General features: G+C 41.3%; 3 protein-coding genes across 3 annotated transcripts in view; 1 reads left to right on the top strand and 2 right to left on the bottom strand.

Annotated features, from left to right (window-relative positions):
• Positions 1-654, bottom strand: part of LOC137914702 (protein phosphatase 1D-like) — a 3,365-nt gene extending 2,711 nt beyond the window's left edge. Inside the window, exon 1 of the mRNA XM_068758201.1 lies at positions 138-654. Coding sequence (XP_068614302.1) covers positions 138-654 — 517 coding nt within the window. The remainder of the gene's footprint in view (positions 1-137) is intronic.
• A 25,903-nt stretch (positions 655-26,557) lies between these two features.
• Positions 26,558-72,928, top strand: LOC137914703 (roundabout homolog 1-like). The gene is made up of 30 exons (XM_068758202.1): positions 26,558-26,573; positions 26,839-27,165; positions 53,340-53,497; positions 56,863-56,983; positions 57,588-57,726; positions 57,836-57,963; positions 60,798-60,806; positions 61,072-61,196; positions 61,275-61,446; positions 63,802-63,998; positions 64,090-64,171; positions 64,255-64,420; positions 64,507-64,673; positions 64,797-64,918; positions 65,633-65,867; positions 66,001-66,122; positions 66,282-66,453; positions 68,421-68,618; positions 69,097-69,123; positions 69,811-69,850; positions 70,055-70,209; positions 70,341-70,706; positions 70,789-70,911; positions 70,986-71,115; positions 71,208-71,360; positions 71,451-71,881; positions 72,155-72,295; positions 72,379-72,600; positions 72,684-72,820; positions 72,914-72,928. Exons 1-30 carry the CDS (start codon positions 26,558-26,560, stop codon positions 72,926-72,928), a joined length of 4,596 nt encoding a protein of 1,531 aa, XP_068614303.1.
• Positions 72,929-75,531: 2,603 nt separating this feature from the next.
• On the bottom strand, positions 75,532-142,959 carry LOC137914701 (roundabout homolog 2-like). Its single transcript, XM_068758200.1, has 28 exons — positions 142,905-142,959; positions 139,826-140,152; positions 107,973-108,130; positions 107,687-107,807; positions 107,396-107,534; positions 105,471-105,607; positions 104,385-104,396; positions 103,892-104,016; positions 103,167-103,338; positions 100,549-100,754; positions 98,930-99,011; positions 98,660-98,825; positions 98,173-98,339; positions 97,965-98,086; positions 96,459-96,690; positions 93,277-93,401; positions 93,000-93,171; positions 91,666-91,842; positions 90,555-90,581; positions 90,371-90,410; positions 88,746-88,873; positions 87,843-88,109; positions 86,800-86,962; positions 85,560-85,817; positions 84,716-84,921; positions 83,328-83,489; positions 82,976-83,230; positions 75,532-75,632 (listed from the first exon to the last, which is right to left on the bottom strand). Exons 1-28 carry the CDS (start codon positions 142,957-142,959, stop codon positions 75,532-75,534), a joined length of 4,302 nt encoding a protein of 1,433 aa, XP_068614301.1.
• Positions 142,960-144,179: the final 1,220 nt, after the last annotated feature.

Raw genomic sequence — 144,179 nt, 5'->3', positions numbered from 1 at the left:
TGGGACAGACACACCGCTCATCATCACGCCCATCAGCTGGAGAACGCCGCCTCGCGTGAAGGCTTTCAATCAGAGATGATGACCAATAAACGCAATACTCCAGTAGAAATATCGGGACAGACGGACAAGTTACTCACGTAGCTCTTTCCACATAGCGTGGTGACAGGCGATAAAGCCTTTCCGAAGAGCGGCGCACACCTCGCCGTGGTCCCCGGACCAGAACCCCCGCTGCCTCTTCAACAGATCCCACAGATTCTCCCTGGCGAAATGCGCCGCCTCTCGGCCGCCGTGGCCGTCGAAGACAGCGAAAAACGCCACGGACTTTCTCGTGTTGACTTCGTGCTCCGTGACTTTCCCCCCGCGCGATGCCGGTCCACCGTCCTCATTTGAGAGACTCTCTGCCCACATTTCAGTCACCGGTCCCGGTTCGGCAGTCACTGTGTGGCCTCGGGTCTCGCCTTCCGACGCGCGTTTGGGGGGTTCATTCTCCGCGTCCCCCTGTCCTCCATGTCTCTGCGACTTGTGATCATCTTCGACTGGCGACGGCGTCGGCGTCGGCTCGTACTCGATTCTTATCTCGACAACATCCTCCATGTATTTCCTCCCTCCTTGTTCGGAAAATGCACTCATGCGAAATACTATGGCGTCGTCCATGATTGTGAACAAACTAACGATAATAGCTTAAGCTATATATAAGGGCACATGTAGCTGCTAACTGTAGCTTGCAGGCTAAATTTTTTTTGAACCAATTTTTGCCGCGATTGTATGGCCGAAGGCTTCCTTCCTTTTTGTTTATCTTCTCTGAGACGTCCTGCTGAACGTGATGACGTCGTGTTTTTTCCACCTATCGGCTTCGCAGCGACGTAGGGGCACGCGTGACTATTTGCTGCATTGATGGCCTTTTTCAGAAATCGGAAATTAAACAGCAACAACAACGCAGTCACATAAATTGCAAATGGATGCGTTGCCTTGACCATTTTCAATGTACATTTATTTGTTGATGAATCAAAAAATATTGTAATAGCAGCTACATTTAGAAGGGCTGCGACATCATCCTCAGTTCAGGATGCAGAAATTGCAGGTTTTGTTTAATGTCTTTTAGCACTTTTATAATACCATTTTTGTAACATAGCATTGTGTGATTAAACTACGAGACTGACACATTATATTTAAAGTAAAATGTACTTATTCTTTTATGACAGAACAACAGCCACAACTGTCTGGCTCTAAGTCAGCAAGCTTTTACAGCCAAATCTTGTTCAGTTATAAAGAGAATACATAAACTGTAGTTACAAGTATTGCAGTAGGGATTCTGTTTTTTTTAAATAAATCATAAAACTGCATTATTATTATTATTATTATTAATACTAATAATATTATTTCTGCACATATGGTGTGCTGAGCTCTGTCTGGTAGTGCTACTCCAATGCCAGGTGGAGGCAGTGTTAATCCAATCAAATAACCTTTATATTTCCACCCTTTAATTCCATTTCTCTCAGACTTCCAACAAGGAAAAATAAGCAGGATTTATCATCTGAACAAATCTACAAGGGGACTTTGCATGCAACACATGCATTTATTTCATTATACCATGGTCATTGTGTAGAAACAAGCTTTACATTCTTTATTATTGCTTTCACGTTGTGGATCCAGCTGTGGCTTTGTTTGTTCATCTTTGCGCTGTGCATGATCATGCATTCTTCTCCTGGCAGAGTGTAGAGAGGCAAAGAGCATCTGTAAAATGCCTACATTATACTTTAGACTGAGATAACGTTGCTTTTGTTATATAAATTATCTTTGTAATGAAGAAGAAAAAAAGTTATTGGAGAAAGTTATTGCATTCATATACTCAGAAAAAGCCTTTATATGTATTTGAGAAAATAAGAGCTAGGCATTAAATGAGAGAGAGGGTTCACACATTTACGAGGAGAAGTAGGACTTCTGCTCATTATGCTTTCTCTTAGCGTCTCAGAGTCCATTTCATCCCTTAAGACACAAAGCCTTGACTTGATCCTGGAAAGCTATTTTTCTTTCTTTCTTTTTTGCCGGTGCATGGTGGGAAGTGGGAGAGAACTCACACAGACACGTGGAGAACATGCAAACTCCTCACAGAAAGAACCCATCGGATTTAAACCTGTGACCTTCTTAGTATGAGGCAACAGCGCTTACCACTGCGCCACCGTGCTGCCCTTGGTTCATGTACATTTGATTAGTTAGTTTATTATTTCCTTATTTATTTGTTTCACATGAACCTCTTTTTGTCTGTATGAGTGTGAGCTCTCTCTCTCTCTCTTCTCTCTCTCCCTTTCCCTCTCGTAATATCCATTAATAGTCCAGCCCTCAGAGAGGTCCTGTCTGCAGACAAGCCACTATTACAGATGAAGAGGCAAAGTGATTTCCATGTAAATGGTGTCAGAATGTCATTTTCGAGTGAAGCTCCTGAGAAAATGAATTCCTGAAGACGAGAGAGGTTACCAAGGGGCAGTGATACCAGGATTGCATTCTCATAGATTCCCCATGCAGTTCTTGTATAATGGCCCGTCCATAAAAACAGCTTTGTTTGACTCCCTGACTGTTGAGATGCTGAAATGTCAGTCAGCCTGACCAAAGAAGAGAGGAAACGGGTCTCTATATTATCATATATGGTAATTGTAGGTTATTATGACCACTAGTCATTTTTCTCTAGTAATTAAAAACAGACGGTAATACTCAGTGTGTGTGTGTCAGCAAGAAAGAGAGCGAGAGGCCGAGAGAGGTAGAGGTTAGAGATTGATGGAATTAGTTTCCTCATCATCATATGCTAAGGTAAAAGGTAAATAAACTGCAGTTGGACCTCAGTGGACCTCTGGACTGCCCATTAGTCACTGTGACAGGTTTATTATAGAGCTAAAGAAACAAATATTAAGATCAATAATGGAATAGAGAAAAAAGAGGCTTTGGGTAAGGGTCATTAGGTTTTGTGGACCTCAATCAAAATCAATGTTCTCTCTTTTTTTTTTTTTTTAATCACTGAAGAAGACAAACAAGGAATTCTCCAAAACACTCCCGGAAGTTGGTACAGAAGGCTAATCATCATCTCACTGCTACGGCGTGACTATCCTTAAATAACTTCATTATGAAGACACTCAAACATTTCAACATGAATGAATGAATAAATACAAGATTTAATATCATCACTGAATGACATTAACACGATCCTCGTCCTCATCCAGACTTAATCAGCACAGCTATCATTTCACGAGGCATAAAGGTTATTGCAGTAACCATGACAATCAATTCATTTAATAACATTAATAACATTATGGTGGTGAGGATGTCAAGACAATCAATAATCTGAAAGGGCGAATGGATTACATAAGAGAAATTCTGGATCCTGTTAGTATAAACAGGATTTTTTTATTCATGTCCTGTTTGTCTTTGTGCGTCTCGCCTGACGTCCAAACCACAACTGACTCGACCACTCGGTCTCAACCATTTAAGCAGCGCTCTTGCAAGAGGAGACCATGTGTCCTCCTGAAGTGATTATCTTTCCAATGTCACGCTCTCAAATCTGCTCCTGCCAGCATGGTAGATAAAAAAAATATATTGACTTGTGGTTGATTCAAAACTGCACTGCTGCACTGAGATGAATGATCTTGATAGGAGTACAGTTGATAAGAGCTTCGTTGAAAAGAAAATCGTCTTGGGTCACATGCCCCAATGCCCCTCAAATGCAGCATCAGACTCTATTCCCCCGTCTCCTCTGGGAATTATAGGCCAGGCCTCTTGAAGGACACTGAGCTAAATGTCCATCTATAATAAAATACTCTTGCAATAAACCTTTGCTGTTAAACAGAACAAAACAAAACACACACACTCATGCTTAAAACACCATTGTGTTTGCCTTATCTGTCTAATCATCACACCTCATCACTTTGCTCTTTGGTAGATTGAACTGAATAAATGATTGGTGATGATCAATGCTGCGGATCAAAAACCCATTTTGTTCCATGCACCATTACACAGAGGAAGATGCTCCCATCGGTCATTGTAGATGTTATTTTAATGAGCTAAAAGCAATAATTATTGTAAATTGTAAGAACTAATTGGGGCTTTTTCAACTTTATATGCATGCTAATGTTCCAGCAGCCCTCTGTATGTACCTAACTTAGTAGGAATAGGAAGGTAGTGAACATAGAGAAGCAAACATTTTAATTTCCGTCCGTGAAGGAGACAGAGGAAAGCTGATTTTGGTGCAGATGAACGGAAACCCAGTGGGTTGGTTTTCTCAATGCAGGTGTGTGTCCCCACAGTGAAGCAGCTCTCACTGCAAGCCTCTTCCATTTGCTGCAGGAAACTTGAGCTACCATGCCTCATTGGGAATAGCATCAAACACAGGCAGCATGCTGTATATATGCACGCTGAGCTCCAAATTGTGTCAGACCATGGGTAACAACAGCTGAATGTGCAGTGCAGTGGGTCAAAGGAAGAGCAAATACCTGAGAGCGGTTGATGCTGGAAGAAATGTTGATTAATGTTTCATCTTCAAATATATATATATATATATAACTTTTTATTTAGAATTTAATGCAGATTAATTCAGTTTATTTAATAGAGGCATTCTGAGTAATTATCAACATGCCTCATAGTAGTTCCTTATTATTATTATGCTTTTTTTTAAGTTAAAATCAAATAGAAATGAGGAGTGTTGTTTATTTTTCACATTTCTACATGTCCTTCAGTGTCTGAGGTGTTAAGCTTGATCCGTAAGTATGAATTGTGTGAGTGCAGCCTTAGGACCCTGAGGATATTGGACCTAGGGTGCTGCAGAGGTAGGCTTTTTGATTTGTATGCACCCCATCTGATAGCAGCTCCTGAATCACAGATGGATTATTTAGGCTTTACTTCACCATAGTCTCCGTCTTTTGATTTTCGTTGTCAGTTTTTTTGCTATTCAACGTTGTGTTTTTGTGTCTGCCCCTGCCTTCATTGTCTGGTGCTCGGATGCCTCAAAAGCACACACTGACAGAGATCTGGCTTCACCCATGAAAATGGAACAACGATGCTGGCGGAATAACCTGTAGGGGTAAGTTGTGAAGTTGTACTCATATGGGTACTAGTGAGGCATTGTGAGTATCTTTTGTAATTTTTAGTATTACTAGTACACATGTTTTTGCTCCGATGGGAATCGAATCCTTTCGCTGCTCCTTGATTCACACAGAAGCAGATGCTGTCCACATGTTGCAGTGCTGAAAGTTATTTGGTGGCTCATTCAAATTTGTAATGAATCTCATTTGTATTCTGTTGTGTACATGTCGTCAAACAAGTGATGACTGCAGATTCCACCACTAATTCTGGCATGTTTCTCTTTACATATATATTTCGTTCGTTAGACTTGATTCCTCCCATCTCGTCAGTCAATTTTGTTAAATTATCAGACAAATTCTACCTTAATGAAGGCAAATTATTGTCTTTGATCTGAATGTAGTCAGAGAAACACTGTTAACAAGCTCATTTATGTGTAAGTGCATCGATTTTAAACATAGACTAAACACTTCATTTAAGATCCAGAAAAAAAGCCCATTATCTCTATTTATGGTTTGTGATTTTATTTTCTGGTTTCTGCTTCCTGTCAGTTATCAGAATTATATTTTTAAATAACCGCACATATTTTTAAGGATCACTTAATCGATCGGACTTAATCTATTAGGCTCTGCTATCTGTTGCAAACATGAAGCTGCTCTCTGCTGAATTTATCATTCTGCGCTGCTACACGGCCACAGAAAGCATTGACTGAAAAATCTCTTCTAAAATTGAGTGGACTCAGTGGATTCAATTCCCATTAAATCCCTTAATCTGAATGCCCTTCAGTGGGCCTGAGGTGTTTACCGAGGAGAGATGAAACAATGGTCTGGCGCAGTATTTGCTCGGCTATGTGGTCATTAATAATTTGACTATTACACATTCCTTATCAAATATTTGCACTGCTATTACTACGCTACAGGAAACACAGATTGTCGATAAAAAATGCATCTGACTCGGTGTTTACTTGTCTATGGTCATGATAGTTGATAGTTGATATTCATTATTAATCCACTGGGGGTCAAGGGTCACTGCCTCAAGGGATCATCTGATACTCCCCAGGTTAGTTTTTATTCTCCACAATGCCTATTGAACTGACTATGGCTTGTTACCCTCGGCCCTGACAGAGTTCCCGGCATTGCCTCTCACACTCTTAATACCCTTTGTCTTGCGCCGATGATTCCCTCAATGCATCACAGTGGCGGCGATGGAAGCCCATATTTGCCTCCACATCCATTTCTCCAAAAGACAGGACTTTACAGATGAGATGAGCGCCAGCGGCTGATAAGCACTCTTCACTTTTACAAGAGGAGACAGCGCACTATGTGTAACATTATGAGTATGTGACGCACGACTTAAGTTGAGTGACAGTAATATACGTGGGTTGTTTGTGAGGTGTGTGTAAGTCAGACTTGTCTTGAAAGCGTGAACCTCTTCCTCCACAAAGCTCCTGCTGTTGCCTCGATTTAGACTCCAGTTCTCGTGATATTCAGTGAATCATACTTCCTGGTGGTGTCCTGCTGTTGTACCCTGCACAGTTGATTATTAACCACCACAGAGACGTATATGTGTTTAGTCTGGAGAAAAAAACTGTGCAAAGATAGAATGCAATAAAACCATATGGTTTAAAACTAATATCAGTTCAGTTGGGCCAAATTAAATTCTTCATTTATATTAAAATATATTCAGCGCATCTTTTGACATGACATAGTAAAAGAGTTTTGAATTGCGAGCATCTGTCTCTGCGAGTTGAACCTAGGATGGGAGAGAAGACAGGGTGGAGGAGGATGCTGAAAGCTGATTCTGTTCATGCTCCAGTGCTCTCTGCAGTATGTGATCTATCTGCTGTGGAATGGGGGAGCTCCTGTTCAGTCTTATTGGCGATATGTTAGATGATAATCTGTGATTGTTCCCCAGTGGACAGACAACGGAAGGGGAAATCGGTGGTCCTGTCTCCTCTGATCTGCGGACCCTTTAGCCTGTGCAACTTGACGAATAGATATTTATTGTCATCTTGTTCAGTGCAGGTTAGTTTGTAGGTTGTGCATGTTTGTATATTCTTAAGGACAGCAAGGGGTGGGTGTGCATGCTATTTTGCATTAAAGCACAGAAGATAGAGGAAGGTAAGCAGGAAGACTCACTGACTGATCATAGACTCCTCTACAAAGGTGCTCCTTTTCATAATATGCAGCTCCTGTACTTAGATTCAATCACTATAAAAGCATGCACCCTGAACTTGCACCTGTTTTGTTCCCATCCCAGATGTTCAGGTACAGAATCTGATGAAAGTTCATGTAAATCTGTCCTGAGTTGTATGTATTAGCCCAGCTCTGTTCTCAAAATTCACTTGTTGCTTCTTTTGAACATGGCACACTCTTCCACCCAGTTTACATGTATAATTCATCAAAGCAGTTTAATATCAACTCAAAAAAATATGGGACATGCTTACAGTAAGGGTTGTGTTATCCTGATAACAGACAGTACTTTGCTTTGTTTGCGGTGTGGATTAGTGATGCATCCTTTGACTCTTTCCTCTCCTGACTCACGAACAACAACTCGATTTAAGTCCCTGCAAATTTACAAATTAAGCATTGCATCTATTGATAACTGATAGATACGGTTGTTAAAATTATCAATGCAAATTCCTCCCTATGTTTAAGACCTTTGTGTTTTCATCCTAATGCACACCAGTGTATCATAATATTCCTAAATTGCTGTAAGATGTATGTTTAGTCTAAACACATACACAACTAGTCTATGTAGGCTTCTTTTTCTATGAAAGACCACAAAAATAAGCTCTTTTTTATCACTATCGTATTCAGTCTTTGCTGAAGTTTTTGGCGCATTAACAATGCTGGCTGTTGGTGTCTTTTCCCAGAACAGTTAAAGTGGAACATGGAGCTGATGGACACATGGGTGCCAATACATCCCAGGAATCTGGCTGTCCATTAGACAGCCAGGATGAGTTGCAAAGCTGTTTATACCACAGATGGCTGATCAGTACAATTGACTTCTTATTTCTCTCGCCTAGCGCTGTCACTGAGTCTCATCAGAGCTCTCACTTGTGAGCACCGGTGTGCTTTTTGATTTGTGTATTTGTGCATAGATGTATTTGCTTGGGTGGGGTTGGGATGTTCAGCAGGTAATTCAGAGATTATTAATATGATTATGTATGAACACATGTATGTTTGATGGAGCGTCCGATGAAAACGCGTGTGCATGCAGTTTCACACTCGGGTATTATTTTTATTTACATGGGTGTGACTGCGGTAAATGTGTAAACTGCATTCCTTCACTATGTGTGGATCTGGATGGGAATGAAACAGACTGATTCAGAATTTTTGCTGCATGCTGGGTGGGATTCAGAGGAAAGTCCATCTGTCTTCTTCACAGTGAAATTTCACATGGGAATATACTTGGAAGTTGCTGTTCTCCAGCAGGTTGAAATGGTGCATGGGTGTGATTTCACTATGTGAATGTAATTGTAGAACTTCCCCATAAACAAATAAACATGTAGCATGATATATAATATATGATGCTGATAATTCCGCGCTGAAAGTCTGTTATGATCGTGGTGCTTTGGAGAATCCTGATTAATTTATTCCCCCTGCATGTCTCGAGCTCGTTATTAAACCATATCTGTCTCCTGATTCCAGGTTTGTTCAGGCCATCTTGAATTCGGGCTCGGCCATTCAGGGACAATGCTGGCTCTACAGTCACCAGTCACACTCCTTCTAACCATCCTGCTCTTTGTCAGTCAGCTGCAGCAATGCTATGCGTCAGGCAATACAGGTGAGAAGCTCCATTTACCAGACCAACATAGTAACACTGATAATTCTTTATCTGTCAGTCGTGATGCGCTGTCATTATACATTTATATTAAATGGGTGATGTTGGCACGGATCCTTATTCTGTCATTGAAACGTGTGACTAACACACTGCAGGCTGGGTTTTAGTTCAGTAGTACAAAGGCAGAACAACTTTGATTTTTCTTACTCACTTTATAAGGTATTGCTGAGAAGCCACTTTTAGATCTCAGGAAGATAAAATTATGAATTTATACTGAAACTTGGAAGTGCTTGTGTGCTGCCCTCTTGTGGACAAAGAGAGCAACATACAAGCTAAACAGGTTTTTGCCTCTTAAATGTTCAGAAAGCAGAACATTTACAGCTTCTTTCCTCCCTTTTGTTTAATGGTTCTTTTTTTTTCTTTGATTCGTTAATTCAGTCCTTCAATTTGCCTAATTTGCATGTTTTTGGTGGACGTCGGAGAACCCAGAGAGAACCGACACAGACATGGGGAGAACATGCAAACTCGTCACAGAAAGGCCCTAAGTTGGATTTGAACCTACAACAGCAACAACGCAACCCACTGCGCCACCGTGTTGCCTTTTATTTTATTTTATATATCTTTTTGGCTTGAAATACAATGACCTGATGAAGTCGTAGCGCCATCTGGTGGCAGAGCCGTAGAGCACATCTGTGACTGAAAAGTACCACAGCGGCATGTATGCAAGCATTTGATTTATGATGATTTTGTATAATTAACCTCTTTCAGATTGTGCACATCAATAGTGTGACAATCTGAGTACTCTACACTGAGCAAAGTGTTGATTGATTGCTCTGATAATTTTCCGTGAGCAGTTTTTGCAAGTGTGCTAAATATAATTATTTAGTCTCCACCATCTTGACTGATTAAATTTGCCAATTCCTCAGGGATAACGCTCGTAAAATGAGCTTCTTGAACAACATTTATTCACCTAGCGGTGGTGGGAATTGTCCTTCCTTTCATGTATCTATAAAACAATCACAAGATGGCTTTAACTTGATGAGTCATCACCTGACTTAAGTCGTCAAGAAAGGTTCACCAAGGAGCTTTTCTTGATATGGCATACCTTGGAAAGTAAAATAATGTATTCAAGCAACTTATGAAAGTCAAATTCTACCATTTTCAGCATTTTTGTATCAATGTTGCAGTTCAAGAAACACAGAAAATATTTTGTCTATAAAATGCATTGAAAATAGCTGCATTTTCCCAAATGTTATTTGTAATTGTCCAGATGCAGACAAAAACAAAAGAAACCGTGATGTCATCAACCAAACACCGAACTCTGAACCAGCAATGGAACAAGACAACGGCCTCGGATATAAAGGTACGGTCCAGAGCTAAAAGTGATTTGTACAGTGTTTTTTGTTGATAAGAATATATATATATATGATTTACTTCTATTTACGACAAAGAGGTTCCCTTTTGTCTTGGAGGCAAACCAACATCCTTGGAAAAAGACAGTCCTCAGGAAAGTGGTGCTCCAGGTTGTGCTGATTCTATATTTGTCCTTTGAAAGATACGAGGCAAAACCCAATTCCCATGAAGAGGCCCACGTTTCTTTCTGCTGACAAAGACTCTAATACCCCTTAATGCCAGTTCAGCAGCTGCAGAGCTCAAGCGCTGCATCCAAAGCCAACACAGGTCAATCCCCTCTCCCTTCACTTCAATATTCTATGTTAAGGGTCTACACGGGATGCAAAGAGATACAGCAAAGCTGGAAAGTTGAGGAGCCCCTCCCTCCTTAAAGCCTCTATGGTTTTTGTAACATGACGAATTCTGACTACATGCAACATCGTCTCTCTCACAAAGCATGCATGACCCTGAGCAGCCGTGCTCGTGTGCAATGAGAATAGAAGAAGAGGTAACAGTATGAAGAACCACAGATCATCATAGGGAACAGATTCTTGGAAATGAAACCCCGGATGAGCAATATAATGTGGAATATGTTGCTATTCATAGAGATGCTTCACACAACTGCACATACTAGCATTCCGTCGCCTTCAGCAGTCGAGCGCCTTCCACATATCAGCTGTGGACAAATGACCTGTGGGTATTTTTCACAGGTGACTCAAAAATCACTAGCTGAGGATGAGTTCACCGCCCAGTTGGAGGTTTCAAATTATTTATTCCTATCTAAATATTCTTTGGGATTTGGTTCTGTGTTTTTTTTCTTCTCAGTATTCCCCACGCCCCTTGGCTCTAAACCAACTGGCTCACTTCCCCAGACTTAAAATAAATAAATAGAGGCCCAGTTCCTGGCAGGGTTTCCTTTAAATCCTTGCCATTTTTACTTCCTGTGTTGCCATGAAGACGCAAATGCCTTTGTTACCAGTTTTTAACCATCTGGTCTGGATATATTGGTTCATGGGATCAAGACCAATTGTGAAATGATGGAATTGGCTTCCTCCACTTTTAACTGCGTGCACGGGGGTCGGGGGGGGGGGGGGGGGCACATGCATGAAGCCAGAGTCTTTATCCTGAAGCAGTGTCAGCCAGAATCATGGCGTGGTAGATTGGAACCAGAAACAAGCACATTAAAAGAGCAGTCGATATGTGTATATTCAATGCGAATATTGTTGCAAGCATCTTAAGAATGTGGCAATGAAGAATAGAAAACCAAACAGAGGAGTATGGAAGGTGCTCTTGCAGGGGGGAACAATAAAGGGCAGATGCCGTCAGAAATGTGCTTTTGTTGAAGCTGTAATTCCCCAAATTTTATTGGCTGTTTACCAACTGTGAAGGCGCCGCTTCCAGCACAAGCTCCATTCCGCAGAACAACCAGTGGGCAATTAAAGGATTTGAGGCAAGAGTTCTGCAAAAATACTTCAGTCTTCATGTGATTAAAAAGAAGAAGAAGCAGAGACAGCTTTTTCCTTCTACGTGTGTATGAAACAATAACATTTCATTTCTGTAAAGGCGTAAAAGTAATTTCTGTTGTTTGTAACTTATTTGATTTGATGTCAAAGAAAGCTGAAGGACACACCTTTTAGCGTAGACGTGCTGCATTGTGCTGAAACTGGCGTCTGGTTTACAGACATGCTTGTTACGCCGTGGAAGGAAAACAGGATTTTAACATTACTGGATTATTATTTTATTTTTGAAAAGCTAACACTAAAATCCTGTGCCAGTTTGTGACTGCTGAGAACACTGAAGATAATGAAACAATGAGCTGCTGTAACTACTTTGCGCCAGATTGCGCTATGGGCTTGCAGCCAGCAGAGGGCGCCCAAACCCGCTTAAATCAACCCAGACATCCCGACTGCGGCGAACTTCAAATAACTCATATCTTATTTAGAATATATTTACTATACTACATTTGCGCTTCGGAATTGTGATACTAAGGCAACTTCTAAATGAGATCAAGCATGAATTTATTCGGCATGACGTTCTAATGAACTTTAAATTGAGTTTCATTTCTCAGTGATATCGACAGAGGAGGAAGATGTCCGTGTCTCTGCTGCCAGGCACGGACGGGGGGGACACGTTTCTCTGGCTCATTAACGGAACTGTCACTAAACCGGTCCCTTTATATTTTAATAAGGACCCAGTAAACGCGCACGTCACTCCGGCTTTATAGGAGCATAAAAATGGCATTAATCATTCATAAAGGTCAAATTGTGTTCACTTTCAACTGCAGACACACTATGAAATATTAACATATTAAAGCAACGCGATTAATTGGGTGCAGATAACTAAATCCTGTTTGCTGCAGGCTAACTGCCAACCAATATAGGAAACTATTTGAATTGCGGCACGTGAAATTTCTTCCGTTGGACATTAAAATTTGTATTTATGTTCCATAGTTTGCGGTTATTTTGTGCCATTTATCAGGCTGCTGCCTGAATCTTTTTTTTGTTTTTTTAAGCCAAGTAGAACTTGGCGTTGTGAATATATCCGTGTGCGGTTAAATGGTGCCTGACTCGCAGGAATCTCCCCCTGCGCTGTACAGAAAATCATCTGACTGGGAAGGAAAGCCAAACCAAACCATCACTGAGAGCGCAGAGACGCACGGCGCCTCATCCAACCGGTGCCAGCCCCACTGAACCGGGGCAAAGCTGCACATTAAAAAAAAAAAAAATCATTTAAAGTGAGTCCAACAACGCGCGTCTTCTCTTTGGATTCTTGCTCCCCAGTCAGCCACGTTAAGCTTTACGCGCATCGGAACTAACGGCGTTTCTGATCACCGATGAAATTCCGCGAAGTTATCAGTATTTGGAAGAGAGGAGTGGAGCAAATCCCCAGTGCTGAGTGGACTACCTCCCCCCCAGTAACCCACGACAATGACTCCGACTGATCTGAACTTTGATGCGAGTAGGAATCCACGCACCGGGCAGCAGCTCTGAGCATTATCATCTCTATTTTCCTGCGGAGTTTTTGGGAACTCTCCACCCGGACTCCCATCATCGGCTCCACAGTAGAAGTTGCATTTCAGATGAAATATCAAAGCGAACTTTAACTGGATTTACATCGTCTCCAGCTGCCTTTGAATGATGCCTGCCTGTTTGACGGGATTTTATTTTTGTTTGCTGATCTTTCTACGAATTTCTTCAGGTATGACTTTTTTTTTCTTTTTTACCAGTAGAGCTTTTCTTATTTTTTTTCAGAATGGGAGGTTTCAGAATAAAATATATAGTGCTCAACATGAAACATGCACTTGAAAATACAAATTAAGTATAATACCAAAGATGTGTGAGAGATGATGAATGTAACTTTGACCTGCACCCTGGCTGCAGCTCTTTCAGTCACCTTTCCTCTGTGCAGTCCACACAGTGTCCGCATGCGGCCCTTGACCCACGCTGCGTAATTGCTGAGACGCCCATCTGTCTTTGGAGTGTGTTCTGCTGCGGTGAAACATAAGCTGTGGCTCTTATCCCATTTATAAATTAATTACCCGCAATAACGGGATAAAGAGAGAGAGAGAGAGCGAGAGAGAGAGACAATCTTTTTTGCCAAGATAATGTTTTACAGCACATGATAACATCCGTGTATACCCGCATGCACATGAGGTTATCATCCTCAGTCTCTGGTGGGTGCATGATGCACTACATGAGCTGCAGATTAATGAGGAGCATGGAGATATCATTTCACAATTCCCTTTGCACCAGTTAAACCAGTGTCAATATATTATCGCCAGCAGACGAAGGGGGAAAAAAAGACTTCACACCAATTCAGAGAGGAATAAATGATGCTTTTATTTTTTCAAGGAATGAGAGACTTCTATGCATGAGTAAAAAAAAAAAAAAAAAAATCACATCAGTCTACTTTCTCTGCTGCAGATAGAGAGAGAGAAAAAAAAAGCCTGCACGTTTGTGGGCGGGTCAAGGTTCGCTCTGGGGGAATTATCCTAAGCATAATATTGATATAATACTGATAACACTGAAAACAGTGTTTTTGTCGGTGTGCTGATGACATACAGTATACTTACATTCTCCTTGAGATTGTTGACATGTGGGGGTCTTTATGAAGCTTTGCTGACATTAACCACTGAACCCCAGTCACTCAGCAGACCTTGGAGGAGGCGAATCCACTAAAAAAAAAAAAAAAAAAAAAAGATCCAGGAACCATCAACTCATACACCCACTATAGGACTAATAAATCATGTTCATGTCAAAAACACTACAGCCAGCTCAGTCCAGATATTAGAAGGAAAAGCAATTCTCTGAAGGTGTTTTAACTGAATACATTTTTGGCTTCATCATTTCGTGATCGCTTTTCACAGCAACCTGATAAAATAATGAAATGCTCCTGGAATTTCTCAGTGGCACCAGCCATGTTCACTCTGTGAGACAAAGACAGCTGTCAGTGACATTACAGAGGCCACAGACTGTAAAAAAGAATAGAGCGTTTGCGACGCTATACAACGTGTCTCATTGTGACTGATCACTTTATTGCTATTAGACTTTCCTTGACAGATTTTTCCAAGGTCTTTGCTCTCGTGAGGATTAAGCTCACGTTGCTTTCTTCAGAATGTGTGCGCGAGTTATTCTTGGATGTGACACAAATCTTTTAAAATTAACATATTGTGATATTTTTAGTCGGCCAACTCTTCCCAAACCAAAGATAATATATTGAATGTTTTTTTCCCCCCACAAACTCGCCCTGTCTATAGAAGCTAACATGTGGCTACAACACAGTCTCTTTTCTTCACTTTCAGCGGTGACTCAGAAAAGAAAACGTACTAAGGGTTGGCTATCCACATCAAAAGCACAAAAATGCACATGACACCAATGTTCCAGTTCGTAGTCTCTAAATTTACAAACTGACAAACTTGGTAACCGTGCAATCCTGAGTGTTCCGAGAAGAGAGGTCAAGGGGATTTTTTCTTTTTTTGCTTCAGACAGACAAAGGCCTCCAATCCTTCAGGAAGATATATCTACATTAATTTGAGTACAATTTGGGGTTTCAGACTACAAGCTTCAATATTAGTTTCAAGGCTGAATAAAATATTTCACTTTGCCCAATTATTCACTCAATGAGCCCTTTCATAAAGTCAAGCCCCTAACGAGACATATTTATTCAGTAGTCTTGACTGCATAACTTGATGTTTACGTGCCGTTTTTGACAGAATGAACAGTTCAATAAACCAGACATCCAACAAATGATCACTGACGGACCCTGCACTGCACGTTTTGGCCAAAACATGTGCATCTAAAGAGCTGATAAGGGTTGCAGTAAATGGACATGATGATATTTGAACTTGCGAATCTGCTTATCAGATCTAAATCCCATTACGTATAAAACATTTTTTGCAGAAAGTTAAAGACATAACAGTTACGTCAGGCTCATGTCCTGGAAAATGATCTGTCCTGAATGAATCACAATCAAAATTATGTTATTTTTCTTGCCTATTGCTGTTTAGTACATTCCAAATCATCCCCTTGTGTGGAATCTTCACTATAGCACAAAAAGGTATACAGCATTATATTGTTAAAACATTACACCTTTACAGCTGTACCGCTAAGTGACTTAATTATACTCGGAAGCAAAGGGAAGCCAGCGCTGCCCTTTGTTGAGAGTTAAATATCTCCATAATAAATCATGCCGACGGTAATTGGATGACACACAATAATCTAAATGGTAGCCATTAAAGCTACATGCCTGTGTTGAGATTTCTTCATACCTTTCATCCCACTAATCTAAATGATGCATCCCCAGAGTGATGCTGGGACTTGCATCGCCATTCGAGCCGCTTTGTTTGAGGGCCTGCAAACACTTGTCTAAAACAGGAAGCGCAGGAAAATAAAATAATTGTGCATCCTGTTATCCTTTGTTATGATGGCTGCTCACAATGTAAGCTTGAAACAGTGCACGATTTCCATTTGCATTTGATTGCTATCTTTACAGAGGTATCTGAGGCAATAACTAGGCTAATTACTCTAACTATAAGTGACGGAGTGCCTCCGAGGTGGAGTTTGCTTTTATGGATCGTGTGTTATTAGTAAGGAGAAGAGGGGCTTGGAGGACACGGTTCAATTCCACCGCTGGTGGGTGTCACAGCCCCGTAGAGAACGTATTATAACCGAGACTGACCTACTGGACTTGGCCGTTCACCGATCAGAGTTGACATGTACCACCCAGCGCCCTTTACAGAATGTCTGACTGTAAGTAATGATGCAACGGCTTGATTAGAGGACTCCGGGCCGCTGCGTCTTCTGCCAAGCTAACAGGAATCCCAGAAGTCTTTGTGACGTGACAGCGAGGAGCTGGATCCTCCTGCTAATGAGGACTTTTTCCTCTCAGAACGATCGGGCCGACAGGACATATTTGTATGAGCGTTGCTTTGTTCGATAGATGAAGCTGTCAAATTTCCTCTGCTCTCCTTGAGAAGTAGAGAATCTAAGAAGCATAACCAGCGACCTGTTTGGTTGGAGGATGCATCTTCATTAACGTTGTTTACTCGTAGCAGCCGGTGGCGAAGTGTGCGTTCTCAGCTTCATTTATAACGACTGTGAATCTGCTGAAACTACTGTTTTCATAGTGCACTTGCTCCTTGACCTCTTTTTTTTAAATGGTTGCAGCCACTTTGGGATTCTTTCATTTATTCATCAATTTCAGGTTGCTAAGCAATGTTTTCTCAGACTTGATTATATTTTTACATCTAGAAACAGTTAATCGATTGTGCATTAATACTTTGAAACTGTCCATTTAGACCATCTTAAAACTTCATTACCGTACATTTCCCCTTGCAAACAAGATTTCATGCCAAAAGAGACCACGGGTGCTTTTTCTTGACAAATGCTCATGAGAACATCGATCAGGAACTGCTGAGGCAGAACAACCGGGACAGTATGACTTATGTCTCTCAAACCTCTGCAGATGCTGCCTGCAATTGTTTGGTTTGGAATGAATATGCATAAATGCATGTATAATGGCGTTAGCGTGTTTTCCGATTGGGTGCTGAAAGATGTGGTTCTTGATTGCTTCCCTTGTTTGCTCGCTGCTTCCCTGTAGTGCTTCGAGGCTGAGCTTTGGCTGCCAGCCCCGGGGAAGGGAAGCTGCCGAGAGCTTTAGCAAGTGCTTTGTGGGTCTGCAGTTCAGAGGGCATCGCACCTTCACGCAGCCTCACACATGCATGCACCTGCACACTTTATCTAGCGAGGAGGATCGATTATAGTTTGACTGCCCCACAAACGTTGCTGGCTCCCTGCCTGAAGGATCCTCCTACATCTTGCTCCTCGGACCGACATTTCTGTTTCATGGTCACTGTGCTACCTCGCTGTTAAATCAACAGGACATTATTTGCACGAACTAAATTACTCTGTATTTTATTTAGTCGGATAGAATGTGGCCATGTTTCCACAGATTACATCATAGTATCATAAAAAAACGACATTCCAGTTGTAGACTCACGCCACACAATAAACACATTACATGGTCTTAAGAGGTTTTGCAGGACTATTTGTGAGTTCAATGTAATTTGATTTAATGTTTTTAACATCCTGTGTTTGCTGCCTCAAGGTGCTGCTCAAAAGTCCTCTCAAAGTAATTGTCCAAACAGGCCTATAAGTCGTGGGAAATGATTGACGAGCTCATAATTCCTCTGGGTTTGAGGCTTTTTACGAGCTGTAGTTTCCTGTTCTGAGGTCAGCATCCAGCTACGATTGTGCAATGAGGTGCTTTGGATAGTTACCTCTGTCCATAATTTTTTTTGACATTACAAGTAATTATGAGAGTTTTTTGTGGTACATTTTTCATACTTATAATAATGAAGTGCAGGCCGAGACTTTGCTTTAAAACGAAGCGATGACTTGACAACTTGTCCATATGTGGCAGCGCTGCTGCTGGTATTCCTCAAAGATTTGGGTTTTTGAAGTAAGTGGGAGAATTCATATTTTGAAAGGACAGCTTTAAGGTCATGCCAACAGCATAACCACAGAGAGGCTTCCGAAGATGACCTCTGCACGAGTTGTCTCTTCTCGAGTCAGGTGGCTAATAATCAATAAAGTTCATAATGTTCCCGGTGAATCAATGAGCCAGACTACCAGGGGAGAGTGGTTCACTTGCTTTAATTGCCTGCTAAAAGAAGAATCAGTTTAGCAATATTGATGTGTTTTTGATATTAGTTTACAGTTCTAAAATTAAAAATGTAAATGTATTGACGAGGAGAGTCGGTGGATCTGAGAGCTGGCATGAGCAGGAAAGCCTTGGGATTAACCTCGTTAATACGCAGAGAGCGTCGGCCTAACGTTACAGTCGTTAAGCAGGGCTCGACTTTAGAACGCAGACTCTCGAAGCATCAGGAGAATTTCAAAATGCAGTCTCATTAGCCAGTGGGAGAGCCGGTAGGATATTGGTGTTATATATAGGGATGTCAGAAGAATGCTACACCTGCTGTACACAGATAACATCTAGTGTACTTCAGGTTGGCTGAATTGTAGTGTTTCACATCGCCCAGTCCACTGACGAGATAATTAAATCCTGCGTAAATAATGTCTTTAAGCAATGTGATTTATTGTAGGAGCTACACACACATCTTTCAACAGGATCATAACATGTTCCCTTTGAATGATGTTCAGTCTTGCTATATTCTCATTAGTTCACCGACAGTATCACACTGCTTTATACATTTTCCATGCCACCTTTTTTCAATGCAATGACTAGTTCAGAAAAAAAAAGAAAATCAAAGTTTTTTTAATCATCTGTTTCCATCTGATCTTCAGATTTTCTATCTGCTGATAAAGTTTTTTTTTTTTTTTAATTAGACTAAAACTTGTATCAATCATTAAAGAATTAAGATCCCCTTGGATACAGGCTGTACTTTGTTACATTCCATTTCTCCCCTGCTGTGGGGACTGTGAGACTACTAGGGGTCTCAGGGTGGAAAGGTAGTCAATGACATCTTATCATACTTGAAAAAAATTGCCTCAGGTAAATGAGGGAGTGAGATTAAGAGGGACGAGTGGATAGGAATAGCATCAAGGTATCGGGAAGAGGGAAGCGCTGTGTCATCGGCAGTGGCTGTGTTATGAAATGCAGTAATTAATGCGTGTAGATAAAAAGAAAAAGAAAAAGTCAGTCAGTCATGACTCTTAATGACCTTTTGTTCTCCTCATGCCATGTTTATGCTAAAGACAGGAGCGATAGGCGGTGCTCGACACGAGAGATGTCGTTTAGGTATTTAATAATTGTGGCTCTTCTACAATAAAGAAAACTGTGGCAAAACAAAGCAGCTGTCCATGCTCGGCAAATTCGTCTGTAAGACTGGGAAAACTGGTGGGAAAAAACCACAATGAAATAATGGGACACTTACACACAAAGTGCAAAGACCAAAGACTCAGTGAAAGCTAAGTAAGGACAGGTGAAACAATGAAAAAGGACCTGACTACAAACCAAAACACCTCCTGTCAGGACTGATGTATCATATAAAGTATTCTGATTCTGATGCTTCACTTCATTGCTCAATTAACAGAACTGCGAAAACGGTGATATGCAAGATTTATATCGAGTGGAGCCAGATTTGTGGGTTGTTTTACACAAATACCTGTTTTGGCAATGGCAACTGTTGCCTTTTTTTTTTTTTTACATCACAATTATATCCAACAGCTGAACAAATCTCCCTTGAATCCGATCATCAAAATGTTTGGCAAGGTTATTTTTCGATTGTCAGTTTTCAAGTCTTGCTCACAGAAAGGAATGTATTAGAACATGCAAAAGAAAATCAGAAGCAACATTTAAATCATTTTCATCATGGAGACCTTTTTTTTGGACCCACATCCTCAGTCTCACACCACACAACACAAACAAGCCAAGCTGGGGAGCTGAGCTCTAACAGCAAGCCTCACATCAACAACCGGCCTCCGAGTCCGGGGCCAGCGTAAGCGATCAGCAGCAATTCCATGAATGGAGCCAAATAAAAAGCTGTTCATACAGATAAGTGCTCCAATTACTACAGATTACAGATGAGCAGCTTTAATCACTGTCTGAACATTCGTTGGAAAAGCTCGTCAGACGGTAACGCTTTTAACTATTCATAGAAAAAACAAGTGACGGGAATCAGTTCAAATACAGCAGTCCAAACACGCTTACTCTGACGATGATGATTTAGTCACTATACAATCAGGTATTTAAAATATATATATATATTTCTCTCCCAGTTTCTCGCATTTTCTTTCATTCGGAGTACTCTCATTTGCTCTTCTTCGGTCCTTCATAGAAAAGATGAGCCACAAATCAATTTGTCAGGGACACAGTTGAAATCACATTCGCCCACTGGAAGTGATTGACACGAGCAGGTTTGCAATGAAAAACGAGGGTCGGGTTATTATGGAGCCTGAATGCCAGTTTCCATCCATGCTGATCTCTGACTTCTCGGCTGCTCCTACAGCGGTGCTTTATTGTAATTTGGTGTATTCCTGCTCCCTGTTGGTACCGTCCATAGACTGGAGTCTAAAAATCCCTCCATCCATCAATCCATTTTCTTTAACCGCTTTATCTGTAACACGGTCATGGAGGTTGCTGGAGCCTAGCCCAGCAGTCTACGGGCGAGAGGCGGGGGCACACCCTAGACATGCTGCCAGTTCATTGCAAGGCCACAGATAGACAGACAATCATTCACACACACACGCTTATGCCTACGGACAATTTAGTGCAACCAATTCACCTAATTTGCATGTTTTTTGGTGGTGGGAGGAAGTCGGAGAACCCGGAGAGAACCCACGCAGACACGGGGAGAACATGCAACCTCCTCACAGAAAAGTCCCAAGTTGGATTTGAACCTGTGACCTTCTTGCTGTGAGGCAGCCGCTACAACTGCGCCACCTTGCTGCCCCATGTCTGAAAATAACATCTGGAAAAATGACATAGCGCATCGGGCTTTTCTCTTATGCACCGTAGAGATAGATTCATGCATGATTTGAGCGACTCAGATTTCTTTCATCGGTTTGGGATTAATGAAGGAAGTAAGGACTCCAGCTTTACCATGTGGCAGCACCACCAGCAGCAACAGCGGTGTTTTCATACGATTTTAGTCTTGCTCCTTGGCTTGTCCTTCATCTGTGTGTGAGACACAGTTTGAGGTTGACAGGCTATGAGATTTTAAACCAGAAAACTTTTTGCCATTCTGTCTTTGTAAGTAATGTCAGGCTAGTGTATTCATTTGTTGGGAGGACATGCAACAACCACACTTCAAATCGGTTTCCTGTTAATTCACATTTTTTCAGCCTATTTATTAATCAGACTGTTAAATGGGCACCAAAAGGAGAAGATGTCAGTGAAACAACCTACGCTGGGGACAGAGGGACATCTGGTTCAAGGTTTTGTCTTTTGTATTTCTTATCCTGCATAAATCAAGGAGCACACATAAGCGAAACAGGTGTCTGGCAGCTCAGATAGCCGAATAGCAGTATGACAAGATCTTAATCTGATTAGAGCAGGGATGCATCTTAAAGTGGTCATTTGGAAATTTGGAGAAGATACTGTTTTTGGCTCTGCCTTCCTACTAAACATTGGGTTATTCAAATCTTTTCATTTGCTATCTTGGGAAGACAGCGGATTTTAGATATATATTTCTGATATTAATCCAACCATTAAAGCATTCACTCTTCTTCTTCTATGCAGAAACAACACAGAACCAAAATACAATTTAATGTGGTTGATTGTACCTCGTTACTAATGCCCACTTTGAGATACTGTCTAATAGACGAGGTGGACGTAATCTGTGAGGCAGCTGTAGTTTGGTACTCCGGGCAAAGTCTCTGTCCACATTATGACAGTCCACTCACATCTGGGCTGACTCTTTACCAGGGGTGCAATTAAGTTCCAGATTAAATGTAGGGCATGCAGACATTAGCTAGAAATTACTTTGCAGTTGATGTGATATTAATGCCTTCCACAGTGTCAGTGTAGTAACAATGGCAAAATGGTATTGGATTTCACAGCAGGAGTTTTACATGTATTTATTCCGTTCATTTGATTTTGACTTTGAATGTATTTTGATTGTAGCTTATATGATACTGACAGCCTGATGAATTTGAATTTGTTTGAAATGTCCTGCTGACCTACTTGACGTTTGTGATGTTCATCATGTACCAGAGATGTGCTTGTTCTGCCCTGGGAACATGGTTATTTATTACCATTGAGCTGCAATACAAGGTCAATTCCCCCCCCGCTCAGTATTGTATTATTGCACAGTATAAAATAACCCTGAACTTAAATGAAAGGAATTTGCAGATAATAAAAGCTGATTATTATTAGTATTATATTAAATAACTTTTTTATGTTGATACAAAAAAATCATGCAATTGAGAAAAATATTGGTTTTTGACAGTTGGAAAAAAAGAAGTAATTTTGAATAAAAAAAAAACAAGATTTAGATGAAATTAAAATCTGCATTTTATGATTTATAATAATATACATATTTCCCATCTTGTCATATGAATTCTAAAGCAGCTGCTGTGTTGTGAGTGTATTCCTCACACATTTACACTCAGTTGGTATCTTACCCTGAACATCTGTGTGCTGCAGTTGGGAGGTGTTATCATGTCCGTGACCTTGACAATCCTCTTTGGAAATTGCTTCATTGTTGAATTTTGCTGTCTCTGGTTTATAGCATAGTAATCCAAGTTTCTTATTGCTTTTATGCCATTGTAGTAAAGAGTAAAAATGGAAGAGAAAGTGCGGCTGCAGACACCTTGTCCTGGCCACACACAGGCATAACAACTCACATTCTTCAACCCACATACTTGGGGGAATGACAGTGTTCAAATGTTCCACTTAATTGTAGTTTATACAGCCTGTGAAAGAATGTCTGGCATTTATTGGTTGCCTGTGTTTTCCTTTACAAATGAGGGGATGAGTGTGTGTTATGAATGTCCCCGAGAGATGCACAAAGGAAGTGGTTTATGTTGCAATGAGTCACCCCGCTGTTTTGGGAAACACGCTTCTATGATTTCATGCGGAGTTAGATGAGATCGATATCATGGTCATATCAGACAGGAGAAACATTTGTGCTGTCCCTGGGGCCAAAAATGACCCACCAGCTATGTTTAAGAAAAGAAACGAAAAAACACTCTCCACAAAGAATCCTTTTTTTTATTTTTTTAACTTGATATTTGATGATTTTTCCTGGTGTGATTCCAACAACGAAATCTTATATCTTATTTAATACAACAAAATAAAAACAACCTCAGGAAAACTGGACGGGCAGTCGTCATAAAATGCTTAACCAAAAAAACACTGCCTAAGCAGAATGTACAACGATGGCTGGAGCAAAACGGGAGGTCACAGAAGGGAAAGGAACAGGTCAGCATGCGTGCTGGATAATTCATCACCTGGCAGGGAGCAGCGGGGAGAGACAGGTTTAAGGAGTGGCTGCTGATCATCAGTAAAGGCTTTCAGGTGTGGCTTGCTGGAATCCTGCTGGCTCGACTTCAGCTGCACCTGAGTGGCATGCGAGAAGAGAATCAGAGATCAGAAACACACATGCTCAAAATGCAGGTTCATATAGTATACCAATGGAGTGCATATATTGTCTTCAGGTAACATTTGACCTGGAGACATCAGTCACAGAATCAGTTAGCCAACCACACAAACACACAAATAAACAAAACATCTGATTGATTGTTGATGAAATTGCATTCAAAACTAATTCATAATACTTAAATACTTTATATTTACGTAAATTAGATGAACTTATATTATTAAATCAGCTGTTAAAGGAACCCTTACATAATATCACTGTCTTGTCAGAAAGCTGTCTTGCCATGTCTTGTCTTGTCTGTCTGTCTGTCTGAACTGTGGGCATTCAAAAACAGGCTTCATTCATTAGCATTTAATCGGGCTTCACCCACTATTTTCATGTAATTGAAAACGCTGATGCATGTCAGGCCAAACTCAGAGAAGTACCAACTTAAATCTGGTTTCATGTATCAACTTGCTGATCTAATGGAAAAAAAAATACATTTTCCTTTTTCACTTAGAAACAACTTTAATAGTTTGCAGAGGGTTTCACCACAAAGTCCGTTGGTGTCACGTCATGTCTCAAATTCACGTTAAGCCTTTAATTCTACCAACTGTCTATTTTCTACTTTTTTTCCTGCCATGTTGATCTGGCTTGACAGTGATCTGCTGTCTCATCTGACCTACAGGAGTGCCGCCGTAAAAGCACAGAAGCTCCTGGAAATATAATTCTTTCCATTATAAGTGTGGCGTTTAATCCATGATCCATTCCTGGACTGTAAAAAAAAAAAAAAGAAAAACCAAATGACTTTTGCAGTCCAAATTGACGTGATTTCCTTAACAAGACGTGGCTGTTCCATTTACGACACACTACTAAGCTTCCTGACAATCCACCTGGCATTGTTAGCCGGTCCTGACAGCTCGTCTTCCAGAGTGGCTCTCAAACACAGGTAATCCCACAGGTGAAGATGTGTCATCTCCACCTCCGTGGCTCGAGCTGACTTGTTGACAGACACCGAGCGGTCCCATTGTCACACCGAGGTGTGGCAGGCCGTAGCGTGTTACATTATGTCTTCCACTACTTTTCTAGTGCTTGCTTGAAGTCATTCATCAAAAACCTCATGTCAGTGTACATGTCTGCGTATCTTTTAGTCCGAGCTGACAGTTTCAGTGCTCAGTTTGGTTCCGTCGTCTCCTTTCATGCTCTCGGAACAAATACAGTATTTTACTGTAGAAAACATTGGGGTAGGTCGATTCAAGACCACCAACGTTGTAGCACATTGCACTCATTTGTCACATTCTGTTATTATAATCTGAGTGCTTATTATTCATTGCGTTAAAGCCTCTAAAAAAAACCCCTCTATTTTCCTCCTTTAATTTATCCCCTCATGCCTTCAATTTCACCGAACTCTTTCCCTAAACCTACTTCAATAAAATAGAAAATAACTTGTTATTCCACAAATCTATGCATTTCTCAGTTTTGGTCTTCCCCCCTTGAATGTTTTTGTTTATTCCCTAAAGACACACAGTTGTGGAGAAAACAGACTCGCTACCCACCTTGTTTCTTGCGACTGAAGCGAAACAAGACAAAAAAAATGCTCCATCCTCTTTTGTGTTTGTTGCTCTTTGTTGCTCCCTCTCGCGCCAGATCTTCACAAGACAACCGAACTGCCTCAGGCATGACTGACAGAAAAAAAAAAGCACATTTGTAAGGATACAGGTGCTACAAATGACCTTTTCTGTGTATATGTGTACTCAATTGTGCAACTGCATGGTTGTTGTTATTATTTGTTTTGCATACTGATTGCAAGCTGGCTGCTGGCTCTTTCCAGATAAAGCGTGGTCCTCTGGGGGTCCACTTGTGGTGGGCTGATATTGTTTCTCTGTAATGCCAGGGAGCTTAGGGAGCAGCATGAACCCTGAGGCATCAGCCAAATACAATTAAGAAAGGTGGGCAGCGTGAGCACAGTGGCCACCTTGTTTATGTTGCTGGTTTACAGCTTTAAATGTCTAGACCATGTGTAAAATTGCTCTTAATGGGTGGCATAAGGTGGTTTAGCCGCTCTCTTTTATTCTTGAGTGGGGCGACAGCCGGTTTTGTTTTAATATGATTTTTATTTCATTTTCAACTTAATTCTGCACGACTTACATTAACTAAGCCCTTCTTCCTATCTGTCTTTCTTCACTCTCTTGCTCGCTTGTGTTGGAAGGTTTTTGTATGATTTCCTTTATCCTTTTTGTTTTAAGATACAAGATTATTTTTTAATCTGGACTAAATTCAGACAAAGAGTAACTCCTGAAGCAGCTTTGCCAAAATCCTCACCTGATTCTCCAGCATTTACACAACCTTTATAGGAGCAGGAACAATGGCTCAATAATGACCGGGAAGGCGTTTGGACTGGGTTGGAGTTGGGTTGGGTTGACTCTGCTGGGGTATTGGAAGGAAATGGAGGGAATGCATGATGGACAAAGGGATTGGAGTTGTGTACCTGGATCTCATTAAGGAGGGTTGCTTTGTCCTCTGCCTCACAGGGATTCATTGTTAGACGGTTTCTGTGGAACTAGTGGCATGACTGACATTTCGACAGTGTATCAGGGATTAGAGGTGATTTTGTGGCTGCTAGTGTGAGTATGTTTGGAGGTATTGATCTGTATTTCTATGGCACGTCTAAGAATTTCAGAGTCTGTGCTAAAATTGATTCCACATGGCGAACATGAAGTAAAATAACTGTATACTCCAGATGAGTTGGAGGAGAGCGGATGATGGCTGATGATGGCTGATGTTGAGAGTGAGTTTCCTCTCTTGCTTGCTCAGAATATCAGAGCAGGTATTTATGGGAAATGCAAAACTAACACTGCAACATGTAGATGCTTTGCTTTACCACCATATTATATTACCTATATTCTATATTACCATATAGAACTGGATTATTAGTACAACAGAGCTGCTGTGGTGTGTTTCTGTATTCCATTGACCAATAGATTAATTATTCTCAAATACAAAACGACAAATCTGAATGTCTTTGTAACATTTACACTTTTCTTCCTCTCTAGGGTCTCGTCTTCGCCAGGAAGACTTCCCTCCCCGCATTGTGGAGCACCCCTCTGACATCATTGTGTCCAAAGGGGAACCGACCACTCTCAACTGCAAGGCAGAAGGTCGCCCAACCCCAACGGTGGAATGGTACAAAGACGGGGAGCATGTGGACACGGTGCACGACAACCCCCGCTCCCACCGCATGATGCTTCCCAGCGGGTCCCTCTTCTTCCTGCGCATCATCCACGGCCGACGGAGCAAACCTGACGATGGCAGCTACGTGTGTGTGGCCCGAAACTACCTGGGCCAGGCCATCAGTCACAATGCATCCCTGGAAGTAGCAAGTAAGTTCTGTTGGTGTGTGTTTGTTTTTGAGCGTTTTGATGAATGTGTCAAATTACAGATCCTGAAAGAAGAATATAAAGATATTAAATATGAGGAGTCTGAAAATGTCTCTATGACATTGAAATAATCTCATGATTAAGGCGTTGCAGCAAGGTTGAACAATAAAAAGATTCACAGAAACACTCGTTAAACTGGAAAACCACGAAGCCTGTTTGATCTTACAACTTTCATTCTGACATGGATTATTTTTGCGGTCAGGAGACAGGTGAAAGTTCACAATACGACCCACCTGCCAGACATGCAGTGCAGCTGTGTGTGTCTGCTGCGGTCCCCTGGGGCCAAACTAGTGCTGAGTATCCTAACAGGTGAATGCCAACTTGTGTCAAGTGTGTAGAGTTGCCTGTTAAAAGGCTTTGTCTGAAATATGTCAGTCATCTGTCAGGTTCTATGCAGATGCAGAGTTTGTGTGTGTGTGTGTGCGCGTATGTTTGAGGATGAAATTAAGCCTTTGGATGGAAAGAGGACAAAAGGTCAAGGTTTATGACCAACAGAATAAATTAAGTGCAGGTGGTGCGAAGGTTGTGCAAGTCCTTAAACACAGGGATCTGGTGAAGACGTCTTTCTCATGTGCTGTTTAGTCAAGGAGACGTCGAAGGGTTAAAACACTTCAGCACTCCATCCCTCCCCATCCCTTATTTTTGATCCCCTGCTCTGCTCAACTGTGTCAGCGTGCGCAACCCTACGCCAGTCTCCCGGGCAAATGTTCCGCAAAGCTTTTAGAATAATAATAAACGCTCTCGTATCTGTTTCACCTTTTGAATTATAATGAACGAGATGGCCAAATGGTATCGCAGTAATGCCAGATCAGCACTCCGACTCTGAGAAGCCTCGTGCTCTAGGGGGAAGAGTTTATTCCTCGCAGTTCACTAAATCTACTGTCAGGTATTAAGGTCGGAGGAGAACCCGAGTGGACTGGTTGAGGTGGCACAGATGAGTTATGTGTCCCTGCTTCGTCCATCAGAGGTCACATGGATTCATGGGTCACCCTGGAGCTGGCAGGTAAAAACAGAATCCCCTTTTGAAAATCCTGCTGAAATAGGAAGTTCATAAGGGGACTGAGAAGCTGGGGAGCAATACAAGGGGAGTTGACCTCTGTCTGACAATAGACTAATGTATCTAGGCTACTTTAGGGGCTTGTTGTTAGTTTTGTTACTCAGCGGTTAACATAAGGGGACTATATATAAAAGGGCGTGTTATAAAATTAGATCTTTTTGCGCTATTTTGCCAGACCGAATAGAAATATATTTGTCTGGATAAAAACTGTGAAATGTTAGCCGTTTGGCCGTAACACGGTTTTGGCATCAGTTGTCTATAACAAAATCTGTCTTTAGGACCTTTTCTCTCCTCCAGGCTGCTTCCATTAGGATACAAATCAATTAGCAAAAATACATTTCCATTGCAAATAAATTCATTTCAGTCCATCAAAACACACCGCCCTCAAAGGAAAGTCAAATAAACGGCTCTTTGGTGCTCAATTGAGCTTAATAATCACTTTAGAAGCAGACATTTCTTCGCTTGAAAAGGAAATTACATACATATGTGCACTTACATCTCTCTCTCTCTCTCTCTCTCTCACTCTAACACTTCAAAACTCAGTTACATAATTTGGCTTCAGCCTCCCCTGTTAGCATTCTGAATCTTGGGAATAATAGATTTAGTGCATATATCTAACTGATGCTTAAACATTCCTTTTTTGAACAGATGGCTATAATGTTCATTTTCAAAAATGGTTTACAGCTGTATGTGGAGCCAAACATGTTGTACAAGTCATGCACATCTTGTGCATATTCTAACAATGTGACGTGACATCAATGAAGATTTCTTCCAGACGCGTTTCAGTAGGTGATTACAGAACTACGCAAACTACGCAGGATTGACTGGATGGTTTATTTAGCTGTTTTGGGATTGATAATGACCAAAACCCACCATAATAGTAGTATAGAAACATGGGAAATGTGAGTTTCTCATAATATGGGACCTTTAAAACATTCACCTCAGTAGACAAATTGGGCACACCAGCCTGTTGGAGCTCACTGCAGGAAGAACAGATGCTTTTCTGTCCAGTCATCTTGGAAGACTCGGTTATCACTGTCAACTTCACTTATTTTTAAAGCACAACTCTGATCCTTAAATTTGCTGAACGAAGCACATGTCGCATCTTATATAATAAATAAGTAGGTGATGGACAAGGATGTGTCGACTGAGCTGGAATCCTTCCTCCTATAGTGAGAATTCCCTTGATAGCAAACGTTAAGATTAATCCTCTCTTTTCCTGTTGTGTCAAAAGACTTCTATGCCCTGATGCAGGCCTCTCGTTACCTAGATTTGGTCAAAGGGTTGCCAGTTGGTGACTTGTATTGTATTTATAATCTGCATACCCTCCCCACCTTGTATCTATCCATAATAACACCCATGAGTTCATGGATATGCATATTCAGAACAGCAGCAGAATCCAACGGCGCTTTAACGGCTTGATTTCTTATCGACAGAGTAAAAGTGAAAGCCTCGTACAAAAATAAATTGCTTATGAAAGCTTCAACTCAATTGCCAGTTAATTTGCTGCCTTACAACTTCTTCTAATGCCACTTTACTTGAGGTGAAATGAGGCAGATGATGAAAAATGAGGAGACGGCTGACAAAACACAGGCTGATGGATGCGTAGCGATCAGCAGGAAAAGACTGGCAGTGAGCTGAAAAAGAGAAGCATTTGCCCTTCAAGGCACTCCAAAAAAACAAACAGGAAAAAGACTTGTTCACAGAAAATTGAGGTGGCATGGTAGAGACAGCGACAGATGTAGCACGCACTGGCGCCTGAAGCGTGTCCACGGGGTCGAAACACTGCAAGCACACAGAAAACGTTCGCAGGCGCGTGCACACTAGTGGAGCCCTTTCTGAAAGAGAGAGTGATAAAATGTGGGGAGAAAAGGAAAAACAAGACATATGACTAAAATCCTATCCAATAAATGTCACAGAAGACACTCAGCATATTTTTTTTGTCTGCCTGCAGGGACCCCAGAGCATCCTGGGAAATGAAACATATGTCCTATTGACCTGCAGCCACTTGATTCAATCATGGGGCGCTTTATTGAGGTGAAGGCAAAGTCACAGCCTGTGGACTAAAGTTTATTGAATAGTGGACCTGTTTTTGGGTTCAGTAACGAAAAGGAATGAATTATATTCCAAAGCTAATTGGATGCTGCCATTTGCCAGCGGAAAGTAGAGGCAAGGCAGTGATGCGGTGACGTAGTAAAGAGCCACAGGGAAGGGAATGATGCTAAAATAGCACTCGCACAGACATCAGGTCATATGTGAGTGTGTGGAAAGAAAAGCGTAGATATCCCCTCTGATTCCTCCTTTCATAGAAATAGAATGTCACAGAAATACATTTATTCAGTCACACATGAAATTAATAGAAGACATTACTAATGGCAAAATGGAAAAAAAAGACATTAATTTTAGCAATGGGTAAATATTATGTATTATTGGGGATACACATGCAACCCCCCCCCCATTCTGGTAGAAACTCCCAGAATGCTTTGCAAACCATTGCATTACATTATAAATAAAATATGGCTACCATTCGGGTAAAAGAAGTGCAAAAATGCTCTACGTCTTTGCTAATAAACAGCAAAAATGTAAAAAACCAAACAAACATTGTAGGAATATCTGATTAATGTAGACATAAATAAATAGATAATCGGATCGTATACACACCACACATGGTCCTGTTCCTGCTAGCCTCGTTCAGTTTTAGACAATGAACATGTATTCTTTTTGCATCTATTCTTTCATTCTGTCCTGTGGATCAGGTCAGATTTGTCAATAGTGAATATTGTTGTAGCAGCAGCCTGCTCGTACTTTCATGTTTTCAAGGGGCACCAGAGCAAAGATAGACATCTAATTCGATTTCCAGCAGAAACGAAATATGCTGCCAAACTGCTGTCGGAGCGGGTGACCTGCCTGTTGGATTTGTTTGCCAGTGTATAAATGTCTGTGATAATTATCTTCACCATAACAAAGCTAACTGATGACATGTTGAGTGGTGTCCCATTTTCCAGATCAACGATTTCAACTACTACCCCCCCCCCCTTTAACTTTAAGGGGCAAGTCAAAAGATTATGGGCCGGGAAAAGTTAAAAAGCGTTATTCCTCTTCTCATGTGATGTGAACTATCACGACATAAAATATTAGTGCACATCTCAATCCCTATTCTCTACTTCAACCAACCTGTTACAGGCAAAAAAATAAAAAAATAAAAAACTAATTCATTACTGATACTTAAAAATTGTCATGGTTTTCCAGAAGCTGACTTAGAGGGTATTTAGTGGTGAATTACTGATTACTATGAATGAACTCTTGAAAAGCAGCATGAGGAAAAAAGACTGACACGAGGAATGAAGCATGAACTGTATCCAGACTCCTTTCCCTATTAAAATGTTTTTTTTTTTTGCCTTGTCTTAATCTTTTGCCTGATAACTTCCAAATAACACAAAATAACAGCGGGCCAGATATAAACTGGCATCTTTTATGCATCTACGATAGAACATAAATTTCCATACTGTATTCTCATGCCATCATCCGTTATGTATGAAGTTCCGTTTCTTCTGACATCTTGAAAGAGACAAGCCAGCAGTAGACGCGAGATAGTTTGCTGCATTGACACGACGGACATGTTCATCATTACGCCGCGCTCTCTGAAGTGGATCATGGGATGTGTGCAGCTCACTTGCACTGTGAGATTGACAGCTCAAGGTGGGACACCTGGTCAGCCTCTCTGTCTGCTCCTTTTGATTGTATTCTTTTGCTGGAAATGAGGGATTGAGGAAGGCATAAAAAAGCAGCTATGAGAAAGACGGATTCTCAAAGGTCAGGTTCCTCTTCTGCCCGGCCCTATCCATTAAGGAATGGATGCTCACTTCAAGTAACTGTCACCGTCGCCAGCAGCGTCCTGTAATTATCACTCAGGATGTGCAGAATAATACATTCCAAGTGGCATCCGTGCTTTATATCTGAGGAAAGTTGTTGTTCTCTCCATATGGATGAGGATATATATATTGTAGTTTGATACACCGACACATTGCAAACACTCCTGATTTGCGGCCACAAATATCAGATCTCTTTCTTTTTTTTCTAATTGTCCGTGACGATCTGCAAATGCTGCTCCGGCCTCCTGAGCCTCATCCTGTTTTTCCGCTTCATTCTCTCCTAGTTGGCTCACGGTTAGATCAGTCAGCGAATAAGTATCGCGCTCCGGGGACAGCTGGTTTGTGTTTACGGTCTGGAGACAGGGGCGAGTGAACTGCAAGTATTGTGTAAACAGTTTTAGCCCCCATATTCTCCGAGGCTCAACATTTCCAAGAGCAGGATTTGTGCCAGAGTGTCAGAATGTGGAGCTCATTTGGCTCGCAGCAGCAGTACGCCATAAGGGGACGAGAGAGGAAGTACTAAAGAGCTGCAGACAAAGACCATATGGCTCCCCGGGTGTGTGGCAATAATGTCAGAATGTGAAACTCTCCCTTCGTGTGTGTCTTTGCGTGCATTCAGCCTGTATTGTGGTGTGCTTTAAATGACAGTTACTATGACATAACTCTCTAGATCCTTTGACAGTTCATTGAAAAGTCAATTTTGTGAAATTGTAGCTAAATTAGAGATATATATATATTTTAATGCTTTCTCTGTTTTTCATATTACAAGAGACGTAATTTTTCGGCAATGAAAGGAAACATTTAACTTCAAGTACGGCAATAAGCTCGCAGGCATGGTGAATGATCTGTGCTGTGCCAGGTTTTTACTACGCTACACACATATGCAGCCTCATTTATTGGCCATGGTGGCGTGCGCGTGTGAGTGTATGCGCGTGTGTGTACAAAGTTGTAGTTTTCCTCATGCTTTTCACGTTTTCTGCTTATCTTTGGAGAATAACTTGCTGATGAGGTGAAGCAGACGTGCCATGGGGTGCGTGTGTGTGTGTGTGTGTGTGTGTAGGTGTGTGTGGTGGTGGGGGGGTTGGGGGGGGAGTCGGTTGAGGGCAGCCTTGAAGAGTTAAATCAACAAATCCATTTTAAGGTAGACTTTTGTATACAGCATTCGCCTCTGTGCCCATATGTGGATGAGATTATGTTCATGCTGGAAGTGCTTCTCCATTTCACCACATCACAACATTTTGTTCATCATCTTCTGGTGAAGCTGCAGAGAAATGTCCCACAGGTTATGTGCTCAGTTTGAAAGTTTGAAATTGCCCGAGTGAAATTTTTATTGGCTTGCATCACGGTTGAGTAATCCTGATATGACTATTTCATTGTGGTTGGCTTTGACACTGCTTACCAACCGCAGAATGAATGCCAGACAGCAGGGGCGGAGCTACACTCTCAGCAAAGAGGCCTAAGGGCTTTACTGAAGGCTCCCTTCTGATGAAGTTACAACAGGATCTTCGTTATTAAACACTGAAATGTCCTACCAAGTTGCATCAACATTCATATTTTAGTTTATGAATGATCAATATAAATTATTTTAAAAAGAAGCCCTATTATGTGGAAGGGAACATTTCTAGATTTACCCCATTTCCCAGATCCACAATTAAATGAAGTGATTTTATCGCTGTCATACGCTCCACCCTTCCAGGGAAATCTGTAAAGTGTTTTTTGTGTAGTTCTGTTAACACACAGACAAAACCAGCAAAGGCTTTAATTGCCTCCTTTACAGAAGTAATTAAAGTCCAAACACTGAAGTGCTGGTTTCCTGCCACAGTGTGCATATCTGTCCAGTAAATCTGCAGCCCTGAGAGGTTCATTTCACTACTATTAGCTAAACAGAGCTAACCCTCCAGCTGTAATTGTTCGATTTACCTGAGAGATACGTGAATATCATCCACATGGTAATGAACTGAAGCAATTATAAACACCAAAATGATAAGAGCTCAACGCTGATTAAACATAACTTGCTGAAAGTGACGCGGTATGACATGCATACATAATGCAAAAAACATTACAAGCCAGCATCTCAATAATTGTGTAAAAATACTTTGCTTAACTGAATACTGTGTCTCAATACAAAACGGCACATAACTGAGAGCACGGTGGCGCAGTGACAGACTGTAGATAGAGCATCGGCACAGTAACATGCTGTTTATGCAGTGCTGTTCCTGCCGCATACCTTTCACTACCAAAGACCCAGTATCTACTCTAATAGGCTGCAGATGTGGTGATTTATAACATGCCATACCAAAACTGGGCACAAATAATGAGAGAAAGGAGTGGTTCCTCAGTGGAAAGCTGAATAAAGAAGTGAACAGTTCCAACACACAACAACCATTACTGTGCCTGCCTGGCTGTCAGTTCTGCATCCCCTATAGTTTGCCTTTTCCCTCCCTCTCCCCCTGCTCATCTTTCTCTCCCTCTTCCTCTCCTCCCCTCCCCTGGGAATACTTTGGAGCATGCAGACAGGTTTGGAGCCGGTGATTTTTGAAGCTCCGTGCTGAAATCTTTGATGCCCAGGGATGTGTTTCCCATTATTTTCATACACACCATACAAATTGTATGCAAGTCTGTGTCTGTCTGTTAAAGGTGAATAGCATGCAGCAGACAGTAGTGTGTGTTTGTGTGTTATTTTGGTGCTGCTCTCTCCGTAAAAGTAGTTTGTATCTATATACAGTATTTTTATTTTAAATGTTATTGTTATACCACACACACACACACACATTACCCAACATTGTGCCTGTTCCTGGCTCATTGCACCACACTGCCTCAGTTTTGTTTTGCACTTTTATTACCAAAGGCAAATTCAATATTTTTCAGACTCATTGCGACGTTATTTGCGAATGCAGAAATAATTAATCTTCATGATCTCTTTGTTTGCTAAGCTGGCATCTTCCTTCCACGCCCAAGGACTAAATTCCATTTGTGATCAAGGCCAATTTTGAAGGTTTCCATTGAATCATTTAGAGCCTTCCTCAGTATATTTCTGCCTAGAAATCTGTTAAATTCTCCTTTTTATCCATTCTCTCAAATGTGGGAATTCTTCAAATAATTTATATGGCTACTTTATTATGCATAAAATCCCTCTGTCAATGAAACACTTCTCTCTGTTTGCTCATCCTTTTTCACTTTTTTTTTCCTCTGTGGAAAACTCCCCTTACAGTTTCTCCCAGACTTCCCAAGGCTATGGCAGAGATTCAACTAAGAAACACAAATACAGGGAGTGTAAAATGAGGCACCAGGAGCTAAAGGAGAGGATGAAACTGGAAGGTAGAGAGAAAATGGCGTGACATTGAAGAGGAACTGAACATAATTAAAACGATCTTCAAAGTCATGCAGCCCTCAGCACTGGGACTCGTTCATGTACACACATAGCTGCACACACATGCATTCAAACCACTTAATGTACCCATAGAGGTATGGTTTTCAGATGCACACTGTCTTACTTGCAAACAAATACGATTCTGCAGGTTAGACATAGTTACTTCTTCAATAGTAATCAATTTTAAAACGAACAGCATTCTGTGCAGAAGTGGCTGGGATGTATCGCATAGGTAATGTCAACTGTGCCAAGATGGCAGCGGGTGGTGGTCTAAACCTGCACATACAGGAGTTCAAGCATAGTTCCACCTTAGTACACGCTCCCAGCTAAGTGTGGGGCGGGGGGGGATTTTGTACAAAGATCCAATCGTGCACATTTGAAAATGTCTGATCAGGACATTGGCTATCAGAATTTCCTTTTAGACTTTCTGTTAAGTTTAAGTTTAATGACCAAGAATGAATGAGGAAATAACTTAAAACGTCCCAGTTTGTGAATTGTATTTGTTTCTTTCTTTTTCTTATGCAAAAATACATTTGTCAATCATTATTTTAACCACGTCCCATTCAGAGTGGGGCTTCACCCAAATTTGTTAAGCGGTCCTCATGCGGCAGCGTGGAAATCATTCTCTGCATGTATTCAGCTGCAGCCACTCTTTACTTGCTGTGGTTAAACGATTGCTGATAACATATGCTGCTGTAAAAGTGGATACAATGCTTTTAGGATTAGCATAAGAAAGCTGCATCCTGCAATCTTACAGGCTGAACAAGCAAACCATTCCGGACAAATGTGTTTCAAACTGGCACTGCACTTGTGTCTTAATTGGGAGTTATGCAAATCATAATGGGGTTCAGCTCACTTTAGTTATGTCAATCTCACAGCAGTTTATCACAATCAGGCATGAGTAATATTATATCTGGCTGATATATATATTTTTTTTCATTTTTTTTCTTGGTATCAAACGTATTTGTATTGATTTGTGTCAGATTTTATTACAGTAAACTCCAACTGTACATAATTTACTCTAAGAAATATGTTGCAATCATGCTAACGTGATCGCATGTTTTCAGTATTGATAAGGGGAGTGAAACAAAGTACAACTAGACTGAGGATGGAAATGCTAAAATTTGGCATGAACATGAGTGCCAGTTCAAATCTGAGAGAAGGGCTGGAAGATTTATTTGCTTTGCACTTGATGGATCCTCCATTTGGCAGAGCTATATTATTTATAGTCGGAGAGGTTTGACAGTTGTCTCATAACCTAATGTGGTCTACTTTTACGTATATCCAGATATTCCTGCAAGTCACACCCAGAAAGTGCGACAATAACATGTTGGAGACAGCAAATATGGATTAACTATTTATATTATCCAGCATATCCTTTTAGCTTCATAGTGAAATTACTATTGGCGTAGAAAAATGTAAATTTTTGATTGAAGATAGCTCTGTGTTTGATAGCTTTAGATCTTGTTGAGCTGTATATTCTGTCAGGTGTCACCATTCACAGTCCTGGTTGCTGAAAAAAATATTTTACAAATACACAGCAACTCCAATTCACTTTTACTTTTCATGGTTTGTGTAAAAAAGATAGCAAGAGCAATTTATAACTTTTTGATGATGATCCAGATCACCATATGGACGGTGTAAATCTAATTATGAGGGGAATGACCTACTTGGCGGAGGTCTGGGCTCTCCAAGTACTAGTCAAATACAGTGATCCCACTTCTATCCCGGTATTTGCGTTCCAAGACCCATCGTGAGACAAGAGAACTACAGTGAAGTGAGGGAATACCTTTATTAAAACTGTCTGTTGATCATAGATATATATATTGTACACACATGGAACAAACTTTTTCTCCTGGCCTGAAGTTAATGCTATGAGATCATCATGAAGCAAAATGGCAATGGCCAACAACGCATCCCACTCACCGGAAACAGCCCTGATTTATGATTATTTTTTTGTCCACTCTGTTTTGGGAGCGAGACGCCTCTCGAGTTGAGTGCTTGTTTAATTGACAGCTGCTTCATGAACTGGTTTGCCTCGCTGACAGATGTGGAAGTTTTCACACTAATAGCCATCGGACACCTGCCCATGTTGTCGGTTTTTCCTCAAGGTTTGTCGACAGCATGTGCCTCGACAGCGAGTATGATGTAGGATCCCTGTCAGTCTGATGTCTTACATTTTCCCTGCCACCTATACTCTCTCTCACTCACAGGAAGTGACATTTATAAATAGCGTAAAGCCAGAGCCATATGCTGTTTTGTTCCCTCTCTTCACTCCCATATTTCTCATACCTCTGGGAAAACAAGCAAATATCCACAGCGACAGACATCCTCATTTAATCAGACATTTTTATGAATTCCTCTGCATTCTTCAACATTCATTTATTTTTGAAGCACATTATATTTATAATAATCCGAAGTTTTGTTGTTTTAGTTTCCTACCGTGCTTTTTTCAGTTTCAAACGCTACTATATTTTTAATAAGCTGATGTACATTGTAAGACTGAGGAATTCTTATTAAATGTACTGTACACAGCCACGAGAATTATAAATACTTTGGGTCAGGGCCCTCATATTCCCTCTGCTCTTATATTTTCTTTTTGGGTTTATCTTTGAGTAGACCTTGGCCTTGGGTCTGCCTCTCTCTCTGTTGCTTTTCTGTTGGCATTGATTATTACTGTGTGTGTGTGTGGAGGGGTTCACATACTCCACTGTATGTGTGTATATCTCTTTCAACGGTTCTATCTCATGCATGCTGAGAAGGCAGATATCTCTAGAGGTTCTGTAATGGAGTGGATTCTGTTTCCCACCTCACGTTGCTGTTGGGGGTTGGAAGGAGCACTGGATATAGCAAGGTGCTGGGAGGAGGAGAAAAAAAAGAGGAGAGGGCAAAAGATGAGTGTATTCACTATTTATATTCAGGTATCACTAAAAGCACTTTTATTAGCGTGCTTCTCAGTAGACGTGTGTAAAGTACTGTACATGTGATTTAGGTTAGGTGCTTTGTTTGCAGCCAATCTTTTGTTCATGCTCTCATTTTGAATCTAAAGATCAGCGCTTGACCTTGAACATATTTGCTTTTATACACCTTCTGTTAGATACATCAGAGTTCCATCTCAGCAATTCTAGACTTTGTGTAGTTGAAATGTTTTTGAAATTATGTCTGGCAGGGCGTTTTAAATGTCAGCAGCAGAAACGCAAGCTGAATAGGAGCATTTTTTTTAATCCCCCCCAGAGTCAATATTGTCTTCCTTCAATATTCAGTTATGTCCATAGTTTCCATTGGAAATGTTATTTCATTATGAGGTTTTTCCTGTGAACATTGCTCAAGGTGACAGATTATAGCAATATTGGACAACCTGTTTGACAAAGAAACACAATTTCAAAGTCATTTTTAAAATTTGGAGAAACATGCTTTTCACAATCGTTGTATTGGGGATGCAGCAAACTACTTGTCCAAATACAATCACTGTAAATAAATAAAAAAAGTCAGAAAACATTTTTGTCCTTGAGAGGTGAAATCAAACAAAGGTGTGAGTGATGTGTTGTAGAACAGAACCCGGAATGATATTCCGATATCCTCCCTGAGAATGTGAACGCACTGGTGAGAAACAGCACAGCGAGACCACTCCAGTACCAAATTGCTTCTAGGTGGGAGAAGTGCACGATGCTTCACACGGCCGTAAACACACAGCAGGGAACGTGCTGGGCAATGTTTACAGGATGTACATTCTGCCGTGTTCAATAGTCCCTCCTGTCACCCCCATTTGCTTTCTGAACAGAACATCATGCTCACAAACACTGGAACTTTAATCATGCATGTCATCCAGCAATGCTTCAATAGATGCTATTAAACACAGGGTACATTTCACAGTCACCTATTTCAGCCCCAGTAAACCTAACTGCTTCATTTCAGCAGCACACACAATAAACCAGTCATTTTGGTACATTCTTCCATAAGACAAGAAACCAAAATCAAGAAATTGGAACCATGGCCAGACTTGGAAACCTTGGCATTGGTGTTTCGCTGTATGCTAATACCACAGACCGAAGCAGAAATGATTAACATTGACCTCAACTCCCTCTGTTGCATTCCATTTGTATCTCCACGGAACCCATAGAGACACAAAGAAGCCCTCTCTCTCTCTCCACAGACAATGAAGGACAGCATTTCCTTGAGTCACTAATGCCAGAATATTCTTCCCAGGGGAGGATATTCCTATCCATAACTGCTCCTATTTGGAGCCCACTAACAGGAATCAGCTGGATGGATTACAGTGAGCTAATTGTTAGATATCTATTCACAATTCTAGCGGATTATGCTATTATTCACAAAGAGCTTAGCTGCATTGCATTGTGTGCACCGCAACGTATTATTCTTTATTCATACGGCTGAAACTAAATACCGCAATTCAGTCTAAGTGACTGTGGTAATTGTAAGAATAAAACAACCTTATTGAAATCTTTTATATATATTTTTTCTGGTCCGTACCCATCATCAATGACTCCATTTGTCTTGTGCATTGGGGACAAATGTTGGACAGAGACGAGGTAATGGCACCGTCCATTCTGGCTGCAGATCATTTAGGCGGAAATGTAGTTTAATTTACACTTTGTTTTGATATTATAACACTTATTAAAAGCATACTGAACATATATTAAATGTCAAAACAGTTGTTGCTGTAGATTTAGTCCTATGTAAAAAATCTGTGAGATGTGAATGTGCAGGAATAAATGCGTTGTTTGCTTTGGATTCAGAGAAGGTGAATGAGAAGCAAAATTAATGTCTGAGAGCGTCGTGCAAGCATTAGCATGTACCCCCATCCATCTGTATTCCTCTGTAGCCAGAATGACAGTATGCTGTTTATGAAGCTCGCTGGAAAGTAATCTGTTTAGCAATATGCTCACTTTCCTCCCCTCCTTCCTCTCGCCCATCAGAGCAGCTGTCTCTGTGCATACGGTGCAGCAAGCCATCTTGCATGTTGTATTTTCTATAGGTGCTACAACCACTTAAATTTACAGCAAAGAAATTCCCTGATTACAAAGCTGCAGCCACCGCCGCCCTCCCCCTCTCGTTTCCTCCTGGTGTGGGAACTCGTGTGGATCTGTGCATGCATGCCACCGAAGGAAATGTTGAGAGCTGATCAGGTGGAAATGTGACATACTCTCCTGTTGTGCGTGAGCCTGCCTCTTTTCTAATCCATATGGGTGCAGCACTAATTAATTATATCGGCTCAACCATTCACACCACTGCTCGCTTGGCGCTGAGCAAAAAAAAAAAAAAAGAAATCTGTCAGTGTTCTGTCAGGTAATGTGACAAAACCAGCGGGGGGGGGGTTTCTATGTTGGTGTGCATTAATTTCATTGAAAGGGAAGGGGGTGTGTGTGAGCCGACTTGCCGAGAGAGAAATACTAATTCTAGGGTAGTGTTTGTAGATTGAACGTTGATGACACGAATGCCTTTGTAAGACACAAAATATTGGTGCAGAGGTTAATAGCGGAGGGAAAGTCGTGTCACGCAAGGCCTCCTCGCTGAGGCAACCCTGCGGGTGTCATGGACAGGCAGGATGCTTGTCTTTCCAGAAGCGGAGGGGCCTCTCAGAGCAATTTCCAGGACTTATCAAATCCAAACATTATAAACGTGTGCTTCCCACTCTCTCCTGACCCCGTCACTCTCCCCGGCTTTCTTCCAGCCCCTGCTATTTGTACAGCAGAAACTTATATTCATGTCACAAGTGCAGTGACTTTAGCACAGATTTAATCTCTGAGTGCATCGCCTCCATTTTTTGGTGACGGTGAGCAGACCAGCGTGCGTTCTGTGATCCACAAAGCAGAGGGATAAATAAATGCAAATTGAGCCCATTTGTCACCAAAGCGGCTGACCCGTGTTGCCCCCATACCTGTGGAGTGTGGCGCCTAGCAGAGATGTGAAAGTGGGTTCCAGTGTGTGTCTTATCTCGGATGTTTGTGACACATGTCCCTGTGAGCCTGCTACAGCTGGTGCACACTCTACTACTGGTTCACTTCCTCACCAAAGCAGAGGACAAGCCAGCAGTCCTCTCAATCAGATGTCGAGCAGAAGGTAAAGCAAGCGTAGTGCAAGACCCTGACAGGCACAAATGTATAACTGTAAAGTGTGGAATGTCTGTCTGAACGGAATTTGCCTATACCCTCAGAATGCTTTGATCTATTTCAAACTTGACATGTGACTTGGTGGACCCAGGGAGCCGCTTTATTGAATGTGGTTCAATTTGGGTGTGTCACAGGCTCAATATTAATACATTTAGGTCAACCGTGTCCTTTGAAAAGTGGTGCTGTGGTTTCGGACGAGTGAGTCTGCACCGGGCAAAGGAATGTTTGTGCCAAAATGTGGTTTCGGGGCTCTCTGGATGGCATCGGGTCTGTCCTCACCTACATCAGTGGCTGGTCTTCACTTACCTCGCCTCATTGACTGCAGGGCACTTTTGGTGCTGGATGCTGCTCACAGCAATAAAACGGCTACCAGCAATACCACAGACAGAGCCAACAGCCCACGCGGAACAGGCGCGATTAGGCTGAACACTACAACATATATTTCACTCCACTCCTACTGGTTGGTTAAATGTGGTCTAAAAATATTTCAAGCAAAACAAGCTTTCCAGGTGATTTATGTTGCGTTGATGTAGCCTGTATGTGTTTTCTAGAACACTATGATTAAATTGTAATTTTTTTTAAAGGGTCTGCTTTCAGCATTTTAAGCATGCATTTCTTAAAACTGTCGTTCTGAACATAATTGGAGAGATGAAACCGAACCAACAGCATTCAACTTTTAGCTTCCAATTTAAATTGATTTGAAATGTTTCAAAGGAGCTCAGAATGGGAAAGGAGGACAAATTGCTTTACTCACAGCAGGTTTGCTGTTTGGACCAGGACGGTTTGTGTGATTAACATGTGTTAATTAGCACATTAATTAACATGGGATTCTGACCAAATCTAAAACCATGTCAGAACATTTAAATAATGAGAGCAGTTAAGCTGCTGTGTCTCATGTGTAAATGAGCAGATAGCATGGCTGCTGATGGGGGAGACGAATCACATTCATGCACCACCAATTCACTATCAACCCGAATGTTTTGGTTTGAATTTTTCATTTTTATTTCGGATTTGTGAGCCTGGTGGACCCAACTAGAATGTTAATTTTTGTGGCCTGGGCTGCCTGATTTATCGATTAACCACGCTGCCTGCAGGTAGGAATCTCATACATGCATAACTGGTCCACAAAAGTGTAAAAAAAAAAAATATATGGTTGCGCATGGTTGAAGCAGCAGCCTCACCTCTAATCATCCATTCTGACCAGTAAGATGTGTGTGTGTGTGGTGGCAGCAGGCTTGCAGCCCCTAACCACAGCCATTATATCTGTCGTCAGTCACCACAAGCAAATATTCGGCTGGCAGAGTAGTTTTTATAGGCTAGCTGAAAAAAAAAAAGAATCTAGAAGGCTGCATTGTGTACTCCAACCCCCTCACCCCCAAACAAACTCAATACATTTCCTCAGTCTTTTTGCACAAATTGTCAATATTTGTGCTGAAATATGAGCTGAATTTACCAGATGCAACAGCAATCTGAATTGTAGAATCACCATTTTTATGAATATTGTCCATGCTACACGGATAAAGGAAATGTAAACTTAAGCTATGAAAAATAATGACTGTCAAATATAAAAATAAATCATATGACAAAAGAAGAATCCAAATCCCAAAAGTAATTTTGAAATAATAACATGTGCATTGGCAACCACACAATAGACTGTGCACCCGTAGAGTTATTCATTTGAAATGTTAGACGCAGCTTTATTCACTAAGATTAATTTTATTGGAGCTCTTTCACTGTAATATTAGGCTGCAGGTTTTCTCCTAATTTTTTCATACATAGAAAGAGACAGGCACTGAAGCAGAGACAGACATAAAAGCCACAACGCAGTTGTGTGGTTCGCTCTGGAATTCTGCTGACATGGGATCCATTAGGAGGTTTTGGGGAGGATGGAGAATGCGCAAACGGGAGAAAAGAGAAGGAGACATGCATGAGCCTAAAAATCAGTGAGCCAAATCTAGCATAGTTGAAAGACTTTAGAGCAGGAGCGAGAGAGAAAAAAAATGAAAACAGGGTGGAGCAAAGCCTGGAGAGATGGTGAGATAGCTTAGAGGAAACAAAGGAGATGAAAATAAGCAGAGATTGAAGCTGGAAGACAGGAACACACCAGGGAGAATAAGTGATGAGGGTGTACACATGATGTGCACTGTACATGCAGGAAAGGAAAGAGCCAAGACATTTGTTGGGGGGGGGGGGGGGGGGATTTAGCTTAGTTTACACTGGTAGACAATCAGATTTGAAGGTACAACCTGCAGATTTTCTTCTTTGGCATACAAAATACAAAATTCAGTTGTGCACCATCTTGTGCCAACAGCACACACCTAATCTCAGTCCAGCTTGGTGACTCACGTTGCAGAGGAATGAGTCAGGACAGGTGCGTGTATTTCACCAGAGCCGCTTCGTAAAATACCTCACACGAATGATAAGTTCCTGTGTGTACCCAGTGATCGTTCCTGTGATGTCCAAATGATACCCTTCCTCCCTGTCATCACCTCAACTTGGCACATGAACCATTGCTCTTGCCATTGTGAAGGAGGCTGAAAATACCTGGATCAAGGCATCGGTTTTTCTTTTATTTTTTTTTTCACATTGATTCAAGAATTTAGAAATTAATGTTTGTTGCCACAAGGCTGCAGCAGTGTTTGCAATAGGGATTAGGCGCTGCATTAGCTTTATTTTCCAATGGGTTTGCTGTAATTACAGATGCTTCTCAGGGATGCAGGGCTCATAATTTGATATTTTTTTCAAGAACATTTGCACATGCAAATGTCCACTCCCTCTAATTGTGCCTTTGACCACAGCATCAAACAGCATGAACTATGAGAGCCAGGACCGGGCGAAGCCTCCGATATCAATTTTTCGTTTTCTCTCCATATCGTTTCGAGCACTCCTTCCCTCCCCCCACACCTATTCATGAACTCGCCTCGTCAAAAAGACAAATTACCCAGTGGGCTGCTCTTTTTTGCTGTGCTTTCTGTACAATAATCAATTTGAGTATGTGAGAATTAAGGCGAGAGAAATGTGAAATTATTCATCAGGGTCTTTCTGTAGATGTAGCGGTGCTGTAGGTATGGGGGATGGTAGGGGGCTACCTCATCCTCCACTAGGTAATTAGGAATAAAAGGAAGAATGCAGGCCAAAAGTGACAGCAAAAAAGGAGTGCAAAACCAGAAAGAGAGAGCGAGAGAGAGCGATGGAGGTACGGCGATAGGAAATCTGAGCTGACTTTGAAAGCAGCTTTTTGTTATATTTGGAAATCTTGAGATGTTGTGTGGCGTGTCGCCCCGGCAACAGACAGATACACACAGGGCAGGATGGCGGATAGACAGCTGGTGAAGAGTGAAGGGGAAGTGCAAAGAGACGGGAGAAGGAAGAACTTTGAGTGAAGCATGACATGAGTTTACGTCATTAGAATACTTCAGGAAAAAGAAGGATATTGCGAGGAGGGGATAAATAAACCCATCTCTCCTCCGTGGCGGGTGTTTATTCAGAAACCTCTTGTTTCCTATCAATTAAAGGGGCCGAGAGTCTGTTTCAGCGCATTCCTTTTGTCCTCCCTCCCTCCTTCGCTCAGTCTGTCCTCACCCTCTTCTGTCATTCTTCATCCGCAATATGCAATTTTGATAATTGATAAAGTTTGATAATTCAACCATTTCCATGCACGTCCAACACAGCATTGTGACAATTTAATTTGTTTGACAGTCACGTGCATACATTTGACATTCAATTTTATGAAAGAACATATAATCCTAATGTGTTTCTCTCATTTTAATTCCTTTTATTACCTACATGAGCCTGCTTGCAGTCACTTCTTATCTATACCCTTTTCTACACTGCCACAATGACCCGATCTCCCCAGAGGGATCATTAAAGTTTCATCTTTCACTTCTTATTCCGTTTTTTTTCCTGCAGTCATTCCTCTCTGGTGCCGTTTGGTCCAAGCCAAACAAGCTTGTCGTCAAAGGCAAACTTCTCTTTCCTTTCTGACTCTAAATCTCCAACCTCTGCATAACGTGTAGGCATTTTAAGTACCAAAGACTACTGTTTGTCGGCTTTTTACATTTACGGAGAAATGCTTATTTATCTAAATAACCCGCTGAAGCTGAACGCTGTATGCTTTTTTTCCTCTTTATACCTCCTCTGTGTGGAACTACATGATTGTGAAAATGAGAGCCAGCTGCTTGCTAACCATGGCGGTATTGCGGCGCTATCTACTCCCCCCCTCCTCCTTCACACGTCATTATCAGTTTTAAACACCTGACATGCTGCACTAAATGGCTCCAAATCAGCCAATCATTCAAGACATCCAACACTAGTGAGTAAATAATGTGCAGAGGATAATATCATATTCACCTTGGAGACATTTGATTCTGCTATTTGTGCTTTCCCCAACACACAAATGTAATGTTCTCTTGCTGTGCTACGTTGCTTACTGCTTTGCAGAATATAAAATGTCAATCAGCATCATACAACTTGGAATATGATGCCATAGTCTCAGATTTTGATGTGATTCTGTCGAGCGCCTTCTGATTCGTATCATTCTCTTCGTCACAATGGAGCGTGTTACGTACCTGCCCACAGTCTCCTACTCTCCTGGGTCTTGAACTGTCTCTCAGATTGATGACAGGGGAAGGACTAAGGCACCTCGGAGTATATTAGGATGCGGAACATAGCTGTAACTGAAAGAGTGTGTGTGTGTGTGTGTGCTTAGTGTGATTTGCATGCATGCGAGTGTGTGCAGGTGGGTTTATCGCGGCAGAACTTGGCCTATTTCAACGCTGCGCTGCAGCAAGAGTCGAGCCGTCTCGCTCGGCGTTGCGCTCACCCGTAGCTCTTTGTTTCTTTGTGTCTGCATCTTCTTCTCATATACCCGAGCTTGTACGCCTTTGTCTCACTCACTTTTCCCTTTGTTACAATGCATCGCCCTCCCCATCACCGGATCTTCTCCCTCTTCCTCTCCATCGCCTCTCTTTGTGACCCCGGTGCACTCCTCTCTTGGAGAATCTCTCCTGGGTTTTTCCTCTTTATTATTTCTACCTCTGCCCACTCTATCTTCTTTCACAAACAAAGGCCAGGTTGGAATTAGGCTAGATACTCATTTAAACAAAGGGTATCCCGCAAAGCTTCAGATTTATGCTCTGTCTGCAGAGTGTAATTGCACATACCCTGATGTTTTCCCCTCTTTACTTCTTTTTTGTGTGTGTACAGTTCATAGAAGGTGCTTATTTCGAACTCACCTAGCCCAAGGAGATTTTCTAAACACCATTGTGAAGGTCATTTTACAGCTCAAACAAAGGTTTCTATGGGCGGGGATAATAAAATAAATTTTTCTCTATGTCTGACTGCTGTCTGCGTTCCAGCTCTTGTCTTTTGTCAAAACGAAACTCCAAACTGTAGCTCAAAAATCTATCTGTTTTGATGAGATTCGTTGGCGTTGTCCATGGAAACATAATCAAGAATGTGTTTTCTGACAGTAAAAAATAAAAAGCATACAGTTGATACAAAACACACTGGCTCACTCACAGATATGCTTCCCTCCGCTTACCATATTTTATCTACTCGTTAATGTTCCCAATTACTCTGTCAAACACTGCCAACATTTTTGCAGCATGGCATGCTGATTGAAATGGTAATGAAAGCATCTCAAAGTGAAAGTCTTTCATTCGCTGGCTTCTAAGTGGATTTATTCATGACAATTTACTCTTCACATGCGGGATTACACTAATGAGAGGGTTAAAGGGTGGGGTGTGTGTGTGTGTGGCTTTTCTCCACTTTCATGCGAGGGACTCTTGCCCTGGAGTAAAAGTGCCGGATTTCTGCCTCCAGCTTGCTCCATTATTCAGAAGAGGAGGGCTTGATTTGGTTTTATGCCCCGTTTTCATTGCTATTCCTTCTGCCTTCCTGCTATATATAGGAGTCTGGTCTCCGCTTTTGCTTTTAAAATTGACAGCGCAAACAACCTTTATGTGTGTGTGTGTCTGTGTGTGTGAGTTTATCTAATTTAATCACAAATCTCTCTCTGTGAACTACTTCACATCCTCAACAGGCCATAAACGTAACAAAGCAATGGCTGTGCACCACTGGAACAAATTGGGCGCCATCTCCTCGGAGGAGGTCAGGTCCCAAGGGGGTGGGGTGGGGTGGGGTGGGGGGGGGGGGGGGGGGGGGGGGCTGTTGTTAGTGCACTTCTCAGTATGTGGGTCATTCTGCTTTGAGTTCAACAATCCTCAGGTATTGCTGGTGCTCCATGGCCATTTTTAAGCTGCTGTTGTCATGCACCTCCCGGGGTCCCATTATCACTCATACCAGTGGGAGTCTTGTCTGGTGTAATTAAAGGGACATTTGTGACCAGAGCGCAGGCTTTCACCTGTGATTGGTGAATTAAAGCCTAATGAGTTTACTTTAGTGAATATTATTTACCCGGGATTGAAAAGGGGCTAAAAAAGCTCATGCTAAACAAATCTAGACTTCTCCTAAAATAACAGGTAGTAAAAGCAGACCCCCTCCCCCCACATATAAATATTTTATTCAATCATACATGGCTTGTACCATCACAACAATGCACGTATTAGACTGCAGTGACAGTAAAACAGGGTGACAGCCTGCAGACATATTTCAGAGGACTGTGTCCTCCACCTGTGTAATGAGCCCCGAGGAGTGAGAGTCTTTCTTGGACTCATTTGCACTGATTGAACGGACCAAACTGCTGTATAATGAAAGAGCAAGGTGTTTATCGTCAGAAATCTTGAGAGCTGTAATGCATTTAAATTTCACCTTAAGGAATGGCTCATTAGCACACAGTTGTGTCGTCACTGAGAGAAACTGCTGTTTAATTTGTTGTTTTTTACTGTCACCTGTTTTTTATGATTTTAGTTGCTTTATAAAATTTTAGTTAATAGACATTAAGTTTTACTGTTACTTGAAATTGTTTTAGTTGATATAGTTTTTAATTATGTGGTTATTGTATATCTGTATTTTTATTAATTTTATTTCATATGTATTTATATTTTGGGGCCATGGAATTTCTGTCCAGGGACAACAGATGAAAAATAGCCTTTTGGCTAATTCTGGCACATTGACAGAAATGTTTATTAATGTGCGCTGTCCCTGTTAAATAAACGAATCATTCATTCAATCATTTATGTTTCAGATCTTTTATTGATCTCAGCTCACCAGTTATTACATATTCCAGTGTTTACTTTCAGAAAGCAAATGGATGAAATCAAAACTTTCTCCAAGGAGAGTCAACATCATGGAATTCTGTGTGAATGTCAATTTCCTTTTTACTCCGCTCTTCTGCCTCTAATTCTCCTAATCTGCTTCATGTACGTCTGTCTCTCTGTATCTGTCCTCTCCTTATTCTCAGCACCGTTTTTCCTCCTTTTCTTTCTCCTATCTTTCCTCTTACGGAGGGATAGGATGAGGAGAAGGGATTAAAATGGAGGTTACACAATCCCTTTAGCTGGCTTTAATGTCTGCCCCTCACGAGTGATATGTTCTGCACATACATCAACAGGATTAGAGTGGCAGAACATCCGAGAACCGGTGAACCGGTTCTTCCATGCTCACACACACACACACTCCCATCCACAAACACACACACACAGACTCAGAATGCAGCAGGTAAAATTTAAATATGGAATAATATTTTTATTTTCAATTTGTACCACGGGTTGAAGAAGAGAAGAAATTAATAAGAATACATTATTATTATCCTAACACTGTGGTCTTTAAAGGGTTGGTTTTAAACAAATAAATGCATGCATATGTAGAGGTGTAGCCCATGAAGCTAATGCCTCGGCTTGACAGGGCTTTATTCCTCTTTATTAAGAGAGAAGGAGTGGGGAGAAAAGTTTCAGTGTGAAATTTGACCACAAACTTGATCCTGGTAAATTGGCCCCTATGTTGATTGAATTGGCTCACAAAACTAGAATGGACTTATTGCCTTGGATGCACACAAAAAAACAACAACAACTAGCTGCCCAGGGATTTTTGTAAGTACGGTAATGATTTATTTTCAGAACATGAAATTCAAATTAGGGAGCTTAGGGAGAAGAGCCAAGGAATTTGTATTTTCCTTCATAAGCAGCTTGCAGTGTCTACTGGATTCTAGTGTGTTCAAATCTCATGTGGTGTAGTTATGAGACTGAGCTAAGGCATGTATACTAATTTGGACCTTCATTTTTTTCATTGGATTTGCTCTGTTGCAGTTCATATCACATTATTGGCTTTGCTGTGAGCTTGCAGAGGGGTACAGGGCCCTCTGGACATGCCTGTGTGAGTCAATGTATGCGTGCATGTGCATCCCTATTGATCTACCTTACCAACAATGCAACGCATGAGCAGCGCATATTGGCTTTTCTATGGTGCAACTGTTTCTCCTGCAGCATTCTGTCTCCCCAGACTTCAACTCTGTAAGACCAGGCAGGAAACAAACAGGAGGAAACCAGAGAAGGTGAATGATAAGGGGGCAGGGGTTGGAAAAGGTTAGGAGATTGATTGTGAGAGAAGTCGAGGATTTCCTCAAAGAAAAGCCCCAAGTCGGTATTGAACTTGCGACCTTCTTGCTGTGAGGCAACGCCGCCACCAGATTTGAAATAAGATGATTGCTGATTGTCTCGCTGATGTCAACTGCATGCCGAGGCAAGCACAGCTGTTTGGCAAATCTTAGTTTAAACCGTCACTGCTTTACTTTATGTTGATGCTGACCATGGGACGTCCAAATGATTGTTACAGCAAGATAACGTTGCAGCTGGACATGCAGCATCTGATACAAAGTTCTGTAACAAGGAAGCCGTTTGTTCATTCACACTGTGTGTGCCAGCATCCCGCCCATTTGTAATGTTGTTCTTGTTTGGTTTACTTCAAGTCTGAATGGAGGATTGTACTTGCACGGCTGCAGTAGGTCTTTTAAGATATAGTTCAAGCTCTTCAGGACTAACAACATGTCAGATACTGTCAGATCCAGGGTAACGGTGCCCAGAGCTGGTGCTTTGAAGTAGCCTATGAGATTTTCATGTAGAGGGATTGGATGGTAGAAGAAAAGAAGAAAAGGTGAAAGGCTCCAGTTAAATAGGTGGGTTCAGTTGGCTTTAAAAAGAGCTGGATTTCACTGTTAGGCGTCAGTCCAAACATAAGATGAAGGGCTTTTGAAAAATGATGAAATTCACATACAGTATGTCCAATCCATGAAATGCATGAATATGATCTGGGAATAAATATGCAATATTTAATAGGGTACAAATCCATATTGATCTTACAGATGCAAGAGTGAAAAAGATAATGAAGCAAAGTCAAAAGGTTTAGTTGTTGAAACTGACACACTGTAATAAAAAGATAAATATTATGATGATATTCTGCAGTATTAGTGAAAAACAAAAACTAATTGGGCATAATTCTTGAAATATCCTTGAAATCAGAGCCGCAATTGCTACATTTTTATTTTCCTGCAACATTTTAAAAATGCATACGTCTGTCAAATGGAGCTTCACTTTGCGCGCACCAATGACTTTAGGGCTTTAGGGTTTAGACGGCGGCGTCAGCAACATTGCTCCTAGAGAATATAGCTTGTCAGGATAAGAGCACTGATAACCAGACATTCTATATATATTTTGCAGAGCAGATGAATAACGAAACAAGAAACGGCATCCGAGGCTGTTTGTAACTGCCTTAGCATAGTTCAGGTTTTTTTTTTTGCATTTGCATATTCTGGCGTAGGTTTTACTTAGACATGCAGTTCACATTAGAACACAATAAACAGATGTGCTCCCCTCTGAGAACACAAACAGTTCTAAAAATGCATGTTCCAGATTTTTTATGTGCTTACCCAACACTTTAGTATTACGTGCAGAAGCAAGCACACTTCCAAGGACACATTTCCCAAACCCAGCCTCCTCCTCCTTTTAACCCTTATCTCTCCTCGCCATGTCTCGCACTAACGTCTAAGCTATCATCATAAATAAAAAGCGTTTGGGGAAGTAGCCCATGCTCGCAGATCATGTGGAGACATTTGGACCTCACACGATAGTAAAAAAACAGATGTGTAACCTGATTACCAGTGAAATTATTCGATACTATCAGTTAATAAATCAACACACAGGCACACACTCACATTCGCATTAACAGCACACACACAGTTATGATGGTCTCGCTCTCTTCCTGCTGAAGTAACCTCGACCATGTTTTGCGTCTTACGAGGAATGCCTTTTATCATGTGACACAGTGGTGGTGTTGGTGGGGGTCGTCAGACAGCTGTTTCCCATCAACGCTCAGTCAGCCCCGCAGTCAGCCAGTTCCAACCCTGCTCGGAGGTTCAAGGGGGCAGAGCAGTGAAGCACAGCTCAAAGAAGTGCAGGGGCCAAAATGCTTCCAATTAGAAGGTCGTCCTAATTTGTTCTCCCGTATCTTGGGTTCTGGTTGGGCTTCCCAGGCTTCCTTGTCTAGCGTTATGTACAAATCCATAGCCAGAGGTGAACAAGTCACCGCCATCTGTGAGTGGTTATGTCTTTTCCTCATTGTTTCCTGTCTTTTTCACCCTAAACCCCTTCTGAGATCTGCTGTTGTGCTCTTTCTGTTCTGGCTTCAGTCCCTTGGCTTGTTCGGGTTCCAACCCCTCCCGAAATTTAAGACTGTGAACGCTTAACAGCAGTCACTCATGCACAGGCAGCCACATTAGCACATGTTGCTCACCTCATCAGGAGCAGAAAATCTCTCGGTTACACAACGCTGGAGATTGTTTTCATTCATGATGTGTTGTCATCTTGCAAAAAAAAATTGTCCAATATTTCACCTTAGAGCTCTGACATTGTTTTGGCTCATTTCCTTTCCCACTTTTATGGCTTTAGAATCTCCTAGGAGTCTGCAGAATGAATTGCTGCTCATGCTTGTCTGGGCTGTGCATTGGAAACCTTATGGTGTAGACAGGAAGGAGATGCCTATGGCCACCAGACGTCACACTCCTGCTTATCATGTTGGGGCGGATGTGAGTTTGCTTTGTCTCCGGTTCAGCTGCCGGTTGGCGAGCTCTCTCTCTCTGAATGCAGGCTATTCAGTTCATGGAGATGATAAATCGCTGCTGCAGCTTTCCGCTGTCTACTAGCGTCTGGATCGCACCTTTCCGAATTGCTCTCTAACAGAGTGTCCCCTTGTCTTATTAACAGCAATCAGACCACCAGCTTACTCAGCAGTGTTTCTCAATGGACATTGTCCCCCTGCTTGACTTAGGGAGTACTTTGATGACATATCTTTGCAGGTTTTGTGGTAGCATTTCAGTGCTGATTTACTCTAAAATTCCAATAGATAAAGGTGTTTTTGACAAGAGTGGATGTGTTTCTCTTAAAATATGTGACGAGCAAAGCCAGAAGGCAACCGATTATTATGCTGCCTTCAAGTGGAATACAGGTATTTTCAACATCAGGAGCAAGGACTTAAACCACTTGAAAATCTGGATGTTTTGAATGACACTGTTACGAAGTTACCAACAGTAAAAACACCAGTGTAAAAAGTGGAAATATTTTTATGTGTCTTTGATCATCATCGAAAGGTAGCAAAGAGGAAAAAAATAAAATGGCAGATCAGTCAACAATTTAAAATGGACTAATCTCTCTCTCGCAAAAAAAAGAAGAAATTAAATGTTTTGATGATAAAATTCAACATTTGTCAAATCCTGGCCTTTATTGTGTGCTTTCCAGTTTTACGTGATGACTTCAGACAGAACCCAGTGGACGTCATGGTGGCGGTGGGTGAGCCTGCAGTGCTGGAGTGTCAACCGCCGCGAGGGCACCCGGAACCCACCATCTCCTGGAGGAGAGACGGCGCCGCTTTAGATGAGAAAGATGAACGCATCACGGTAAGGAGATGGCCACTTCACCCCGAGAGACACACGATCAATGGTTTGCACACAAATTTGCACACATTTTCTCTGACTGCGAAATGCAACTCTTTTGTCATGTATCTTAGGTATTTCGTTAGCTTTCCTAGAGCTCTAAAGAACCACTTCTTGCCTCGGTGGCTTCTAACTATGGAAAAACATACTTGTCGGGCTGAGATCATAAAATAGTTGCCTTGTGGTCAATAAAACAGAGTCATAAGTTTTCTGAGAATCCACAGAGAGCTGGAAATGTGAAGGCGACCACTACATATGTGAGTTATATTCCCTTCTGATGACTGTAAAAAAAATCCACAATAGCAGAAAACAACCACAAGTTTATTTTAGTACTTGTCATCGTAGGAGATATAACGCTCTATAAATCTGATATATTAAATGTTCGAATCTGAAGTGGTTCCAGACCAGTACGACGGTGCAGGACAGCTCCTTATTCATTTAACTCAAAACAGGAACCAGGTGTCGGGAACTCACATGATTTCGTATGCATGTACGTGTGTGTTTGTGTGTTTTTTTATTTGTTTATAACGAATGTCTGTACCTGCTGCCAGGGATGCACAAGCCTAGATTCAAAGCTGATTTTAGTATCGAGTGACAGGTAGAGGGTCTCCTGGGTGGCTGCGATGGGCAGAGCAACTATCTCTGATTTAAGGAGCGGCATGGATCCGAGCCGAGGTGGTGGGGGGTGGGGGGCTCCTCCGAGGAAAATACAAAGGCTGCTTTTTTGCTTTGTACTTTCTGCTTGCCTGTCTTTGTCCTCAATCATCTTCTCTGTGTGGAAATTGTTACGGACTGGTGCGAGAGGACCCCAAGAAACAGAGGACGGAGACAGTACAAACGTGACTAAGTTTTACTGGAATGTTCATCAGTCGAGTCACTATCCCGGAGCTGCGCACGGGTTACGGGGTGGCTGGAGCCCAACGAAAATATCTTTTTAAACAAAAAGACACAGCCAAAAGAACAAAGCAAATAAGCAAGCTCAAAATACAAACTCCAACAAAGGCAGATCCCAGGGATGAGGAGCGGCAGAAAGACGTTCTGTAAGCAGGGACACGATCCATGAAAAATAGTCCGACTAGGAGCAGCGGGCGGAGCAGGGCTTATGAAGGCCGGTCGTAATCAGCCTCAGGTGTGTCTGGGATGAGAGGCAGAAAACAGGTGTGAGTCGTAGGCCAATCAGCCAGTGCAGCCACATGACCCTCACAGAAATATGTCTTTGAATTCGCTCAAAGACATCACTTACTGTACAAAGACCAAAGAAGTCCACCACGAGTTTATCCGCTTCCTGTCACTTCCTGCTCCCCTTGTGGCCTAGGTCATCATTTATTAATCAATATGCAGATCAAGTTTGGAGTTAATTCTTAATAGCAGCTTTTAAAATACTCTTATACATGGATGCATGGCTTTTTATTTAAAAGGTTTTAATACAGAAAATCACATCATCACACTATAAGCTGCTTCAGAATGTAGCCGTGGGGCATCTGGGGCTGGGTGAAGGCAAAAGAGGAGCAGTTATTCTGGGAAACAAAAAATAAAAAAAAAGCACTGGATCTTCTGTTTAATCAACTGTTGCAGGTTTTCCAGCAAACTGCAAAACATTGCAAAGCAGAAAGCCATTAGTCAGTGGAATCAGTTAGAGCAGGATCATCTACTTTAAGTAACCTTTACAAGCATTGTTACATTGACTTAAAATTAGCATAGGCTATAGATAATTTGGAGGAGCTCTCATTTTAAGGCTCACTGTACCGACGAGAAGACAGTTTGGGAAATGTTATGAGCCATTAGTAGATCCCTTCGCTGACATTCAGTTAACTGTACAAACAAAATTATTCATGGCATATGTTATCTATTTCATATTTCACGTTTTATCATTTTGCTTTATGAACGACCGTGTTTTAATATCAAGCAGCTCAATTTTATGTGTGACTAACTAAACTATATTACAAATAATAAACTAAATGAAGCGATTTTTAGTATCTTTGCTATGGTCCAGTGAAATACAGTATGTGTTTTCGCTGCTTGCCAAAGCCTGTCTTTGTGGAAAGGATCCTAATAATGCCAGATGTTAGTCATGCGTTAATGTGGGTTCATTTTTAATAACAAGCAGTATCAACACTGTGTTTGTATTAAATTATATAATTCTGTTTCCGTCGTATAAAGACTCTTTTTTTTTATTGACTTTTAATGCGAGTACGTGCATTCACATCCCATCAAATGAGCGCTGAATCTTCAAGACCTCAGACACCCACTTTCTTTCTTGTGGGTATCATTGTCTCTGAGAAGTAAACGAACACTGCATTTAAAAAGAAAAAGAAAAATCCTGATATTAAAGCCACATAATTTGCAACAGATTTGGAATCTCAGCCATAGTTTGGCATCTATTAGTTGCTATTTATTCACTGTGTAGTATGAAGGCCAGCCCGGAGTGGGGAGGGGGGGGGGGTAATAAATAAAAGGCTGATGGTTTGAACTCTGCAGCATGAGGCATTCCATCTGCACTATGGTTGACGCTGCGTAGGATGATTGAATCCATGCTTGATGGACACAGCAGCGTAGGCAGCCATGACCTCCGACCCCTGGTAAGACACACGTGTCTCTTGTAGACATGTATGAACAGAAGAGGTCCAATGGTTTGGATGCTCAGGAAATCTTTAGTCGTAGTAAGGGGACTGAAAGTTTAATGGAAGCTGATGCCTGGGAGATGGTTTCAGATGTGTGTGGGTGTTTATCAGGTCTTTGAATCAGTGTTCCCGTGACCACAGCGGTGTCACCTCTAACACACTTTAAACACCTTAAAGACAGCTACCGTCGCCTGTGGGGCGTATGGAGGAGAGGTTATGAAATAAATGAAAACGGCGTGACATGCCTATATCTTCCATCTTTTTGATGTATGCGTGAGGGCATCTGAGTATGCGCATACTTGTGTGTTTGCAGATCGTGGCACAGAAAAGGAAAAGGTAAAAAAGTTTGGGAAAGGCAAAGAGGGCTGTTTGAACATCTGAGGAACGTCTCCCACAAAGGGAGTGTCTTTGTTCCCAAAGTTCTGTGCTCCTGTAGTGCTGGATATGAATTATGTAATTTCATCATGGGTGACCTTCTTGCGCAGCCTTAAAGGAGGTGCAAATTTGACTCCTTAGATGAAGAATGCATACATATACACATATAAAACACTACTTGCTGTCATGCCAAGCATAGAAGCGTATAGTTAAAAAATGATGTAAAGAACCAAAGGTGTGATTATGTGTGGCTGACACCGGGAATTCAAGTTTTCATCCACAGCTAAAACTGCATGACTTAAATTCTTTATGCCAAATTCTTTTTTTTTTTAGATCCGCAGCGGCAAGCTCATGATCACCAACACCAGGAAAAGCGACGCCGGAAAATACATCTGCGTCGGGACCAATATGGTGGGAGAGAGGGAGAGCGAGATTGCTGAACTCACTGTGTTAGGTGAGATTCCTGATTGCGCTTCCCCCCGTGTGGCAGGGCATCACTTAATGCCCTCTCATTTCACGGTGCTTTATCTTGCCGATCCGTTCTGTTCGATCTGTTAATTACGTTGATAAAGCAATGCTGCCGTCTAATCCATCTGTTTTTGAGAGTCTTCAGGCAAAATTGCTCACAGTGTCTCCTGCTGCAACACCACAGCCCCTCAAACCATTCATTCCGAGAGCTTCCCATTGAACCTACAATAACCCCCCCCCCCCCCCCACACACACACACACACACGCAAAATGACTGTGTTCATCCCCCACATACAATTTCCCATTAGAATAGAGTTCTTATCAGCACCACCCGCTTAATTGGCCTTGTGTGTGGTCTGGGGTATAGTACCTCCTTTTTTACTAGTACGTCTGTAGTTCTGCAGATTTGGCATAATAAATGTTTTTTACAGGAACTACCCAAGGGGTTCAACAATTTACAGCTATTTTATATTATTTTTCTAAAGATTAGATAGTTATATGATTAACCTGAGGCCATGGTAAATCCTGAAGTATGGGGACATAGCAGCCGCGACAGCGATGGTTATACTGATAGTTTTGCTGCCCTCTAGAGCGCCCAACATTTGTGAAGAGGCCCAGCAGCACAGTGGTGTTGGCAGACGAGAGTGTGGAGTTCAACTGTGTTGTTCAAGGAGACCCTGTCCCAACTGTCCGCTGGAGGAAAGATGATTCCGACCTTCCGAAGGGCAGGTAATGCACAAAGGCCTGCTATGCACATTCATTTTAGCAGGCAAATGCAGTGTTTCCATTTTTTTCATCTTCCATCTCTCAATTATATATGTGTCCATCCTGCCTGCAGATTCGAAATCCTAGAGGAAAATACCTTAGTCATTCGCCAAGTGACCTCGTCTGACGAGGGTTCCTATACATGTGTGGTGGAGAACATGGTTGGAAAATCTGAAGCCTCTGCCACGCTCTCAGTACACGGTCAGTACAGCCCACCCACACAAATCTTCTCTTCTGCATAAAGTTCTCTTACTTTTCAAAGCCTCTGATTCCTTTTTTTTTTAATTGTCAAGGTAGCTACATCTAACCGCAGAACTAAGTGCCCTGTATTGTCACACGTTAGCAGGCAGTGACTTTTAACTCACTTTTCTTTTATCCAGATCAAGTCACCGTTATTTCACCCCAGGCTGCTACAGGCAGGAATAATTCATCCATCTCCTCGCCCTTGTTTTTTACTCTGTGCGTTGTGTTTTTCAGTTCATATAAGCAGGATCCAAAAAGATAGACAGAGTCACATGCACAGTATAAGACTGTACTGCATGTACACCCACACAGCAATGGCACAGTGGGTTTCACAGACTGCGAGGACACTAGGACTAATTAAAGATAAGGCAGGTGTGGTTTCATGCTGGGAGGTGGTTTGATGGCAGTTTCCAATTATATTGCCTTCCTCTCCCTGCAATAACCTGAGAATATTAACACCAAGGGGGTAGGGGGGGGTGGGGGCATAGGTAATTTGGACAGTGACTGGACAAATGCAGCAATATGTTAAATCAGCAAAGATGTGTGAATGAAGGAAGGATGATGTTTACTGCAGCAGTTGTGTGATAATTAGAGAAAGTGTGTGGCTCCTGCACCTCTAGCAGATTGTGATCGAATAGAATCCGCACGAAGCGGCAGCAGGTTAGAATCAGTAGACTGATGAGGCCGAGGATGCGGAGGGTGCACTTATTCCCACCATGAAAGACAATGAAGGCGTGTCACTATTGGTTAGATGTGACCAGATAGCATGAACAGCTGATGGATCAATGGACAGCTCAATATCAGCAGGAAATTAAGAACATGCAAGAAGGGAACTTTGGCTAGATCATTAATTGTATTGTGTGATTATATTATTAAAGGACATAAAATCTATCAAAATTAAAACAAATTCATTTTAATAATAAATAAATAAAAATCCTGTTTAAATGGCAAAATGTCTTGAGATGTCTTGAGATAACATGAAATCATTTCACTGAATTTGAAACACTGACTTTAAAATGACTTTTAATTTCAGATATTACATTGGGTAAAACTATTGCGTCCCATTCATGAAACCCATATTTAAATATGGAGACATAGCTGTAAAATTATGTTGTTTTTAAAGAAAACATTAATTGAAAGCAACATATATGAAGAAACAATACTGACTATTTATTTCACTATAAATGCAGTTCATAGATGTCAAATTACACAGCTGTTTCCTGCATCATAGAATCAGAATTAGCTTCAAACTTTACATTTCAGACACAAAGCTTTTGCCTCACCCCTCCGTGGTATTGAATCTTTTTCCATGTGTTCCATAAGGGTGACTATGGCTCTATAACCAAAACCTGCAGTTATATATACATTTTTCACACCTCGCAGTCATGCTGGACCCAGAAAGGCCTGAACAGAAAGAGATTTCCATCTTATTTAGACAAGGACAATCTCCTTTCATCTAAAGAAATGTGCAAGAATATATGAAAAAGACATGCATATTGCAGATTTCTCTCCGTCAAATGTAATCATTATTGTGCTGGGTGTACAAATACTGACAATTTGAATGTCTCACAGAGTGGAAAGCACAAGGTTATGTTTAGAGATTTGGATTGAAAATATGCTAAAATATTTTTAGCAGATTTGTACTAATATATAACAGTGAAAGAAAGGCTAATGAAAGCTTGTTACAGGTGAGATTCTGAAATGTCAGACATTTAAACGAACCAATAAACACATTAGGGTACGGAGGATGCACAAAGAGGAAATAGCAACACAAAAAGCTGGCATTTTGATAAGGACTGTGCAAAACTGTTCAGTTAAGTGGTAGATAAGGGGAAATGGGTAAGAGAATCTGCGGTGCAGGCTTGGAACCTGCAGCGCAAATGAGGGAAATATGAACAAATGTAATTGGGTATGGCAGTCAGGTGACCTGCTCTGTGGTCAGTTTGCAGCACTGTATGGAGTTGTGTTGTGACTCTGTCTGTGGATGACATTTTGCATTACTGTGACAGGTGTCTCCTGTCACAACAACAAAATAAAAATAAATAAAAAATCACATTAGAAAATAGATTTGGAGCCTGTAGTAGCAAATTAACTTCTGACATTCGGCTCTGGTGGGTAACAGACACGGTCACTTGTTCACAAGCAGATTGTCAACGCTCGGCCTGATTGAAAATGTACATTGACAACCATCATCCTAGTAATAATGTCTGACTGGGTTTTATAATACCAGCTCAATGGAAAAAAAAAAAAAGCCTGGAGGACAACAAAATAAAGAAAAAAATCACTAAGCATGCGACAACAGAGCCTGTACACAAACCTGTACTTAAACAAAAACCAAACCATCTCGGCGATTAAGAACAGGTGGGATAGTGTGAGAACAAATACAGGTGAGAGGATTAAGGGTTTGAAATAAGAAAATTTGGGTGAGGGAAACGGGAGGAGGAGGAGACCACACCCACACAAACAGAGAGAGGGAACAACACTGGGAAACATGAAAGGAAAGGAAACACTAGGAACCAAGGAATTTCATTCCAACATTTACATGAAAGGAACAAAATCAGTGCTCTAGTCTGGTCCCAGTTAAAAAGGCATAAAAGAATAACATCAATAAATGAAACTATGAGCAACGCTATTAACAATAAAAACTGAGCACAATAAATACTAAAATATATATTATATATATATACTGTATATATCACAATACTGTTTATGTTGTCATTGAAGTTCCATATTCCTTTATGTTCCTTTGTTATTCATTGCACTCCTCTCTTTTGTGTCTTTTGCCCTTGTAGTCGATGCTGGTAAGTTGTCATCCATCCCTCATCCACCACCTGACAGCAAATGGAATTCACGGGTTCCTGTTGTCCTATTTGTAATTCCATCCATCAATACAGTATGTAATCATTGTCATGCATTGGTAAAGGATTTAGAAGCTTGCTGCTTGATTTTTTTATTCTAATTGATATTTCTGTGTATATTTGCCTAACTTTTTTATTGTTGACCTACAAATTGGAGGGATGGAATGCGTCAGACTGTCATGTAACTGGGGACTTTGTTCCTCTGCAGTGCCCCCAGCATTTGCCGTACGCCCCAGGAATCAGGCGGTGGCGGTAGGCAGAGTGGTCACCTTCCAGTGTGAGGCCACTGGCAACCCACAACCTGCTATCTTCTGGCAGAAGGAAGGCAGTGAGGTGAGACGTCATGTGCATGGAATAGTGATTTAGTATTATGAGAGACTAACTCTGTGATCTTTGTCTCCCCCTCTCTAGAGTCTCCTCTTTTCTTACCAGCCCCCACAGCCCTTCAGCCGCCTCTCTGTCTCACAGATGGGCAGCCTGACCATTACCGATGTTCAGCGCTCTGATGGCGGCTTCTACAGCTGCCAGGCTCTCAACATTGCTGGCAGCGTTATTACCAAAGCTCTGTTAGAGGTTACAGACAGTGAGTATATGGGAATGAGCGATGTAGGGCAGATGGTGGTACCTTAATTCAGCCCATTCCCACCAAGCAGACTACTCTGAGCTGATGCAGCTTTGGTGTGCAGACGTGGCCTTGAGTGCAGACTGGGGGGCAGCTGCACTGTCTTGTAGATGTGCTGGCTGGCCTTGGTTTTCAGGACAGAAGGAATTTAAGGAGGTTTTGCTCACATGATCTGTTTAAAAATGATCTGTTTCCATGGTGATTATGTGTATTAGAGTCTGGCCCAATATTCCTTAACTCTAATGAATACTTTCTTGACTTTTATATTGTACAGCATTCAACTAAATTAAAAATAATTAGATTGATTAGCGGTATATTAATATTTTCCTCTGTTTCTTAAAAAAACAAACTGTGGGATGTTTTTAGGTTCTTTAATATGATGTGTGTGGTCTGAAGGACTACCACCTAAATCCTAGGTGATGAAATAAGTGTGATAATTGTTTAAAAAAAAGCAATTCAAATGTGCTTGGAGGCCCATACAAATAATTACATACCGCTAGCAAAGCTCCCAATTAAACAAACTGTGTGATTATGAACACATGTGTAGGTCTGGGGGGATTTGTACCTGTAGTACCACACATCTTAAATGAATGGAGATAATTGCTTTCAGATTAAGCAGACAGCAGCAATACTGAAGTATTTCCACCTAAATTCACTTTCTGCTCATGTTGGATTCTGCAGCCACGCAGTGGGAAATCCATAAAAGGAGATGAAAAACAAAAGGGTCATATTCTTTTACATTATATATATATAATACATGCCGTTAAAAATCATCCTCTGCACCTGTTTCTTTCTCCCCTCCATTCCCTTAAATTCTCAACATCCTGCCATTCCTCACACTCCTCTCGTTCCCATTCGGAGTGTTGCATTTGTATGGAAATAAGTGGTCCACATTACCTCTGGCATTTTCCCATCCCTTTTTTTTTAAACCTTTTTCCCCCATCCATTGAATTTTCAAATGTTAGACAGCGAGTGAAAAGAGAGCAGTGTTATCTAAGTGGAATTGTTATTAGTTGGGCTTTGCCGCTGTGATTGGAGTTGGCTCCAGCAGAACCTTCTGCCGAGCGAACGATTAGTTGCTCTCCGCTGGAGGGGAAAAGTTGATTTTTTTCCCCCCCTTCACCGCCTGCACAGCCACATAAACCCATTGTTTTCCCTTTAACAATTTTGCCTCCGAGTATCTTTCACATCTTTCATATCTGTCTTTCATTTTCTTTGGCAGCATTTCATCTTTTTCACTTTTATTTTCTGTCTCTCTCTCTTTGCAACTTTGATCTTTTGGGAATGACATTTCCCAATTTATAGTTCCATAATGCACTGTGGGTGCGCTATTTATATTTTTTTCTACATATTCTGCCTTGATTCAATTGTGATAGAGTAATTTTTCATTTCATTTGAATTATAAATATTACATATTGATAGATATAACATAAAATATAAGCCATTTGCTTTGCTGTCTTATAAATGAAAAGTTGTATCTGGGACAGATAGCAGCAGAACATTTATGAAGCATTTTGTCCGTTGTTTTGTTGGTATTTCGATGTTTTGCAGTGGGTAGGCCTTGATGTACCTGAGGGTGTGGTCTATTCTTCATACATTGCTTTGTTTTTAAACATTTGACCTTTGTCTTGTTATTCTGCTGTGATATAATTTATTTTAAGTTTCTCCACTACCAGGGACATCTGTGTACTTTGTCACATTGTCTTTGTCTCCTCCTGACACTGTAGATCTTCTCTCTCCATAACAAACACAGAATCTTATTAACATGTTTGAAAAAAAAAAAAAGTCAGTTTACTCGACTTGTGTTTTTCACCAGTCCTAATATAATGTAACAATGTGAAGCTTCTGGGCCAGTTGACGGTTTAATACGTTAAAACAGTTACAATGCAAATACATCATTCCTGGGCGGCTGCATCTGCACCCTCCTCTATTTCATGAAGGAACAATACCTTTTCCAACGGCACTCTCACCTCTGGCTGTTTGTCTTGGTAATGTTGGCTTTTTCCGAATAGGAATCATATGTTGACTCTTGTCTTTATTTACACTGTATATTTGCATTTCAACCACAAAGGAAAGCTTCATATATGCACATTATGAATAACGGACTCGACCCCCCACCCCCACCCCCACCTCCCTAGTTTCTGTTTTGATGGCCCAGCCTAAGGGGGTACACAAGGTCACCCTTGTTGATCATTCATTTCCAGTGTGTGACAATGCGAACACTGTGGGCACATAATGCATGACAGGCAAACTCAAGACTCAATTGTGTTACCATTATCAGTTTTTTACTTCCGTCTTGTGTTTTTTTTTCATTAGACCACCCTCCTCCTGTGATCAGGAAGGGTCCCCTCAATCAGACCGTACCTGTCGACGGCACTGTTGTCCTGGGCTGCCAGGCTGCTGGGTCTCCACCTCCTGGCATCCATTGGAAGAGGGATGGTGTGGTGGTGTCTCTGGTGGACTCCCGTGTATCTATAGCAGCTACAGGGTCACTGGAGATTCGCTACGCTAAGGTAGGGGGTAAAGCAAGACACCATTTTAGAAGTGGGAGTTGAGAAGGCAACCCTTTTAAGGCCACACCCCTCCTGTTCTTGCCCTCTTTAGTTGGGAGACACAGGGTTCTACACTTGTGTGGCTTCCAGCCCCAATGGGGAGGCTTCCTGGACAGCATACTTACAGGTGGAGGGTAGGTTACACATATTTAGAATATCTGCTTAAAGTTTATTTCTTTTTTGTCCTGTACTTAAACTTAAACTATCTCTGTGGCAGAGTTCGGCGTTGCTGTTCATTCCAGTCATCCTGTAGACCCTAACCTGATTCCCAACGCTCCACCCAAACCCGAGGTGACTGACATCAGCCGCAACTCCGTCACTCTGTCGTGGAAATCAAACCTCAACCCTCCAGCATCTACGTCTTACCTAATCGAGGCCTTCAGGTCAGACATGTGCAAAAGTGTGTTTCAGCGTACTGCTTGCTAACTGTTGCATCAGAAATCTGATGACGCTTCAACTCTCCCTGCAGTTATTCATTGGGCAGCAGATGGTTGACCCTGGCTGAGCATGTGAAGACACAGACATTTGTTATAAATAACCTGAAGCCCGCCACGGTCTACCTGTTCATGGTCAGAGCAGTGAATGCTAACGGCCTCAGCGACCCCAGTCCAATCTCCGACTCTATCAGAACACAGGGTCAGTTTGATGCGATTCATGCCTTTCTTTTAGTTTTACTTCAGACTGTATCTTTTCTCTAAGTTCATCACTGTTTTTTTTTTATTTGTATTTTAAAATCTCACCATCATTTTTGTGCTACAGACAGCACTTCCACCATGCAGGGAGTGGATCACCGTCACATCCAGAAGGAGCTGGAAGATGTGGCTATCCACCTGCACGCACCAACCATCCTTTCATCTTCTGCTGTCAGGGTGCACTGGATGGTAATGTCATAACGTACTTGTAGGAGATTGGTTATATGTGACAACATTTCAGCATATCTTCATCAAATCTTATAAAAGCCTGTTCCGCAGCTGACCTGTTTTCCAGACTTTATTCTGACATGTTTGCCCTTCTTCTAGCGAGCAAAATGTGGAGGTGAAGTTTGATGAATGAGAAAACACGCTTTCAGAGATATATCAAAACAGAGGTCTAAGTAGTTCAGATGGAACGTCTAGACTTAAACTGCCTTGAGTGAAATGAAGGATTTATTTCCTGATGAAACATTTCTCAGCTGCTCATAAATCCACTGCTCAAAGACTTGATTTTGTGTTGGTGTGTTATATTGTGTTTTGCTCTACAAAATCTTTCCATTTTGTGACAGGCTTTGTCCCCTCTTGGCTTGAATTTGACCAAAAAACATGCAGTCGGGAAACTATTGCTGACCATGTATCAGGTGTACAGCGAGCATTCTCAGATATGGGGAAATGTTAATCTGCATCACCCCCAAGGCAAAGGGAATGAACTGAGTTTTAATGTTCCTGCATGATGTTCCCTTTCATGCAATGCAAGACTCTTGATGTATGCATCTCACTTGCAGATTTGCATCTTCATTTGCATATCTTGGATTCAAACTCAGAGGTTTAGTAGTTTGTTATACCAAAGTGTCTCATTATTAGACATGTCATTTAGACATTTTATCCCTTCCTCTCCACCAGGTCGAGAAACAGTCCCCATACATTCAGGGTTACAAGGTGCTTTATCGGCTGTCCGCTGTCCATGGCCAGCCAGAGGGGCAATGGGGCATCTTGGAGGTACATGCCCCAAGAGAGGACGGGGTGGTAATCGGTCAGCTTAAGAGAGGATCCATCTATGAGTTCAAAGTTCGCCCCTTCTTTGATGAGTTCCAGGGAGCTGACAGTGAGGTGAAAGTGGTCAGAACATTGGAAGAAGGTGACTTAGAAATGTTTTTTTTCCAAATGAAATGTATCCAAAAATAGCTGAGTCATTAAATATCGGTTCTGCTAGCATCGGATGTTATTATGTTTATTGCATGTATGATAAAATATGTGCGTCTTTGTTGCAGCCCCTAGTAGAGCACCCCAAGGCGTAACGGTGACAAAGAGTGATGCCAATGGGACTGCCATTCTCGTTGCTTGGAAACCGCCTCCAGAACGAGAAGAGGCCGAATTCATTGACGAGTACAAGGTGGGAAAAATGTTTCTGCCGTCGCTTGCACTCATGCTCTGAATCATGTGTATACCAGTTAAGCTGCAAAGTGCATCTCTGCGACAGCGCATTACACTGTTGGATGAGTCCCTCGGGCAATCACTGTCATCTCATCTCCTCTTTGCCATCTCTTGACAGATTTGGTGTCTGGGTAACGAGACTCGCTACCATGTAAATCAGTCAGTTGACGACTCCACCTTCTCCGTGCTCATTCCCAGTCTGGCACCGGGGATTCGCTACAGTGTAGAAGTTGCAGCCAGCAATGATGCTGGACCCGGGGTGAAGAGTGATATCACTTTCTTTCAGTTCGGTGAGAGTCCTCCCTAAAATTGAGCATCTCTTTAGTTTGCCCTCAGAGGCAAATTGTCATTGACAGACAAATTTTAAGGATTTTAATTCTCGTTTGACATCTCAAAAGCTGGCCTCATGTTAAGCATATTTAATAGCATGAGTAGCAAAGGCATGTCGAGTGGTCTATGCAGTGATTTCATGTTGCGTGTACCTGAGCTGTTATTGTGAGCATGCGCAGTAATAAACGGTCTGCGACACATGGCGGTGTGCTGTCCTTTTCTCCGGTAAATAATGAGTACAAAAGGTACTAGCTAGCTAACCATTTTGGTGACTGAGTAACGCAAAGACTGCTGCAGGAATGTCTAATGCTACAGGTTATGGGCAACAAGACTAGCCCAGACTAGCTGGGCAACAAGGTCACGAGGAAGAGGAAGAGGAAGAGGAAAGAAAATGGTCCTCGCTGATGTCGAGTGTTACACATGCGGTAAAAAGGGACACATGGCCAGGTCATGTCCTGATGAATACCAGGCGAGAAGAGAGGAACGAAAATGGGACACGTCACAGCGAGGAAGGGGGCGCGGTCAAGGACGAGGACATGACCATGTGAAGAATCTGATAGAGAAATGGAGGCAGAGCCTAATGATGATGAATGTGAAAATGTAAATTATTTCTACAGAGTGGTTTATGATATGCCTAAAACAATAAAAGAGGCGATGGACTCTAAGAAGTCAAAAGAGACACATAGAGAAGATGTTACCAAAATTTGAAATGTCTGAATGCAAGTCGAGATCCACCCCATGTGAACAAATGTTAAAATTTGATTGTGAGGGTGAAGTAATTGACTCAACAGGATACAGAGAGATAGGAGGTAGCTTGATATACATTATGACATGTACTAGACCTGACCTGAGCTGGATCGTTAGTAAACTATCTCAACATCTAGCAGAGCCAAAGCAACAGCATTGGGCTACAGCAAAACACGTACTGAGGTACTTAAAGTGTACTATGGACCAAGAACTACACGACCAGAAAGGTGAAAAAAGCCCACAGCTTGAGGGATACAGTGATGCTGACTGGGCATCTGATAGGGATGATAGGAGGAGCACATCTGGATACTGTTTCAGTTTAAGTGAGAATGGTCCAGTTATATCATAGAAGAGCAGGAAACAGCCAACAGTGGCACTATCCACCTGCAAAGCGGAGTATATGGCGCTAGCAGCCGCTACTCAAGAGAGTATTTGTAAAACTACTTAAAGGGATGGATAGTAGTAACCAGCATGTACCAGTCAAGATATGAAGACAACCAGGGGGCGATAGCTCTATCTAAGAACCCAGTATGCAGACAGAGCAGCAAACACATAGATATTGTAAAAGTACCATTTTGTACAGTCTACACACAGAAGGGAAAATATCTATAGAGTACTGCCCTACTGCAAACATGGTAGCGGATGTCTTCGCTAAGCCAGTGACAAAGGCTAAGTTTGAGAAATTCAAAGGGTATTTGTTTGGAGAGTAATGTGAACTGGCAGATGTAAATGTTTTTAGAACACTATCAGTATGCCAAATCGTGTTAAGCATATTTAATAGCATGAGTAGCAAAGCCATGTTGAGTGGCCTATGCAGTGATGTCATGTTGCGTGTAACTGAGCTGTTACTGTGAGCATGCGCAGTAATAAACGGTCTGCTTACGTTTTCCAGACGAAAGACACATGGAGCTGTGCTGTCTTTTTCTCCGGTGAAAGTACTAGACTGAGTAACGCAAATATTGCTGCAGGAATGTCTAACGCGACACCTCACAGCACTATCTGTATCTCAGGGTCACTACACGTTGTTATATATAGCACACTGTGCTTATGTTTTGATTTCACCTTTTTGGAACAAAGTTTTTTGCTTCTTTGCTCATCATGGCTGCCGCATGTTGTTTTCACGCATATGATTATTCCTCTCTCTCTCCTTTTTTCCACTTTTTCTTTTTCCACTATTTAGACTCTGCAGGCCAAATGATGGAAATCAGTGAGGACAAAGACATTTTGTCTCAGATCTCAGATGTGGCGAGGAAACCGGCATTTATTGCCGCCATTGGCGCCACCTGCTGGTTGATCCTCATGATTTTCAGTGTGTGGCTGTACCGTCACCGCAAGAAGAGAAGAGGTCTCAGCAGCACATACACAGGCATCCGCAAAGGTGTGTATAATGCTTTTATGTAAGTCAAAGCACGTTACAGATGCGGGAATATTTGTAGGACATTCACATGCAGTCGGTCAAACTGTTACCACCGCATCTAATCACATAACAATCCGTCCTCTCAGCGATAATAAGGAATGTTTTCAGAGGGTGACAAGCATGTCAAATAAAAGGGTAACATTTCCTCCTCACAGCCCAGTTCTCACAGGTACGAACTTGCCAGCCTGCTATTATCATGTCTGCTGCAACACGGCTGCTAGTTTCACTCTCTGGTTGCCTGTCTCTCCCATTATCCTTCACCTGGACACTGAGAGAGGCAGCAACAAAGCAGATGACACATCATTTAAATATGTTTGTACTTGTTTCATGTAAGGAATTGCTCATCATACGAAATAGACTACAGGCGTGGCCACAACAGAACCATCTGTTGGGGGTTAAATTTTCTCATCTTCTTCCCTGTCTTTTTCTGATCATACAGTCCCATCATTCACTTTTACGCCTACAGGTACGTGGTTTTTTAAATATCTTATGTTTGGAAAATAAATTACAGCTTTGTTCCGTTCAGTTCACTCCAAATTTGAAATTGCATTCCATCTCTTTATATGTGTAATTATTATTTTATTATATTTTAGAGATTGGAATATGGGTAAACTCAGGTTAAAGATCACATACAGCTGATATAACACAAACTGTACATATGATTGTTATAAACATCTAATTGGAGAATACAGCAAACAAAAGACTATATACATTACATGATTGCAGCATTTTAATAATAGGCTTTGCTGATCATAATAAAGCAGCGCTACGTTTCCGTGTAAACATCTGTAGGCTGATAGTTCTCCGAGTTGTCCTGCACCATAAGTTTAGGTTCATTTGATTAAATGAGGGATGTATGAAAAGTGTTCTACATTTGTGTGATGTTTTACTCACAGTGGAAAAGAAATCATCTCAAACACTTGAAGCTGCGATCACTAAAGGTGGAGGCAATTATTTGTGTTGGCTTCATGCACATTAAACCATCGCATAAAGGCTTTGTGCCCTATTGATGGAAACATGCATTGAAGTCGGTCTAGACTTGATATAAGTGTTCTGCTGAGAATAACTCGCCTTTCATGTGCTTTCTCCGCCTTTGGCGCTTCCACTTTTGTCAGCTCATCAAGGCTGAATGTTTTTCTATTTCTCTCTGCAGTCGCGTATCAAAGAGGAGAGTCTATGTGCAATGCTGGCAGGTGAGTGATTTTTTTTTTTTATTCCTTTGTGTTATATTAAGACTGGAGAACAAGAGAAATGCAATGACATTGGGCAAACACCAGGGGGAGGTGTCTACCTGCTTTAGTAAAGGAACCGTTCACATCAACACCATCACACTTGTTCAGCAGAGATATGAGAACAGCAGGTTTTGAGTGGCAGCATTGTGGTCCTCCTCATTGCAGACCTGGCCTTCTCAGCATGGGCGAACCTCTAAACCAGCTGTGGCTGCCAGACAATTGGCCGAATGCATGTGCCAATCACAAGGACTGCAGCATCAACTGCTGCAATAATGGCAACGGCACCAGTGACAGCAACATGACCACATACAGCCGGCCAGGTTTGTGCAACACTGAGCTGCTTTCAGAGGCTTTGAGATGCATAAAGCGTCAGTAAAAATCAGCCTCCTGTTATGCGGGAAGCTTTGTGATTTGATTCCTTGCTGTGCTTGTGTTGCTTTGTTTCTTTCAGCTGACTGCGTCACCAACTATGGAAACCATCCAGACAACAAACAAGGAGGACAGCTTGGTTCCGAGGCGGCCATTTACAGCGATGTGAACCTCTCCAACAAGCTCAATGAGATTAAAACATTCACCAATTCCAATTTGAGTTATGCGAGTCCAGGCGGAGATTCAACAGCCACATATGAACCCATCCCTTATGCCACCACGCAGCTCATTCAAGCCAGCATTAAGAATAAGCCAGTTGCCGGCGGTCTTATAGCAGAGCCTCTGGACATACCCTGTTGGAAGCAACCCCCCAATTTGCCTCCACTACCGAAAGAAATGGCAGCACAGATGCAGTACAACTTAGCTGAACAAAACTTGCTTAATAAAGGTAAAACTCAGCAGAACTGGGGAACATTTTTATATTAAAATAAGAAAGATGTGATGTTTTCACTTGGCTCTTTGTTCTTTAGATAATCTGCAAGGAAGCGAAGGAATGAGCCATCCAAAAATGATCCCCTACAACTTCAGCCGTGAACACAACACCGGAGGCTCGCACCACAGCTCAGATAGAGGCAGCAGCAGCAGCACCTCAGGTAAGGCCGACAGCTACACGGTGCAGTGGTGAATCGTAATGGAGCAAGCCATATGTCTGTGTTACCCTTCCCAGGTAGTCAAAACCAAAAGAAGGGAATGCGGGCGCCAAAGAACCCAAAACATAATGCAGTAACCTGGGTAGAAACGCCTCCACATGCGAATGCCTGCGACTGTGATGAGTACAGCCTCCCCATGGAAAGGAGGTATAAGGGGGGGTGCATGTAGTTCTCTGCATCAAGGCTCCTAGCACCCTGCACTCAGGGGCCTGATCTTTATTTTGTATATTACCTAGCAGCTTTGATCCAGAAGAGACCATAGAAGGATGCCCTACTCCACCAGTTAGACTGGTAGCCTCACCCCCCCTTGAAGCATCCTATAGTCACCCACCTATGACACTGTCACAAGCCCAACTGAGCAATGGCCTGCAAGCTGGAACCGAGCACCACAGGTACACAGATTAAACCTTCCGGGGGCCGTGTCAACTATTTCTATACGTTGCAGTTCTTTCTAATGCATTTTCCAATCAACACATCACCAGCCATCCTCGCCCTCTTTCCCCAATACACACTTACAGCTCCATACCCCTCTCCGTGGACGCTGACGAGCACGAAGAGGATGAGGAGGAGGCGGAGGAGGAGACTGATGCAGAGCTCGTTGGAAGTCGCTACAGCCATCAACCCGTCCAGCAGAAGCACAAGCACCAGCTGCACCATCCATCTCCACAAATGCTGCTCCTCCATGGGATGGAGCAGACCCCAGCTTCCAGCACTGGGGATCTGGACAGATCTGTCGCAGGGTCCATGATTAACAGCTGGGGCTCAGCCTCTGAGGACAACATATCATCGGGCAGGTCCAGCATTGTCAGCACTTCAGAAGGATCCTTCTTCACGGATGGTGACTTCAACCAGGCAGTAGCCTCTTCGCGGGATATCATAGGGCTTCGCATGTGCCGGTACACCGAGGAGTCAGGTGAGGGAGCTTCTTGGGAAGAAGAGTGTTATTTTACTTTCATATACTGCTTATTAGCACAATGGTGTCGCGTCTAGAAGGATTCAATCCAATGCTTTAGGACAGCCCGAAGCATCAGGACAATTACTGGATGATTTTGGAACTGACCATAGATATTAAATATTACAAGACTAAAGACTTCTACTACAAATCCATTGATTCACTTTCATTTTACATGTCAACAACAACAATAGTTCTAATAAGGATGTATGCAAATGCGTTTGATGATGTCAGGGCGAAGGCACCAGCGACCCAGCAGCCCCATGTCCACGGACAGCAACATGAGTCCCGCAATAACACATAAAAGGCCCAGGAGGCATAAACAGAACCCGCCTGGAGAGCAGGGCTACCAAGCCAACGATGCCTTCAATGACGGTAAAGACCAGGAGTGAGATTATCTCCTACTCATCGCCCAATGACACCAACATTTGGGCCTCTCTGCTCTACTGCTTCCCCAGACTCTTGCATGCCACTGAGTTTCTCCAACCAGCTGTCCCACAGTGACAGCAAAGCGAGGGGGGCCACGCTGCCGCGGATGGGCTCCGGGGAGGCCAGAGGTCGTCGAGGCAGCACGGGGAATCACAGGGTCAAGGATGCTGCAGCCGAGGACAGGGAGACTCACGACAGGCATAGGGCTCCACATGGAGGAAGAGGAAGCAGCAAAAGTCAACCGCATTCAGGTATGCATGGATTATAGTTCTGTTTTTTTTTGGTTTTTTTTACTGAGCGACTAACCAACTAAAAGGTTTTCTCCCTCCCTTAGAATTTGGGGACATCTTCCTGTATAGTCGTCCATCTTTCCCATCAGGTCAAGCTCAGAAGGAATCTGATGGTGCTAATTCATCCAGTTTTGTCTCATGTGGAGACTCATTGGCTAAACAGATGGGACAAGTGGACGAGGTAAATAAAATCTGAATTCAGTTATTTTTTATTTTTGCCATTTTTGTTTGTATAATTGTGTTCGGTAAACATGCCTTGATTTTATTTCCACAGTTCCTGGAAAGCTAAGAAGCAACCTGAGCACAAATGACCTATAGTTGCTTAAAAAAAAAGGGACGATAACCTGTACGATAAGGGGAAAAAAGACTCAACACATGGCTTTGTTTCTTCGACTTTCTCATTAGGTGTTGTAAAAAGGTGCTCTCATGTTTAAATAGGGTTGCAACTCACAGTTATTCTCATTGAGGATTATTAGCTTGATTAATTGGTTAGTTGTGGAGCCATGAAATGTCACACGGAAAAACGTTTTTCTGGTTTTAATCAAAGGCCAAAATCACATCCTTAAATACACTGTTCTGCCCTCAAACCGCAGACAATGAGTTTACTGTCATAGAGGTAAAAAACTTTAAATACAAATAAAGTCCACATTTAAGATGCTTTTTTTCCCTCTCTTCTTACTGAAACAGATTTATCCTAACGCTAGTTGGCTGTTAATGTAATAGTAAACAACTAATCAGTGAATAGTTGCAGTGGTATGTGTGAGTCTGCACTGATTGTTTGCTTCATGGACGGCCAGTTTGTCGGAAGCCTGAACCCGCTGGTTTCTCAGCACAGTGAGATGAATGCACATTCGATGGCGGTTGTGAAGTTTCTACGCGAGTGTTTTCCATGACGACTGCTTGACGCTCGTCATTTTTCTCGTTATTTCTTTTGCTGTAATTGTCATTCAGTCATTGCCAGCCATCTTGTAAATCCTTTAAACTGTTTACTGCCACAAAAGTGCTTCGAATTAAGATTTTATATAATGTTAATGTTTTGTAAGTGATGGACATCTCGTCTCTGTATTATTTGTTCTGCATTGGTTATAAAAGCACAATCGCTTGATTTTATTCCAAGTCATTGTATAATTTTTTTCAGTCTCGAGGAAATCGCTCTTTGGATTATCCTTGATTGCTGACAAATGCTAGTGGATTGTGATTGTGAATTCAGTTGTGTACGTTTGAGCTGCTTTCATTCAGATTTGAACAGTTGTGTACCGAGAGAATTGCATGCAGACTCACCTGTGGTACTTTCACTCGACATCTTGACTGCTTTGTCCACCCTGGGATAATGGAACAACCTGGACTTGGACTGCTTCCATTTATTGTTTCTCTACTTTCAATCCATTTTTATTTAGTCCTATTTTCCCTCAACTTTCACTTCAGGAGTAAGGCTGGACAATACACTTAAAGTGTTGTATTACTGACTATGAATTATGACTTAAATTAAACTTATACAGCCCCACAACAACCATGTAACAAAATTCAGCGAGCCAGTCTGCCCATTTTATTAGTATTAGATGATATCAGCACTAATATATTAAGGTTATACAGTAAATATATTGTTTATTTATTGTGATAAAGTAACATTGAGTTATAGATTTTGGTCATATTGTCCAGCCATATTCTGTAAGTTACATGTGGATATGTCATTTGAAAATACTCTGTTTTAATAAATATTGCTGTTCTTCAAACACAAACAACAACAACATGCTTCTTATTTTCATTTTTGTATTTTCAAATGAAACACAGAATTTCTATCTTTAGACTCTTTAGGCTTTAGACTCGTACAGCCCTTGCAAACCCCAATGCCTTTGGACTGTCTGCAGAGCTCCTGCCTTCTGCCTGAATTTGTTTAGTTTCTATATCATTCATTTATTATTTAGCAGTTTCTGGGACGTTTCTGGCATTCGCTGCTGCTGCAGAAAGATATTTGAAAGACATGTTTTTTTTTTGAAAATTCAAAAATAAATCAAAAAGAATCAGACATGGGAAAGACTGCGGATTATTTTTTGTGCTTCCAGACTTCCCCCCCCCCCCCCCCCCCACATTGTGTATTTTTATATTTCCTGAGCTGAGAGCTGAACTTTTTGCTACTTTGACTGGATGAGATTATTTGCATTCAAACCGTGTTTACTGACAACAAGTTTATTAAAATCACGTGATAATTAAATAAAGTTTATTATAAGTATTCCTGAGCTGACGCTGTATAATTCTGTGTATAATCATGGCATACTGGATCCAATCGGGTTTTGAGTAGTCCATAACTTTCTCAGCCTTTTGGGACCCATGTCCAATTTATTTTGTCCCTTTTTTCCCCCGAATTCAAATTCAGAATAAATGTACCAAAATCTATGATGCTGTACATGAAACAAAACATATGTTGTATTTTTACTGCTGGGTTTAGATAAAAAAAAAAAAAAAGTTTTAACAATGCATGACATTGTTTTTATTTAATTAGACTATGGATCATTGAAAGGGAAGGAGCGTTGTTACAACCACCAACCAGCCGATCCACAGTAAAGCTTTGAGGCAGCATGCTGCTATGTTCAATATATTTTAATAATGTGAGAACCTTTTATTATGAACCAGGAGCCTAAAAATAAAAGAACAAGATATGAAAAACTGTGCTCTTTGTAAAAGTTACTTCAAGGAAATAGAAAACTTCCCCCATTCTTTCTTTCAAGTATCCCACAGTGAGTATTTTTGGACAAATTTAAATGTTAATCTTACTTTTTCAAACAGCCAACTGCTCTTCTGAATCTCATGAACAGAACCAGGAGATTCACAAGTTACACAATATATTTTTTCTTCTTCTTCAGAATTAAAACAGCTTCAAAGCTATACTTCAGTTCAGTTCCTGATTTTTGGCTGTTGCTGGGTGTTACTGTTTAGCGGGTCCCACAGGTAAACCCAACCGGTTGTGTGGTTGTGGGTCGCAGTGCGTGAGGAGGCTAAGGAAGAGAGAGGGAAAAACTGTGAGGACGAGATGAGACAGGCTGCAATTAACCTCACTTATGAACCTTCATCTGAGCAGCTGTGTGCTATTGAAAGTCTTTCACACAAGTCTTACAAAGTGTGTGTATGTGAGTGTGAGTGTCAAGTTCAACTCATACGGTAAGTGGCACATTATTCACAATTACAGTGATTTTAAAATTATACAGATCTCATGATTTATTAATGTGGCTGACCCTGAACCAGCCCCACTCAGCAGTGATGAGATCAGATGAGGCGATACCCTGATCTTTTTTTGTCCTTGATGCGAGATTGTTTTACCTCAGTTTACCTCTGATTTCATCGAAGTGAGACTGATACAAACAAAGAGTTGTACACAACAATTTACAAGTACGTATACACAATTAACCACCGATCATCAATCAGCAAATCCCCTGGTCGACACCTTGATCCACAATGTCCCACATCACTCAGTCTACTTCAAACAAAGCCATCAGCGCTTTGGAGGCACTTAATTCTGTCATCAGTTCTCACCAACCCACTCTGTGACAGTAAGTGGGAGACAAAGTGTGCACCAAATGAATTATGGTTGCTCTGATGATGGAACAAATAAACAGTTCAAAGTCACTTATTGTGAAGCCATAAACAATCAAAGTCAGATAAATGATCCATTTCAACATTGAGTGAGTGAAAATGTGCGTTTTCCATCAAGATGAGTGAAGTCAGTCTCGCACGTAATGACTTAATGGTTTTCTAACACATACATGATGACTGCATCTGGGATTTACATGTTTACATCACAGGTGAGAGGCAGCACGCTGCTTTCATTAAAAACTCTGAGTATTTGTGTGTGTGCTTCGCTCGTGTAAACAGGTTGACCTCCTTTATGAAGAAGCCTTATTTGTCATTATAGATAATTGTACAACATAATTTCAAGGTTAGTCTGGAGAGTTGGTCCTGAGGCGCCTCGACGGCACCACTATGGACTAACATAACCTGCTGGGGGGGGGGGGGGGGGGGGGCTGGAGTACAGAGGTGCTACGGCAAAAAAAACATGACCACGTAGGTAAGCAAACAATCTGCCGATGAGCTGTGAACTGGGCCGGTGTTATATTCAGAGTGGAGTGAAGGTGGCTTGATTGCTGATGGCTGGCAGATGGCTTGATTACAGATGGCTGGCAGGTGCGCCGGTGAGTGGTGACTCTGGCTTCGCCCAGCTCCAGACCAACACATACCAAAGGGAGAAAAATAAAAGCAAACATCAACAGTAGGATTCCTGACAAAAGAGCCAGCCAGAATCTTCTGATTCACACTCAGATATGTTTTTCATTGCACCAATGGCCCACTTTACATATTTGAGAAATTTCAATATGACACGATCTACCTTTTTTTTGTCCAATTATCACCTCTCACTTAAGAGACGTGATTGCCATGACTAAATGGTGGGTGCTTCGTAACTAATGCTGTATGAAGTATGCTCAAATTAAAACACCAACCTATGACTGCTGACCTGCATGCGTACATAAAAAGAAGAAATAAATATTTTTCATAATAAGAGCATCAACCGCTCCATGAAGGGGATCATTAGATCAAAATGTTAAAAATCTGACACATCCATGAGGATAACTTAAATGGAAACTTTTAAAGTTTTTTTTACTCTATGTTTACCCAGTCATTCACGTAATAAATCTCCTCATGAATTATTCCAATAACATAATCAGAACAAAAATTAATTAGAGTCTGATTCAGTTGAATGAGCAATGCCGTTTTCATCTCTGAAAAACGATTTCCCTGCCCCACGAATGGCTGCCTTCGATGCCATCAATTTTTACATTCGTTCTTCTTCTTCTCAGGATCCTTCACAACTGTTGGTCTCACTTGCTAAGATATACTGTGTGTATGCTTGTGTGTGTGGAGGTGGGGGGGTGTGCTGTCAAGTTTCATTTTCCATTTTGCAGTGTTTGTTCTCAAATTGTCTGCAATCTGTTGACAAAGTGCCAGCCATGACAACGATGCGGAAATGTGGCAGGACCGCTGGAGAGGCTGACAGAAAAAGGGAAATGGACGCCTGTCAACCCTTACCGACCCTTCATGTGGAGGGGGCGGGGGACACTCACAGAGACAGGATGGCTAAGTGCTGCATTGCGAATGGAAACGTCTCCTCTGATCCAGCAGCTGAACCTCACCATATGTCATGTAGTTGTTCAATTTTCTCTCATTATCAAAAACCAAATGTTGAATTCTAACACAACCCAGAACTATTATTATTCTGCATCTGTGGTGGAAGCCATTGGGGACTTCGTAGAACTGGTGCGCTCTGGCTTCTTGAACTAGAGCATGTACTCATTCAGGAAATAGGATTTTCATAATGAGGTTCATTGAGGATGTGCAGGAGGCACTGTTGCGTTAAAGAAGTCTGGGGGGGGGGGGGGGGTGATGGAGACATTGATCAGCTTTGCAGCAGTGAAATAAACAGGTGGTGTCAGAGATAGGCAGCATCTCTCTGCTCTGACAGACAAAAAATGTCCCATATCACTGACATCATGGAGACAACAAGGGGTGCCAAGTGTGAGTGCTATAGGGGATGGGGGGGGGTTACTTGTGTTTATTGAGATGTTACGGATGGAGAGGGGGCGGGGTGCGGGAAAGAGCAATGAGTGCAAATCTATGATTTCAGATTTATTGCATTTGTGTTTGTGGAAGATTACTTTCTCTTAAGGCAGGCAGTTGGTGAGGAATTAGGAGGTGTCAGAGACAATAAATCTGGTGGTGAGCCAGCGCTTCATGCAGCAGCAATAAATTCACATTTGTTTACGAGATATTTCATTGGCTGTTGTCATAAAGGTTGACTGAAAACAGGGAGAGAATGTGAAGAAGAGAAGGGACTGTTAAATTGTTCAAAATTACAATGAAACAAAAGAGGTTTTATATGGCATCAGGTCAAAGGAAGCCTATTTTCACAATAAATATTAAATGCAGATAAAATACAATATAAACATAGCTTTTCTTGGATGCAATTTCACCCACAGTAAATTAGTTGTAATCCAAATGTATCCCACCAACAGCTTTGTTCCAGGATTTGATAAAATCAAATAAAGAAGAGATTAAAAAAAAGAAATATATACATGAAATACTGGGTGGCGAAGTGGTTGGCACTGTTATCTCACAGCACGAAGGGACCAGATCTGTGCAGAGTTTGTATGTCTGCGTGGGTTTTCTCCCACCTCCAAAAACATGCAATTTAAGTGAATTGATTACTCCAAATTCTCTGTAGTGTGTACACGAGTGTTTGTCTGTCTCTGTGTAGCCCTGCCCTGGCGACATGTCTGAGGTGTATCCTGCCTCTCATCCATAGCAAGCTGCAATAGGCAGAAAAGCAGAAGAATATTTTTTCCTAAGCAAATTTTTTTCTCACAGAAAATACAAGATGACATCCAATGCGATATAAAATCTTCAGTTTAACGCAGAATAACTTTTAAACTTCAGCAGATGATCGTAAAAATCCACCTTCTGGTGCCAAACGCGGCAAACTGAAGATTAAGCATCTGACAGAAATTAAAAGAAACCAATCACATTTTCAAGCAGAGGGGCTGCTTCACATGAAACATGGCCAGCAGGTGTTTTTTCATTAAATGTAATTGGACTTAAAAGAAACATATTTGCCGCCTTGCAACCGGATGGGGAAACGTACTGGCTTTTATTTCACTTTTGGTTGCTTTCTGACTGGCTTCAGGGATCTTGCTGTTGCTCAGTTTCAATAAAAAAACATCTGCAGAGAAACTGTGAAGACCGTCGAAGAAAAGTATTTGAGCAAGAGAGCAGAGAGTCTAACTATTAAAACTAAACTCCGAGTGCACCGCTGCGTTCTCCTCGGGGAGCCTCCAGCGACTAGAGCTGGGTCTGGACTCCAGGATTAATCAGGAGAGCTGAAGAATTTGTTTGGATCTGTGAATGAGAGCAAAAAAAAAAAGTTCAAGATGGCCATCAGTATCTGGATGCAAATGTCCGTGACCTAAATGCCCTCTATCGGAGAGCTCCAGGCGAGGCCTTGCTCCTCCATGTCGGTGTGAAGAGGTAACATAAAAGTTCACGAACCATGAGGGTGAAGGAGATTGAAATAAATTGGTCACTGAGGGAGATGAAGGCCAATAGGTCTCTGGCTTACCCTCAGGGCAGCCGAGCCACAGAGCAGAACCCACAGTCTCTGGTGGAGTGTACGCTATAAACCACCACACCGTTGAACTGTAGCAATTAGCCAAAAGTCGTAAGTCACAAATCACCCTATCAAAATCATACCGAAGGCTGTCAACCACGTGCAGGAAAAGTGGCATCAAATGAGGCAGCTTGTGCAGTAATGACATGAAATAATGTTGGTGAATGGTCCATTTCTCCAGCAGCAATAATGAGTTTTGCAGTCTGGCAGAAGTCGGTGTATTTTACGGGCCTCTGAATGGGGAGTCCTCCTATTATTTGGGGGCATTAAAAAGCTGAACAAAACCCACTGTAATGGATGTGGTTACGTCTCCTGCCTGAGCGTCACACTGTGAAATATAAAAACCTTTTGCAATTTGTAGAATTTTGTTTCATTATAAAGCGAGGAGCTTCAATTCAGAGCTTCATGTGTGTAAAACTGGCCAATGCTTCAGCTATGATTTACTGCATGTAAAGGCAAGTTGTGTGAGGCTGGTTGTTGCTGTAAATGAGCCATTTTTTCCTCATGTCTTCATTGTGGCTCCAATAAAAAAATTAAAAATCTTCTGCAAGAAAATTGTTAGAATTTTGTTCAAAATGGTGTAATTTCAACACCGTCATCCATCTAAAGTTGATATGTATTAATATGGTCCTCTATGCTTTATTGTCATTATTACCAAGAGTGTTTTCTGCAGACAAACGATTACCTCGAAAAAACGTTTTTAGCACTGCCATAAGATGGAAAGCAGTTTGAGGGCGAAATATTCCCCTGGGTGCTGAATAAATTATTGCAGCAATAAAATAACCAAAACCCCAACACCCAATTGAGTGACCACACTGTTCTGAGACCACTGTGAAGCTACGTTTTAATAAAACGGAGCTGTAACCCTCTGAAAATGCACATAGATGATTGTAATTGGGTTCTGTGGGCTCAGCTATGCAATTCAGTGCCTTCATTATATTTCCTTGTACTACAAGTCGGGTAAGTTAGGAGGAGACTAATCAAGATTGGGTGCTGGGATTGTGTTGTAGAAGGACTCTGTGAGGGCAGCTCAATTGTGCCCAAGTGAGCATAAAACTGACTACACACTCGCGGTTATTTTCTTCCCATAGCATTTTACGCATCCGACCAATTTAAAGTTTAAATGCTGGATGGTGCCTCATCCGCAGTTTTGCAGACAATATCCTAATCGATGTTTATCTGTCACACGATGAAAAATATTGACAGGGCCTGGCAGAGTGGATTACAACAATTGCACTTTAAAAAAAACACAATGACTTTCAGTCTCTCCTGGCATGGCTGTGGTGGAATTAGGTTAAACCAAAATCCATTCAGGCTATGGTCAAGATTAATATGTTTTATGACCATGAGTCTCGTTTTTAAAAGAGTGTAGGGCACACACACTCAAAAACATCCACAGGTGCTGGCTTAAAAGGCAAACTGCAAAGGCAAAAATCTGACAACTGATCAATATAGCTTGAAGCAAATACAGGAGAACTATGCTTTGATCTGACATTTATATGTGCTGATGAAGTGAATCTGGCCTCTGTTTTTGAAATTGTGTCAAAGTGAATTTGAATGGACTTTGTGTGCGGATGCAGAGAGTGTCAGACTCTGGTTGATTTTCATACACATTTTATTTTGCATCACACAATTGAAAAATGGCCCTACTGTATGTGGCTGTGTATTCCTGAGGGCAGACCAATATGGCAGATAAATATTCTTCAAGGGGAGAGCCATGACCGGAATAGCCATCAGAACAGAACCACCAAAACAAGTGTAAACACACGGTGTCGCAAATCTCACAGGCAGATAATGCTAATTGGTTGCATTTTAATACTGGAAATTGTTTTAAAATCTTGCTGTCAATCTAGTCTCTACAATTTCTTTTTAGGTGATTGCATCAATCCACAGCCTTCCAACAGTGTAATATATTGGACAAATACTTTTGTCTGATGTTTAACATTATATATATAGTCTGCATCTTATTTTCCTCCAGATGACATCAGTGTATTTTGGCCTCTAGGTACTATAGTTTCCCTTTAATGCCACATTAACCTTTCGATATTGCACTGCTATGACAATGTATGTAACTGGAAAGGAACTGGCAAAACAAATATATAGATATATTTTATTAACATACTCTTTTTGGGAATCATTTTTCCTACATATTTCCTTTGGATATTAAGTGTTGTGTTGCTTTGTTACCATTTCAACGCCATGGCAACAATTCATCGAGAACCATTGCGAGTACAATGCATAATAGGATTCCAAGAATTATTAAGTAACACAGTTTCTTATATTGACATTATTTCCAAGCTTTAACTGTGTTTTTTTTTGAGCATCTCGCAATATATTAGTATTTCTCAAAACAATTACATCACAGTCAAAGTACATATCTTTTGTTTCGGTTCAGTTTAACATAGACGTCCATACTTGCCATTATCGATTCTCGTCCTCAGCTCAGCTGACAATGGGTTTGTGCTTATTTTTACCAAAATGCTCTGTGCAAAGTACATCAATACAGTAGCTTCTTCAAAATAAGCCAACAGTTTGAGAATCAATGAAAAGTTATTCACAGTAATAAATCACAAAAGAGACAACACTGGGTTTGGCTTGCATAGCAAATCAAAAGAAAGAAAGAAAGAAAAAACCCATTAAAAATATATTTACAATTATGCAAGTCCTTTTCCATTTGAATTGGCCATATCATTGTGGTTTTTCTTCTTCTCTGCCATGTGAATCTTTGTACAGCATGTGACAGAAAACAGAAGCAGACACCCAACATACTGTATACCCTTTTGGAGAGAGGGTGTGTGTGAAAATAACACTGTGAGACTGGTCTCTGTGTCTGTACATGACATTTACAGCTCCGCATTTTATCTCGCACTTAGTTTCATTGTCTTCACTCTGTCTCCTCTCCGTCTTCCCGACGTCACTCTGTGTCACTCATCTGAGAGTAAATCTCATAGCTCTTGCAAACAAGGTGTCCTGGAACAGGCGGCAAAAGCAGGGAATGATGTTTCACAAAGACTCTGAAAGAGAGGCGACAGACACACAAAACACAACATCAAATCCAATCGGCTCTCAACAGCTGCATCTCCTTTTTGCAATATGTGCATATATGTCAGTTTGAAGATTGACACTTACAGTGTTCCCGTTTCTCTGTGCCGTGAGTAGGGGGTTGCCCGTTGTAAGAGGGAGCTGCACCAGGTCTCTTGCTGGGATCCCTGCTCAGGGTTGCCCTGTTGGATGTTGTGGTGCCGCTCCAGGAAGCCATATGCTGACGTTCCAGAGTTGACACGGTCACCATGCACTCCTCAGAGGAGTCTGGGGTTGAAGCTGCCCACGGACTGTGCATGCAGGAACCCATGTTGTGTAGGGACTTCATGACGGGCGTGTGGGCTGTTGAGTGGATAATTGGTAAGGATGTTTGGCAAAGGGTGAGAATTATGCGTCATGACTAGAGATACCTTTAGTGTAAAAAGGAGTGTTAACGTACCATCTGCCACATTGTCTCTCTGTCTGGGCAGAGTTCCGACCTTGTCCATTTGTGGTTTGTGGCCAGTTAGTGGTGCCCCCTTGTGGCCAAGGCTGTGTGTGCCGTGTGCTCCATGGTCCATTGTTCCAGAGCCGCCTGAATGACACTGCTGTGATCCTTTACCTTCAGGGGGAATTAATGTGCTTAAATATAATGCTTGCCATTTCCCAAAAATATTTGAATGAATATTTGCGGTACTGTACCTATAACTCTCTCAAGCCTACTACTCAGTAGCTAATGCTTTAAACAGAAGTCTGTGAGAACTATTTTCTTGGTCGCTGTTTCATAATCATCCAGTTATATTAAATGCAAAACTTAGAGCCTTTTCATTTCAATCAAACATTGTGCAAACATGGCATTTAAAGCATCGAGCCACAACTGCAGTGAAGATCCCCTGTGGAAAGGCTGCCAGCACAATGGCTTTGTTCATCATTTGTCTTACCGGGCTGACGATATGTGAATTTCTGACACAACGACTTCCAATACGTGACAGCGACACGCAGGATGCTAAATATGTTTGCATTGCTAATTATCTGTAAATATTTTTAGTCAAATGACCTGCATTTCAACCTGCATTGGGTTTTCAAAAGGAGTGAAAACACATAATATCAATGCAGAGCTCAATCTCTAAACCAAACAATGGAGTCTAAAAATGGTAAAGTACCGTCCCTGCGGGAGAAGCATTCATGTTTCCCTCTAAAGAAATTATTTCAGACAGATTCCTATTTATAAATACATCAAATCTTAAATGTTGGGAATGTGACTTTTAAGTACGTTTTTTTAAATATTCTATGTTATGGTTTTGATGTCTATGCAGGACTGGCTTAAAATAACCTTGAATTGACTGTGTGGATATCTCTTTGACAAAGAAAACTGTGCAAAAATAACTACGCGTGATTGGGTTATTGCAGTAGTTTTGAGTCTCTAAAACCTTTTTTTTACTTTATAGTAACTATTTTGTCCACATTGCAAAAAAAAACCCATGAACGTCATTCAATAACAATTACCACACTAGAACTACAACTTTATGGTTTTGATTGCTTAGCCTTTGGGGAGATGAACGCACCAATACTGTTTCGTTTGAGTTATATTATAATACTGCACGTTTCATTCTTGCCTCTGTATATTTTGGCATGCATTTCAATTGTACGGCCCATTTATCAGTGTTAAGACAAAAACAAACATGGAGAGGTGCAAAAAGATCTATAAATGTGTCCAAGTCTGCAAGATGGAGAATGATGAGCCTGAGGTCTGCTTACAATGACTTTTTTCCTGTCAATGACCCAGTGGTCTATTTACTCAGAGGTTCTAATTTCAGTTAGTCATTTTTACCACCTGAAAAACATTACCTGAGCGCCCAATGCTATCCAAACTGGGACCAGGAGCATAGTCAAAGCCACACAAATTCTTTGACACCACCGCATATCTTTCCTCGTCCTCCTCTTCATCTTCTTCGGAAAGGAGGATGGCCCCCAGATCAGACCCCAAAGTGCTGGACATAAAGTCCATTGGCGGGTTGGTCTTTTTGGACACGTTCGGGCTGCCTTTCATGTGCCTAAATAATTGAGGGGACAGAGTGCATATTAATGAATGAAACAATGAAGATCGCATCATCAGCAGGCCAAATGATGCAACGATAGTTTCAGAATGCAGAATCAGTGCATACTCAGGAAGATGAGTATATGGAGAGTCTTGTAAATACCGGCAGTGACTTCATGTATTGCTCTCTCTCAGCTGGCATGAGTCAGGCTAACACAATGGAATTGTAATTGAACTGGTTAAAAGAGATCTAAATGGGCAGAGCTGTCACCAACATGCCTGTTATCTCCCCCACAGCTGTCCTCCATGATGGCTCACATCCGCCGTAGAGGAGACCCGGGCATAATTACCGACACTATTCACTGATGTCGGAATAGCATGTTAGACTGAACCCAGTTATTACCCTCCAACATGTGTTACCGTTGACTTGACAACTTTCTCAGACCTCCGTCGGAGAGCTGTTTTTATCTCTAAAGTATACATCGGCATTGTAAGACGCTCAAACATTGGCCATTGATATACTCAAACCCAAACAATATTTTGTAATCCACATACACACAAACACACACAAGCTACATGTCATAGATGTCTATTCATCACCAGAAAAGAAGATAGATGTTTTCCAAAATGTTAGGTGCTTTAAAAGAGCCTCACCATGCCTGTTTCACCACCTCATACTGGTAAGCTCTGGTTAGCTCATCTAGGTGCGCTTGCAAGATGGATTGCATTTCCTCGTGGTGGGCGGAGCTTAGGGAGGAAGTCGAAGGCGGGCTGAAAGGAGCTGCAGCTGGCGAGGAGGATCGGCCTCTCAGAGGAGGAGTGGGCCCTCTCTCATCATCTATCTCATTGTCGAGATTCTGGTGGCGGTAAGTCTGGACCGACATGGGTGGGACCCAACTGTTGCTGTCATATCTAATATGTGGAAGACAGGCTTTCTGCATTAGTCCTTACATTGGTTTGCAAAACAGTCACATATATGTTTAAGATGAATTGAACTGTGGAAGGATTTGGTTGCTGAATTTTCTGTTAATGTAATGTTGTCCCAAAATCATTCCATGCAAGAGTAATACTGTTGTTACACTACGGCAATGGATCAATTTGGGGAATATTTTATTGGGAATATTCAATAATCCTATTTTATGCAGTGCAGTTTTACCAGATTCATTCTAGAGGTCATTGGTCCCCTGTTGAAAAATACTGCAGCACCTAGATAGTGAGGGTTTGTCTGAAGAAAAAAAAGGAATTATTTTGCCCTCAGGCTACTTCCCACTTGTATATTTTACGAGTTTTTAGAAAATAATGGGTTCTCTCCATTATAACAGGAGATACTCCAGAATTCAGAAAATGTTACTTTTGTTGTCTCCCAGTGATTTGCCTCTCATCAAAGTGCACAGATTGGAGGGACGTAGGAGCTGCATGATACTTCTTTCATTGTCTGATCACAGGGTGGAACGTTCCCATGTGGCTCAGAGAGTGAAACATGACTTGTTCTTCTCATATCTATCTTCGATAAATTCATCTTTTACTTTGTACCTCATTACAATCGAGTCTTTTCCTCAGGTTTCACAAAATCAAAAGGTGCTCGGTGAAACAGGTGTATCGTATTAAATTTGAATTATTATATGAAATCTGTAATGACAATACAATAGTACACATTCTCACCAATTGGAACCAGTCACCATCTTATCTAAATCTAGTCAGTCGGATGTCAGAAGCTCTCTTCCAAGCATTCTTGCAGAATAACACACAAAAACGCACTCACATTGGACACAGGTGCAGAGTAACATGACCTTGTATGTTCGTGTGTGGGTTTTTTTTCTACTTAAGTGTATATTTGTGTTCGTGCGCATCTGTTCCAGGGCTGAGACTGATTATACACATGCATTCATCTTACCCTCGTCCATGGGTTTCTTGCGGGTAATGGTCGAGGTCAACCTCGGTACCAGGTAAAGGGTGCATGGGTGGCGGGGGCAGAGGCATGTTAGCCCAACATGTCCCGTTAGATTTGGAAGCCTTTGTTCCACCCTTCACCTTCTTTTTCTTGCCCACCTTTGCACCTGGGGAGGGGCAAAGGTAACAATGGGAAAATGTCTGCTTGTCTGCACATTCTCAGAGATCCAAATGCTCACACAAACATTAATCTATGCGACATTCACACAAGCTAACCCTTCAGCATATACACTGCCTTGACAGCTATCTTCTATCTGTCTCTGCTATCTGAAATTATCCAAGCCTGTCTCCCCCCCAGTGCTCATTATGTCTGCTTTTCTGTGAGCTGACAGTGAATTTGGACTTTTCCCTAAATGCTGACATTCCTAAAGAAAACCTGCAGCAAACCACTTTAACTTACATCCATACAGCTCCAGCACCATCTTTCTCTCTCTCTCTCTCTTTTTTTGTTTTTTTTTAAATCTTTGATAAGCCTGACATTTAGCTCTGGCTGGCACATAACCCATCGTGTAAGGGCACTGAAGCACAGACAGATATGCCTCTGTGATTTTACTAAATGTATATAAGGTGCATAAATAACTCACATCACTGAGGGATTTTCTGCCATCAGCACAAATCACGTTAACCCAAAGAAATGTGTTGCGATTGTGTGACATTTCTGGGCTAGATAAGCGCTCAGGGTAGAATTGTGATGAAGACAGAAGAGTAATTAAGAATATTGTCCCAAGGGTTAATTTTCAGTGAATATTTAAATAAATGCACTTCTTTCCATTTTTCTCTTTTCCTGACTTAGTTTGCCAACTCCCCTGCAGTATTTTTCCGGACAAGACAGAAGTCTAAAACGTGTTCTATTTATGGCACATCTTAATTTCCCTGGAAGTTAAAGCGCTTCTACAGTACACAGACCTCTAAGATTCATACCCAAAGGCACAAACATCCCCCCCCCCAAAAAAAGAAAGACAGCTTTATGTTTACTACGGTTCCTACCGCTGCCAGGGCGTCTGTCAGTTAGCGAGTAGCCCAGATTTGCTATTTCCTGCTGGGCTTGGAGAGAGGCTTTCCAGCGAGGATCCGGCCTATCCACCGCCAGCTCATGGAAGCTGTTGGACTGGAGTATCTGAGTCGTGGCGTAGGGGGTGGGCTGACGTACTGGGGTGCTGTAGCCGGCCTTCCCCATGAAGTCGATGCTGCTGTAGATGGCACCATCGGACAGCATGGTGCCTGTCTTCTCCACAGCTGCAGATGGTAGGACATCTGAGGAGGGTGACACCAGTGAGGGGAAAAGGGGAAAAGGATCATGGAGGGATTAACTGACATGAAAGTTAACGATCTCTAAGGTCATTAAGCCTCCCTGCTGTGCTGGCTCTCTGTATGAGTTAAATACAGGTCTCAAATGGACTTGATATAAATGGAAGTGATTATCCACAAGCGTAATTAGCATGTGACATGCTGTGGAGGCCCGGGTGAGAGTCCACAAGAGGGATATTCAAACAGTTGTAACCTTGTGCTCCAATGTCATGTACACATTCTGCCTGCAGCTCGACAGGAGTCCAGTAAAGCAAGAGAAAAATGCAAGCGTGCAATAAAACCACGCAAACAAACAATTAGTGTCACACAATCATGTAAAAAGCACAATGGCAGGCCATGAGAAGGAACGGCATGGGAAAAGTACACGTAAACACCATAAACTTTAGCAAAATATCAGGCCTGTCAAATCACATCAGTGAAGTATAGCCCTCAAAGGCACTTTTAATTTGTGTGTGTGTGTGTGTGTGCACGTCCTAATCATGTCCTGTCATTGTGCTTCTAAGTGGATGAACATCAAAACTGTCCAACCAGGCATTGCTGAAACTGTGTTTTCTGTCACTCCATCCTGTTTATGTCTCTTACCTCCCCGGCCAAAGTTGCCGCCGCCCTTTGGACTCCCTAAGCCCCCATTGGCCGGGAGGCTAGTGGACGGCCAGGAGTCAGCTAACCAGGGGAGGCCTTGATCGCCCGCTTTCAACAGGCCTGGACGACTGTTGTTTGTGGAGAGAAAGAGATAGGTACGAGAGAGTGAGAATCAGTGGCATGCTTAAATATACTGCAGGCAGCATCACAGTATTGCTCATTTCCTTCCTGCGGCATCAACAGCAAATTAATGTGAAAACTCATTCAGCATATTCTCGCCTGTGGAGCAGCCCAGCACGCAGGCGACAATAAACAACAGAGAGACATGAAATGGCAAGTCTATAAATCAGACTTCTGCCTCCCCTAAACTCCAGAACCCCTTACTCTCCTCCGAGACACACGGCAAGCCTAAATACGCACTAAATTCACTTTAGAGCCTTAGCACAACAGAAATTTACATTTTAAATTGAGAATCATGGACAGCCCCTGGCAGATCAGCTGCACTGGCGCACTGTCTCCTAGCAACAGAGGCAGCAAAAGCCCATTAGGTGGTTTAGGAAAGCTACCATGCCATTTTGTCTTAGTGAAATACAACGCTAATGAATAACAGCTTTGACTTCAAGGTAGAGAAGTTGCGGGCGGTAATTTAGGGAGGGGGAAAAAAAAATACGACACACAATTTAGAACTGCTTTATATTAGCTTATGCTTTTTTAATGTACAGGTAAACAGAGCATTTTCCACTGGGCTTGAATCCTAACTGGTGGAGGGAGTCGTTCACGGCTGAATTGAGGATAGCTCAAAGGTGTCCAAACAACCAAGTCAAACATGTCCATTTAAAATCCACACATGTGCATGCATTTATACTTCTAAATATAAGCCAGCACCAGCACACTGACACATATGTGAGCACGCTCATGAAAACAGAAACATAATAAAAAGATGATAGAGCCGTGTATTTTTAGTCCATTATATTCAACATTTGTTCTAGCTCTGGGCTTATATGCTGCTTCGTGTAGACAAAGAACCAGACTTCCATTCGGCTACTATCTGCAAAACAAATTTCCCTTTTCCCCTTATTGTTCATGTGCACTTTGATATGGTATGGATGCAAACTTACACCTCACTTCCGGCATTTTTGAGCTGGCAAAGACTCCCTAGCAGGAAATTCAAGGCACAGCACTTGGCTGATCCCTGCTGTCAGTATGCCAACCTTTTTCTACATCACATTCATCATCTTTCCCGTCCTCCCGCAGCCCCTTGTCCTGCCAATAACCTCATATAAACTGAGCCAGTGAACAGAACAGCGGCTCACCTGCATCCATGGGTAGCGCTCTTCAAACCAGTGATTAATGATTTCATCAAGTGCACATCAGTGTGAGTTATACATTGATATGAGCGAGCAGATGGGTATTAAATATGGACGCAAATTGCAGTCAGCAGAAAAGAACTCCTCATTACAGGTATTACAATGGGCTCTTGTCAACAAGAGGGCAGATTGTGCTTAACATCTTGTGGCATTTGTGTCAAATGTCAGGGGAAAAGCTCCCCATTAGGCTTCCTGCTTCTTGTTTTTATATATAAATACAGGTACATATATATATATATAAGATAATTTGATTCTCACCTTCCATTTCTGATCAGGCCTCTGTCTCTTTGGAAGGTAACTGGCAGAGAGAAAGGAGGGGATGCAGATTAGAGACTGTTTTGCTTCGAAATCCACAGCAACATGAATTGAATGACATACACATTACAGTTGTTACTGGTAAATTTCTATGATATTTTAATATGTAACATGCACAGACACATACCTGCACGAGTAAAGGTGAATGATTGTACTGCAATTCCAGACAGAGATGGATAGAGGTAGATAGAGAGTCATAAATCAAACACATTAAAATGCAGCCATTTGAAGGGGGAGTGGGGGGGGGGTTCATGAAATCATATATGGCAAAACTGTCCGTCAGTCTTTTGCTTTGTTTGTTCATTTATCACTGGTGGTGTGACAGCAATAATCATATTTTAATATAATTCGGGTCAGTAATTTGACATCTCATCACATTTTGCGTGAATTAAAGTGATGGCCCCGAAGTCGAAAGGAAGGTGACATGTTCGAACCTTTTTGCCCTGCAATTAGTTTTTACAAAAGAAAAAAAAAGAAACTTGGAGAATCAAGGTTGAAAAAAAGGTTGATTCTGAATTGAATTACATTAATATTTGATAAATTTACACCTCAAAAGACACTGATAAAACAAAATAAACTGATTATTCTTGCGCTTCACAATTAAATGAAATTTGAAGTATTACAGTTTGAAGTAATATTAAACATTCAAAAAATAAAACATGGCATTTCTGATATCTTGAACATTCTGGTAAATACCTGTGTGTTTTTTTTTTTTTTTTTACTAAAATTAAAATGCACTTTGCTCGGAATGAAACACCTCAATTTGTTTTGAGCAAAGGGATCAGACGAATAGGACTCAATCATGCAAATCCTTATTGAATTTCAAAATCACAGCACTCTCGCCAAGTCCCTGCGATGAGGGAAGGAATATTTCAAACATAAACCTCGACGTGTCTCTGTTTAATGTGCAAACAGCCAGCCTTGGTCTGATGGTGGAAGCGGATGTTAAATTACTTATCTTGCATGAGGAGTGTAGAGGCGAGGTGCTGATGGAACCCAGCACGGCTGATGCACATCATTGCACAGTTAAATTCAAGTCAATAGGGCCTATTTCCATCTGTGGTGAATATATTTCCTTTGTTCGACAATTTAGCCTGCTCAGACGGAGTCACATCTGAGATGACATCAGTTCTCATCGGAGAGAGAGAAAGAGAGAGCAAGCGACCTAGCATGTGTTGAGATTTTGTGTTGATGTGGAACCGACGGTAAATTGATTATTTGTTGTTGGTTCTTTTTACCTGCATAGTTGCTGAGTCCCTTCCTCTTTTTTCTCCTCCAGTACAGCCAGGCACTAAAACCCATGAGGACGATCCAACAAGCCCCTCCCAAACCAGCGATGAAGGCTGGCTGCTTCACCATTTCCGAGATGCTATTGTTTCCTTCCGATCCCGTCACGATGTCCCTCAGTTCTGCACCTGGAGGTGCAGCAGGAAAGTATAAACACGCACACATGCATGCATTCACACAGACACACACACACACACACAGAGGAAAGAGACAAAACATTGGTTGCCAGTTGAATATCAATTCCACAACAATTTAATTTTATTTCTAGTTTCTATGCATGAAAACCTTTTGGTACAAAATGAAATTAAGTCAACATCTTTAAGTCTATTTCCACAGTGGCTTCAAATAGGAGCCAAAAATACATAAAGTGTCTTTCAGAGAATATAAATGAAACCAAGATGAACAAATAATGTGACAATTGTGTTTCAGTTTGTTGTTTGATTTATGGAGGAAATAAAACAAAATGGTAGACGAGCAAAACACCGCCGTGCAGCTCCACTGATGAAATACACTTATAACAGAAATCACATATCAGCCATAAAACAAACAGACCCCAGGACGCGGCAAAAGGAGGCGGCAACGGAGGTAAAAGCAATATAAATACATAAATAAATAAATATATACACTGCATCAGTGTATCCAATATGTAGGCAGAGTAAATCAATTCGGCTGTGCACTTATCAACCTGAGCTGCAAGACACAGGATTGACAGAGCAGCTCTGACAGAGTTTGATTTTCTGTTGCAGCTACTGTGCTGTGAAATTAGATTCACATTCTCCAGCAGGAGCCCTCCACCCCATCATTAAGCTCTGGTCCACAGGGCTGTGTTTCCCTTTCCCTGTGTGTTAACGGTTTTATTATATATCAGTCAAAAGTCAGAGATGAAGACCATCTGGCCTGGGCTCTGATATTGATTCTGGGCTTATATACTCTGGGCATCCTTTTATTTGCTATTTGATAAGATGTGATCGTCTGATAAGCTCCAGCAAAAACACAGTCTACTTTGTTAGCACCAGCTGCCCACATATTGAAGAGGATTATTGATATGGCTAACAGTACTTGGCAGTGTTACCAGACACTACACTTAATGAAACACTATTGATTTTTTCAGTAGACGTCTGCGTTGTAAAATGCAATCTTCTTTCTTCAAGTGCAATAAATTGATAAATCATTTTTCCAGACCACCAATCTGTGATGGGGACCTAGGTTCCCTATTAGGAGGCCTTTCCACTTGCCTCGTGGTTTGGTGTGTGTGCGTGTGTGTGTGTGTGTGTGAGCGGATTACCCAAAATGATGAGCTGAGGTTTGCTCTTGACCCCGACGCCTGCACTCGTGCCTGCAGCAACCTCCACATGGTACTGAACTCCAGCCTGCAGCCCCCCGACCACCACTGAACGGATGGTTGCATCCACGGACTTATTGACATGAAGGAGGGTTTCGTTGGCCAAACACCAGATCTAGCAAAGACAGACATGCCAGACAGGATATATTTTAAATTCGTACAGCGCGTTAGTAATACATTCAGTTTGCTAGTGTGTGTCAGGAGGAGAATGTGATCCCACCTTGTACTCCTGGATAATACCATTCTGCTGGTCGGAGGGCGGGGGGTCCCACGATACGCTGATGGATGTGCTGTTGTGGTTCCCTACTGTCAACACTGTCACTTGCTGTGGCGGCGCACCAGGTGCTGATGGGCCGGGAGCAGTATGGGAAAAAAGATGACAGACAAATAAGAAATAGATCTTTTTCCAGTTGCATTGCTCCATTTCGTCCGCGTCATCCGTATGCTTGCTGAAAACGCGTCTGATTACACACTGTATGTCCTGAGCGCAGAAGACATCCAAGAAGCCTTCCTCTGTCTGTGGTCTGTGTAACCATCTTTGATGTAAATTAATAATAGACCGTTACTTGCACAAATGATAATCATTCCAAGCAGAACAGCAAGATTGTTTCTTTAATTGAGTGGATTTTCAAACAACCCCAAATAACAACATTACTTCCTTAATGGATAAGAACCATTATGACCCACCCCCATGTAAATGCTTTCAAGGTAGCTGCATTTCATTTTTCAGTCTCACGTGAAGAATGTCCTTGAAAGCATGCTGAAGTTGATTATAAACAGAAATTTGACACTGTGCTTCCGGGATGCCATATTCAAAGTTCCCTCTTTAATGGATGCTTTAATATGTAACAAGCTGTCCGGTTAACCTTCATAGACAGACTGGACGATTAAAGAGAGTGCCAACTTTGAATTGTATTAGGGAGCTACAAAATGGTACTGCTATCTGCAATGTATAATGCTGCAGTGTTTGCAGACAAGGCAATGATGGCCGACAACAATGCAAGGAAGCCAAACCAGGTGGGCAAATATAAAAATCAGGAAATGATTCTACACTTATCAAGTACACTGAAACTAATCTCTAAAGGGTAGAGGGGGAAAACATGTATTTAATATTTTTAATTACATTTTTTAAATTAAAAACACGGCTTGTCCACCCTGGACAAGCCGCCATTGCATTGCAAGGCCATACACAGACAGACAATTATTCACACACACACACTCCCACACACCTATGGACAATTTAGAGTAACCAATTCACCTAATTTGGATGTTTTTGGGGGTGGGAGGAAGCCGGAGACAGACCCCCTCAATAAAAACAATCCCTGTGGGTGAATAATGGACTCGATGCCAGCAATGACTCAGGGAAAATGCTTAGACTGACAGAAATGGTCAAAAAGCATGCTCTTAAAATGTGACTAATACTGATCTGATGGCTGCTGAACACAGAAGCTTGTGAGTAATTTGAAGCAATTATTGCTTCCAGCCACTCGGGGAACATTTCAATGTTTACCGAACACAGCTGTTCAATTAAACAAAAGGTACATAAGCTGCTTAATGTCCCGCTTTACAGGATATAAAGAGGTAAACATAACCTGTTATGCAAATGAGTGCATCAATTAAGCAAATTAATTTAGATATTTCAACACATTTGTCCCCATATAACAGCTGCACAATCCACTCTACCTACCGAATGATGGTGGATGCGTAAGGCTGACTTCTTGTATTGAGCCTTCACATAAAACATCGTTGTTCTTCTATGAACAACGGGGATAGTGCAGCTATCAGATCCAGTCTTAGCCAATTCACTGATTATGAGGAGGATTATGTTAATGAAATGTCCTATTGGCACTGATTTATCTGTCAAATCAATAGCTTTATCGATCTCTAGTTCAATTAGCTCTTCTCTCTTTGCTGTCCTGGTCTCAAAATATCAGAGCATCACCATGAAGGCCATACCTGGCAAGGACACATATAGCATTTCATGTAATTTTCCACCACCAGTGGTGGAAAGCTACAGGATGATATGGATGGCAGGGGTGACGGTGACGTTAAAGAGCCTCCTGCCTCAGGCCACATTGCTCTCGCTAATAACTCATTAAAAAGGATCATTAATCTTCACATACAAATGCCACTTTATGTGGTGGTAGGCATCGCTTGTTTTGACCTCTGAAGCTCCTGAGACACCTGCCTTTGATGGGATAGCTTGCGTTTTTGCATGTCAGCATATTTGCAGGATGTAAGAGTTTCTGTAGATTATGCCAATTTTTTCCACTACTATGATGTTTCCAGAATCCAAGTAACTATAGAGCATGCACCCCATTCCTCAAACACATTTAGTGATCCTATGTGGCTATTTTAATTGGATGTGGTGAGTTGGGTTTCTCTTTCGCCACCAGCTATATCCCTAGTCTCCAGGCCCGAATCTTCCTGCTGGGAGGAAGATGCATTAATGGTCTCAGCATGACTTGCTTTCAGTGCAAGCCGACATCCAAACAGTCCAGCTGATGCAGCACTGCAACAATATTTAACGGCTCCCTGCCTACTTCCATGAAACAATACCAACTCAAGGAGCACTGACTCAGGTCTCATGTTCTTCATTTAGTATTACAGAAATTGATCTATTGTTACGTTCAGTTGAGAAATGACTCAAAAAACACTGCAGTTTGCATGCCAAGGCAGTATAGTCGGCAGTGTGGCTTTTCAAAATCAATGCTAAAGAATAAGATCACAGTGGTGATTCAGCAAATCAAGTAGAATTTTTTTTAATTGAACAGAGTCTGCAGCACAAACAAAACACAGAAGTAAGTATTTTGTTGTTGTTCTGGCTGTATAAATGTTTTTTTTTTTTTGTGAATTCTTGGACGATATGTACGATGAACAAAAAGGTTGTGAATAATGCTGGTCTCTGACAAGGGGTAAGACTGTATTTAGTTCACGCTAGTTTAGCTAGTTCAGTTAGTTTATATTTATGCCACAAACATTAGCATCCAGAGAACTGCAGTTGATTGTGTGTGTGTGTGTGTGCTGGTAAAGGGAGGGCACATCCCTCTGGTCCTTTTGGTGTGTGACGGAGATTTGGCAGCAGGGGGTCCAAAGAGCAGCAGAGAGAGTTGGGCTGATGTCAAAAGCGACAGTTTTCGCCCTCCCCCGTTTGCCCACCAACCCACAGAGACCAAGACTTGTCAAAGTCCCCTACTGTGCTGTCTGCAAAAACTGTTTGCACACACAAGAGACATGGCACTACAGCAGTGTGCCTGTGTGGGTGGCTGTACTTGAAATGCCATTACGCATTACAGCTAGCAGCCCCAAATAGAACCGTGTAGTAAGGAGAGCTATTTACAAAGTAAATCTTGCATTCTTGCAATATAAAGGCAGCAGGAAATAGAATTCTTTGTCACTTACCTTCTTCCATAGTACGTGCTGTCATAGATTCACTGTCTGCACCCTGGAATTCGTTGAAGTATGGTCGCACTTTAATCTCATAGACAATGCCTTTCTTGAGACCAGCGAGAGTTATGTCCCTCTCTGAAGCAACCTTCAAGTCCTGTATCTGCCACGGCCCAGGGGAGGGCAGACCTGAAGTCTGCCGGAACAGAACACGGTAGCCTTGAATAAACTGGGATGGATTGTCCACCTGAGTGAAGAGCAGAATGAGAAAGAGCAGCATGAATACATGCTCTGTGGAAATGATGTGGGGGGTAGTTGTGCATGCTTTCAAAGGGGTGGATAGCCTTTCACCTTCTGTGTGCCTTTTGTGACAATGCAGGCTTAGGTAATAATACAGTTTAATCATCAGTGGGCAATCAAGAAACCACACGAGGAGGGTTGTGCTGTAAACCTCAGACAGTCCGAGTCCTTCGGCAGATTGTGGCCATTAATTGCTGGATCACCACGGTGCTTAACATCAAACCTGTCTAAATTTATTAGGATAGATCTCTTTTTTCCTCTCTGTGGCATCATAGATTTAACAAAATAAAACAGAATGTGAAAGCATTGTAGACACAAGATTTTACTTGAAAATAAATTTTAGGTTTGAAGCTTTGAATAAAAAAAAAGGTAATCTTCTGTGTTTACCACATATTGTGCTGCAGATTTCATGAAAACATTTGAAACCCCACACTTGCGGATTTAATTCCAATTCAAAACAGAAAAATGTGATTTACAAATACAGGTACTATCCCAGTTATGACCTGTGCGACTTACAACCACCCGCACTTACGACCAGTACCGGTCCGTGAGACATTTGCTTGCACCCAAGCAACTCATGTATGTCTGCTTTCTCATCTTGCATTAACCTCATTGTATTAATAAAGTTTACTGAAATATCTACCTGTGCAACTGTTCCCAAAGGACATAGGAGGGATAAAGACTTCAGATCAAATCAGCGGTGTACACAATCCACTTTAGTACAGCAACAATTGCTTGACATTGTGAAATGAATGCGTGTTTTTGCTGCAACCGGTGCTTTGTTAAATAATGGATCCACTGAGACCGACCACAAACTTAGCTTTATCCATTCACTCTGCAAGCAGCATTACGCTACATGGTTGTCACAATGACAAGCATGAAATAACAGACTGGCGTAAGCCCTTCCTAGTGTCATTAACCCGTCGCAGCAGGCAGTAGGGACACCTTGCCAATAGAGAGAAATAATGTTTCCTAGATAAAAGGCTGACTGCAAACTGCCTGCAGAAGTGATACATGCATTACCTAATGGTGATGTATTTGTCCTGAATAAAAACATTAGTCTTGATTCTTGCATCACCTCAAACCCTTCTAAATTGATGGAGCACCAGCTGTTCAGACTGAATTCTACAGTGTATACTATGTGTGCCAGAAAATTCCACATTTAGTGCCCAGCATTCTTATGGGAGTCTGTACTGGAAATCATCAAATGTAGGTACTCACAGTCCATGTGACCTGCACTGACGTCGAGCTGAGGACCACTGGGTTATGCATGCTGACCACCACATCCCCCAACTCCTTCTGCACGCGACGATGGTCCACTCCCTGTGCTGTGGGACTAATGTCTGGGAGAGTGAAAGGAATGAATGCATGTAGAGTGGAAGCACTTCTAATTAATAGTAATCCATAGCTATCCCTTTCATGGCTATACCTTGAGTGCGGACAGGCTCAGACATGGGGCTGGGGTCTCCAAGACCTTGAGCATTGACCGCCCTGATGATGAACAGGTAGACCGTATTGGGTCGCAGGTCCTTGACTGTGAACTCGGTGGTCTTCACATGGTCTGCCACTGTCTGCCAGCTGTTACTGACCAACTGACTGTAAAAAGCAAAAGTAATTAATGTAATGAAAGTCAGTAAAAAAGCAGCAATTGTACCACAGAAGTAAATACAATTGCATGGGGCAACAGAAGAGCATCCTGAATAAATATATATTTTTTTGGATTGGGTGAGGAAAGAAAAAGCTCTTGTGCCAATAAGATTTTTATTCATTTTCATTTTGAGGCATCCATAATTCTGTTTGAAATTGTCCTGACATGTGTCTTTTTTTTTCTGCCCACATAAACATCGTACATCTGTTACTGCCATGGAAGTTTGGGGTCACCAAATGTTACCCGAGGGTATAGGTCACAGACATACCCAAAAGCCTCAATGACATAGGAGGACACTGGAGTGCCTGCCTCAGGCCCTGGTTCCCATGACAACGAGATACTGCTCTTGGTGACATCAATGACCTCTGGCTTGGAGGGTGGCCCGGGGAGAGCCGTCGCATTGTGAGACACAAACTCCAGGAGGTCCGTGGAGTCTGGCAAACGAGGAAACACACGTACACAAAATGAATACTGTAGCTATCGCAAATCAAACAAAGCTACGTTGATTTTAATATGATTTCTATCTTCCAAATCTGACCTCGGACATCTAAGTAGGCACTCCATGATGTTTCGCCACTGGAACTGGTTGCCACACAGGTGTACAAGCCCATGTCCGACAGCTAGGGAAGACAAAATCCGAAAACAACTTTAAAATGAGGGAGATTTCAGATTTGTGAAGGAAATAAAAACTCAAGACTAAAATCCACCCATGAAGATTTTCTCTGCTCGTTCACATCACAGTGATCTAGCTTATATACGACGTGCTCTGCTGCTACATTTCACTGTATCCAGTAGCTTTTCTAACTCTGATCCAAGTTGTTTCCAACAGGCTCTTACAACAGTCTGGGCTTTTGAAGGAGGTTCACAGCTAGTCGTACAGTAAAAATGCATTAACCTCCACTGGCCTGCATTTGGCTCGAGAAAAGCCGGAGAGTGGATGAGTGGAGGAAACCTTAACACCGGGCAATTATAAAAAAGAGCCCAGTAAGAGCTTACATTAATTTTCTTAATTGATTCCCTCCAATAATAGTCCCCCCCCCATTCCCAGTGCCATCAACATTATCATCATCGGTGCTGACACAAGAAATAAGTGATATGACCATTTTGTTTTATACATGCAGGGCTTTAGGAGCTGCAGAGGACTGCGCTATGTCTTGAGAGAGAGAGAGTCAATAATGGAGAGAGAGACACTTTGGCACAGTGGGGGGACATTGTACATTGCAGTTCGTCCATTTTATTAGCCCCTTTAGACTCCTCTCACTCTGTCCTTGAGTGTAACTGCTGCCTCACACATGCAGACCAAATAGCAGTTTTTTAACAACTTTTAAAAATCAATATTTACCATTCATCTTTTAAAAGCAACCTGACTGCACTTGTCCATTTGAATTACATTCGGCTGACATCAGCCAGTGGTTGAGGGCATTTCTCTTTCATCTTTCACATGCAATAGAAGGATGTTAAGAGCAAACTCATAAAAACAGAAAACGGAAAGTACATCCTGGATGTCTTTGAGTTTGTGTGTCTCTATGTGCCGATGCAATACATGTGGATCACTTTTTCCTGTGGACAAATAATTAAACAAATAAGGAAAAACAGATGCAGAATTACCCGTCTCTTCCACTGAAGAACAATTACATTGCACAGAACACATGTATAACCTCCAGGCAAGTGGAAAGTGGTTTAGTGCACAGCATTATTACTCGCAGGCACACATTTAGAATAGGTTCAACCAATACTGTTCTAATGGAACCATTGTAAGCTAAACGGAATTGAAGCAATTGTTCAACCAGGTACAGAAAAAAGCAGACAGACTCTTTGTTCTGTGCTCCTCGACAGGAGATTGTATCATGCACTTCAACCCACTATCAGGTATCTTCACTAAAATCTATGATTTATTACTTCGTCTGCGGTTTTTGCAATTAAATAAAGAGCTCAATAAGGTTGTAATTTCATTGCTGAGATTTGACAACACAGTGGAATCACATTAATATTCACATGGGCATTAAAAACCTTATGTTTGCAAACGTATTGTCTGACCTTCCCTGCTCAAACAACTTTGCCGTGTTTTCACACGGCCACAGTAACTTTGGTTAGCCCGAAGTAGTTCAGTAATAGAGGGACTAAACCACAAACACAGTCATCAATCTGTAATCCCACCCTGGTGTTCTGAATCTGCAGGCTGCCGTGCTCCAGAAGAGAAAATCGCGGATCCTTTCCCAGCAGACTTGCCCCATTCTTTCTCCAGGTGACTGTAGGCTCCGGGTCCCCTGACGCCTGACACCTAAGCACAGATATGCCTTCCAATACTTGTGTTTGATTTGATGGACCCTGCCGAATTATGGGTGGCGGGCGATCTTTCATGGCTGAGGATAAAGAGCAAAGAACATATATTATTATTGAAATAAAGGGTTTTTAATTTTTTATGTCATAACATGAAGCTAAAACTCTCTGATCTATCTGGATAGATCTTGCATAATTTGTGTAAAAAACAAAAAACAAAACATGACTTTATGTGGCGTTAATTTGTAATTACCAATAATTGCTTTAGTGGCTGCAAACCCAAGAAGTTGGGGTTCAATCACTTGGATTTGTTGTGAGAGGAAGTGAGCTATCTCCGCAGCAGAGTAGTGTGCTCACTGCTCCGCATCACACCTTTGAGCTTTAATTACTGGGTAAGGATTAATGGCGCTTCATCCACGATGCTAATTACAATACCTTCTTATTAACACTTCTCAACACATTCATGCCTACCCTCTCTCTTCCTCTGACTCACAGCTGCACCTCCTCCCAGCATTCACACCCGCAGGCAAAAAAAACACTAAACTATGAATTGTCATGCCAAGCAGTACAACAACTCATCTATTTAAAAGCTTTTTAAAACATGTTCTATCATCCGAAAAAAAAACAAACAGCTTGTGCACTCTGCAACAGCAATTTCTCAAGCTCTCCAGACCCCATCTTCCAATTTCCTTAGTACGCCTCGCCACTGCTATCTGGCCTGTCTCCATTCGCACAAGTGTTTGCAGCGGACTCCTCGGTATTATTGTTCATCACACCTACTTCTGCACCGTGAGGAACACAGGCTCTCAAGCAGAATAGTCGAAAAATCAGGTACAGCCTGGAGTAGGGACATTAAGTAGAACTTCATGTGAAATTACTTTAGTATGACGGCTGAATAGTTTGCATTTGTGTGGCGATTGGCGAAAGTAACTGAAATACATTCTGCAATGAACAAACTTAAAAACAATATACTGTATATTTTTTCCTGCTGGCAAACTATAGATAGACTTAAATCAAAACATTAATCTAGCATAACCCCAAGTGACTGGAAAGCAAGCACCACTTCTTAATTAGCTACACTCCTCTAAGAAATCACATACTACAACTAGAGGGTACTCATATTACAAAATTAAGCATCAAGCACGGGCTTGAAATAAGGCCTTGACAAATAGTTCATCTTGTGTCTGTGTGACTGTGGTAATCTTAAACTGAGCAGTACAACAGATTCTACATTCCAGTGGCCTTTTTGAGTTGTGTCTTGCGCCATTATGATGAGTGCAACTGAGTGCAAACTCTTATATCCATCCGAACACCTACTATGATGAATTATTCCATACCTGAATCTTAACAAAAGGGTCACTGGAGGATACTCTTCTATACCCCTATTTTAAGTCACGTCAAAAAAGCCTATTAAATTTAGCTAGTATCTTGGCAACTGTGTGCTTACAACAATCAGTCATGCCCCCCATCCTCTGTGGTCCAAACCAAACATTTGGGTATTGATCTATCTCCTCTAAGTGACAGAACAGGAGTAATTTGCTCTCCAAAAACACTTCAACATATGCTAATGCAATAATGTGTGGGTGAAAAAGCCTAGCAACAAATGGAGAGAAAGGCATAAACAGCCCTTAGCTGGCAGCAGATCAGCACTTAATGCTGACATTAAGGCTTTGTCAAGAAAAGTGCGAAGTGTCTTTCCATCAGGGAGGCAAGAGGACTTTTATTTCACAGTTTTAGTATTTTCAGATCATTCAAATTAACCACAGTGAGGCGTCTGGCTTTTAGAGCATGGAAATGCAGTGTCTCTGGCTTAAGGTATGGGTTGATAAACAGACTTTTGTAAAGCAGTGTTCTAGATATATATGGTCCTGCAAGCTCATATCTATATTAGCTGTATAATTTTAAAGAGGTTTGCAGCAAGTCACAATAAAGCAAAGTGCCATTACATCAAATAGAGAATAATAATGATGAGGACCTTAAAATATAATCCAAACAGTTATCTTGCTTTCCAAGTTCAAATAAGATGTCAGAAAGCATCCAAATCTGAATGACATCCAGAGAGCCAAGCGACCAGGTTTCATATAAACATCTACTCTTTGTATCAAGTCACAACGTGTGCTTGTGTGTACTGTAATTGCAAACAGATATAATTGCATTTTCGGTCCATTTTAACATATAATAACACCAGAGAAGCAGTGATGTTTCTGTCATCTACCAGCTATTCCATAAATCACTGCAGATGATTGCAGGAGGGAAAATATAACTGTGGATTGAGCCATGCAATTATGCACCAGTGGTTTCAAGTATTAAGTAATATTATATATGAAATTACACAAATTTACTTAACTGGGTGTAACTATACAATTTATATATAAATAAAAATTGCTGTGATGTGTGTTGGTGATGGTAAAATTTGCTGTGGCTCTCATATTGTTGTATACTGTACAGACAATAATATTCTCTCCCTCTCTGTGTGTGTGTGTGTCCAGCCTTACCGTCTGCTACCTCAAGCTGGGCCTTGGCCATGATACTGCCTGCTACAGTGAGAGCCTGACAAATATAATATCCTGCATCAGAGCGTTGCACAGAGGAGATGGTCAGCTCTCCATTCACAGACACAGAAACACGACTATCTCCCTGTGTCGGCTGGTTGGGAAACAGAAGATCCTAAAAGGAACCAAAGCAGGTGGATAATGCCATTTAAATGTGTAGCAGGTAAAACGTGTACAATCAGCCAAATCTTTCCAACATTCTCTTTCCTGATAACAAGATATTTTCCAGTGAAATGTGAGGCATTCTTGGCCTTCTTCTTCTTCTGTTGCTCTCTCAAACAGCAATACAGCATTACAGTGTTGTGACATATCATATCCCACAAGTCTCCAGGGTGTTACATACATTATTTTCACTATGCCAACACTGTTTGCGCACTGTTTTGAACTGACCCAAGCGATTAATCTTATGGTCTCTATCACAAACTGTGAGATAAACTATTTTAAATATGTGTTTAATATATGCCTTCAAGATAGTTCTAGCTTGAAAATCACGTGTATGTAAAAAAGAAACGTAGGCAATATCTCTTCCCTACTCGCTTTAAATGCAACTTCACAAAAGGGTGCTCATCCTGCTGTGATAACCTGCAGTCACTATTATGCAACCGCATGAAGTTGACGCTTCAGAGCTGGCTGTATCAGCACCACAAGGAGGCAATCAGAATCTTTACCTGGCTACCCTCACGCTGCCAGAAGACAGTGGGCTGAGGTTTGCCTCTGGTCTCGCAAGGAAAGGCAGCTGCTCGTCCTTGGGCTACAATCTGGTCCCGGGGTCGCACCACAAACTGGGGTGCCTCTATGGTTTAAGGTATAATAAACCATAAACACAAATTAATACATTGACACATACTGCATTACAGCAGGACTAGTTGTAAAGAAAAATGCTAACTAAGAGATTCATGCATTCTTGATTATGTCAATCACACGAGCTATTGGCACAGACATATTAACAATTCCAAGGTGAGCCAATTCATATGAAAACCAAACTGTATTTCTTTTCCACAAACTGCTTGACGAAGCCTGGGATTTATAGTGAAAAAAAATGTAGATATGCATGTCCAATATTAGTTAGATGAATGTTTGTGGAATGCTGCAGAAGTCCATGCATACATGTGTGTGATAAATAAAAAAAACACATGCACAATGGGATCAGCTCATACTTACCGACAGGGCGAGCTGGTGACACAACAATGGTGTGGATGAGATTAGCACACAACACAGAGAGGAGAACAGCAGAGGAGTAGAACAGAGGGACAGAAAAAGAAAATGAAAATCAGAAATGAATGAAGTGGAATTGGGTTTCCAGCCATGGGAGGAGGGTGGAGCTCCACCAAAACAAGGTGACGGCATGGAAATAAGGCCTTAGCAAAATTAAGGGAGGAGTACAAATGAAATACATATGTAAAGAAATAAAATAAATTGCAGTCCGAACAATTAATATGAATAGCTATAATAAAGCTTAACATTTTGTTACACTTACATTTCCACTCCAGTATGTATAAGAACTTTAAAATTAAAGCACAGTTAATAAAGATAAAATATCATAAAGATCTGTGATAACTCGCTATATGTGTCTCTTGGCATTTGACTGAAAATACATGTATAAATGCTCTGCAATGAACTAGTATTATTTCTGAAGACAGGGTCAAGATATATTTTCCAGATTTAGGACTATGAGTGGTTTTTTTGGGGGGGGATCCATTATATGAACTATATATAAAACAGAGAATGAGTATTTGGTGAGATTAGTGATGAAGGATATGTATGGTGAAGTGCAAATGTGTCATTGGTTGCTTCTGAATGAATTGTTGCTTATCTTATTTTGAATGGACATTTTAACACTGCCCATTTTTTTTAAATAGTAATTATTGCTCTGGACAAGAGCAAAAAGCATTTTCACACAATATCAATTTTTAATATGGAAAAGCTTCCCCTCAGAGTCATGGTGTAAATATGGAGTGAGCATGCTGGATGGAGAATTAGCCCCCCGGGAAGCGTCATAACAGTTCACTTAGGGCCAGTTAAATTGTTCATATCTGGAGCCGAGCTGGAGATCTGAAACAATCAGCTCCAACATTCCTCTATATAAGAAGGAAAGAGTGAGACCAAGCCCAGCCTTCCAGCAGTGGAGCAATAACAGTCGTAAAATGAGCAATAAAGGATCGATTGTCCTGCGACCTGCTTCAGGAAATATCAGAAAATATCATGGATGGGTTATTATAAGCTTTGCAAGAACAAGAAGTGACCCACCTCTTATAGTCAGATAGGCAGAGGCCTCCACTTTACCGACACGGTTCTCTGCCAGACAGGTGTAAGTTCCCTGATCACTAACTGATGCTTTTTTAATCCTCAGCAGGAAGTCCTCTTTATCATATCTGATCTCATACCTAGCAACAGAAGAGAACAGTGACAAACCGAGGCTGCTTTCGCAACACTAGAAGACGAAAACAATAATTTGCATATTAAAATCTTTGTTTTAATGAATGAAAGGCAAACCACATAAGACAATGGAATTTAATCAAGTGTGCATAAACTCGTGCAATGCTTTACATGGAAGCTTTTATAAAGCTTGTGTCATTTTTAATAGAATAAAACATTTCTAAGGCAATTAGGACTCCCTGCTGCACACACTCCATTTCAGAGGCAGAAAAAAAGGGGGCAATTATGCTGAAACGAAGGCATGGCAAAATGAAAGGTGCTTTCAGCTGGAACTATAGCTGTTCCTACTATTTCAATATTTATATAAAAAAAGGAGGCACCCACCGTGGTGTTGTCTGTGCATATGCTATAATATTCCTGTGTGTGTGTGCGAGAGAGAGAGAGACAGAACGCGCAAGAGAGGGAGTATATCTGCATTGGAAAGAGCAAGCAAGAGGGATAGACAGATGGGGGGGGAGATAGACAAACAGTCTGAGAGGAAGGGAGTGGCAAAGTCTGACAAGCTGAATTTGATAAATGAGTCGAGCAATAAGAAATGACTAATTCATAGACACGCTCCATGCATCAGTGTGGATGCACCAGCGCAGCATAGTGTAAGGCAGCAGTGGTGCAGCTAAGAGAGCGAGAGAGAGACAGAGAGGGAGAGAGAAACCTCTCAGCTACCATGGTTTAGATAAGGGCCTCAAAGGGGCTACAGACAGAAAGGAGAGGAGCCCGGTTCTCCCTCTCTGGGGTCCTTTTTAGCGTGATCCTGCAAAATTGTCTGGCCAACCATACTGACTCAAAGATGGTCGGCAAGTCAGTCAGAGAAATGGCACAAGGGGTGAGGAAAAAGTCATATTTGAAATAGATGTTCCAAAAGGTGCGGGCAGAATATCGATGATGGTTGCGAGGTCCGTCTAGTGTCGGTTGAGGACTCCATTCACAGCGCATCCCTGACCCAAATACAGACCTCCCGGGAGGCTGGCGGGTTTAGGCAAAGAATGAAAGAAGTGAGGCGAAGATGAGTCTGAAAGTAGGACATGTTTCTAGATTCAAGGGGTCACAACTCAGGTAGGCAGACGCACCAGACAGAGAGAGGCTGTTATTACAGTCTACCTCAAAGCTCAGTCAAGAGGACTGCACCTTTATATATATATATTTGGATGATTTCTTAATAATTCACACATGCTCGGTCTTACTTGTTAAAATAATGGGTGCTGTCACCAGTGACTGGACTCCACCAGTGGGATTCTGGGCTTCGAGCTTCACAGCTTAGCCAATTGTTGAGTTAATAATACTGTATTGGAATTACTTGACACTTCATTTACTTGATAGTAACTTTAGTAGTAAATTTCCTTGTACATAATGTCAACATTAAGGAATTGTCCAATTTTCAATTTTGAAACTAAAAGTTAGGGGAAATAAATTATGGTTTTAATGGATGGCCAGACTGTAGAATAAGACATATTGTAATTAAAGGGATAAAGCACTGAGCAGTAACTATTAAGATCCACATGACAGGCCAATAATTATTTCATAATACTATTATTCTAGTGAGATTACAATATATGCTGAGGATGTGGGCCCACAAGACTGAACCATGCAGCAAGAACGCTGTAGAACACAATGCAATGGCATCACAACCTTCTGTGTATCAGCATGTATTCATTATGACTTACACTGTATGACTTTGTACACACAATCGCATGCATACACAGACAAATACATTACACTCCATTACACACATCCCTCACCGGCCGCGGGGAATTTCCACGTCCTCCTTTTTCCAGCGCAGAGTGGGTTGCGGGTCACCGTGGACCTGACATCTGAACTCCACACTCTCATCAACTAAGACCACCTGGTTCACAGGTCGTTGCACAAACGCTGGTCTCTCTGGATGTGGGCAGTACACATAACATAGAAGCTAAATATATATATTTTTGACAGAGTGATACTCTCTGTTTATCTAAATCAAATACTTAACAAGATCCCCCCCCCCCCCCCCCGTCTGAACAAAGCAAAGAGTGAAATGTAAGATTTCTTACCAAACACTGAGAGCTGAGCTTTTTCACTTTCTCTCTCCCCAACCATGTTGGCCGCCACACACACAAATATCCCTGAATCGGTCTTCTTAGTATTAGAGATGGTCAGCTTTCCACCACGAATCTGGCAAACAATGCATACAATCTCATAAACCAGTTCAATACAAAAGTGCTTGCCGTTGCAACAGTTCCAGGTCAATGTGAATGGATGAGTCACTCAGCGTGGGATTTATGTTAGTATATGTAAAAGGCTCAAGGGTGCTCATTGGGTGGGGGGGGGGGGTCCCACCGTGATCCTGTCGTCTTTGAGGTCAAGGCGAGACTTCTCCTTCCTCCAGAACGTGTTGGGTTCGGGATGCCCACGTGGAGGCTGACACTCAAGACTGGCTGTCTCCCCGACCGCCACAACCGCGTCTTGCGGGTTCTGTCTGAAGTCATCACGTAACACTGTGAAACAAAATAAAGGCAGCATGGTTTGTTATTTTCATTGTAAGAACAGCTCGTTCCATTGATTAAGTTGAAGCATCATTAGATTTCCTGAAACACAGTCATTTTGAGGGTGAAGTCATCTTGGGTTGACTCACATGCTCCCTTTGTGTAATACGAGAGTCCCAAGACAGATCTATGGAGACCACCTCGCAGGACTCATAGCAATATCTCAGTCTTAATAATACGGCTCATCCCAGAGGGGCTGTGGGCTCCACTCTGATCACAATAGCTAAAGATAGGAGTAGGTAAGCAAGGTATGGATCAAGAGGTACCATGCAGTGTGCACAGGAAGGACATCTAAATGAAGAGAAAGAAACAGAAGAGGGAAGTTGAACTCATTCATTCTCACAACAACAAGACCATTACCATCACTCTTCTGCTGACCTTCCACAAACTCAAAGGTTGGATGGAATAAATAACACTGTCACTATTCTTAAGTCCTACAGGTGGAGTGGGTGAAAAATGTGACGTGTAATTTGTGCTGGATGGAAACTTTATGGAGCCCACAGCTTAACAGTTTCATCCTCTGGGGTGTTTGATTGAACTCTCATCATTAGCTGGTTCATTGAGCTCCATCAGTCAGACGAGGAAAACGGGGGAACCTTAGAGAAGTCAGGACAAATATCTGAGTGATATCACCAGTGTGTAGGGAAAACGGCTATGCTTCGATGCTGTGAATAATAGTAACGCAGGAATATGTGAACAACAAAAGTTATCCCCTCGTCTCAATGGTCAAAAATACCCCACCGCCAGTAAACTCCTAAAATAAAGCCACTAAATTGATTATTAAACCACAAATCTATTTTGTATGAAGAAACAACATCTTATTTTCCGTGGGGTTATTTTTTTATTACATTTTGTAGTGCCTTCCTGCTGTGGTGTCATACGGCGATGAGGATCAGAATCTATTTCCCGTGGTTTGATAATTCGTTCATCTTGGAGGATTTATTCGTCATCTGAAAGATGACAAATCATTTTTCCGGGTTGGATTCTAACCGCATATTCTTCCTCTGATACCTTTGAGCCTTTTACGTAAATGTAGTAAAAGTTCATGCTAGACTGCAAGATAATAAATACAATAATAAACCTTACTGATCAATGGTATGGGCTCTCCTTTGAGTTCAGCAAATATATTCACTCCAAATTAAATAATAATGAATATGGCGTGATATCATTGTACCAAAAACATGGCAATTTAACATTTCTCTGGAACCAGGCGAAAGCCGTAGTTTGAAGATGGACCTGCACTTTGCAGCAAACACGAGGTCAGATGATGGTTACTAGAAAATAAAGTGGCAAATTGAAAGAGAAAACACCGGTGACCGAGGATACTGACTCAAACACATATTTTTTTCGCCTTGTGAAATGACAAGCGGGGAGACACAAGGTCTCATTAGAACCACGGCTGACATGGTTTTAAGACGTATCATAAACAGCAGCAAATGTCAGTGAGATATCCATGATAGAGGGTTATGCTATTTCTTTTGAAAATCATCCAACATGTCTGCCTTGGTACAAGAAACACCGCTTGATTGTACACACCTTTATCTTATTAAAATTCCATTCATGACAGTTTTCATTCGATCCTGCTACTGTTGGACATTTTATTTCATCAATGGCAGGGATGTCTGTACTTTATTTTGTGTGTTCAAAGGACTGAGAACATCAAATATCGCCACGGAACGACTTTTAAAGCCATACTTTTTAAAATGTATTTCGAACTGAAGATGTGCTCGCTTCTGCCGACTTAATAAGTTACCACTTCAAGAAGGTGTCACAACTGTGATCCAAAATAATATGAAAAATCTAGCGGTTTAAGTAGTATACAGGAATGACTGTCCTGTAAGTCATCACGGGAATCTTGGGTAAAAATAGAGCTTATGATTTAAATGTCGCCAAGACTTCCAGACGCTTTGCATTAATGCACAATGACATGTTGTTTTTGTGAAACGTCCAACGGTAGGAGGAATTTGAATTATAAAGAGCCTTGTGTGACAATGACTATGAAAATATCTTTGGAGAGAGCTACTGAGACTTGTCAAAAGTCTAATAAAAGTCTGCTATATGACATTTAAATCATATTTAATAATGACTTTATTTTACTTTATTATCACCACATCAGATACTCAGCTTTTCTTCATCTGATCGCCGCAGATCTTCTGTACATCAGCGAATGAAACAGTTGCCGGTGTTACGACTGCTTTTGTAAATGAAAGCTGAATGTAATTCATGCACTGGTGCTTGGCGAAAAGTAATGTTGAACTTAGCGTAGCACAGACTGAAAAAAGAAAAATATATGTGCGTTGTTTGCTTTTCACCCTCATTATAGCCAAAATCTGCGCTGCTGATATACTGTAGCGTGCGTTTTGAGTCCCATGGGGACGTCTCGAGCGAGAGGAAATATTCAGGAGAGAGCCAAAGGCCCCTCGGCCCACCTGTCAATCACACCCAGTCTGCGCTGCCGTCCACGAGCCTCATTTGCAGATTTTGGCACAGGCGCATGCCTAAACTGGCTGTCACGCGGTGCTACAAGATTAGTGACCCACTCATTTGACAAAACACTTCACGCAGCCAGTCACACAACTACCTTCCTGTTGCTGAGTTGTCACATTAAAGATGCTTCTATAACACCAAAGCTTGTCTGCAATCCAACCCGCACACCCACCCCTCGTTTTCTCTGCTTTCAAATTGCACAGCACCCAGAAAATAGGTTTTCATTGTTTTATGACAGGTGGTGTATTTAATAAAATCTAATCTGAATAAAAGGACAGTGAATAGTTTATAACCTCTTGCGACTGACTCCTACTAATCTGGTGTTAGTCCAAAACAATGGATTATTGCAGGTTCTATGGACCTTTGCAAGGGACTTAATTGTTCATTACATTAATTTACCAAATAACAAGGTGAGTGATTTTGGAAATAGGTTTTATTTCACAATGGGTGGAAAATAAAGTGTGGAATATCAGAACACAAATGATGATGCGGTTAATCACCATGATTCAGGAGAAGAGGAGACATGTGGTTGGAAATGTCCTTCTGGCATTCTGATTTCTTGAGACCCTCTTCAGCCACCGCAGCACTATGGATTGAAATTAATTTCAACATTTAAAAAAACCCCTCCAATCCATGAAAATCCCACGTGAGATGGTGTTACTCGGCTCACAAGCACCCCAAAGGACACAAGAGAAAAATATCAACTCCATTTGGTACCAAATACTCAGATTTAAAGGAGCCTGTTTATTCCTATGCAGTAATTGATGTTTCAAAGTGCATTTAACCGACAAAGCATTTAGAATCTGCTCTTGGTACACTTAATGTCTCATGTATCCATTAGGCTTCCATGCATTTACTGCAGTGTCTCACTTCAACGTCAGGCACAATATATGCACATCTTTACAAGATCTACGAGGGGGGATGTCCTTCTGACTTATTCACCCTGACTTTTTATCTATTTTTCATCTGTTGCAATCAATCGTTAAATTGAAACATTTTCTTTTTTGACTTTCAGCGTTAAAATTTGTCCAGTGCTTTGGTTTACACCAAACATAATTAATCACATATATGCAGATGTTGACCTCCGTTTGTGTTTATTGCTATCATAATAATGCATCGCAAGCTCAATCAACACAGAACTCTTGCGTTGCTTTAATTATCACAAACAGCTCTAATGTGGCTGTTTGGGGTTTGATGTCAAAATTAATGAGAATAACATTGAACATTTCTCAGAGGAATTCAACTCCCTTTTATAATTTTCTGAATCTGTTTTATGACGTCTAATATACTGTAGAAACCCTTGTATTGGGCCATTAAATTAAATTGGCACTCTTTAACTTTCTCAATATTTTAATATATTTTGTCAACACACGGCAAATTCAATATAACATTTCTCAATGGCATAAGCTGTAGCATAAAAAAAACCAATGCCAATTTTTTTTTAAAGGCAGTCAATTTGAGAATTCTGTCCACATTGTCTGTGAAAGAAACATGGTAATTAATCAAATGCAATTACTGATACAGTTTCTGATCAGTTTTAAACTAATAGAGCATGAATTTAGCCACCTCAAATAAAAAATTAATAAATCAATTAATTTAAAAATATTCATTCAGTTCACAACACTAAATGACAAATAAAGAAGGGGTGACAGACAGATGGTGATTGGTGGCAAAATTTCAGCCAAATTAACTCATTTTGTTTATTTTGTAGTGATCTGCCTGTGTACACTTGTGTGTCTGTGTGTGTGTGTCTTTGTGTGCATAAGTATGAACAACAGTGCCAACAGGCTGGTGGCCAAGCTGCAGAACACGGAACCTTACGCCACGCCAAAGAAAACAGATGTGGACGCACTGTATAGCAATACCTTAGAATGCAGAAAGAGACAGAATGGGTTATGAGCAGAGCTGAGAGATGAAGAGGCCAACTTGTGAGACGTCGTGTGTGACAGATGTTGTCCCATCCGAGAATTACAGCTGTAATGAAAAATTAATGTGGCGCGTGTGGACAAAGCTAGTCACACGGCAGGTTGGAAAAATAAATCGGGCTGTGCTTCTTTCTTTTGTTTTTTCCAGGCATATAATGTTCACATGTGCAAAATACTGCAGCCTGTTGTCAACTGTTGTGATGCCAAAATAACTCTATCGCGGTTGTGAAGCTTCAGCAGACGATGCATTGCAACAGCCAAGTGATGTCTTATGACAGTGGTCTGCTAAATTGTGCCTCGGAATTTGCTGAAGATTCCTTTTGAAAACCGATCGCCTGTAGGGGTGTGTCACTTTATCAACGGCAGTCAAGGATGTCCCATATCTGTCACATGAATAAAATGCACAGTGACTCATACGCACATACACACCAATGCAAAAACAACAAAAACAGCTGCCCTGTTCTTATATCACAAACTTTGCTGATGACCACAACACATCAGTGCTGTTTAGCAGGCAGACACGGAAGCTGAGACAGATTTGCCAACACACAGGGGTCGCATGAAAAATATAGAGTGGAGGGGTATAGTAGTATTTTTCTTTTGTATTAAATAAATAAACATCTTACAATGTCTGTGCCCTGAAAAAGTCATCAGCAATCAGTCAGGACTACAATCAGTGGGGAGATGAGACGCGTTTACACAGTGTCCCCTGGGGCTACGGGTCCAGCCCAGCCATATACTACCTATAATAAGTCTACGTCTACAACAGCAGGACACTGCTTGGGCAAATCAAGTCCCACTTTCCACAAAGCATGCTGTAGCCAGCATATTGAAACATTTATATTGAGTATGAAGCATAGAAAGCAAAACATGAAGATACAAACCAACAATTAAAAAGAGAATAATGGTATGACGTTTCCACCTCTAGATTGGCTAAAACTACTCTGCTTATTATATTCAAGCATATTAATGAGTGCGTGGTACATAATAAGACCAAAATACGGCCCGGGATAATTTCCATATATAAAACCAGGCATGAAATGTAATATTGAAGGTGTGGTGTTGTCAGAAACTCCATGGCAACCAAAGTCAGCAGTCTCCAAAATTATAAGCAGACAGCTTGAAAAACCTAGCTTTGCTTTTTTGGTATCATTAGTATCAAGTCAAATTAATGTTAGTATAAAGCTTGGAGATAGATGACTGTGGAGAATTAAGCAAGCCTGTGACAAAATAAAATGTATCAGCCTTTTTTTTTAGATACAATTCAATTTCTAAAAGCTGGACAACTGCAAACAGAGGTAGTACTGAAAGAATGTCTGCTTTGGTGTTAAACATGAAAATGACATTTGTTGTTTTCTCTTTCACCAAAAATGCACTGTATGCATGCTGTAGAGCTCATTTTACCCATATATGGATATTTGAATATTAAATTTCCACTTTGTCATACAATAAAAATATTTGTTATTCATTCGCTGGCCTTTGAGGTTAGGGAACTTCATGTTAAATTAACCTTCATTCTTTTGTCATGTAATGTAAATGTGGATGCTGTAGGAGCACCCCCACCCCCACACACACACACATCCCACCACATCTCCATCCCCTCATCTCTCACTTGCTATGCCTCTAGTTACAGTAACAGCATTCCCTCAGACCACATTTCCACATCTATAATTAATTACTCCTGTCTCCATGCATTTGTTCACTGGAACACATTCCTCTATTTCTCAGACTTGGACTACCTATGCAAATCTGCTCCTGCCTGCCTCCCAGAAGCTCATCTAATTACACGTGTAAATTCAGAATCACATCTGTGTGCACAGGATTATGCAAACATTTGTACGTGGCTGTAGTTCATGATTTTGCATTTTAGGATGCACAATGCCTCCAGTAATTGCAAGTTGGATGTGCTATCTCCTTGAGTATTTGCAGAGCAGCCTCACAAATTCTGGTAGGTCTTGGGGGGTATGTATGACCCATGTTCACATAGTTGCCTTTATTCTTTTCTTTTTTTTTGAGAAATATGAAGAGTAAGGAGAGAAAAAAAAAAATAAAGAAGAAAAAATAAATCAAGCCATGTTTTGTTCTCACAAACCATGGATATCATAGAACCTTACAGCAATATTATGGGGATGTATAACATGAGCTGGAAATGGACTCAAGGCTCAGAATCCTGCATTTTATCTCATTGTATCACTAAAGCTAGCAGAGAGCTTTCCCTACACGGACTCGTCTTTTCAAACTGAAATAATGCACGCCACTGAGTTTCACAGTCATCCTCATCTTCATCATAAAAATGGAATGAAGTGGATAAACAAAAGCTAAACGTGTTCTCTCACAGAGAGAGCGAGAGCGAGAGAGAGAGAGAGAGCATTTTAAAGGTTAAAAAAACAATCTTAATCTGATTTTCTACACCTTCCCTGTAATTCTAGCAGCCACTTTCCCTCTGTTCTGCAGCACATCCATCCTCTGGTGATGAATGAATGTGAAATCTTTGCAATATGTGTGGCGCAATCAGCTTTATAATACGACCCTGTTGCCTTGACTTCTGTGGGATTTAATGGAGGAACATTATACTCATGAAAACCAAAGTCATCAGTTATAATCTGTGCATTTACGTCATCCAGCATGACCAAACACACTTTGTGATGGCACAGCACAGACATTCTAACTACAACGTTCCTGGTCATATCGCTCCATGCATGGCTGCATAAAGATGGGCAACGATATGGGCACGTTTGGATAGTATAGAAATGTGTATAAATGCATTTTAAAAAAAATACGCTTTGGGCTTTACAGCAGCACACTGCAACCATGCTACGGATGACATTCAGCACAAAAGAAAACTAATTACTATGGTAATGTCATGGCACCACATTAACTGATAAAATATGACATGCTTTGTAGCCTTGATTGCTACTGATTTGACCTTTGATCTCTAAACGAATAAACAAACTGTAATTTTAGAACATGAATGTAGGGCACAATGTTTATGGAGCCTGGGGGTGAATCCCTCATCTCCAATAAGGATCCTCCACGGCACACCCAGAAATGATATAAACGGGATTTACATGGACAGTTTTCATTCTGATAAAAATCATTCTTATTGAAAGTTCCCATTAATTTTGACATAATATGACCTGGTGTTAACATGTACCACTAAATTTATTCAGAACGGTGTGACTTGGAAATGAAATGGAAGTGGGGTGTATTTTGCGTGTTGTACAAAGCTGGATGTCGGTTATGTGATCCAAGTTTTGCTTTTACTGTGTTCCCTTTAATGGAGCTGCAGCAGAACAATAATGCAAGCTTGCGTATACTGGAAACAATGAATACAACAGTAGGTATCAAGTTGAACCTTTTACATTGTTCAATATGTTTAAGAGAATATTTAGCTCCTGCATTAAAATGTGATTTCATTCAGTTTGGGTGTGGATGTGGAACATTTTCATTCTGATCGAGCATTTAAGTCAATTCAACCCGGTTATAGACTGATTCCAGGATGGAAGCAGGGAGGCTTCTGGTCAATACTGGATACAATCTATACGTGATGCTTGTGGGGTTGTAGGCAATCATTTAAAAGCTGTAAGTCACCGTCTACAATAAAGGGTTCCAGGTATGTGACTCAGTAACTCTGAGCAACTTTCATCTCTACCCTAGCCCCCCCTTCACCAATGCTCCACTGAGCAGCTTAGAAGATAATTCACCCCAAATCTCCGTTAATCACACGCATCCACATCCCCGGCAAACCCAAGGCCACCCAGCCCGGATCAGGATCTGTGCCGCTCGTTTTATGTGCAGCACAGATCCTGCACATAAAAACGAGCGGCTGCTGGTCGCTGACCTGCTGCTGTCCGACACCTTGCCTCCCTGCCTCCCTTTTCCATCACATAAAGCATCTAAGCATATTAAAATGAGCCATCTCTCAGAAGAAAGACTGTGGTGCCACTTCAGAAAATGGCATTCATTTTTTTTTTTATATATATATGGCATTTCCATAGACAGATGGAAAATCAGACCAATCTTCCAATGATCGGCCATCATGGAGTGATCAGTCTCCACTGAGACAGCCCACCCCCCATTCCTGTGTGAACACACACACACAGAGAGAGAGAGAGCGATGTACGTGCACAAACGCAGCTTCATATAACATCGCTCGCTCTCTCTCTTAAGATAAACCTGCTCAATACATCAACATCTTTATACCACACACATTCACATTTCAAGTTAATCATCTCTCTTTATCACCTGCCAGTCTTCCTCTCGATTATTCTTTTCACCCAAACCTCCCATTTATAGTAGATTTTGTGCAACGAAAGAAGTGACTTAATCCTCCAACTCCGCAGACAGGTCCATACATACACGGTGCTTATTGTCTCTCCTCAAAGACAGAACGGTTTTAAAAGTGAATCTAAAGGTCTAAGTGATGGAAAAATGGAATAAATGAATTAGGGTTGGTCATTCTTTGAACAGAGTGCGTGGTGTGCCGCTTCACAAAATAACTGTAAACACTGAAATGGCTAATCTCCGCACAGCTGTGAGCATTAGGTCCCTTAATCCTGGTCCAGATCGGTGATGTGTTCACACTGGCTCAGGGACAGATGAGCAATAGCCACCAGGCTGCCAAGTGGGCTAAAGACAGTCAAACTGGCTCGAAGCTTCCTGTTGGACATGATAAGCTGTGAATCTGTGGGTCCTGGAGGGCGGCTCCAAACGGCGCAGTGTTTGCATTGCATCCTGCAGCTTTCTGAGAAAGTATTCTTCTGGAATATTACACACTGCAATACATCTATTTTTAGGTTGCACTGAAATCACCTCCATCTGCCCTTGGGTTCAGGAATAGAGAAAACTAGAAAATAAAAAGTCATATAAACAGAGTGGAAAAAAATCACAATTTAAAATCTAGATTTAGTTGGACAGGTAATGATTTAATCGATCTAAAGAAAATACAGAGGCTTTGATTAATCGCCAATATAAATGTGTTCTGTGACATGAACAGCATTTTCATAATAGCAGCAAACACAATACATTGCTTTCTCAAATTAACCTTAAACAATGTGTGCAACAATCCAATGAAGCCATTTCACCTGTCGGTACACAGATGAGCTGCCACATAGATCAGCTTCAACTGTTTACCCTCGCCGAAGGGGAGACAAGGGTATTTCAATTGGGTTTGTTTGTCTGTCCGCGCGCATAACTCAAAAACTAGTAACCCAATCGACTTGAAATTTTTACACAAGCAAGGTTCTGTCCGTGGCTCGGTCCTCCCCGAGAATGGCGTTGATCCGGATCTGGATCCAAATTCTAGAATTATTTTTACATCTGGAATTGTGCTTGTGCTGTAACATGGGAATGTCACTTTAAGAGGGAGGGACGCAAATGGCATGATCGGAAAAAGAGTCCAGAAGGTGTGTTGTAGAATGCAGGAGACAAAAATATTACTTGACGTTACTGAACCGAGGACTGCAATTCAAAGTTGCCAAACGAAGATGAACGCGAGTCCAGTCGTTCATTTCATTTCAGGGGTGCAACATAAAAGTTGTATCTTTTCCCGTTCCGGAGCAGCAAGCTAGAGCAGGTTTGGCCCCTCTGATCCGGAAGCCCTGTTTACTGTCTCACAAGATCGAATAGTCTTTTGGAGGCGAGGTCTGCAATCTCTGTCATTCTAGTTGTCAGTTGCTTATCTTCCTCTCTCTCATCCCGTTTTTCTTTGCCTTTCCCTCAAAAGTCTTTTTGAATGGATTTCACTTGAATCAGTGCAGTTTGCTCAGATGCTCTCTATTTAAAACAAATATTTTTGAATCCCATTTTTTTTTTATCATACTTAATCAAAATCAAATTCTATTTGTTTTTGCTTTCATAACCTGTCAATCAGACTTCTAACTCACATGCTATCACTCATCAAAGACAGACCCCCCCCCCTCCAATGCAATATAGTGCAGGCACAGTGATGGTTCCCTTCCCTCCAGGCAATTTAATAAGCCTGTAAATCATGGTAAAAATGATTGCTTCAGAGGCTGACTCTGCAGTACAAGGACTTGCACTTCTTTGCCGCGGACAAACTGGAGCCAGTCTGCACTGACTTTACTGTCTGAGCTACATTCAACGCCATGTGCCAAACCCAATTGTCTGTGGTCAGATCAAGAATGAGAAAAAGAGACATCTGTATCTCGTATCAGTAAGACAAAAGGTCAGAAGTGTAAGGCATGCAATAAATGACTGACAGATGCAAGCGTGGACGTGATGCCAACACATATTCTCTTGTTACAACGCGTAGGGAAACAGACAATCCTGCCTCAATCCCCCGGATAAGAAAACTCAGCTCATGCTTCACAGCATATAAGCAGTCGGTGCAAACAAAGCACACAGTGTTGGCTTCCACTGCTTGTTCTCTTTCAGTTTGCTGTTGACTTTCAAAGAATCTTCATGAAATCAAAAGTATTTCTCAAAATCAAGACTTCAAGATTAAAGACCAGCATTTCCGTAAACTACAGAGTTAGTTGCCATTAAACAGGCACTGATTTTTTCATTCAAGTCAGTAAAGGGATGACATTGATTATCTCTGAATGTCCAGGCAACAAATGCTGGTTTAAAATATTTAATGGACTTCCTAAGAGTTATATATATATGCCACAAACAATTAAAAGATTGTTTTCCTTTAATCACAATTGATCCATTTATTTTTAAGATATTCTTAGTCCAGCCAAATGCTTTCAAATGTGTTTTGAAAGGAAGTCCAGTGTGAGAGTAACATCCAGTCATCATAATGTTCCTCTAAGATGACTGGTGTTGTTGTTGTTGTTTTGTTTTGAAAGTCTGAGATGCTATAAGATGTGAAAAGTGGAAGACAATAAAGGTAGAAACAGGTCAACGAACGGAAAGCTGATTGTTGTGCAATATAAAGCTGTACTCAGGAAGTACTCCCTGCTTGAGAAAGACTATGCTTATGGTTGTTAAGTTGCTGCAATTACTGGCTGGCAGAGGCTTTGGAGAAATACACCATTAACCCCGTCATCAGAAGAAAGAGAAAGCAGCCGCCCGTTTTCTCTCGGGGAATGTAATTGATGAGACACCAGGAACAACACACCCACTGGAGCGCCCAGTCCCACTGCAAATTATTGCTTGGGTACAGAATGTGTGTCTCCTGGTTTGCTGTTTTCATGACATTTGGTGCCTGACTAGAGTATGGTCATATTCCTTGGGTGTCAGAGGTTGAGTAATTACAGTGCAGCCTATATCCAACAGCTTGTTCTTCAACTAAGTCTTTTGTTTTCTCTTCTTTTATTGTGTAGATAAGCCGACTTGTGCTGAATTTCACCACCATACTTATAATTAACATTTCAGGTTTGAGTGGGCGTGCATTTTCCGCATTTCAGATTATCGTGTTTGTAAGCGCAGCTCCATTAACATTCTTCCAGGAGACAGCCTAATGACAGCTGCAGAAGAATCATCCTTCAAACTGACGCACAGAGGCTTGAGCACCCACACATCACTAATACGCTTTTGCAAATTCTCTCAATCCAAGGTTGCATGTAAATAACACACTGCTGCACTGAAATATCCATGCAAAGTGAAGATTATTACCTCTGCCATGAGGGCAATGTTTGCTGCTGGTGTTGCTTCGTTTGCCTATCGGGGGGGATTGCAAAGAAACGTATGAATGAATTTGATGCCATTTTTAAAAGGTATATGATACGGAACAAGTAATAATCCATTGGATTTCGGTGGCAATCTGGATCATCATCCGGATCTAGAAACCTTCGAAGGACCCATTACAAGATGGGGTGCTACAAAAACAAAAATAACGCTGTCCCAATGAGATCCGCCATGATGCTTGCATCTTTCATTTACAGGTGAAATGTTTAGCTTGTCTTTGCAAGGTCATTTTTGTAATACTTTGCTGTAGTTTGGGCTAATTACCAAATGAAAACAAAATTATGACCTTCATTCCTGAATGTAACTCTAAAGCCATAATTATACAACTAATTTTAGTCTCACTGTGGAAAATCAATGTCACCCCTTTTTGGCTTTGGGGCATTTGGGGCAGCTTTGGCTCAGAACGGCCATCCACTAATCAGAAGGTCAGCTGTTCAATCCCCGGTCCCTGCACTTTACATGTCAAAGCGTATTTGGGCAAGACACTGAAACCTAAATGACTCCCAGTGCATGTTCCACTAGTGAGTGTGTGATTGTATGAATGGTTATCGTTCATAATCAGCACGTGCCACTACTGTGTGAATGTTGTGTGTGATTGGGTGAATGCTTGCTTGTGTTGTAAGGCAGTTTGGCACTTGAATGCATCTTCATGCCCACCCACCCCACCTCCAATTGAATATACTGTATATAGGAACCTTCATTCCCTGTTGCCCTACTGCACCACCTCTGCTTCAACCAGAGTTAAACTTATTACATTATAAAGATAAGTGGACTGCACATTCAAATGTTTCCCTTGAACAATTTTCTATCCCGTAATTGTGAGAATCTCTTTTTAGAGAATCCCTGCCTGAGCTTGAGGAATCTCATCCACCTCATCAGCCATTTGGTGAAGGTATTAAACTCACCCCCTCATAAGCTCTTTGCTGGGATATAGAAGTAAAGCGTAATCACTGAGATAACTATGCAGAGGTGTAGGTGTTCATCTGTCATTTCTGCCATTTTTGTTTTTGCTCAAACTTTACTTGGGTCTGTTGTCTTCATCATTCTATTGAGGCTGTCAGAATTATTGCCAAGCAAACAGGATTTCATTGTGTCCTTATCATTTAATTGATCGGCAGAGTGATCTGTAATTAATGAATTGTGTCGGAGCGAATTCCTAAATTAGAGAGCGCAGCCTGTAGTTACAACTTCATTGGTTGCGATTTGATCAGACTGGAACATTCAACATAGCACCGTTTTCAATTTATATTCCCACCTGCAACAGAAATATACAAATTAGAGCAATATTTACAAACAAATAATTAAAATAAATTCTTTGCGAGCAAATATATTGGGATACAGTTCGCCAAAGACAATGTGTGCTCTTACTTTGAGGAGTGTGCATAAATTAGTAATAAGAACTGTGATCCCCTTGCTAGTAGATAGAGTAAAGAATATATAATTATGCATGAGCAACGATGGGGGGGTTTATGAGAGGAAGCAATCTAAACTGCCAGATAGCAAGATGTTCTGGGGGGTAACATGTGGAGAGAGGGAGTGTTTAATATGGATGGATAGCTGCATACTTCCAACATGGTGGGTGTGCTGTTGCGCCCTGCATGGCTGAGTCGGACTGCAGTGCAACTAGCTGTAGCTCACTCTCAAAAGCCTCACCCACAGAGAGTTCCCCAACTGTCACATGCCACTGAGCCACAGTAAACAACACACACAAATACACACACAGACATAGCAAAGCCATTTTCATTAACAGAACCACTGGCACTCTCAGCCCAGCTGGTTCCTGAGTCGACACTGGAACTGCACATCTGGTGTCAATGCTCTGTTAGAGGGAGGCCATCTGCTTGGATGTAGAGGGGGGGAGATCGGAGAAGAGGCAGGGAGTCAAAAGGGATTGGGGAGACAACAACAACAACAACAGGACTCATCAATACTTTGCCATTCAATGTATGGACATTAATATAGATCTGTTTTGTCGGATGAACTGTATACTCTACATGCATTAGTCCTCTTCCGGGTAAGAGGCTTGGACGTCAGGTTTGCTCTCTGAGCATTTGGAGCTAATGGCAGTGAACAGATAGCGTGTTTAATGGCCGTGACTCTCAACAAAACACACATCTTCTCAACATGAATCATTTTCTATCTGCCTCGTCACTATCAGAACAGGGGAAGTTAATATTACATAATGCAACCACTGCGATGGTGGCGCAGTGGTTGAGAGGGTCGTCCTATGATCGAGAGGTTGGCAAGACACTTCACCCACATTGCCTGGGCGCATGCGCACGCGGCCACCAGCAGCAGACTACAGTTAGACTGTAACTGCTGTAAACCAAATTGTCCTCCGAGGGACAAAATCAATAAAAAGTATTTAGTATTACACAGAAACATTACTAATTTTCAGGCATTTCTACGGGGCATTGATGAACATTTTAATAGTTATTTTAAAATCCATCTTATTCAGTGTTGCGCTGCCTACTGGTCTGTTTGTATTAGACACTGAATGAAGGCATTCCCATATGGAATACATGCAATGATCAAATTAACTCTGTTGAGCTGCATTTATACTGTGCTGGAAATTATATGCAGAGCTGCATATAACACATGGTGTTCAACAGTGTCACATAGATGCCCCGTCAACAGCTGCAAGCATGAACACAGTGTGCAGAAACGAGAATGAGCCGACAATAAAATCATCTTAGTCACCGACTGATGAATTGGCACAAGCCCAGATCGCATGGTGAAAGCCCTGTACCAATTTGTACCACTTAAAGGGGACAGGTGCATAAGCAGAAAACTGCCTTTATCTTCCTGATTGAATTGTCAATGATTCATGACATTGTTTTGTTAAGTTTTACTGACCACAGATTGACCCTGACGCACGTTCGGATCTCACAATTTTGTCAGTGGGAGGCAAAAGCTCAGGAACCCTTTGAATGCACCAGAAGTAATGTACTTTTACTTGTACACACACACACACACACACACACACACACAGAGCCTCCTTCCACCAGCAACCGACTGAATCATGCTGTTATTAAACCTTGATCGGAATTCCAGATAGAACATTATCCACTTAGTTATTAATGTTGCAGCTCTCCTGGGAGGACAGAGTAGGCGGAAAGGGAGAGACGCATGCCACATATAAAAATACTGACAATAAAAGCTTTATCACTGGAGGTATAGGACTGTTTACGAATGGGGTCTGCATTACTTAAATTCTGCAAAAATCGCTACTCCTGTTAGGCAAGAAACCCGAGACACACTTACACACACACACGCACTGCTAAAGGAGATCCCAAAAACCTCCAACAAAAAGCAATTACTTAAAAAGCACATTATTATCAAACCAATCAGGGAAAGTGGTGAGAACCCAGATACCGCAACCCCACACTAGATCCTTGTTGAGACTTTACAAAATGACTCAAATCCAAGCCTCAAGGGAGACAAAGAAATGGAGATTTACATTTTATTTTCTTTGCTATACTTAAACTTCAGCCCCTGTTAATTAGAAATCCAAAGGAATCCCTTCATTTGGCGTGCAGAATTAAAACTTTATGAAAAACAACATTATGAAGATGTATGCAGAAATGTGATGTTAAATAACAAGTGAAGGAGAGAAAGGCAAATCAGTATGGCACCCTTGCTGCCTGTATAATCATGGCAGATAGGAAAGCAATTAGATAATGTCTGTATATTTGTAAGGTTTGTGATAAAAGCCCAAAAGGTAAAAGAAAACAGCAAATTCATATATTCACATATAAATAGAAGTGAGCATTACTCCAGTTCACAGCTTCATCCAGAAAAACAGCAAAACAGTAAAGATTGCCAGGTGCAGAGGGAAAATATTAGCAGCCAGATTGCTTTAGTGCATTTCGAGTGTCGGTCTGCAGCTGGTCAGCGGCTGGTCAGCGGCCTCAAAACGTGATCTCTATTTGGATCCTCAGCTTCAAACCATCAGCCACAATTTTGTAAATTGATAAACTGCTTGAATAATGTTGTGCTGTTTATCCAAACACCTCTGTTTTTTTTGTTCACCAAAAAACATCAGCTGGACCTCTGGAAAACCGTGATGGACAATTGATTAAAACAATTCAGCCATACTAAGAATAATAATTTGTAGCTGCCGTGTTTGAAACCAAGGAAGATGACAAAAATCATCCAAAATCAAAAAAGGTCTGCTGACCTCTAGAGAAAAGAAGACAAGATATAGTTTAGGTTTGCTCGATTGTCAAGGTTGAATGGAAACCAATTAAATTTGTTGTCACTTAAGGTACACATATGCTCTTTAAATCAGATAAGCTTTTGTTGTCATGCTTTATGGGTAAAACAACAACAACAGCAGCAAATAGTTCTGCTTTATCAGTGTCTCTTAAATCCAAACATGATGGCTGTGTGTAGAAATGTTGTGCCGGCCAATAATTAGGGTGAAAATTGTTATTAGTCAAGCCAGCGGTTTGCAAACTGTTAAAACAGGACAGTGGGCGGCGGTGAGGTTTGAGAAAACATCTGATTTGCACTCTAGGAAATATATTTCCTTCCTGTTCCACTAAATTCAGGTCTTGCACAGTGTTTTCTAATCTTTATTACTCCTTTTAAGAGTTACAGCATCTGTACGTGAATCCGCCAAGGCACATGTATTTTTCCTCACAGGGAGTGAATGATACCACAGTGATACATGGGGAGTGGTGACTGTTGAACCCGAGCCAGCCCGGCTCCATGGAGGAGGAGGGGGGGGGACACACATGCAGGGAACAGGAGGCAACAACTGGGGCTGGTTCTAGCTTTGATGAGGAGGCATGAGAGGAAGACAGGCTCAGTCTTTGAGGGAAGCAGGTGTGCAAGGAGGTGATAAGGATGTTGTGGCAGGTTCTGCACACACACAGAAAATAGAACACACACACACACACATGCTTGCGAGAAAAAAAAAAAACCTCCTACAAATACCGCTTGCTGAAACTCATTCAACTTCAACACTAAATTGAAATGACATCCCTTGAAATATTTGAGCTTGTGCTAGCACTGTCCCCGACTCTTTCCTTTCTTTCGCACCACGGCGAATTATGGGGTCCCAAAAAAATACAAATGAAAAAAATTCAAGAGCGGGATGAAGATGACGCAAATGGGAAAGATAGGAAAAGGTTGATGTGAGGAGCTAATATTGTGGTAAACACTTCTTTTCTGGGGGGAGAGGATAAATCTTTAAGTGTGTGTACTGTAAGTATTTATGCTTGCATACACATAGATTAATGTGTTGGAGTTAAAGAGTCCCTTGGGAGCGCTTTGTGGCAATGTGTGGTACAGAACAGAGAAAAGTAATTTATGGATACTGGGTTTTTTTTGTTTTTTTTCTTTTGGCTGGCTTATTTCAGAATCCATTAGGATTAATTAAGTGTTGCTACATGTGGCGCTATAGAGTTCAGATTTCGCAGATGCATTATAATCATTAGCTCACAGTTTATTCAGCCTGTTTAACAGCTGCTAATAGCCGGAGTGAAGCCAGACCGGAGTGTTATAATGGTTTGAGAACAGCAAGTACAAACGTTGGTTGAAAGTAAATTAGTGATGGAGAGAGTTAATGTATAAACCGCTGTGTGTTAATGTAAATCACACAGTGGTTAAAAAAAAAACCCACAGACACTCACATAGCATGCACCTGTCCAGGCTGTTCATCAAAGACAGGGAGAGAGCAAGTCGGACAGCAAGGAGGCAATTAGACACTCCGTCATCAAATATTTGGTTTGTTTGGCAGTAAAGAGTGAAAGAGACACAGCCGAGCCCGCTCAGCATGCTTCACATCAACTATTATCTCAGATAGACTTAGCGCAAGCAATTAACGCCAATCAGGGATTAATTGAGCTAACAGAAGGAGAAGGGCGGTTTTGGAATTGTTCCGCTTTAGCAGTCTTTCTAGCCCAATTATCCAAAGTCCAATTAAAACATTGCTGATTTCTTTGCCATATCTGCTCACAATTTGTGCAGATGTGCAGGTTTGCATGTGTGGTTGCACTGCACAAGCGCAGTTCCAATAAACCTTGCGTGTCTGTCGTCACTCTGCAGTTTCAAATTGGGAAAAAAACAAAAACTGCCTTTGAGGGATGTTTGATATATTGTGGAAGGAAGAGACACCACAGTAACAGCTTTTTAGCATTGAAACCATCTTGATTCAAACTATAATTCAAACAAATAATTTATAAATCTAGCAGCAAATGTATGATGTATATTAACACAATAATTATTTAATTAATGGGGGTGAATACTAATCATTTCATCTGGAACAAGCCTCATGGTGATGGAGCTTAATGAGATATTAGAGAGAGAACAGTTACATAGTGATGTAATAAAACAACCACGACAAAGCTGAGTAGTATCAGTGTTCATATAGTCAAAGTTCAAAAGCAGGGAGGTATTTATATCAAATAAAATATCTGTAAGATACTTTAAGTAAGGCTAACTGACCCTTAAACTATCAAAGTTGCCTTTCTTTAAAACATCACACTTCTGCATCGCAGACAATGAATTCGTAAGTTAAATTAATTTGGCAAGAATTTGCTTCATCATAATGTCCCGGTTTTTTAAAAGAGCCACAGTAAGATTATAATTGAATATGTGTTAAGAACATATACTGAATATTTAGAGCGTGTTGTCTTTTTGTGGCATTGGCATGGGAGACTCAAAGCACAATTGTATTCAGAAAAAAATATATATATTGTAAATACTTAATGACAACATGAATTAATTCAATAAATTATGCAAATGATAAAGGAGAAAGGATTCATATTTGATGTGGAAAAACCTCCTGTGAGGATGACTGCCCATGGTTGGGCCCATTTCGTAACTCAGTCATGAAAGGACCTGCTTATCTTAGGCGAGTCCTCAAACAAACTTGTACCCTGAATAACAAATTTGGTAAAATTGGTACCGTCTATACCACTTAAGCTTGCTTTTCATCCTGGATATTTTGAGTTTTTTGACAGGAGTTGTGCCGATGTATCAGAGGGTTGTAATTATGGCATGTTTCTGTTTTTAAAAAAGTGCTTATTTTCATGTTGAGAATCCGTGGACTTTTATCATTAGAGCAGCATCTTTATTTTGTGCAGACATGTATGGCAAGGAAATCAGGCAAGGGTCAAAAACCGGGTAACCAAGACAGGCAGGCAGAGAAATCTGAAGGAAGGGCATGTACACAGGAGTCAGGATCAGGATCAGGTTCAGGATACAGTGCTGGAAATGAGGGCCTGAGTCACGACAATCTGGCTAGGGTGTATTGTCTGAGCTGAGTACTGTATATGTCGTGTCTGGGCTGATGACAGATTAGCTGCAGGTGAGCATAGGAACAAAGGTGACTGGAATGATCTGATTGCAGGAGGAGGATCTGGAAGGCAGGGGACCTTAATGCATGGAAAACCATAGGCCCGCCTCAAGCTGTGACAATTAGTCAGAATCTAGTATGTGCCCACTATCGCAAGCTTCTTTGGACATGTTCTTTTTGGAGATTTCTGTCAATCTCTATATATTTTTTTAATTTAACATGCAGCAGGTAGTTATATTGCTTCTGAATGATGTATCTGGCAGCTTTAAACTCAATGCCCTTGACTCTTAAAGAGTCGCCGTGCACTTAAAATAAGGAATGACCAATTAGGAGACTTCTATCTCCTCAGATGTACAGTAACTGACCGAGACACTTATCTTGATTAAGCTGTGCCTGTAATGTCATTTTGGCTATCAGTGGATTTCCCATGACAGTTTTATGCACAACAGACTTGTGGCCTACTTCCACATTCGGCTATTACCTTGGCAAATACAGGCTTCATCTACTTTAATAAAAATTACAATAAAAATAATTTACACAGAAATATGTTATACTGTATAAATCTGGAAAAGTGCCACATTTTAAACTGATTGAGCGCAAAATCTTTAAGACACACATATTTCTTCACACAAACTAAACATGCTGTAACTCAAAAGCAGAAACATGTCATTAACCTGAAAATCATCTTCACCCTGTTTATTGTCCTCCAATCCCTTGCTTTTAGCATTTGGCACCACACTAGACAATGAGCCAATAGTACACAAACACGTCATTGAAATCCACACAAGCAGTACATTTCAGCTTAACAAATTACATGAATGGCCCCATTTTGTTAATCTTCTCATCCATTAAGTGATGCACCTTAAACTCCAGATTAATTAAGTTAAAAGCACACAAAGGTTGTGTTCCTGTGTTCCTCCCATAAAAGAATTAATATTAAAACACTGCTTATACACATGGATGATGAACTACTTTCTTTATTAAAAAAAAAGGAAATACTCAAAGGCCATAATATTAGATGAACACACTCAAGAGGACCGCCTCGGTTTAACAAGAATGATTGCAAATACTTCAGCTGCAGACTCTGGGAAATTGAGATGTTCAATGTCAAATCAACAAAAGACAGATTCTGTAAAGGAACAAGCTTGAGATTAATATTAAAAAAATCCAGTTAATTAACTAACATTCACCAAAGCCCTGTGAGAAATACGTTTAAGAAAATACTTTTGTCGATTTGAATGAAGTTAAAAAACATTTATATTTTAAATCTGTTGACTTTGTGGTGATAATTGTCTGTGTTAAATGTATAAAGATGACTTTTTTAGAGCTGCTCTACCAGTAACACTGCATGAAAATGCAGTGAATTACTGTCAGCTCTTTAGTCTTTATATGAGTGTAAATACCAGATGGCATTCGTTACCGAGCATGCAGCTAAAACAACACAAATGATCATAACGTGCTTTCTCTTGATGGTGTAGGCATCTCTATGCAGTAGATGCATACTATTATAGGGGCTTTATGACCCTGTGTGACAGCCGCCTCGCCATCCTACATCTCCGGGATGAGATGTTTGTTTATTTTCTACTTCATATGCATTTCCGCATGCTCTGTCAGAAAGCTGTCAGCTGTGGGGCTGAAGTGATTTTCCGCTGGTATTCATGGAGAAAATCCTGTTTGGATTCAGAGCTGCCTGACTTTTCTGATGCGTACGACTGCTGGAGACAGGCCTAGCAGGTTTAAGCAGATTAATTAGGGTGTTGCAAAGACTGTGAAGAAATCTTCTCTCCATAGATGCTATACCCACACACACACACACACACACCTACACACACAAGGAGTACACATTGTTGGAGGGCGAAAGCTTTTTCGTGGCCCCGACTTATTCCATCTCTCTCCAATATCTCAGTGTGTCTGTCTCACTCTGCATAAGCTTTGTGCACTTGTTAGCCCATTTGCAAAGAAAAGACTAGTCTGTCAATCCGGATTTTCAACTCGTGTCTTTTCATCAGAATTTAGCGACTGTTAAAGTGATGCAGTTCAAAACTAATGCACAACAGCAATACGGAAAGGGGAAAAGAACTTGTCCAAACTCCAACCAAAAGTTGTTGTTCCTTCAACACTTCCAGCATGCACCTAATTATACAATCTTATCTCACTGCACTGATTGATATTGAAGAAAAGACAAGGGCAGAATATAGAAGCACCCCCCCCTCCCCCTGGCTCTCTCCCCCGAATCCTCATCACCATCATCATTTTCATCATTACATGAAATATGACCGAGAGCATAATCCCACAATGCCGTGCAAATGTCGGTGTGAGTTAGCATCAAGAAGACACAAGAGATATGCATGCATCATCTGGCCAGGAGAACATCACTTGTGGGGAGACAGCCAGAGGCCCTAAGGAGGGGGCGTGAAGAGGAGGGGACGGGGGGTGAAAAAGAGTGACTGAAGGAGAATAGTGGTGGGAGAGAAGAAAAGGGTGCTGAATAGCAGAGGGGAATTGAATGGAAAGTGAAAAGAGAATGATTTACAATATTAGAGAGGAAAAGAATGGGATGAGTGGGATATTCAGCAGAGCACAAGCAGGAAAATAATACAGAGGCAATCAGAGAAAATGGAGGCATAATATCCCAGCACTGCATAATCTCCATAGATTCAAGCATAATGCATAATCTGCACAGGTTCAACAATACAACATGCGACCTAAATCTGAGCTACTTACAAAATGTGTGCCGTTTTGGTTGGTTTGCATCTCAGGATTGGATATTACAGGAAGGAGCTTGAATATGGGTGAATTTAGGATTTGTGTGTATGTGTGTGTGAGCGTGTGTCTGTGTGCATGATGCCGGGTGTCTTCTGAAAGGTACGGACAGCTGGGGTGCCCATGCATGCATCATGGCTGAGCCTCTGCTTTATACTCTAATGCCCTTCGCTGACTAGATTAAAAACCCAAATGACAAATGCATGGAAGCTGGTAACATCTGTTCTGGAACACACTGTCCATCCCTCCGCATGCTGAGCTCTATTGGTCACTCAGTCCCGGTCCCCATGCAGACAACATCTGCAGCAGTGGACTAGTGCACATTAGCTACCGGAGCATGAGACCAAGCTAATCCACTAACCATGAAAGCATCAGCCTTAACTCACAAATGTTTTATAAAACTGCCATCCACATTTTCACCTCCTGCATAAATATTACCTGCATGTTTAGAGCTTACTGGAATAGTTTTAGTGTAGGTGTGTTTGTTTTTTGGTTTTTTTTAACCATCTTTACGTTTTTTAACCATCTTTACATCTCCAGCAACTGCTGAAGGAAATTGTAAAAAGATGTTAAAATGTTGAGATGCTCAGATCTACCATATTTTGTTCTCTGCCTAGTATCCATATCTTTTTTCCTGCAGGACACGGCAAACAGGCCAGTCTAAAAAAAAGCAGCACAGCCTTTCTTAAAAGCATGCTTCTGTTGCAAAAGAATTATTCACTTCTGCAACAAATGCAATTACACTGCATGCCAGACTTCAGTATGAAATTGCATTACATGTGAAGTAAAACTACTAAAGACTCTTTAACGCCCTAGCATGTGCTAACAATCACTTCTGATTCAGATAAGAGGTTTTTACAGCTGCACTGAATGAGTTAAAAATCTTTACTGCAGAGAGTAAATGGAGCATAGAAGCAGAGAAAATTACTTGAGAAGGCACCAGATCCTTGTTGGCAACCAAGAAATTAAATTAATTTGGAGATTACGTAAAATGAAACTGTATATTTTAAACACAGTTTAAAAAAATATACTATACAATACATATTGTATGTACATAGTATATAATCTCACATGACACTTTGGGCTTTATTTTACACATGGTGCAAAGTGTCATTGTAAGAGTCGCCCAACACAGTTGTCAGCTTTCACCCCCAGGGCTCACATTATTTAAGTACACATATGTGTGCACCACCAGAGTGCATGAGGTGTAGTCACACACATTGTTGAGATGGTGATTTCATAATTAAAAAAATAAATAAAACCTGGTCTAAAGTCACAGCATATAGCTTCATAAGATGCTTTATTTTATTTATTTTTTTAATTATGCGTCATCTGCCCTGGAATACAGGCACTCACATTACAGGGTTTCCTGTTCAAGATGATGACATATATTGTTTCAAAGAAGTTACAAAAGTTAAAAAAAACATGTAATATACGCAGATAAAATAATAGTAGAGAGGCAAAAGGGCAATATGAGCGTTTCCATAACATTGGGCTCTCACCTGCTTCAATTGTGGTTCAGAAAAACACACATCAGCCATTAACATTAGGTTACGGTAAGTTGATAGATAACATGCTTTACACTATCATTGTGCGTGTCAGCAGTTCTTTTTTTTTTTGTGCTGCTGGAGAACGAAGTACTGTAAATAATATTCCTCTCATCAATAATGTATACTGATTTTCCCACCTCTCTACTATGAATGCAAATTACAATTTTTATGACCCAAACATTAAGCTGCAATCCAGGTTCATCGTCATCACACAGGATACTGAGCGCACTTGGTTCTGACTCTTACATCCAGTTAACCTCCTTTACCTCTCAACATTAAGAGTAACTATTGCTGGCCTCACTCAGAAGACACCTGTCAGAGGGGATTGACTCTTATTAGCCGCCTTGTTGCAAAAACATCCTGCACAACAGCGAGATAATGAATTCACATACACTATAGGGGGGGGAGCAGATGGAGCATACGATAGGATAAAAACAAAAACAGGCCATTGAACAGCAGTGCACTCTGGTACGGAGCATTTATTTATGAAATAGCCTCACCCAGATAAAAAAGAAACAGGTGCTTGAGTGTTCCGGCCTGTGGTTTGGACAAAGGAAAGATCCTACATTCGGCGGATTTCATGAATTAATCAAGCTTCTGGATATTCCCTTTCCTTTTTACTCACTGAGGTGTATACTGGATGAGTCCGATGTCATCTCACCGCTGCCCAGGCACTCTTCGTGCATGAAGAATCAGAGGATACATTGGAAAGAGTTGTTGTTGACGATCTCTGGGCAAACTGCTGTGAATGGATGGGCAAACGGAAGTCTGGGATTTAACACTTAGGCGTTACAGCAGTACCTTGGCCTAGATTGGTGGAATGTTCGGTAGGCCACATGAATAATAAACCAACTGCAAAGCCCCTCTGCCTGGCTGATGATGTTCTTCACTCTCATCACCCCAGCTAGACGAGAGATCGCTGAGGGGAATGGATAAGCTTACTCAAATTAAAGGCATTACACCATGAAAATACAAGCTAGATTTTTAACACTATAACTAGCTGCCAGCTTAGTTGAAAATACCAGAAGAGCGTGATGATACTACAATATTTTACTGCTACTTGTGAGCGCATGCTTTCCTTTCTTTTTTTTCTTAGCAACAATTGCACCTTGAAGATTCTTTTCTCACATCTAGAGGTTTGTCTCTATGGGTAGATTGTACACCAATCACAGCACAGCTACAATCTTGAACTATTAAAGAGACAAAAGGCAGCTTTCAGTCCATTCACACAATCCCAATGCATGTTGTAGAAGCATGTCGCCATGCTATTTTACATTTTGCATTATACCCTTATCTGAAAATCCCAGTATTGATAGCTGCCTATATATAGTTCTCATGAAATATGTCTGGATGTGGCTTTCAGAAAACAAGACTGCACCCATACAGCTTTCAAAAATGACAGCAGCAATAAGTTACAGCTGTATATGAAGCAATGTGAAGGCCTCATTCAAGGACAGCTTATGGGGAGCTTTAGCCAGCACCAAGTAACATAAAAGGAGATATATAGCCATGCTTCAAATTCAAATGCTGAAACATGACTGCATTAAATAATAACCAATAATATACTGCGTCACAATATGCCACCTTGAAAGGTGGACAGCAGCTTGCAATGAATCATGCTGTGATCAATCATGTCGAAAATGGATTGTGATGCATGGTCTTTGCAAAGTCCCAGCTCAAATATGTGCCAGGAAAATAAAACATCTCCATATGTACAGCAACAGCTACAATTACTGCATTTAAAAGTAATATCTGGATTTATTTATCACATAATCCTTCCATGGTCGAGTGTGATTTAAGCATCCACCCATTTGTGTCCAATTTAAAAAAAAAAAATGTTTTTATGCATATCATCATATTAATTGAATCCTATCAAACCCATTGAGCAACTACAAGCATCACAGATGCAACTTAAATTGCATAACAATTATATAATACACAGTTGCTTCTTCAATGAATAAGAAAGCTTCAACAGCGTAAAACCACTTAACATTCTTCTTCACACCAGGCATATGTTTCTTCCACCCGACTGTAAGAAAGTGCACCAGGGCTCTTAAAGATGTTTGCATGGTCCAATTAACACCAGATGCTAGCCCTTAGCTAACTTACAGAACCCCAATATGCACAGACCTCCAAGGAGTAAGCATGGTCCAGTTAGCACCAGATGCCAGCCCCCTTTCCCACTGTCTTCAGCCAAAGAATGTGCATAAATTAGTTCCACTCGCCTGGCTGGGCCACGTCTATATTTGCACCATTTCAAAGAGAACACCTCTCACAGATCAAATTGAATCTCCTATATGTTGAAAAACCTGTATGTCACTGATGATTTTCGACTTAGGGCAAAAATAAAGTGCTGAGCGAATGAAGACATGCTCCTTTCATCAATAGACTAATAACCATAGACAGCAATTACAACAAAATACAAATATCCAAATTGTACATCTCAAATTTTACTACAATTTTCCTCATCAATGTCACAAAGATTCAAATGATTCAGGCAAGGGTGAAAAAGTATGAACCGAATACCTCACATCCGTCATTTACCATTCACCATCCATCAAAATTAAATTACTATCAGCTCAGTGCTTTGTAGAAGGACTCGGAGTAAAGCTATTGCGGATGCGTGATACGCACCAGTAAATAATTTAAAATGCAGGTAATTATTCTAATTTGCCAATTGATTCTAAAGTGGTCTTTGTGTGACTCTGAATAAGTTGGACTCCACAGAGTGTCGGAAAAACTTTCAACACTCTGGGGCGCCTGAGCTCACAGGGTTGCATTTCCCAAACAGCAATGTCAACAACAGAGCCTGGGAGTACTTATTACTGACCACCCGGAGCTGCAGTATCTGATTCGAAGGACAGAACATGCCACGACATAAACGGCAAACATCAAGCCAAAAAGTATTTATCAGCGAGGCACATAACACCTTCGGGTGAAGTTTGAGATTTGTGTTTCAGGTCACTGCTGCGTTTCGGATTGCCTAAACTGCTGCACAAAAAATTAATAGCAGATCATGTGTTGCCTAACAAGAGCAAGATGAGTGAAAAAATGCCTGAGCGTGTTTGTGATCAGGCATATAAGGGGATGGAAGGATAGGAGAGGGCTTTGTTCGCCTAAGGCTTCTAAGGAATAATCCTCCAGTTGTTCTGGTATATTGACGGAGCTTGGGCGATGGCTCTTTAGGTGCAAGTAAATACCCGTCCTTCACAGCATGAGAAAGGATAATATCCATCCTGACATGTTCTATGTTTCTCTACATCTGAATTGAAAATTCCACATATCCCAGGTGACATCGTTTTGTGTGTGTGTGTGTGTGTATTTTATCAGAACATTTTAAAAGAGCACACAATTTATCGCACACATTTAGTTGCACCATAATGTGAAGATGACTGCTAATGACCCCTCAATGTCTAAGAAAGGTCAGGTCTGCCGAGCTGGCTTCACAAAAGTCGTCGCTCTGTACCAGCTTAATGAGAGGAAATGCAGAGGAAGGCAAGCGGGATGAGCACACAGGAGGGCGGCTGGGCTGGCAACAGATGGCGCAATGTGGCAAACCCATCTACTCACGGAAAACATTGACAATCTGCCTGGAAACACAAAGCTGGCAGGCACTAGCTTTGGATGTTGTCAATGGATAAGAGTGAAATACATGATTAATGGTAACTTGCCACTTTGTAAAACACTAGAGGGTCTCCCAATAGAAACCACACCAGAACTAACTGTAAGTGGTGTACTACATTTTCAGCTTCACACTTCTAATGCTAATAGGAGGCTTAATAATAGTCATGCCTGGCCACAGTCTCATTTCTAGTTCTGCAACAAAATTACAGTTTTGACTCTCAAATTATGCAAATTAGCCTAAATAATGGGTCAAATCAAGGTCATCTACTGAAGACTGCACTGAAAAGCAGACAAAAAGCCGAGACTAAAATAAAAAAGAGACTTGACAAAACCCGAGGTCAAAGTTAGCACCTATTGCTGCTGCCTTTATGGCTTGAATAAATACTATTAATAACACACACACACGAAACTCCAAACTATTTTTCCACCAGTTACCAGCAAGTGTTTTAACAGATCACGTGAGATATCTCACCATCTACTGTCTGGATTGGCAAATGATTTAGAAACAGGCATCCATTTTGTTTCATCATGAACGGAATATTAACATTTATTATCTACTTTTGTTAATGAGCATCATCTTCATCCATCTTCCTCACAGTAAATTCAGTGTTGAGCAGCAACTTGCAGCATGCCAACTAAGGTGCTGAGCACAATAAACGTATAATAACAGCATAGCATAGCTATATATTAGTTAGCATTGTGAACATTTAACTGTAAACATCGCTCCCAAGCACGACACAAAGCCATGCGCATGGACGCAGACTTTCCCAAGGTATGATGGATTACACTCCACCCAGGAATCCCCTTAAATACAGTTTGATTGGCAACAAAATCTGTGAAAACTGACCTGCATGCTGATAAATCCTAATTCTCAAATACACACTTCTCAATACAATAAAAGTCTTAACATCAACCAGTTAAGACTGCTCCAAAGACCTTTACACAAGTTTCATATTTGCCTCCTGTAGACGGCAGAATTTAATCCATGAATGTATGGAAAAACTACTCTCCTTATTCTCTTTTTTTTTGTAAGTGAACTAGGGAAAAAGTCAACTTAATCTTCAGGTTTTTTTGTAGTGAAGGACACCAATGCGTGTCACCTCTTTTCAAAACATCACCATTTTATGTCTTACCACCCCCTTCTAATACTTTGAGGAAGACGTTCTAATTCCATCAACAGCCACTCACTCTGATGATTACTGCCGGTCCACTGGCGACCTGAGGTCACACAGCTATTGCTCCCACTGCTCTGAAGTGCTGCAGCGTCTGAATAGAACGTCTGCAGATGTGAAAAGCCATCTCTGTGGCTGGCCACACAATGACAGCAGGTGACTGTTGAATATTAAAATCATATATTTGGTTGCGAGGAAAAACTGACACACTGAAACAGTAAGAGAAACACAAAGACTCTTGTTGATCAAGCAAAAATACAAGATCCTCTAATAATAAACAGACATGGCCTCATTTCACTGTGAAATGGCTGATGTTATCGTTCGTGTCAAATATGCACTCAACAAGTCCGTGCAGGAAATAGAATTGTTGAAATGTAAAAATGTTCCTTCACTGGCCTTGGATTAAATTTGCTTCTCTCCATCATCTTCCTTTTTTATTACCAGTCTGAGAAAAACAAGGATGATATACAACAGAAATGAAATGTTGTGTTAAGACTTTCTTACTCTGGTCCCAAATACGGTTTTCTGCACAGCTATTAATTGGGATGTAAATGATTATTTGCCAGTAGCCATATTTAATTTTTCTATGGGAAGAAAAATAAAACAATCTTGATTTCTTGATCATTTAAAAAAAGGAAATATTCTGATACTTGTTAACATTTGATAACCTCTTACACAAATAAAGTCTTTTGTATCACATTTAATTATACCCCTCCAGATTTCATTCAGACACAAGCTCATAAAATGCATGATGAACCCCATAAATTGAGTTTGTACAGCACAAATGCAGCCGAGGGAGCAGCAGCAGCCCTCTAGTCAGTCGCATTTTCTAACCCATTGGTTGAGATGCAATTCCATATCCCATTAGAAAAATTTGTGTGTGGACTCTAAGGAAACAGAGTATTTTGAGCGAGGCTCATTGTCAGTGCTTCCCCACAGCACTTTCATCTAACCGCTTGTTCCCACCGGCAGCATAGCATGACAACTTTTGGCTGCAGCAATACTGGCAGGATCCTGCAGCCCCTTGAAGGAATCATGTGATTATGCATCCAGCCTGTAGCCATGATATGCCGAACTGAACAAAGAAGACTGGAGGCTGCCTTGGCTGTACTGTATTTTATGTAAGCGAAATGCCAGAAAAGGTAACCTATTGACACTGTGTACGCAAGAGAAAAGCAGATAGTTGCTGGAAAACAACTCTGTTTGTGGTTAGTAGGCAGAGAGCATTTCAAATTTCATTTGGAAAGACCTTTATTGTAGAACTTAGTCAGTCACATAAAATGTTAATTAATTGATAATTTACATGCTCATATTCACATTCAATAAACATTGGGAATGCCAGTGTTAAGGGGCCATTGTTATGCATGCTCCTTCAGACCTCCAGACTTGATGTGCAGACCCCGCCTGACACACTGATCCCTTACGATTCCCCAACAATGCCATGTTTTATCTATGAGGCACATCACAAAAAAGGCATACAAATTCATGATCTTTGAACCCTAAAAAGCTGCAGCAATATCACACAAGACATTAAAGCCAGTGTGCCAAGCATGATTGAAGCTGCTCGGCGGAAAAAGCATTATTCAGATTCAGTGCCTGTATATTGTGTGCTTGATATTTGCAGCAAAATTCTGTATTTATCTTACTCGCCATATGTGTTGCAGGAACATAAGTAGCATACCTCTCCTCCAACAATAGGAGGCAAAGAAAAAAAATAATTTGTAGGAAATAATTGTAGCTGCTACATTCTGGAAATGAATTTAAAATGCCTGTTTGAGCAGCAAAATGCCAACAAGCTTTTATTTTACTCAAGGAGAACCCCCACAAAATCACTCTGACACGGTCATTGTGTTGATAAAGAAAGCGTCCATTCAGTCAAGGGATGGAGTGGAGCAGTCATTTGTCTCAGCATTTGTGTCCTGACATGAAAGAGGCTCCTTTCATTTTTTCTCAGAAGATTTATTCACTGTCTTAGTCCAACTATGTTCTACAGCATAAATTGTAAAGTGTGAATTATGATTACATTGGGACAGAACATTGGTATATTAGCTTAAGTGCTTGATTGTAATCAACTAGAATAATAATGTTGCGGTGTCTCATTATATATATATATATATATGTCAGTTCTGCAGCCTCGAACAAACACGAAACATGAACACACACAGACACCCACACACACATTTCAGGACCTCTAAAATACCCGGAATATCGTGAACATGTTAGTACACTTCACCATTATTGATCTGAGCAATCAAGATGTGGAAAATGTGCCACACAAAAGAAACACAAAGATCTCTGATAGTAATGACCGAGTCACTATTAGGAGGGCTATTTTCTATTTATTTTTTATTCCTTGCTTTTGAATCTATTTTATAATGAAGACTTGTGAAAATGTTAATGCAAATATCACAATACTGCACGAGAGAGCTGTATAAAAATTTAAAGTCAACTCCATAGGACGTTTCTATAGGCAAATGTGTTTAGTAAAATGAACAACAATTTGGAATGTGCCGTTTGCCTGGAATTCCCTTTCCTTGGCCTTGGTGCAGCGTCCCTATGAGAAAAGAGGACAGACAGTGTGTGTGTGCATGCGTATCCATGTGTGCGTCAGAGCGAATGTGCATCTTGTTTATGGCAAGGAATCAGCTCAGTTTAGCACATAATGGAAATGTGAATAGCCCGGAGCGCCTCTCTCCCACATAGGGAGATAACTGGCTGGGAGCATGCTGCTTCCTTCCAAATCCAAACAGTGAAAGGCAGGTAGCAGGGTTAAAATCCTGCTCCCTCTCCTCTCCCTCCCTGGAGCGATTCACAACTCTGCCCGTATATTACTCAAACAGGTCTCACTAGCAGTCTGAAAACATATTCACACATATATGCACACACATGCAATCCACATGGCTTCACATACGCACACACTTGCAGGTTCAGTGGATAGGTGACGTCGCTCATATTATGATGGATAACATCTTACACGAGCATCCCTTGGCACAACAGTCCTAAAATGTTACGCTTCATTAAACATAAACTGTATCCTTTTCAGATGAGCACATTTCCGCCGCACAAATGGTTTCCAATCTCTGTGTGACATTTTTTTTTTTTTTGCGTCATGCAAGAGCACAATTTCTTTTCCCAGGACATTCGCACCAAACATGATGATGACTTACATGCTACTTCCAGAGATGCATTCCGGCTTACGGCCTCTCCCAGGTAGTTTCGGGCCACACACACGTAGCTGCCATCGTCAGGTTTGCTGCGTCGCCCGTGGACAATACGCAGGAAGAAGAGGGAACCGCTGGGCAGCAGCATGCGGTGGGAGCGGGGGTTGTCACGGTCCGTCTCAACGCGCTCCCCATCTTTGTACCATTCCACCGTTGGGGCTGGGCGGCCTTCTGCCTTGCAGTTGAGAGTGGCCGGTTCCCCTTTGGACACAATGAGGTTAGAGGGGTGCTCCACAATGCGGGGAGGGGAGTCTTCCTGGCGAAGACGAGACCCTGGAGGGGAAACAAGCAATTCAATGTGACCCATTAAACAAATAGCCACAATCTTTACATGCATAAATAATGCACTTAAAGTTGGCTGCAGCAGCCAACAGCAGTATCATGGGAAAAAAAAGTGAACTATTTAATAATAAATCCATTAAAGAGAAAAAAATCATCTAAGTGCAGTGGAAAAACAGGAACACGAACGTCGTAGATGCGGGAAATCAAATGAAGCTGTTGATTAGCATTTCATTATTGATAAGACTAAAATAAAATCACATCTGAGGAAAGAAAAAAAACTGCAGTTCTCATAGTTCTCATGTGTCTCTGATATCATATTGCTGAACTACACACATTTGTAAATGTAATAAAGTATGATTAGTGAGACAAACAATATATACAGTATATACATTAATTACAGTCCTTGAAGGAAAGTTGATGAGTTTCACATTTTACTGGATGCACTAAATGCTGCATTACTACACTGAGGCTCACATATTTACTTTCACAGTCCGGAGACGTGGTGTTATTACATCTTATTAGCTTTACACGTTCTATCAAATACTAACATCACCAAACATGTCGTCTCAGTGGGTGTGGCGCAGCGACTTTATTTGATTTTGATTTGATAATGTTTTGAAACGCTTTAAAAACATAGGTGGCTCTTGCTTATGTGGATCCAACACTGATAAACGGACGGCCTGTGAAAGTCTTCTATATGGTTGAGTCCAGTCTCCACTCTGACTAATGCAGGGCTTGAGACAAAGCAACATCATTTAAATTGGATCACTGAAGTTCTGGGTAGTTTAGTGATTGGTGCTGTCATTCAGTAACTCCTTTGGGCCTGGCCAGTTCCAGTGTTTGCCTTTTTTCTCCACTCATGCTCCAGCACCCCATGACCCTGAATATAGACAAGCAAGGATGGACTAGGAAGAATATTAATATATTTTGATTTTATTAGTGAGAGTGTAATATTTGCATTTAAACAGATGAAAAGTTGTATACTGCCTCTCACTCTGGTTCAGAATATAATGAAATAATTTACGGATGTGGTTCTTGTCAAAAAGCATAAAGAATTGTATTTCATCCAAGAATGTCAAATCTGGACCATCAAGCTTCATGTGCTATCAGGTCCTTCTCTCTCTCTCTCTCTCTCTCTCTCTCCCTCTCTGCTGATTGGTCGGTTTATGGGGCTCTATCCATGGTGCTGAAGTGGAGACTCGATGTCAGAAACACGCTAGGCCTAGTTGTAAGCAGGAACCACTCAAAGTGAAATCACTGCGAGGTGACATTCGTCGAGCAGCTGAGCTCAACGGGTTAGCCAGACCGCATCTGTTGTCTTCACTTGTGCCTCTTTTTCAAGTAATTGATCCTAAACTCGTGGTGCAATGTCGCTACGTATAGTTACCCATGTAACATACAGGAGCACAAATTCAATGTATTTGTACTTTCGTTGCGTTTTTCTATTTCTTCTTTCTTTCGTCTAATCTCAGAGGTAAATACACTTTTTACTCGAATATATTTGACCAACAGTTTTAGTTTGCAGCAACATTTCAGATGTTATACCCTTCCTGTCCAGCGAAACCTCCATGCTTTTTGAGTTATCTTGCTAACAGACAGAAACACAGACAGACAAACACCAGTGATTACAGAGCCTCACCTCGGTAATTAAAAAACATTAGATTATAGTCAAACAATCACAGGGACTATTTTACTGCATTTACTAAGGCAAATGTCCGTCCGTCCGTTGGCAAGATGACTCAAAATGTTTGGATCTGGATGAAATTAGTAAATATATCTACAACAGCTGGAGAAAAACAGCATAATATAAGCTTCAAAAATATATTGTATGATTTATTTCAGAGTCATTGCATGATACCACTTTGCTTTGGAGTGCACAGAAGTGCGCTCACAAATGAAGTCGAAACACAAAACTGATCCGAATGGCCTGGAACAACCCAAACCCACATGCACACTCACCCTTTGTACCAATACCCATGCACCTCCATCACAGATTCGTTTTCTGTTGGCGGCAGGGCACAAACTAATACTTCATACTAAAGGAAAAGGGCAACACTTCTCGTAATGAATTATATTCTTTTGAAAATTTGCATAGGAGGTTCACGCACAGAATGAATAACCTGTATACACAGCCAGGGGTAAGTTTCCAGGCTGTATGAGTAAGCATCCATGCCACATATTTCAGCTATAGGATAAGGAGTTAACTCCATCATTCGCCTGAACAACCTTTTTACACATGGCCACACGGAAAGTGACCCGTGAAAAGTCCAGCACAGCAAACTGAACCCCATAACAGACTTACAACACTTATTCCTGTGAAATACAGGGAGGTGAAATGATTTAAAAGAATTTAATTATGTCGTCTCTCCTTTCAGAATAATAAAAGTAAATTAAAAATAAAGTTCTGCGGAAATACTAAAAAAGCCTGTAGGAATAGTATTCAAGAGTAGACGTGTTCAATTAGTCATCCCTCATAAATAAATGAGCAACAATCGACCATCCAAGCCATTAAATAGTTTGCCTGGCGCAATAGCTTGCATCAAGAATAAATTAATCTGCTATGTTATAACGCATTAACTTGGTCCGTTGATGGTTTTAAAGAGGAACAAATCAAACGCACACAACGTGGGCTACAGCCACTATACCGATGCTCTTAAACTGACAAGTCAAAGAAACAGCCCGGTGCGTTTTCATAAAGCTTAAAGAGCAAACATGTAGAAATAACGTCCATGAATCATCTTACCGTCGATTTGGGCATAAAGCAGTCCACAGAGAAAGAGATACTGTAGAGGACCCATTCTGGCATATTGGCCCCGTAAGCTATGGGTGCATGAATTCCTCCTCAAGCGAAAAAAAAAAAAAAAAAAGAAGCACAATTTACTCGCACGGCTTTTACTGTTTCAAGTTAGAGAAATAAAACCGCCAAAATATTTATTTCAATCACTGGCAAAATAAAAAATAAAAAACAAAAAACAAAAAAAGCATTCCCATCCGCGTGTCCATCCCTCTTCTTCTCCAAGAAGCGCACCAGTAAAGCTGTGGTGTGTGTCGGCTTGCAGGCACGCTGGGAAATTTCTGCAGTCACCAACAGCACACATCACCGACGCCCGAAGACGTTCCAGTTTCTCCGATGGTTTCCCCGGTCCGCATTATTATTTATTTATTTTATCCTCTTTTTTTTTTTGCGACACTTTCCAGCGTCCCGCCGCTGTTTTGGAAACGCGTTGATCCTTACGCGGGACAAGCGGATGAAAGGTGGTGGTGGGGGGGGGGGGTTGAGTCAGAGGTGTTTGAGCTGCACGGTGCAGCTCGGCGCAGCGCAGCGCAGCCCCTCCTCTCCGCTCCGCTGGCCGGAGAGAAACTAAACATAATAACGCAGCCGAACAGACATGAGAGGGAATCGGATCATTTGCATTCTGGATAGTTTCCGTTCTAATTGAAATCTAATTTACGGATCCTAACATTTAACATTTAGTTCGTATTTATTTATTTTTTACATTATTTTATAATTGCCCATTCGTAGTGATGAGCCCGTCAAACATAAATAACTCATTAATTGTTGCCTTCTCTCTTTGTTTGTCCTTGCCTCTTCCTAACGTTCTGGCAGCACGCGTGAACGCGCCGTCCTTGTGTACGCATGAAGGACAGGCTGACAAGTTTGCTTCGGCATTTTCAGCAAATTAAAATAAATCAAATTCAAAGAAAAGAATCCCCATCATGCTAACTCTGTAACTTGAGACACAGAACTGTTACTGGAGCAATGTTGTTTGACCAACAAACGTCTCCTCATCAGCAGATCTCCTCCATTACATATTATTGTCCTCCACCACAAAGTGGGTCAGATATGCTGGAGTGGCTCTCGTCTGTCTATGAGTGTGTGTGGGGCGTGTGCGTGTGCACCGGGTCACACTTCAGACTGCACGTGTTATCTCCAAAACCATAAGACAGGCAAAATACAGGTAATGGGGAGCTTTAACTGGTCAATTGAGTTCAAAGATAACACAAATCTGCTATTGTT

The sequence above is a fragment of the Brachionichthys hirsutus genome, unplaced genomic scaffold, assembly GCF_040956055.1.
Source record: "Brachionichthys hirsutus isolate HB-005 unplaced genomic scaffold, CSIRO-AGI_Bhir_v1 contig_926, whole genome shotgun sequence".
Taxonomy (NCBI): Eukaryota; Metazoa; Chordata; class Actinopteri; order Lophiiformes; family Brachionichthyidae; genus Brachionichthys; species Brachionichthys hirsutus.
This window is presented reverse-complemented; position numbering and strand designations above follow the sequence as displayed.

What these genes read in the sequence shown, in the direction of transcription:
- LOC137914703 (XM_068758202.1), top strand. An exon ending in TGCTGAACTCACTGTGTTAG is followed by an intron (nt 56,984 to 57,587) that starts GTGAGATTCCTG and finishes GCTGCCCTCTAG; the next exon opens with AGCGCCCAACATTTGTGAAG. An exon ending in GACCACATACAGCCGGCCAG is followed by an intron (nt 70,210 to 70,340) that starts GTTTGTGCAACA and finishes TGTTTCTTTCAG; the next exon opens with CTGACTGCGTCACCAACTAT.
- LOC137914701 (XM_068758200.1), bottom strand. Translation starts at nt 142,959, where the DNA reads ATGGGTCCTCTACAGTATCTCTTTCTCTGTGGACTGCTTTATGCCCAA. An exon ending in TCAAAGACGACAGGATCACG is followed by an intron (nt 107,808 to 107,972) that starts GTGGGACCCCCC and finishes ATTGTTTGCCAG; the next exon opens with ATTCGTGGTGGAAAGCTGAC. An exon ending in TGAGCCTGTCCGCACTCAAG is followed by an intron (nt 98,087 to 98,172) that starts GTATAGCCATGA and finishes TCACTCTCCCAG; the next exon opens with ACATTAGTCCCACAGCACAG.